The sequence below is a fragment of the Amphibalanus amphitrite genome, unplaced genomic scaffold (assembly GCF_019059575.1).
Source record: "Amphibalanus amphitrite isolate SeventyFive unplaced genomic scaffold, NRLGWU_Aamphi_draft 000853F_arrow, whole genome shotgun sequence".
Classification (NCBI taxonomy): domain Eukaryota; kingdom Metazoa; phylum Arthropoda; class Thecostraca; order Balanomorpha; family Balanidae; genus Amphibalanus; species Amphibalanus amphitrite.
Window position 1 is genome coordinate 47,792 of NW_024882347.1, and position 113,618 is coordinate 161,409.

Consider the following 113,618-nt stretch of genomic DNA (forward strand, 5'->3'; position numbering starts at 1 on the left):
ACCGCGGCTGCTACGCCGAGTGCATAGCACGGAACACTACAACCAGCATCATTCAGAGTTCAAGAGACTGAGCAGCGGTACACAAAGAATTCAGCTGAGCTTGTTTCGAGAAGATTTTTGAGTATCTAATTTCTGTCCCGGAAGACTATTTTTTACGAGAAACCGAAATATCGATTATATTTGGTTCGAGTGATAGACATGAGACATCAGCATGGTAAAGGAACGTGGAAGCGACGGGGTTATTCAAGTAGCTACTACAAGCAGCTGTTGTAAGATGTGAATTGTATGCCCAAAATCTACCTGGCGCCTATTATCAACAATAAAGATTCGTTGAGAGGACAAGTTGAATGAGGCTTATGCATCATCAACTTTTAGCACATCTGAGCGCTTACAACTTCATCAATAGCATGACACATGTATCGCCTAAAGTTTTGCTGTATCACGTATCACCAGGATAAAGATGGCACTCGCCCTCTTCGGTTCCGTGTGCAGTGGATTTGTTTGGCTTCAGGCCATGGTCACGAAATTGTTTGACGATGCCGCGCTGCGCACACGGATGAGTCTATAAGCTCGACTTGGTGAGGCGCTAAGACCGGTGACGAATAAGTGCAGTATTACATTACATACACCTAATTATACTGGCGATCTTGTCCGATAGAGGTGCACATTGACGTCAGTTCACAGTCGATAACGGACCGCAGCGGGGCAGACTAGTCCAGAGAAACATAGTGTTGACTTAGAAATAACGGAGAGCCGATAACAGGATCAACTGCCACCATAGCCCCTGCCCCTACAATGCTGCATCTACAGAAAGGCCACAAAGCTTGGCCAGGAATGTTTTTGCACCCGTGTAAATGTACAAGCTGGCATTCATCCGAACGAGTGCTTCTGGTAATTTTCATGATTCCAGTTGTTGCACCTTTTGTGGAAGCTTGTCATCTACCCATCTACCCATATATGATGGCAATTTTCACTCAATGGAATAAACATTCAATTTGTGATATGGTGGAGGCTTACATTTCGCGTCTAGTTAGACGTATTTAAGTCTTAGACGCGTCTAGCTGGACGACGGCTGCGTCTATCTGGCGACAGCTAACTTTAGACGCGTCTAGCTTGGAAGTCTCCGTCCAACAGTCAGACGCCAAATTAGACGTCAACTTGGGCGTCTGCTCAGTTAGACGCCAGTTGGACGCTAGTGGAAGTCTCTACCCCCAGTTTCAATATATGTGAACGTCTATTGGTGCACAATGTTATACGCTCCACATAGCGCCCAAATAGATATAATGCCAATGAAGTAAGGGGCTGTTATTTCGCTTTTTCAGTTGAATCAGGCCATTCGCTCCTATAGCGATGCATGGTGACTTACTCTAAAACATTGCGGAATCGTCCCAATGGGTCTTGACTATTCCGTGGCTATCGGACAAAATTTGTTTTATTATGACTATTCAGTCCGATACCCGAAGCTGACCAGCAACTACTGATCGACTCAGCGCGCTCCAGATGCCATCAGGCATCATTGTAAATACATATAGACAAAATGCAGCTATATTTTCCCGAGTCTCCTATATAAGCGCCGCATTATTTTTCGGATCTCCCTGGATACAGCCGGCTCTGGCCTCGGAGTGAGCCGGCGGTAATCAGAGCAGACTATGGCGGCGCCGCGGAGGGGCTGATTCCGCTGCAGTGGGGCTGCTGTGGTGGCGGTGGCGCCAGAAGACCACCGACCGCTCTTCGTGCTCAGAGGGGGGGGGGGGGGGGCTGGCTGGCCGCTTGACACGCGATGCTGTTTGATTCTGATCTGCGCCGATCGGACAGTCCGCGGTCGGCACCTCGGCGGCGCGCCAGTCTCGCTAAGTGGCCTGCATGGCGATTGTACGGCCGGCGACAGGCGTGCTGCCCACTGACCGCCCAGAGGTGATGCCAACTGACGGACGGCACGTGAGCGCGAGCTCAGCACCGCGCCACGGATAACGCGCACTTGGTCAAACCTTATCTGCTAACGTAAATTTCGCGGATTCCTTTTAGCGTGAATTTCGCGGAAGCGGGCCGGCCGCTCGCCGCGCCTGGCGCCACGGGCAGGCGGCCCCCGAGACGATTGGCCGGCTTAGCCGCGCTGGAACGGTCGGCTCAAAGGCAGCCAAAGCTCGGACGAGCCGGCCGTGGCGCCGGCCGCCGTTTGAGCGCAGTAATGCACACGGACGATGGTCAGAGAGGGCTACTTGTCGGCGTGCTTAGCCACCGCACTTCCCCGCACGGACGGCGGGGGAGGGGGGGGGGGGGGTGCTGCCGAGCCGCCGGCCGCAGTGCTGAAACCGCCCGGCCGTAATCTCATCAGGAATGTTTGAACTTTCTGAGCCACTCCCTGTACAGAAATTATCCAATTTTCGGGAATTGTTGGCCCAAAGCTGTCGAAAACAAGCGCACGTGAGCGCCATACCTTCACGGCAAGGGTAATTTGGCCAGCCTTAGGTCCGACATTGACTTAAAATGGGCGCGCTATCTCACTTATGTAGAGTGAATGTGATTTTTTGCATCAGCTAAAATAACGGGCAACATTTAGTCTGCCTGCAAATCTTAACCCTCGCCGGCCGAGGGGGGGGGGGCGGGTGCCGCCCCCCCCCCCCCATAGGGTTTTTTCGCGATAGATCCGAACATGCTGGCGATAGAGAGCTAAAACTTGGCATACGTGACCTTTGATCCAAGCCGGATCTTTTGACACCAACCGCATTTTTGGGTCAGGTCAGGTCACTGACCTATGACGTCATAAGTGAACCTCTGCACGGTCTTCAGATGTCGCAACTTCGCAACGCCCTCACTGCCAGAGGAGATGTCACAGGGAAATGAAACTTGCAGGATCTAGTATCCATTATGAGTCCCACAACTTGTATATCTCGGATTTTTCCTAAAGGTCATATGAGGTCAGGTCATTTTCGTGACCTCACCATTATAAGTCAATGGGGAAAAATGAAAACTGCTATTCTGGCGCCGGGAACGATCTCCAACTATCTCAAGCACACAGAATCGTGATTTGATGCACTCCTTGCAAGGTTAGATGCGTCACTTTTGCAATGTTGACCTTGCGTGACGTCATTTATGACGTCATCAAGGTCATATTAGTTTTTCGTCAATAACTCTTGATCAAATTGAGCTAGCGAGTCGGGAAAGCCACCAATGGACTCAGGAAGACCTGATGAATCGAATGATATGCGACATGACCCCTTTCGACCAACTTCGTGACCTGGGGGTGCTGACCTGACCTTGACCTGAGGTCAACACCCCAAATTGACCTGACCCGGACAAAAAGTATATCATTCGACGCGCCTGAGCGAGACGAACACGATGCTGCCAAAATCGGCGCTCTGCGGCCGTTTTTTGCGAAGTTATTCACCAAAAACTGAACCGTACCTTGGGGCACTTGACCTGACCTCAGAGGTCACCGGTTGACCTAGGACCTTAAAATCGGGTACCAATCTCTGCGTCTCGTAACGGCGCACACGCTCGTTTTTTCCGCGACGCGCTAGCTCCACCAGGGGCGAAACGGCGAGGGGGGTCGTACCCGCCCCCCCCCCCCCCCTCGGCCGGCGCGTATGTAGAAAACCAATAGGTCCGGCGAGGGTTAAGCGTGAAGGAATGAAAGTTGAGAAGAAACGGTGTTGGACGATCCTTTCAAGGCGCCATAAGACCACGAAGAGTTACTTGATGCTTAAAAAATTGGGATAGTTAGAGCAGCAGAGGCTGTTAGAGGGCAATACACAATGAGCAGCTTGAACACTAAAACCAGAAAACTAGTCAGATACTGCTTATTTGCTAGTCTGTCAAGAGCAATCAAACACTTATCTGCTGGATTTGCCGCCAAGTTCTTCGAAACTTAACCCGCGCCCCACTGGGGGGGGGGCTATTTATAGCCCCCCCTCCCGTTTTTCTGCAATAACTTCCAAACCGCTTGAAGTATCGACGCCAAACTTTCAGTACCTTAGGCTGCATCAATTTGACACCTTGTGTCAAAATTTGAACTTCGTACCTACTATAGGTCGGCCGGAAATGACGTCAGAGTGACGTCATGTTCGGCCGATTTCGACGCAAAACATTGAACCACGGCAATCGCTCCCAAGAGCTCAGTTTTTAAGCTAGATCCAATTTCTTTGCATGAGAGGACTCAGAATAGACTGCGCTATCAAACTGCTATCTCGGATTTTCGAAATTTTGAAAATTTCGAAAATTTCATATAATAATATCCAAAATTTATATTTTTACATTTTTTTCAAAAAGTTTTTAACTTTTCGAAAAAAACCGGAATATATGTGATAGAACGCATTATTATGACTAACTCTAGCAAGTTTTAGCTAAATATCTTCAAAAATGGCCAAGTTTGACGCATTATTGCAAAAATTCACATTTGCTAATTTTTCAAATCAATTTTTCAGCACGTATTTGACATCGTACGCCAATATAAATAGCACCATCGTGTTCCTGAGCTCAATCTGCATCCAATAGACACCTTTTTTGTTAAAAAATATTAACTTCAAAATTTGACCTTTTTTGACCTGAAAGTGACCTAACATAAGCTAAATTCGACTCAAAATGACCTCGAATAACACAGACGACATCAAGTTCGAAATCTCTGACCTAAATGGACCATAAAACATGTGTCACGTGACCGACGCATGATATAATATTTTCGTGACCTGTGATGACCTGACCTTGACCTGAAAATCAAAGTACAAGTTTGGTACCCTCAGGGTAACTAGAGCATCTGTTCCCGAGTGTGTGATCCAAAAATGAGCCTGGTCTGACTTGTAAGACGGCGGCCAGAGCCCAAAACGTGATCAAGCCAAAATGCTAATAATTTTTACTTTGACCTGACCTGTGACGTCATCGGTGACCTCGAGGTCAATGAAATTAGGTTTCGCTCGACAGTTTTTCCGGGGCTATCAGACGCCGTTTGAATTTTGACGATCGGCCCAGTAGTTTCGGAGTTAGGAGGGGGGGCTATGAATAGCCCCCCCCCCCCCCCCAGTAGGGCGTGTTATACGCAGACCCCAGTGGGGCGCGGGTTAATTTGAAAACGACAAAAGAGTCTTGCCGCAGAGAGAGATAGAGAGAAAGAGAAAGAGAGATAGAAAGAAAGAGAGAGAGAGAGAGGGAGAGAGAGAAGTAGGGAGGGAGAGAGGAAGAGGGAAGGAGAGGAAGAGGGAAGGAGAGGGAGAGGGAGGGAAATGCGTCTGCTTTTGAAAGTGTGGTATCGTGATCCTGTGTTGGGAACTTTCCATCAGGCCGTGCCTGTGTGCGCCGGGCGGCGCCGGCCGAGTAGCGCGGGCGCGGACTCGAGCGCGCGGACCAATCGGCAGCCGCCACGACCGCGGTGACCCCGCCGAGCTGACCGGCGCGGCGGTCGGGTCAGTCAGTGCGCGCGGTGCGGCCGGTCGAGGCTGATGTGTGCTTTCTTTGCGCTTATTTGAACTCTTTCGTTACGTATTTCATTCTTGCTTTTACGTTAATATACTACAGAAAGTTTTTTGTTATTAGATCTCTGCTCAATTTTACAAGGCATATGTAGGTGTAACGGTATAATCATAATGCTCAGTTTCTCCGCTGGTACTCGCGACATGGCAACCACTGATATGCTAAATAATAGTTGTTTCTAGAATATGCTCAAAGTTATCCAATTTGATATACACGTACGCGGTCTGCTGCTGGGCAAGTAATATATTTTAGTCACTTGGCTACATCCTCACAAACTCAGAAACGTGTTAAAGGGACCATCCCACCTTCACATTAGTTTTGAGTTGAGATAGCCAAGTTTGCGGCCAGGCTCAGAAACCACCATTTATCCTGGTCGCAACCCCCGCAGCTTTATGGTGTTCAAGAAATTTCTTCCCTTTACTTGCAGGGTGGGACCAGCTTAGTCCCTATCTCTTAACCATTAGCGGTTTTTTGATGACGTCAGCAGTCATTTCAACGCCCGCCATTCCTTGAACCCGAGTTTTGCTGACCTTGAGCTCCCTTTTTTATCAACGTGAAATCCGTCGTCGGCGCTGAGAAAGCCTATTGCTTTTCATTTTAATTTGAATATTAGAAGATACCCACCACTGGAACTTGGACTGATATTATACCAAGGCCGAAGATGATCAAGCTGCCTGCTATATCTGGAGCTTGGTGTTCAACTTCAACATGGAATAAAAAACAAAATATCAAAGCAAACTGGATATGGTCAAGGGCGGATCTAGGGGAACTTTTTGGGGGGGGTCACAAGTCGGCCGACATGCCGGGTCTGATGGATGAATTCTGACGACCGGGGGGGGGGGGGGTAGGGAGCGAGTATCTCGAGATCAAATGACATTTGATCTTCGTCGTTTCTAAGATGAAGTTTTATCATTGTAAGTCAATCGGCTCAGTACTTTTAGTTAGTGAAACCCACCTATACAGGGGCGTCGCCACGGGGATTTTGTACTGGGGGGAGGGGGGGCGGATCGACCGACTTAAAAACCCAGAAGTAGACATAGTTACCTCACTTTTAGCCTAATGCATTAGTAGCATACGGTAACGCTCTCTCTTATTGACCTGTGTATGAATCGGCGGCGCGAAGCGCCGCAAAAATTTGCAATAAAACATTTGTCAAAACACGGCTCTAAAACACAAATATTACAACCCTTTTAGCATGCTAGTACAAGCCGGAGTTCCTTCACAGTACACATATTAATTCCGACTCAATTTGACACGGTTGGTGTTATTACAGTCACGATCTCTCTTATTGATTGGTGTATGAATCGGCGGCGCGAAGCGCCGCGAAAATTTGCAAAAGCATTTGTCAAAACACAGCTCCAAAACACAAATTTTACCACCCTTTTAGCATGGCGGTACAAGCCGGAGTTCCTTCACAGTACACATATGAATTCTGATTCAATTTGACACGGTTGGTTGGTGTAGTTACAGTCACGATTTCGTATTGACCTGTACGTACATGAATCGGCGGCGCGAAGCGCCGCGAAAAATTTGCAAAAACATTTGTCAAAACACAGAGGGGGTCTCCTCTCTAGAGAGGACCACCTCTCTACTGCGGGCCTCCTCTTTTCACAGGACCTCTCAACTACAGAAGGCCTCCTCTCTACAGAGGGCTTCCTCTCTACTGAGGGTCTCTCCCTTTCAGAGTGGTGTGTGGCCGAAATCCATTGAGTTTTTAATTTTGGGTGTAGGTAGGGGCACCAGGAATTAAATTCATGACCATCCCCTTGGAGTTTTCCTGGATCATCCCCTGGTGCTCGCACGGTTGAGACAAAAACGAGTAAGATTCTGGCCTTCAATACGCCTTTTCACGCAACACGATCCAGAAAAACAAAGGTATTAGCTCAGAAGTGTTTGACAGGTGATTTTGAGCATGTAAGACGGCGTCATAACGCATTTAGGTCTTCGGCTTTTGGGGGGGGTCAAATGACCCTCTCAGACCTTTTGGGGGGGGTCATGACCCCGTGGACCCCCCCCAGGATCCGCCACTGGATATGGTACTGCAAGTTAAAGTCCAAAGAAATTTGAAGAGCTGACAATTGACATTAATTCTTTTCCTGCAAGGTTTCCATATTGATATGGAGATCACAGTCACACCATGAAGAAATATTTTTGATGTTAACAGTTGAAAGGGGATTTATCTTCCAGTTTTGACGAAAGACGCTGCTGACTGTCTTTGAAAAAGGATGTCGGCATGAGGTGCAATTGTGCTTGTGAAGTGGTTATAACTGGTCTTTTCACAGTATTAAATTAAATGTGCCATTGCAGCCAAGTGTGTTATCATGTAAGGTAAAATCAAAACTACAATGTTGGTTTTACGAGCATTGAGAAGGCTGGTAGGTAACACCTGCCTGTGCTCGTAAATCATGCTGCCAGAGTATTCTAAATTAATTTTATCATACACTTTTGTTGTCCAGAATGGTTGCACTATTGTTTGGTATCATATTATTCCATGTAAATATGGTAGTGTAAAGTCCGACCAACATGTTACCAGATTTGAAGCTGTTACGTTACCTAAGTACCTGTTTTTTACTGGCGTGGTGAATGTCACCTGGATTTTGTTTTGAGGTGCAGACCTAGTAACTCTGACTACATGGGTTTGAAGCTATTATCTATTCTGTTTTTACTGGCCTGGTGAATGGCGACTCTTGTTGTCCGTGGATGGCACTGAAACAAATTTTGAGTGTTTTGTACAGTGTTTTAATACAATGCTGAGGGCTGAAAGTTGTCTTGTTTAGAGTGGTGAAAGTTCAGGATATGCCAGCCACCATGGTGGGTCAGAGTTAAATGTGTTGCAGTCAGTTCGGCTTCGGCAAGCACACGGATGGGCATACGCATCAAGACCTGCTCTGCCATACTTTCAGCCAATTTTACCTAGGTAAGTCTTTTCTTTTTTCTGCCAAAAGCTATGACATTGTGAATTTCAGCACTGTGGCCTGTGTGTAGCTTTCAGGAAAGCAATTCTAAATAAAGCTCTGATAAAGTGCAAAATCAGCAATGCAGCCCTCTATTACATTTTCTACAACATCTTACTTGTTCCTTGCATGGAGAGAAAAATGCAATGTTATGAATTCGTTTATTCACATAATTTGACAAGCATGCAGTTACCTGCTACTATCACTGCACAAAACAGAGCAGAAAACATCAGTTGATCAAACACAAGACATAACAGAAGTTTACAACATAGGGCTGCCGAACCTGCTTCCTCCCACCACAGTTGATGCCATTTCCTAGCCTGGCTTGATGTGAGCACTGAATAGCTGCTTTGTCTAATTACAGCTCACTACCATTCAACTTAAACTACTCTCTTTAAAGTAAGAGTGAGAGCGTTCAGAGTTCACAGCAGCTCGACAGACGACAGACAACAAACATCTTGACAAACCAACCAGTATTTGATTTGGCTAATGATTTATGTGCTTGTTGTATCATGGCCAAACTACTTTAACAGCAATAATCCCTGTTTCATCTTGATCTTGCTTTTATTTCCATTTGAACTCAGATCTTGAAACAATCATCTGAAGTGATATCAGATACTGGCTTCTGTTTCTCTTGAAAGCAAGTTAAAACAACAATGATAAACTAAGGCAGGAGATGTGAGTTGTGGCAGTAGATTTTTGATTCAACATATGTCAACCTTATATTGCTTGAGACCTCTGTGACAGACAAACAAATATTTATAGTTTTTTGATAGTTTGGATTCTTGGCTTGATTTAGCAGATCAGCTGTGAACCTTGACTTTGAAATCACATAAATGTCATGGTACCCGAACGAATCCTCGCATGACATTTCTTCGTAGCACAATTTTTCGTCCGCATTTCTTCGTCTACAAATCTTCGTCGGTGCATTTATTTGTCCCTCAATGCTTTCTCTTGCATATATTTGCGTTGAAGAAGAAATGCGAGCCGATTTTCATATACCCTGGTGCGAGACAAAGTAATGCGATAGGTACGAATAAATGCCCTGACGAAGATTTGCAGACGAAGAATTGCGATACGAAGAAATGCCATAAGAATTGTCCTGGAATCCTTTATTGGCCATCATATATTGACCTTGATAAGATAAACGCATCATTCGCGCAATATTTGTCGCACTTTGATACCAAACTATTGCTTCCAAATGCCGACGTAAAGAAAGCCTTTATGTGACGTCATAGAAACAGCGGATTTCCCAAAAAGTAAACAAAAATAAAAGTCTTATATCTCGAAAACGGGTGAATATTTTCCGGTAAAATTTGGTAGATGTTCATTTTCGCTCTTTGTGATTCACGCTACATCACTTTTATTCCAATTCATTAACTTTTTTGAAGGTGGGAGGGTCCCTTTAAGCATTCCCGAGAACGGAGAAAATGCTAAACGAATGCTTGTTACGCTTCCACGTGTAACAGAGCTGGCATAACCCATTTATTTTTCCGTTTAAGTTACTGTCCAATGCACGTGCGTTGCTAGAAACACCAAGCTGCGGGTGGATTTAGCTGACGGTGGTCTTGGAAACGCTCTGTTCTTCGCGGCAGACGCCACGCGTGCCACAGTTAAAGGGACCCTCCCACCTTCAAAAAAGTTAATGAATTGGCATGAAAGTGATGTCCCTTGGTTCAGAAAGAGCGAAAACGAATATCTACCAAATTTCACCGAAAAATATTCACTGGTTTTCAAGATATTAGGCTTTTACTGTTGTTTACTTTTTGGGATCTCCCCTGTTACTAGCGACTTTATTTGGAAGCAATAATTTGGCAGCCCTAAAGTGCGGCAGACGTTGCGCGCAAAGCAGCGTATACCACCACGTGTTAACGATGGTTTTAGTCTAAGATTTAAAAATCGTTAGATCTCCGCTGACGTCACAAATTCTAAGGGGGCATTCCAATGCATTAGCCCCTTAGAATCCGAAAACTGCAAGTTTGAAATTCCATATCTTCGAATTAAAGCATTTTTCGATGTTGTGAGTGTCCAAACCGGTATTTGCAGGTCATGGCCACCAATTTGGCTATCTCAACTCAAAACTAATGTTAAGGTGGGAGGGTCCCTTTAAACGACTGCAGATTTGAGTGCAGCTAGGCTGTTCTCTGTTATCGGTCTAGCATCTGCTTATCTCGCTAAACTCGCTTTCGTTCCGGAAACGAATCTTCTCAGGACAAATTATACGCATGCTGCTTAGGGAACAGCAATAACTGCAGTACCTACCTTGTTACATTATTCGACGGTAAACAAAACACTGTGCTTGTGCAAGCAACTTATATGCTGAACACCGTACCGAACATTTACGTATTTCCCGAATAAACCCAACTATGCTGCTGAAGTAAATATTTGAACTTCGATATTTCGATGTTAAAGCTACAATATGTTCAGATGCTTTATATTTCTCTCGTATATTGTTTTATGTTTATATTACAGATGCTTTTCATTGTTACAACAAAAATATATTTCTATTTTACTGCAAACTTCAACTTAACCCTCACCCGGCGAGGGGGGTTGATGCAACCCCCCCCCCCTAAGGTTTTTCGCAAATAACGTAAAAACGGCGGCGGTAGCGCCGCCAAATTTGGCATAACCTCTAGAGCAACCTTTTTGCACCAATCCTGAAAATTTGAAGTCCCAGTCTTTTTAGGTCAAGTCACCAGGTCACAAAAACCGGTAAGAGGTCAGGGGCTCCGTGTCATGATTCGCGGTAAACCCCTAATCAGTTGCTTTCCTTAGTTATTTTTCAAAAGATTTGCTGCACAAAAATGTACAATAGTTTTTGTTCAGAATTATCCCTCCCCAGGCGAGGGCCTTTTCCATAACACGGACGGCGAGGGGGGGGGGGGTTGGTACGACCCCCCCTGGCGATTGGCTCCTATGGCACTTAGAAACGCCAAATTTACAGGGTAGGTGGGTCCATAGGGGATCTCGCCTCTGTGAAAGTTTGGTGACTCCAAGTCAATATTTAGGGGGGTTTTGGAGGGGTATGAGTGCAAAAACTTTGGTAAAACATGTCAAATGTTTTTCGCGTATAACTTCTTACCTAGTAAGGATAGAGCGAAAATAAAAGCACTAGTGAACTCAGGACGTCCATGCGCTGACTTACCTCAGTAGCTAGTCTTACCTTGACTTCAATGCATGGTCCAAAAGAAAGTCTGTTTTGCAGCGCTGATTGGAACATTTCCGCACGGGACATGCCTTCCCTATCTCAGCAGCTAGCCGGATGAGTTGACATGTGAAACCTTGTCTGTTAGCGTGAGAGGTACAGCTCACTTTTATATGTGCATCTGAAGTGCTAGAGCATTAGCAATGTACATGATTTTTCGTCATCCTATCGTGATTGATGAACACGAACCTGGGACGTCTGGGCTCCTACCGTTCGGATTCATTACAGCGGAACCATGACCTGTGGCTCACGAGCACTGGGTCCGAGTCCACGGCCTCACGAGTCGCCCTCTCAGCTCGGCAGTGTCCCTTCCTCATTGAGCGCGATAAAAAGCGTCAGTACCCCGAACCGATCGGTCGGGCCGGTCGCCTACGCTCCCACGGCCGGGTGCCGCGGTCGCCCTGGATGGGCCATCACCTGGCACACGGCCGGCGCGGCGGGTCTGCGGGTCTGCTGCCCGAGACCGGCCGCCCCAGAGCAGCGGCCGCCGGGCGCGCCGGGCGGCCACAGTGGAGCACCGACGGAGCACCTGGCCGCACGCGGCGCAGAGCACGGCGGTCGACGGTCGCGGTCAGCCACAGCGACGGCAGGTCCTGCCGCGGACAGAACAGCGACGCGTGGGGACATCGCTGGTGATCGGTGACTAGACTAAACACCCAAACAGATCGATTGTGGTGTCAGTGGTGAAACGGCTGCTTATCCCAAACGGTGGCTGTTTGTGTTTACACAGGCGGTGCCAGCGTAAAAGAGAAACACGTCAAAGTGAAGTGGTGCTGTAAGAGGTGTTTTGACACCCCAAACATCTACAGAAGGAGCCTACCCGGTATCAGGCTGGGGCACAACACCGTATCGGTGTAGCCGTCACAGTTTGTCATAGCAGAAGGCGACAATTCATCCCATTCTGAGGACTTCACTCAACCAAAACAAACCGCACATCGCATCCTATCCCATACTTTTCCATATCACCCACCGCCTCCGCCACTCGCTTGTATCACTCGCCCGCCTGTCTATCCCGCCTGCCCCGCCCGCCTGTCCATCCCGCCTGTCCATCCCGCCTGTCCCGCCCGCCTGCGTCGCCGCCTGCGCCGGTCGTCGGGGCGATGACAGCGGTGACAGCATGAGGGGTCGGCTGGTGCTCGAGCAGCTGATGCGACTGTTCATCATCGTCGTCTGCCTGACGCTGATGGTTCCCGCTGACGCCATCTGGTGGTGAGTATTCGCATATCGTCGGCAGCGACGGACGCGACGGACGCGACGCACCATCTATTATCGAAATGGATGATGCGTGCTGTGACTCGCCGCCAGACAGTATCGCGTGATTTTGCGTGACGATCGCGCGTGAGACGGACGGATGTAGGTTGAACAAGACGCTTTTTTGTTGCAGGAATGTCAGTAATTGTTACTTGCGATGATTTTTTTTCGCGATAGCCGCACTTAATATTCTGATATGTGATTTAGCCCGGCATTCCTGTATATGACCTAGTGTTCAGTTGACTACCACAGTTCTTTTCATAGCATGACTTTGAATACAAAAAAGAACGTTTCGACACAAATGCCGAAATGTGAAGAATAAACAAGGCGGATCAGCTTACGTTGCGGCAAAGCTTACGATAATACAATTCTTGACTTCTCACGATAAATTTTGGCATCATTTAACTCCCTAACATTTTCAAATCATTGTCAACGCATTACTTTATCTTTGGGTGTTTCGAATATACTACAGCAAAACAAGACACGGTGATTTGTTTACACGTTCACTGCTCTGAAAAAGTTTCATTCTTGGCCAATAAGTTTTACATCTTTCCCTCGTTTGGTGACACAGTTGCCATGGAACAAAAGCCAAGGGCAAGCTGGTTCATAAGAAACGCAGCATCCTCTTTTGGCGAAGATCCGACGTGGTCAGTTAAATCCATGTATATCACCGTGATCTTTATCCTCGACTCTACTTCATCAAAACCAAGCCAAAGTCGGAACGATTACTAATCTGCCAAACTAAGCATAACGACCGACATATGGTACGACAGCTCAAATACAACCGCCCGCATCGGTTGTAAATCTTATAACTTATTAGAAAGTCTGCAAATTGTGTGGGGTCTAATTTCAAAATTAGTATAGGTATTGAGGGATGACTCAAGACCGTGTGTTCACTTCGGCCACAAATGTTTTGCGACCGCACGAAATACATCAAAATCTGAGAAAGTCTGCAGAGGGATACACATTTAGCAATCAACACACAAGTGCAATCATACATGGGCAGAGTGTTTATTTCCCGCTCCTGTTAACTGGGCTTTATGAGCAGCAAGCACTACAAATTAGATTCCATGTCGTTTGCGACATTCGACATTTTGAGCTGTTATAAAATGTCTGCGCAGTACGCACGACATAATTACAAAGTAAACGAGTGTGTGCAATGGCGCAGATAACGGAAATCTTGCCACATATAATGCTCCGCTTTATGTGTATAACAGTTTTGTACTTTGATAACAATAACACACAATTAAATGAAATGTCAAATATAGACCTTTTAAAAAATTCACTTGGATACGCCGAACACACAATCGAGGATGATAAGCCTCCGATACGTACAAAACTCATTCGGTTATTGTCGTAAAGTCTTCGGTTAATTACCGCACGCTCTGCCGCTGATCGTAACATCGGCTGTGCAATACAACTGTCGCGAATTACTTTGACATTTCCGATGATACGAACGAGTACGTTACGTTAGATCGTTTAAATCGATGTGTTAAAACGAGCGAATCGAAACGTATTTACCGGATCACTTCATAATGTATTCACACTCGCCAAATTCTATCGACCTCATTTTCCAAAACTATCATTTTTACGCACATTCGTTGACCTCGGCACGTGACCTATAACAAATTCTGGCATAGGCTCGTGCGCCCATTTTCGGGGAGCCACAGAGTCGGCGACAACAACTAATGCTTTGATGTAGCCCAAGACCCTAGAGCATCAAAGTGCCCACATTTGTGTGCACAATTCAAATGTTCAACATATTTTTGTTGAATCATTGGCACGCAATGCCGTTTTCTAAAGCATGCGGCCTCCATACAGTTATCGATAGCATACCATTGGAGACGAGACGTACACCACAATACTGCTATTTCTGTGCGTGACCAGACTAAATCGTCTGATCACAATGCATTATAGTATTCTGTGAAGGCCTTGGTTGAATCCTTCGCGTGCTCGTTGATCCACTTTGGCGTATCAATCTCCCGAGGTGCCACGTTAGTCCGAAATGACGGCTACTTTGTAGGAAGAATCGGCGCCGCTTAGTGAAGTGCAGTAACTTTTGGCCGAAGAATGTGATCGTCTTTCGATTGGTGCGCTATAACTGAACTTTTCAGGAAGGAAGGAAGTACCAATATTCGTAAAACTATTTCATTTCAGCTCATGTGATCATCTTTTATCATGTTTGTCTTCAAGATCATTTCACACCAGAAGTTTTTTTAGCCTCCAAAAATGATAAAAAGACACCATCAAGCCCTTAGGTAACCGTTTGCTTCAATCGGAGTCGGAAACAGCGTTTACCGGACTGCTTTTTCGATGAAGATCGGTCTCATGGTCCAGACTGCAGGTGCAGCTAATCATGGTACGAATCAAGATAAGCTGCAATCGTTTTCAAAAAAATGACGTCAAGGATGGTTGGTGAAAACAGTATCCACCCATTAAAAAAAATGAGCGGATGTCAACAAGCAACGAAATCAGCCCCATCGCCAAGACGGATACCTATCGCGTAGCGTGCAGAGTGAGTTGCTTGTCTAGTAAAGTAATCTTGGTCCAAACTGCCTGCATGAAAACGGTTTGGCTGAGTGGTATGTATACACCCTCCCAAATAAGACCCATTTAACTGAAAATCCAGGAATGTAAAAGAAGAAATGTATTTTGATGGCTCTCATCATAGTAGCAAAATGCCTATTTAGTATTTACATGTATTTATTGAATTGTTTTTACGTTATATTCTTGTGCAAAATTAGGTATCCATTTGGAACTACATATTGTGGGGCATTGTTCTTACCTCTCCGCCGGGAATTCCCAGCTTCCTGCGGTCCTGTGGGATGCATCTGCAGAGCTTCATGTGTAGAACTGCCAGATGGAGTGCAGATCTTGATGGGCACCCCCTGTCAATCAATAAGTGCCCACAAGTTTGAACCGCGCCCGGAATCCGTGTGTGATATTCCCAACCGCAATCCACTGTGTTCTTTCCACGAGCAGATTGGCCGACCCAGGCTGTTGGAATTTTCTCAATGCTGCCACCGGCTTGACACGATAAAAGTGACAGATCTTTGGCAAAATTCGCGGCATTTCTGCCAATGCCCGGATCGGTTTTATATATTGCTCTCCGCTGCAGCTGGAATAGGGACGGATATTTGTGGTCGAGCCGTTTGCGAAGCTGCTGCTGAAGGACGAATGTTTGGAAAATAGGAGACACAGCAAGTGTCACTAAAGTATACCAGCAGCTTTTTTCAGATAAAGCGTAGTCGCACCGTGTATATGTGGTTTAAATGAGATATAAGTTTGTGTTCATTGATTATTACTACAGCATGCAAAACGCCAATGACCTGGGACAGGCGCAGTCAAGTAAACGACATTTCAAAGATACCGAATACACTTCCCTCAACTGAGGATAAAATGAAACTATCATCAAAAGCACGACAAAAGAAACAAATTATCTGCAAAATTGACTGCCTGTTCACCACACATACCGTCTTTTACGACTTGTACTCTGAACGACTGAAATCACAAATGCACAAACGTAAGAAACACGCACCAACGTTGTTGACACGCGCGAAAAAGGTAGGTACTGAAAGCTGACTAGCACCATAGCCAACATAATTTTGAAAAGGTGTCACTTAACACCAGCAGTACATGATAGTTTGCTGAGAAACGGGCAGATTATGAAGTTATCTCCACCAAATAATTTTTTAGAAGCGCGTCCTAACGAGGTATGTCGAACGCTGACAGCAGCAGAAACATGCAAAACTGCGCATGTTTCTGCTCCTGGCGACCGTCTCGGTTAGAACGGTGGCTCGGGCCGTGTAAGTTGGGTCTGTGGTGCGTGATCATCAGCCACTCTGTCGTGTACTGCGACCACTAATCAGAAACACTACTTTCGAGCAGGTAACTTGTTCAACAGCAAAATATTGGGCTACCTTAACATGCTTGAGGCTCGTTTTTTATTGTCTAGACGCTAGACAATGGCCACGATGGTCTAGATAGCAGGATTATTAAAAAGAAACGATATTCATGTTTCGTAAATGAGCCCGCTTCCAAAAACAAATTAATAGCAGCAATATATGATGCATCAAATCATTCATAAATGAACGGCTTTATTTTGTGCATGCGTGGTATAGTTACTTGTTAACGAACGAAGATTATTTCTGTATTGGCGCCTAATTGTGTTAAGTCATTCATGTATCCGCATGTAAACTGATGCCATGACATTCGTATGCAAATTGTTTTGATGGAAATGGCAATCATGAATATTTGAGAGCATATGAATATGGAGTATGGGTAGGCAGAGAATGAGTTATGACGCATTTTACTAGGTCGGACTGGTCAGAGATGGACCATTCACCTTTGTGCTCGAACCATATAACCAGACCTGACACCTGTGCTTTATGTTAAGCGCAGCATTATAATTAGGCTACATAATTGCCAAACATTACGCATTCTCGTTATGATTAGGTGTCTTAATGTATGACTTAAGAGTCATGTTACCTTTTCCTCAAGTTATAATGAATATGAAATAATATTTTCGGAGTTTCTTGAGTGATATATATTGAAAAATTGATAGCAAATATTTCGATACTCGTAGTGGTACCTTTTTCAATGCGAGGTACCACGCATTGAATTGGTACCACTACACTGAAAAAAATAATGACACCTAAAAGGGGTGTTTTTTGAAGCGTACCAAAAACGCGCAGTTTTCTGGAGTCCGATTACACCCGGAATCAGACACTTTCTAGGGTATTATGACACTGGTTGAGGGTGTATTTTTACACCGTACGTCGTCAAATGATTCCCGGAATCATACGCCTTATGGAATAAAAATACACCCCAAATCAGAGTCATAATACTCTAGGAAGTGTCTAAAGTGTCTGATTCCGGGTGTAATCTGACTCCTGGAAACTGCGCGTTTTTGGTACGCTTCAAAAAACACCCCTTTTAGGTGTCACTTCAGGGAGTAATCGGATTTTGAGGGTTATTTTGATCCCACACGGTGTATGATTCCGGGAATCATTTGACGACATGTGGTATAAAATACACCCCAAATCAGAGTCATAATACTCTAGGAAGTGTCTGAAGTGTCTGATTCCGGGTGTAATCTGACTCCTGGAAACTGCGCGTTTTTGGTACGCTTCAAAAAACACCCCTTTTAGGTGTCACTTCAGGGAGTAATCGGATTTTGAGGGTGTATTTTGATCCCACACGGTGTATGATTCCGGGAATCATTTGACGACATGTGGTATAAAATACACTCCCAACCAGAATCAGATTACCTCGGGGGGTGTCTGATTCCGGGTGTAATCGGTCTCCTGGAAACTGCGCGTTTTTGGTACGCTTCAAAAAACACCCCTCGTAGGTGTCACCTCAACGGTGTCAAATGACTCTTGGGATGGTTTTTCTATACCGGTTCAGAGCCTGATCCTGCTAGCGTCATACATCAGCTAATATAAATATTACCGGTACTATTGGTCTCCTAATATGAGAAATACCGGTAATATTCGAGTGCAGGGATTGGGTTGTGTGCAGGGGTGAGGGATGCACTCGAACCGAGCTGCGGCGAGGGTATAAAGGGTATATGTATTCATCGCATCAGAAAAACAGGTCGCCTGGGCCCTTATCTTGAGACCAATAGTATGGTACAACTAACCAACATACTCATGGGTATGTTCTGCTTCTGAAATTATAGAAACGATTAGCCAGACTGCAACGAGACTTTAAATGTAGCTTACATGTGCCTTCACCCTTGCAGCTACAATTTTATCTATTGACGATGACGTCTTCTTTTCAATCAGTCTTTATACCAGATATTGTCAAATGATTCTCGGAATCATACACCTTATGGGATCAAAATACACTCTCCAACAGAGTCATAATTGCAGTTGTTAACCACGTGACGCAAATTAACAATACATGCATGTCATTCTTTATTTTATATGCAACAATAAATTCCAAAACATTTGGGCACGAAATGTATGGCGAAATCTAATGAAAACTTATCGTAAGGCGCATGGGTCCGTGACTCCATTCACCGTAAGGAATTACTCACATTTCAACAATGTTCCATCAACCGGTGATTATTGCTACTTACTTAGGTAGAGTTAGGTATTCTGCAGCTAAATGACATAAAAACTTACCTCCGTTTCCATAGTGCGTTGCAATCTTACTGTCCTCACTTCATAATTTCACCGAGTGCAGGGCGCCTCCTTATTTGAATACGTACAGAGCAAGTTACAAATAAAAACTGAACTTTATCGTTAATGCACTATCACTTGAAACAAAACTACACTTCAAACAACGTTTTGCGACATTACAAGCAAGTAAATTCAAATAATTCCTGCCCTCACTCACACCGCACACACCACGTGGCACAGCGCGCGCGCAACTGAAGTCCAACGGCTTTCTAACGGTTTTCCTCAAGGTCGCACTATTTCGTCTTCGTGGTGGACCGACTAACACAAATGACGTCACAAGACAATGCAGCCTGCTGATTGGCCTATTTCATCTTCGTGGCGGACCAGCAGCACACACATGACGTCACTCTGGGCATTGACTCAAATCACTGAACCCACACCAGGGTTACGGAGTCAGAGTCGGAGTCCGTTGGAGTCGACAGTTCTGGCCGTAGTCGGAGTCGGAGTCGATATTGGAAGCCAGAGCTGGATTCGGAGTCTGATTCACCGAAAATCTCTTGATTCTGCAGTGTTGGTTCCTACCACCAGTGACGTCAAAACAATTTCTGTAATAATTTAGTGTTTTTTGATAATATCATGTGGAGTTTTTGAGCCCTATGGCAGGGCTGCGGAGTCGATGGATTTTCGGCGACTCTGACTCCGACTCTGATTCCGGCTTTCAAAAACCAGCTTCGACTCCGACTCCGACTCCGGGCAGAATTGTCGACTCCGACCGACTCCAACTCCCGACTCCGACTCCGCAGACCTAGCAGGGCTGCGGAGTCGACAGATTTTCGGTGACTCCGACTCCGACTCCGGCTCGGGTTTCTAAAATCGACTCCGACTCCGACTCCGACTCCGGTCACAACTGTCGACTCCGACCGACTCCGACTCCGACTCCGACTCCGACTCCGCGGCTCTGCCCTATGGGTGTCATTTCACTCAGTTGAGCGTTTTTCGTAATCCGTGACTCGCTTATTAGGTGTAATTTGACCCTCAGTGGTGCCATAATATTCCGGTGTCATTTGAACCCAATGGGGCTCAAATGACACCGGAATATTATGACACTACCGAGGGTCAAATTACACTCAATAAGCCATTTGAAGGGAATATTATGACACCACTGAGGATCAAATTACACCTAATAAGGGAGTCACGGATTGCGAAAACACTCAACTGTGTGAAATGACACCTATAGGATATAAAAACTCCTCATTATAGCGTCAAAAACGCTTAGATGTGTCATTTTACACTGACACCGTGCAGGATCTTTTGACACGACACCTAAAATGGGAGTCAAGATTTTGGGAGTCAAATGACCCTTGGGTATGTGATTCTGACCGAGATCAATTTACACTAAAAAACGGTGTATGGACACTGTTTTTCAGAATCGGATTACACCATGGGTGTCAGTTGATTTCCAAATAGGGGATCGTGATTCCCGGGGAGAGTAATTATTTTTCTCCGTGTACGAGTATCGAAATATTTGCTATCAATTTTTCAATATAGTACTCAGCTTTCGTTGAAATTAAATAAAAACTCAGCATATATCGGACGTTTCGTGTTCGGTTTAACACTTCATCGGCGATACTCTACGGCGATACTCTATACTCTACTTCATACGGCGATACATCGGCGATGAGAGTATCGCCGATGAAGTGTTAAACCGAACACGAAACGTCCGATATATGCTGAGTTTTTAATTTTTCAATATATATCACTCAAGAAACTCCGAAAATATTATTTCATATTAGGTGTCTTCTGTGACTATCGCCTAAGCTCAGCTTGCATTGAACAATTCCTGTTCACAATAACGTGTTATACACCGAGTTCGCGAAATTAATTTCTTCAACCGATTTAGTGCACCAGACGTGTCGCTGAGTCACAGCTGTGAAATGTTCCCCGCCTGGTAAAGGGCGTGCTCTGTCACTCACGGCTAGAATGTCGGTCACATCTTCATTGGAATCTGAAAGCCGTGTAGCTTTCAACCACAATTACATGAGCAAACACTTTTGGCGCATTTCTGGCTCTGACTCAACACCGTTGGACTACATGATTATTGTGACGACTGTCATTGTTAGATTCATGTATAGGTCACGACGGATCACGTGTCAGTATAATCTGACCAGTATAACGCCTTTTGGGGCGACTAACGGAGCGAGCGAGAGGGTGGGCCTTGCACGTGCGAAATTGCGAGGGGGACTGACTTGTGCACGGCACCCTACTAACTGGTCTCTAGCGATGTGCCAAATTTGGGCACAATCGGCCCAGCCGTTCTCGAGATCTGGAAGCGGCACCCTGCACGTGCGCACGTGCAAAATGGGTCCCAACTGACTTGTGCACGGCACCCTACTAACCGGTCCCTAACCGTGTACCAAATTTGAGCGCAATCGGTCCAGCCGTTCCCGAGATCTGGAAACGACCCCTGCACGTGCGCACGTGCAGCAGCACCCCAACTCTGGCACATGTATATGCAGTGCCTAGTGGGTGCCTACCTACATGCCAACTTTCAGCGCAATCGGCCAAGTAGTTACCGAGATATTGCAACAATTACAAAACTGACACCTCTTCGTTTTGCACGTGGCACGTGCATAAGGGGTCACCCACATGCATCGGGAATAGTCCAATACTTGGTAGAAGGAATGAAGCTACCGTACAAAAATTACCGCGTGTAAATCGGTCAAGTGGTTGCTGAGATATAAGCCTCGCAAAAGCGTGACCACGGCCGGCCGGCCGGCCGGCCGGCCGGCCGCTCATACTCAGAAATTTCCGTTAATCTAAGGAAAGACTACGCTCGCTTCGCTCGCTCCGTAATAAACCAGCCATTTCCTTTTCTGCAATGACACTTGTTCCTGGACTGATATTCACCAGCATTTTAGAGATCATCCTTGAAAACATCATCTACATTTTCGAAAAATTATACTCGCGCCGACATCCGTTTTCTCAGAGAATTAAAGTCAACTGAAACAACGTCCTAGAGGCTAGAACCATCACCGCTGAAACATGCTGGTCTAGCAGCCCTGGGGTCATATATCTCTCCCCTAGCCCCACCTGCCGGGGCCGTGACCGCGGCTGTCCCGGGGTGGTGACGGCAGCCGTCAGGCCCTCACCACTGCACCAGCCGCGCCGGCCGCTGGCGCCACTCGCCGATACCAGCGGCGGCTGCCAGCGCGCCCTGTATGCCGCCGGGGCCCGTCGCTGACGACGCGTCGACGGCCGGCCTCCGGCGGGCGCGTCCCGAGCTGTTTGGAGACGCCCCGCCGGCGGTGGCGGGCGCGGCCCGGGGGTCGGCCTCGCGCCCCGGCCGCTGCAAGACGCCTTTCAGACACGGTCCGGCCGCGCCGCTAACAGTTAAGCGCAGTCCCAGCCAGGTGTTTACCGTCTGCCGACAGGTGGAACTCAGAGTCGTCAGCTCGCGCGCGCGAGTCGCTGGCGTTGGCCGCCCTTTCGGCGGTTAGAACACGTGTCGAACTGGCCGGCCGGCGTGGTCTGACACCGCCGGCAGCTGCTCGGCTGGCGGAGCAGCGTGCCGACTCCGGTTTGTGGTTGGCGGAAATTCTCCGCTGCGGGAACTGGAGAAGGGCGCCTGGCGGCCGTTGTCACCCTGCACATCGAAAATTGCATCAAGAAGAGAAGAAAAAAAAACTGATCGTCTTTGGGGAAACACTAAGCCGGTCGAATTCGATCCGTCTTGAAAATCAATGCACCATGAGAGATGCTTCTGCAGATAACTGCGAACCCCACAACAGACAACAAAAAATGTGTCATCAGGCGTCAAACATCCACACGATTGGCGTCAGGTGTTTGCACGACCAGTGTTCCCGCGAGAAGATTAGTTCGTTTCCGTATAACTGATCCCAGCTGGTACCGGACATGGCTCGGCTATTACGGGGCCGTCCCCTTCAATACAAACATCGTGCACGACGGCATTGGCTGTGACCGTGAAACACAGCCGCTGAGAGTTACTCAGAGCGGCGCGGGAGCCGCCCGCCTCTGTCTCGCCCAGCAGCTCCCCGGACCGGCAGTCGGCGAGGTGCGGACCGACGGCCGCCGCGTCGCTTTCGATGCACCCCGCCGACGAGCTGCAGCCGACTCGGGCCGAGTGGTGTCTGTCATCGCTCGCCGTGCCGGCAGCCGACAGCTGACAGCAGCCGGCAGCCGACAGCTGACAGCAACCGACAGCCGGCCGTCACTCAGCTGTCCGCGCCGGCAGCGCCGTGCTCCTCCTGAGCAGATGTACATAACCCGGCTAATGTGACGACAACAATGCGGCCGCTCGTGCCCAGGGCCCTCGGTGCTGTTTTCGTCACTCTGACCTTGCCATCTTTCGCTGTTCATCTCCACTCCTCCGTTCGCCGCGTGCTCGTACGCCGCTCCCACGGAGAGCGGATAAACAAGTGCTGCTGTCTGCTCTTTTTCTCTTCCTCCTACCCTTTCACCTGTCAAACTTGGTGTTACCGATCTCCGACAGCGCTCGCGACAAAAGTGCTGGCTGAGGGACTCACGAGCAGTGCTCAGCTGCTCACGACTTCCAGCTTATCCGAGCACGAGCGCGCTGGGTCGCTGCAGATCCAGCTGCAGCCGAGTTTATCAATGAGATGGCACTGCGACGGGGACCGCGCTCGTACGATAGCAACTGGACTCCATTCACTACCTGGCGAGCATCCACGTCGCTGTGAGGAGTAAAACTGACTGCTTCAATGAAACTTTACCTATTGTTATCAACACCGAATCAATGTAATGCTTTGCTGGACCTTCGTCAGTATTGATTAAACGTTATAAGTGATATGCAGTTAAAATCAGTAAACGTGTATTCAATTAGGTAGCGTATTGAACAGGCAAAGCAGCGATGATTGAAAGATTAGGTGTGCTATGCAATCTTATCATCAACATACCTAGAAACACTAGTTACCTACATTATTGCAACATGCATCAACATTCTGCTATTTTCCTAACCGCCACATTGTGATATGCCCATTGCACATCATCGTCAGTTCCACGACTCAATCAATCAAACTGAATATTTGAACGTCCTGGCATCATCATCGTGACTTTGGTCGTGATCTGATATAGGGTACAGAGAGCGAATGTGAGGCTCGTGACATAGAGCAACGAATAATGTGTTTGGAGAAGGGCTGAGCGATGAATGGACTGCAGATGCTTTTGCATCCTCCTTGAAGACATTTAGTTATGTTCGCATCGGTAGATGCAATAAATCAGGTTAAGTAGGAGGTATGTAAGTATGAGTCCCAGCAGGTGTTGTTTTTGTGATAGCACCATGAGTCCATGAGATATTGGTAATTCAATGAGGCTAGCACATGGTGCCAATGCTGCAGTGAAGCCCAGCGTTGTCACGGGGGATTTCGCGTACACTCTTACGGGGAGAAGATACAGGTAACAAAGGGCACTGAAAATTATGCTCTCAAAATGATGCTATCCCGAGAAACTGGTAGCTCTGATCTCAAACGGAAATATTGCAAAAGCGCTTGAATGTGCAATCCCATTGTGAGGAGTCTGCACGATGCGCTTGCACACCTGTCTGTGTCATTGTCCATTCATGACAGTTTGTGTGACAGGGAATCGTGGCGGCTTACATTCGCAAATCTTGCCAACATTCTGATGTCGTGCTGTGATGAGCGACGGGACCTCGTGTCACCGTTATCAGGTACTGCAGACAAAGGGGCCACGGCGATGATTAGAGGCATCATCTCCCCCGTCCGTGTCCATCGTCCGACGCTGAGTCATGAGAGCAGAACGTCTGCGAAACTGGCGCGGGGTGCCAAACCGGCGCAGCCCTCCCGACACACACCACAGAGCCGCGGCACCCAAGGCTGCCGTCACGCTCAGCAAAGCCGTTTAGGATTTTCGCCGGTCTTAACTGGGAAACCCGCCCCTGGTAATGCTTTATATGAGTGGCACGAGCCACACAGGGTCTGGCTCCGCGTGGTATAAAAATACCCGTCTCGTGACTCGCGATCCTTGGTTTTTAAGTGGCGAACGCAGCCGGACGAGCGGGATCGCTCAGCCTGTGGCCGTGTCGGTGTACGACCGGCGCCGTGGCAGTGGCTGGCACCGCGCCGCTTATGAGACCGGCTGACCACTGCCAGGCCAATACTAACATGACCCGGCAACTCGAGAAATTTCGCCTCGATGAGCCCTGTCGACACGGTCCAGCAGCGGCCGACGAGCGGGGATGGGGATGAATGCTGTCCGGGGATGTGATGTGGGGCGCGGAGTGTGCTGAAGACAGCCAGGGCACCACCAGGAGCTGCCGGGGGGGGGGGGGGGGGGGGGGGCTCTGGCCCGCTCCGGCTGACCCAAACGATGTTAGAGCTCCGGTTGAGGCGCCGACATCCGATGGTCTCAGCTCTGTTAGTCGGCTGCCAAACCCTGGCCCGGCCAGACAAAACAGTCCAATGACCGGTGCGTGGAATGAGAGTAGCGCTTCAGTCATTGGGTATTTTGCGAGAGCACGTGTCATGGCATGGGTGCCTTCGCCCTTCAGATAAGCTGCTATACCTATCAGCTCCTCTTGTGCGTAGGTGGTGATAAATCGTACCATAAGGCATATGAGCTGCCTTGCCTCAATAATTTATCTAACGGTTCCAGTGTTTGGTTGTTATTTAAAGGGAAGCAATCCTCGCAAGTTGTGCTCGATGCAGCAAATAAATGCCATGTATTATTCTCCTATATATTTTATCGTAATGATATGTGTTTTGAAAAACATGCTCTTATTGTAACCCCCAAATTTTATTTGTTTTGGCGAGCTCAATACACTCAAGAATTACAATCCTTCCTGGCATCTGGTCTACGTGTCTTGTACCACGTCTCACAGATCCTGTCACTTTGCTGAACACACGAAACACTTCTACGTAAATATCACGAACGCTAAAATTTATTTTGGTTTCATCATGTCATGTTGGCATGCCGATAGGGTCTGGTCTATCACGCGGTGATGCAGGTTGAATTTAGTCGGCAGATTTGTTCGTCTATATTTAACTAATCGCTCCGTCAACTATCATTATATTTTGGGATAAAGACATTCTGAAGAAGTATTGGTTCGGTCCACAAGTATGTTTCCGTTATGCAGGGAAAATTGACATGTGAGCCCAACGGTTAAGTGTGTTATGGCCTAACGATGATCCACGGGACATTTTATTTCAAAGGGCTAAAACGTTTTTTTTTTTTCTTATTGCAGCCAGTATCACAACAGCTCTGAGAAGGGTGTGAGAATGCATGCGACTGTGTGGGCATATGACACTATGCTGCAAAGCACGGGAATACCTACTTTCCAAACTACCAAAAGGCATATCACTGCGGTGCAGCTTACAGCCGCATGTGTCACGGTCACTCACGAACAAGGCGAGATTCTCCCAAGCGCTTCGCCTTCCGGCCTATCAACAATTGTCTGGAGTTGGAAAGACAATATTCGCAATTCCAGTTTTTCATGTATTTTAACTTGTGCCTGTTCGTCTTGGAGGCAGTTTTTCGTCTGTCTTCCATTTACGTTTTGATCCTTTCTTCCAACAATGTTTTTCTCTGCGTCTCTCTCTCTCTCTCTCTCTCTCTCTCTCTCTCTCTCTCTCTCTCTCTCTCTCTCTCTCTCTCTCTCTCTCTCTCTCTCTCTCTCTCTCTCTCTCTCTCTCTCTCTCTCTCTCTCTCTCTCTCTCTCTCTCTCTCATCATTTCTGTTCACCTTCCAGTCTCATCCCCAGCATTACCTTTTGTCTGTCAGTCTGTCTGGGTGTCTGACTAACTGGTTGACTGGCATGGGTGTAGTTTTCCAAAAATCATTGGGGGTGCTCAATAGCTTTCAGAAAGGCATGCCATAGTTCTTGTAGTTTTTTTTAGCTGTTCTTTTTTGCTGTAGCCATCAGGCATCTGCATCATGCAAGAAATGATGTTAAATCGGTTCGAGAGCTTGTTTTAATAGCGCCACTGTAAAACAATTTTGGCTCACCCGCGCGGGGCCGGGGTCTCCAGCCGAAAGCGCGGGGTTGGGGGATAAATTTTACCCCCCTGTTATCTCCCGAACTAATGGTCCGATTTGGAAAATTCAAACGCCAGTCGAAGGATCTCATCACGAATAACTAAAAACATGTAGTTAATTTAAAGTTTGAGGTCAAGGTCAAGGTCAGGTCAAGGGTACAAATTGCAAGTTTCTACAGTATCGGCCTTGCACCGTAGTTGCCGAAGAATGGAGTCATGGGCGGCCCTGATCGGCGGCCGGCTAGTACTCTTGCCCGCGCTCACATACGTGCACGTTACCCCGGCAACGGGCTATTGACCAATGAGAAGCGAGAAAAGTGTTACGTCACTGCGATTTTTCATATACCTGTGCCCCCCGGACGTGACGTAGTGTGCTCGCGCGCGTGCAGGGTCTCTGCGATCGAAAAAGAGCGCTAGCAGCGCGCCACTCGACGCCGCAATTGTCAAAAGCGGCGTGTTAGTATGCTTTATTATGAATGATGTGAGTGAAAGTGAGTTTTTATGTTGTTAATTTGGAGGAAATGGTTGGAATAAAATATGTTATTTTTATTTCTATTGGTTGGAGTTTTTATTCAAAAGATTTTGGTCTATAGCATTGATATTTACTGAAAATACCTTCGCTTGAATAAATTGCAGATATTTGGCAACTGAAGTGTTAGGTAAGCCTAAATGATATGTAAAAAGGTAAGAGACACCCTGATTATCATTTGAGAAACGAAAATATATGAATTTTCCTTATAAGACTCGCTCAATACGCTACTCCGCGGTTTATGCCCCGAGGGTGTCCGAGGGTTCCCGTTAGTTTGTCGTTGGCGCTCGGCTCGCGCGCGAGCCGACGTCACCGCCTGTGACGTCGGCTCGCGAAATACGTCATACCCTGCACACAAAATAGCCGGCTGCCGAACAGCGCTATGGACTGAGACTGATTGCCCAAAACGTGCTTGGGCCTGACCTTGGCCATAAGTTTGGCAGGCCAGATTTTGTAATGGACCATTTTGAGTCAACTTTGAGAAATACATAACGTACAACGGTGGTAAAATCGTTGCTATAGGTATAACACAGTTTACCCGCTCCGGGTGTGAGGAAGGGATGTGGGGCAATGAGTGCACTGACGTGGCGCCCTCGGAGGGCCGGTATGGGATTAAAGCTCAGCTACACTAAGGGCTTGTGTGATGCCTTCAGTTATCGGTGGCACCCTCAGAATGACCGGCGTAGGGCCCTCAGAGCCGCCGGTAAGGGAGGCACCGGTGTGGGGCCGCCATGCAGGTGCCGGTGTGGGCGATCAGAGGTGCTAGTGTGATTCTCTCAGAGGCGCCGATGAGGGTCCTTACAGGCGTTGCTCCGAGCCCTCATAGACGCTGGTGTAGAGCCGTTACAGACGGGTGTGGGGCCTTTAGAGCTGCTGACGCGAACTCTCTACAAGCCGGCAGGGGGTCTCAGTGACCGGCAAGGGGTCCTTAGCGGGCTTAGGCCGGCAGAAGAAGTCCTGCGGGGTCCTAAGAGACCGGAATGGTACTGTTAGACGCCGGTGGGGCCCTCAGGGCTCAGGGTCACCGTTGTGGGGCCCTCAAGTCATCAGTGGGTGGCCTTTAGATGCGCAGGTGTTGGGTGGGTCCTCAGAGCCGCCGATATAGGGCTTTAATAGGCACTGGTGTAGGCACTCGGAGTTGGGGGTGTGAAACCCTCAGACACCGGTGTGGGCCCTCATAGGCACCGATGAGGGCCCCCACAGTTGCCGTTATGGGGCCCTCAGAAAAATAAGTGTGGGACCATCACAGGTGGGAAATGCCCCTAGAACTGTCCCCTCATAGGCCGGTAAGACCTCTCAGGGGCCAGTAAAGGCTGAAGCAGACTCTTTCCGCGTTCAGGAAATCGCATGCGAGAGCCTATTCAAATACATTGTAATTCCTCTCGCATCAATCGCTCGCGGGAGGTGCGTGCGATTAATGCGAGCGTGCCTCCATGTATTTGAATAGGCTCTCGCATGCGATTTCCTGACTGCGGAGTCTGTTTCAGGCTTAACGGGCCTTTGGAGACCACCGAAGTGTCCTTAAAAGCCGCAAGAGGGCCAAGAGGCCCTCAGAAGTCGGCGTGGGGCCCTTATGGAGACCTTAGTGTGGCTATTTAGGGCCCATGAGGTGCTCTAACGAGCCCCACGGGGCTCTTCTGAGTAGAAATATGGCCATCGTTAACCCTCAGCGGTCAAATGGCGCCGCAGGGCCTCTCGGACCCGAGGGTCCCTTTGAACTCGATGGGGGGGGAGGGGGTACGTGTCCCCTTAGACCCCTAGCTATGCCACTGTTTCATATGCATCATGTCAGGTATTTTAGGCTCGCCCCCCCCCCCCCAACTTGAAAATCGTTCGCGGGCCCCTGATAATATCAGATGTAATGTTAACACAAATATCATGCATCTTAATTTGTTGTGATTTATTCAATGTATATTCTCTTAGTCACTGAATTGAGTAAGCATAGTATTTGCATGATTCACTGGGCTCATTACAGTACTAGGAGATGGACATTCTGATTATTGAGGGCCTTGAGTCAGCTGGGAATGTTTTGAGGAGGCTGTGGGTGCTTTAAGAAGGCAGGGGGTGCTGAGCTCAGGATTGGGGGTGCTTGAGCACCCACAAAGAGATATAAAGTTACGCTTATGTGCGTATGTATGTGTGCATGAATGCATGCATTGTTTGCGTGAATGCATGCTAACATGTATGTCAATCTATTCATATTTTGATCTGTCGGTCTGGCAATCTGTCTGTCTTTTGCCCTTCCATCCGTCTATCAAACACGGGCGGTAGTTCGCCGATATCTTTCCAATATCTTCATCAATTGCTGCACTAGCGGTTCGGACACGTTTCTCGTGTAGCGCATGACTGTGCAGTTGTTGTTTAAGACGTCTAGCCCGTCACAACCGTCTCAGACAGTGATGACGACACGGCAGTCACGTCTGGTGACGTCACGAACGTCAAGATCTGTGACGTCAGGTGTTCCGTGTCAACTACAGAGCCGGAAACTGAACGTCGAGTGCTCAGACAGTTTGGTCGGATCAGATGGTGTTGGAATGCAATAGATATCGATAGATTCCCTCGTAGAAATCTGACTCAATGACGCAACTCTAATCGAATTTGGAAGTCATGTGCGACATTGGGCACATGACATATAGTTTTCGTTTCAAATACCTACAATATGAACACGTTATATCGTAGACGATCTAATGATGATGATCGCAGAAATCTGTCTGTTTGTCCATTAACTTTTGCCCCTGTCTCACGGTCTGTCCGCCTCTCCGCAGGGCAATTGGTTCACCTCTGCTGATGGATCCCGACCGCGTGTGTCGCCGGCTGCGACACGCCCGAGGCCGCCGATCGCGCATCTGCCGCCGGCAGCCAGAGGTCATTGAACAGGTGCACAAGGGTGTCGCCCTGGCCACCAAGGAGTGCCAGTTCCAGTTCCAGAACCGGCGCTGGAACTGTACCACCGACAGACGCAGCCTGAAGCGGATACTGATGAAGGGTGAGTGCGGTCGGTTTCACAGCGCCGCGGACTGGATAGCTGAGTGCGACCAGCGAATGATGACAAATGGTGCACTTAGTCACTTGCGAAAGGCGGTATTATTCGCTTTGCAGCGTGATGATGGGGATTAATTTGTCGGCTCTGTATTTGGCGTGTCTCTTGCTTGTATGATTTCCTATCTTTCGTTCATCCATGTGGGATGACAATGTGCCCAGCCCGTGTGTGACGTGAGAAAGTTATCCGCTGAGCATTCCATGCATAAAATTTGATAGTTCTTAAGCCCTATAAACGTCATCATATATGGCTCAACGGCCTTGCGACGACCTCTAAAAATGGCAATTTCCTTGTTCAACAAGCTTTAAGTATAACGGAGAGATTGACATGATATGTATCGTTAGGATGATGAAATGAACACCAAGTTATCGCGTTTAAAGCACGCATCGTTGAACGATGAGGTACGAAAAAGTTGGCATAGTCGCGCTTGCTTAGTGCAAAGAATCACCTACATACGACGCATAAAAGCAGGTATGTACATCATCTCCTTCAATATATTTGATACAATTAAAAATAAATATTTATATTACAAGGTTCCAGATGACCCGTTACTCGTAAGCGCTCGTAGTGGACGATGTCTGATATACGATGGGGGTCTAATTTTCTTCGTCTCTTTCTCGACAGATCTGCGTGAGACCGGTTTCGTAAACGCCATCACGTCAGCAGGACTGATGCACGCCATCACCGCGGGCTGTTCGCGGGGTCACATCATCGACTGCACCTGTGGTCAGTGACGTCTAATCGACACGGCAGATCTGATAATTGCAGTTTTAACGACTATTAACGCATTAGACATTAGCTATTGAAATGTTTTGTAGCTTTATGTATCTTTTCATGCACGTCTGCAATCCGATCTTTTCTCGAAGTCATTATGATATCCTACAACGTTTCCTATTTACACACACACTTTCAGAAAGATTCAGCGTACCGCGCATGTAACCGACGGCTCTCCTTGATGCACAGCAAATAACGGGTGTTCGCGAAAATATGTCATGATTTTATCTGCTTCCTGGAGGACCCTTGTCAAAGTTAGGTGTATTATTTTTTATTCATTCAATTAAACAAATTTTCAAGTTTTGTTTCATGTGTTTTTTAGCTAGTTTGTTCCAACATGTTGCTCTCTACGGACCAGAAAACAAAAATAGTGAAATGGTACTGGGAGACGCAGTCCATTGTGGCCGTCCAGCGACGCTATCGCACCTGCTTTAAAACGTCCACTGCGCCTTGCGCAAGGACGATTTTGCGACTGCAAGAAAAGTTCATTGGAAAGGGCACAGTCAAAAATGAGAACAAGGGACAAAGTGGCAGAAAAAAGTTCAAAAGGGTCCAAAAAAATGGTAAAAAAGATCAAGCAGTTGATCACCAGGGTGCCTTCCAAATCCATCCGGCAGCTCGCGCAAGAAGTTGGGTGCGGCCCCACCCTGGTACATTCTGTCCTTCACACTGACTTGGGACTCAAGCCGTACAAGATCAAGATCCAGCAGGCGCTCTCAGAAGAAGATAAAAAGCAAAGGCTGGCCTTTGCCATGTGGTTGAAGGACAAGGTCAACTCCGATCAACAGTTCACCAGCCGTGTCTGGTTTTCCGACGAGGCCCACTTCTACCTTCATGGAGACCCCAACCGACAAAACAGTCGCCTTTGGGCGGATAATGTACCACCTGAGGCTGTGTCAGAACGTCCACTTCACAGTCCGAAGCAGTGTTCGCCACGGGCCGGGCCAGCCCAACGGGCCATGGGCCGGGCTGGGCTACGGGCTGGGCCGGGCCCCCAAATATCATTAGTTAACGGGCTATGGACGGGCCGGGCCAAGAGCTTTGTGCACTATGGGTTTTGCGACTAACGTCAATTTAAGAAAATTTGGAAACTGATGCAAACAAAACCCACTGGGAAAATACAAAATCTAAACCAAATTTAAGCAATGTGAAAGAAAACCTACTTGATATTGAATTTTGGGAATCTTGAGAATTATCCAATATCACATCATGTCACACATAGGAGGGTTTTCATACAAATTCCGCAACCAAGAAGATCAGAGAATCTCTAGCATCATTAGTTTGTTAATAAAAGTTAAAATGTAGTCATCAGAATAACTTACTTAGCACTAAAACTCCAAAAACTAAGAAGCCACTCAACAATGATGGGCTACAGGGCTACATTAAGTTTAACACTTATATATGGCGATAGTGAGACAATTCCAACACAGTCTTTTTTCCTTCACCGACGGCTTTTTAACGAACAGAACCTTAACAGGATACTCACAAAACACACTGTACGTAACGAAGAACTCTACAGAGTATTTCACGATGAAAGCTTCTTTAAATGTCCATAAATTTGTCAAAATAAATCACAACAAACCAGCGCCTTCTCAACAAAACTTGCAATCATGGCGGCGGCGCTATGTTTATGTGGCGGCATCTAGGTAGTATACACAACAGTATATCAAATAAATACGTTTTTTAAGTAAGTATAAAGGTGAAAAACAAAATTAAACAAATAAAAAATAAAACCTAAATCACGAAGTCTGAAAACTCGAACGAAAAACAAAACAAAAACTTGATCATATATGTTTTATTATACAGTTGGTCAGGATCGCTACCTGCCGCAGCTGCGACAATTAAGAAGTGTTCGTTCATTTTCGATTGATGATGATGATGCGTAAAAGTCGCAAAAGTACCCAATGACATTTCAAGCTTACCATGTTTTCTGCTTACGCTGCTAGCGATATCCATATCTTGAAAAAGCCTAACATAAAATAGCAAGGAAAGTAGCAGATAGTTGTCCACAGAGATTCGGTTGACACGTGGGCATGAGTTGAAAATAGATTAAATCAGTTTTGCTGATAAATGGATGGATTTTCTCTTTTTTTGGAAGACAGTGCTAAAGTGAGTGTCACCTATTTTGTATGCTTTCTCAGGCTTTTGATATTGCAGCATCTATGGAGTGAATTTAACAGCAAGGTCAATCCCAGACAGATTCATCAATTCCCATAAGTTAAGCTTTTTCTGCTGGTAAGTGCTGGGAAGCATAGAGTATGTTGCAAATACTTCCTTCAAGTATGCATTAGAGTCATCAATTATGAATGATAATGTTCACACTTCACACACATCAGCTTGCAAGATAACTTTACTCATAGAATGTAGTTAATATAATCATGTAAACTTTTTATAGGTGTGTAATCATGACCTAATTGACTGAGGTGCTTGCTGTTACTGTTAAAATTTGTGCCATAGGTGCTTGAAATGATTATATTCATTGAAAAGAAGGGAGTCATGATTGCCATGTTAATATTCATGCAGTTTGAATTGTTCTCAAAATAGTGTAATCAATCATGCTTATTATAGCAAGAGACTAAGACAATAACTAGATTGCTATTTTTGACGGGCCGGGCCGGGCTGGGCTTGGAATATTTGCCAAGAGCGGGCTACGGGCTGGGCCGGGCTCTGAACCCATGGGCCCGGGCCGGGCTGGGCTGGGGATTTTGGGGCCCGTGGCGAACACTGGTCCGAAGGTCACCGCTTGGTGCGCGATGAGTGCAAGTGGTGTTGTGGGACCTTTTTTCTTCGAGTCCCCGAATGGATCCACCACCACTGTTGATCAACACGGCTACGCAGCAGTGCTGGAGAAGTTTTGGCAACAGCTGTGCGATCACCAAAAGCAACACAAGATCAGGAACGGCACATATTGGTTCCAGCAGGATGGGGCTCCGGCTCACACTTCCAGACTTGCTCTGCAGTGGCTGGTTGACCACTTCGGAGCTCGTATCCTGAGCAGGAAGACCCCCACCCCATGGCCGGCACATTCACCAGATCTCACACCCATGGACTTCTACCTATGGGGATATCTCAAATCTGAGGTCAGAAAAACGAAGGCCAAGAGTCTGGCCGAGCTCAAGAGAGCGATAACAGAGGCCGCCCGTGCGATCACTACGGACACGTGCGTCCGAGTGATCCGACAAGTGGAAGCTCGGGCCGAGCTTTGCATAAGCCGGAAAGGGGGCCATGTGGAAAACGGGGCGTAGAGTGCGTACGACTCAACGCATGACAATGTGACATGTCTGAAATAAAACTTGAAGGACATAGCTATTTGGAGCTGAAAGATTTTTCATTTTATCTTTCTTGAGTTTTCTATAATAGTGCAACGAAATCATGACATATTTTCGCGAACACCCTGTAACACACAAATAAAACAGCTCTGGACATCAAAAACAGTGGCTGATAATTTACATCACACCACTGATTGTCAATCCATGAAGTTTGCAGTTTGTATGGAAACTCATGAAAGCATATGAACGTCATCCGCCAGCCTGTCGCTAAAAATGGTCGGTCCGTCTCTCGGGTCCAGTGAGCCGTTACGCGGTGTGACCCTCAACGACGCTGGCTGTGTCGGCGGATCTCCGTGTCGCCGAGCGGTCAGCCGGAGCGCCGACCGGCCCGTGTCCGTCTGTCAGTCTGGCACGTCTGTCTCCGCCAGTGGCAGCGCCATCACCAACCGAACTATCTGCCCGGAATGGTCACAGCGACTGGGCTGTTACCGTCAAACAACCAAATAACGAACTTGCCAGCTACTACCGGCATTAATCATATCAATGTCTCGTGCACGTGTGACCGATCTTTGCATATGCGGGCGGCTGTCGGAGCTTAGGCGCTTCGTCACGGAGCCCGCGATGGACGGGCCATCCTGTTCGAGAGACGTCCGTCTCTGTATCAGTCAGTGCTCTTTGTGTTACTGGCTATTCTTTAGTGATGGATCTTACCTACTTAGGATCGGCATGCATGAAAACTGGATGTTGATGATAGCTACAAGCTCGTTCCGTTCAAACTAGCTACGTTCAATTACCAACGTCTTCCCATGAAGTTTCTGACGGCATTTACACTCAAACACGCTCACTGCTCAGCCCAGACTCGCGACACTACCAACTCTGAGACGCATTTTCACACCCTCCCACCGTTCTCACGGTCCTCACCTCTGGCTCGGGAGGTCATAGGAATGCGCCGAGTGACGATCCGTCTGATATCTCCCCTGGCAGTGATCCTGCCATCAACCGCCGGCCGTTTGACGGATTCTCCCCGTCACGCGGCCCATCACCCGGCAGAGAGTGTGACCCGACGGGCGCCGTGTGTTGCAGAGGTGCCGGTGTCGGTGCGTAAGACCGACCACCGATGGTCGTGGAGCGGCTGCGGCGATAACGCCGTGTACGGCTACAAGAAGTCGCGCCAGTTCCTGGAGGCGCTGTTCCGCCGCAAGGCTGACGTCAAAACGCTCATCATGCTGCACAATAACGAGGTCGGACGACTGGTGAGTGTGCGCTGCTGTTTCGCTGTTATACTGTTCCGCTGTCCCGCTGTTCGCTGTCACCTGCCCTGTCCCGCTGTCTCCACTACCCCGCTGCTAAGCCGTTCCACTGTTTCGCTGTTCCACCGTTCCGGGCCAACGCCTGTCTTCTCGTCCCCTTGCCTCACTGACCTGATATCCGGCTGCTGACCGTCGGGTATCGGGCCGCAGCATTACGCACTGTTGTTCATAGCCCTGCCTGCTCCGACCAATGCCCCTGCCACATTGCCAGTACGGCACAGTGTGGATATCCCAGCCATATGAAGCTGCCCAGCACCCCGCTGCCATTTCACCCCTGTCTCGCTGTCGCCCTGTTGTTTATAGCCGCGGCCCGGCGAGACTCCTCACTCCATCATCTCAACCATTGGTGCGACGGTGATGGAAGGGCATCACTTGGAAAAGGAAACCCTATCGATGGTGTTTGGGGATTCGACAGCAAAATAATGACCGAAAGAAAGCGTACTTCATCACGCATTCCCTTCCATTATTCATGCAAGGCAGGCGACTAGGTATATTGCCGTTGTCATGCCGAGTTTTCTCTTATAAGATATGATGGCAATTTGAATGGTGAATTCGGGATTCCTTCATCTTCTTCCCACGTTTAACCCTAAAAGCAGTTGCGTTTGAAACGCCTGTCACCCCCTCCCCCCACTATTTACTCACCTACCTAATTGATACGGTTGAAGTTCGAACGATCATCGAAGAACTTGAGAACAAAGCAATGGTAACTACATTTAAATTTGAATTATCTTGCAATGGTTCTGCCAGTACCTAGGTGATGTACTAATAACATTGTTTTCACACCGCCAAAAAGCAGCGAAACGTCTTTTTGAAAAGTACTCTTGAATCTGGATCCTTTCGTGATTCCTAAAACTGCCTAATAAGCAAATTAGCAGGATAGAAAGGAATTTTTTCCACACTTCTTTGTCCTTCAGCCCTTCGTGTCAGACAAGTCCGGTCTACTTTTACTGCAGACCATAAGTCCTGTACAGCTTGGCGCCAGATGAGACTAAAACGTATCTAAATTTACGGCTAATTGCTTTAGCGCAGAATCAGGGATATTTAAGTATACGGCCACCGGTACCATTGCCTACCTATGTATGCTTGTATAAGCTGCCTATGAGCCTGCACGATACCTACTACCAACGGCAGAAATGCTGTGTCTACCTAAAAGTGACCTTCCGTTCCCTTAGTATCGTACAACACAACACCTTTAAAAAAATGTCTTGCGGGGTATGGATCTGGCACCGCGTATAAAATAAATATCCATTCCCGTTTGTGCTCTTCAAGTCGCTCAGCGGTCTACCGACCAATCAAATTTGGCACATTTGTGAACAATTTTCAATAAGCATAATACATTTTTACGAGCCCGAAATAGATCAGGAAGTCTATGTAAGAGCATGAGTAGACGTTAGGCAACGCAATTGTAAATATATTGATATTTTGAATAGCATAAATCATGGACCTGCACGCTCCAGGCCCCAGGGTTATAATAGCCGTTTTCACGACGGCCATCTGGTAGGGGAGAGCGGGGCCAGTTGAAACACGGGGTCAGATGAAACATGGCTTTATTTTCAACAGTATGCAACATATGGCGTTGCCGACACCACTGCGCATCCGCGCTCGACCACTTCCTTTGTCAACGGCGTTTGGGCGACAAACGGACGGTAATTTTGATTTGACACTTGTTTTTGTGTTTTTGAGGGGCGTTTGGGAGAAATCGTTCTTATGAATATTTTGTGAGATCTCATATACCTTTGTTTGCTGAAAGAAGAACTCCTGGCTCCGGAATAACACCTTATTTGGCCCTTCATTCAGCATGATGACGTCCCTCCAGCTCGTTTGACATGTGCTTTACGGCGCGTGCGAGATGGCGGGAGCGGATGGGGTCAATTGAAACGCTTCTCTGAGGGTCAGTTGAAACAGGGCCACAGGCCGTTTCAATGGACCCCGGTGACCTTTGCAATGGTTATTGTTCAGGGGCTGTAGACATTAAAGGAAATAGTCCACCTTTGAAATGAGCTTTTAAACTGAAATAGTAGTTTAATAGAGCTCAATTTTTGACCCCTTTTTCTCCAGCCTTTTGCTTGAAAGCACACTATAGCCTGAGATATTTCTCATTTTTCTCATCCGCCCATTTTACCATAGTCTATGTACTTTATGTCACCTATTATGAGGAACTTTGCACTTTTAGCTTTCCAACGACCTATTGAATGTAGCATTTGGAAAAGTAAACCGGACAAAATATCTCCTTAAGAAAGTGGCCTTAAAGAGGAAAACATCCCATTGTTAAGGATAGGTGCAATTGACCCCATGGGCTGGTTCAATTGACCCTCGCATCGGGGTCATTTGAAACGGGCGTAGAGCTGTTTTATAAGCATGCGTTTGGCAGCAAAATATGTTTGAAACATAATTTTACGTATCTTAAAATAAAGCCAAAAGAGCATATTTTTTCATGGCATTGTGCATTTTTCGATATGACAACTAGATCTCGCTGTGCATGTCAATATATAAAAAGTGGTTCAACTGGCCCCGCTCTCCCCTACACATTTGGTGCACATCTGGTGCAGATCAGGTGCAGATTTGGTCAAATCAGGTTCAGTGCGTCTCTTAGTAGCTATCAGCTAGAATTGCACTAACTGCTTATGTGCCTGCTTTGTCATATTATCAGAGAGCATCATCGATTAAAACACTGAAATAAATTCATAACCCTCGCACGACCAGGCCATTTCTCATAACACGAACGACCAGGGGGGGGGGGTTGTTACGACCCCCCCTGGCGTTTCGAAACGGAAGGTCGTAGAGCTTAGCGGAAAAAAAAACAACGGATTGCTCTCAACGAGATCTCGCGATTGGTGGTATATTTTTTGGTCCTAGGTCAACATTTGACCTACTTATGACCGGTCAAAGGTCAAATTTTCCGAAAAAATCAAACTTTTTCAACTTTCCGCGGCGATTGCGGCAAAACGGTGGGAGATATCGACTTGAAACCTTCACTATCGTGTTCCTTGATCAATTCTCTATCGTTTGGTATGTATTTCGTTTCCCTAGCTCTAAAAATGGCGCGTTGGGAGCGCCGGAAGTCGGCAAGGTCACAGTCGGCGGCAGAAATTCGAAAAATCAAAATTCAAATTTTTGAAATCTGATTGTATTTTTGGATTTGGGAGGTCCATTTGCTCCCTATAGAAGCTAATATTGCTGCATATTCCCATTGAGGTGACAAGAATTAGCAAAATAGTGGTTCGGGCGCTTTTCAAAAATAGTACCGGACGCTGTTCCTCTTGTGACGTCATAGCTCCGTGACCTGACCTGACCCGGTCAATTTTCTTGCACCACACGATAGCCAATGCTTGCCCCAACATGCATGGGAAGTTTCATCATGATCCATCAAACAATGTGGGTATCACCGACAGAAAAACTAGGGATTCGGCGCACACGTTTGGTAACTGTCGGCCGGAGGCTGTACCTCTTATGACGTCATAACTCCGTGACCTGACATGACCCGATCAATTTTCGGCAAAAGATGCGCAAAGGTTGCCCCAGAGGGTATTGAAAATTTCAGCCCGCTACGACAAGCCGTTTAGCGTGCACTTCGAAAAAACCTCAGGGGGGGGGGTGATACAACCCCCCCCCCCTAGGCGTTCTAGGGATAAAATAAAGATATTTGCTGTAAAAGAGATAAGGTGCAGATTTGGTCAAATCAGGTGCACTCGCCGGAAAGCCCGTCGTGAAAACGGCTAATAGGTACTAAGTCGAGGAAACTTTTTGGCATCGGTTTAGCAGATTTACCGATCAGCCGTGCCTCTCTGACCCGTTTTCACCTCATCTGACCATGGCTCTCTGTCTGCCCTCAGGCGATCCGGCGGCACATGCGTCTGGCGTGCAAGTGTCACGGCCTGTCCGGCTCGTGCACGGTACGCACGTGCTGGCGCCGGATGCCGCAGTTCCGGGAGGTCGGCGACCGGCTCCGGATCAGCTTCGACAAGGCCGTGCGCGTGATGCCCGGAAACGACGGCAAGAGTCTGGCGCCGGCCGAGGAGGGACTCCGGCTCCGGCGCACACTCGTCTACGCCGAGAAGAGCCCGTCGTTCTGCGAGCCGAACCGACGGCTGGGCAGTCTGGGCTCGCAGGGGCGCCGGTGTCAGCTGGAGGGGGACGGGTGTCTGACCATGTGCTGCGAGCGTGGCTTCACCACCGTGCAGCTCAACACCACCGTCAACTGCCGGTGTCGCTTCCACTGGTGCTGCGAGGTCACTTGCGACAAATGTCCGCATGTGGAGACTCAGCATTTCTGCCGGTAGTGTCGCTCTTTGCCGCCAGAGGGGCGGGCGACGTCGGTGTTCGTGTCTAAATAGGTGTTGCTAGCATCGCTGTTGATTGAGAAGGGGTGATGTGCCTTCTTGATGCTGTGGTTATTTACGCGCTTATGAAGTGAGCCATGAGTGTCAGGGCGAGAGATGCTAGGTGTTTATATTGTTTTGAATGAAGTGTGATGTTGAGTGCAGGTCCATTTGTGATTTTAACCTTGAAATGCGCACGACTCAAGGCTGGCAAGTGCATAAGATGCCTTTATGTCTCATTTGCGGTGCCTAGAGCATTGGTGCCTGAGACACTCCCCAGACTTGTCTATGCTAAACGTACCATTCAGAAAATAATCGGTGTACCTACCTGTGCCGCTTTACCAGCTGTGTCGATGTGCATTCGAGTGCAATTTGAGCGACACGACGATAGCGAATATTGAAAATACATGTCATCCAAAGATGTCATTGCTGTTGAATGTTGAGAAACTGTTCGGCAATAAATGATCCTCTGCAATTTAGTTATAACTTCACTGTCGGGTGGAGGCCTGAGTGAACTCTCCATGGTGTCAAAGAGGGCTGAACGTCCCACACTGAGCCCGACCTAGCCGCACTATACGTCCTCGCTTCCAATGTGCTGCGACGAGACCACTATTCCCAGTGACGCCGGATTGTTAGTTTTGAGTTATGACATAGATGATAGTCTAGAAGATCATTAAGTGTTGGAGCCCTTGGAGGCGCCAGCCGCCAGGCGCTACTGGTGCTTCAGCCTTCAAGGTCCAAGTCAAACCAAGGTCCAGTATATGCACCAAGTATAAGTATGCACGACTAGGGCTGCGGAGTCGATGGACATTAGGTGACTCCGACTCCGACTCCGGCATCAAAAATCGACTCCTCGAGGTCATCATGTATATCATTCGATGCGTCTTGACGAGCTGAACACAATGAGACCATCCGCGCGGCTGTAGCTTGTTCCTGTACGGAGTTATTGGCAAAAAAAACTTTGGTGATCTTTGATGACGTCACATGACCTTACAGCTGCCCAACAGCAAAACAGACCTCAAGGTAGTGAAGGTTGATCGTATATGAAGTCATGTATGGTATTTGGGGCCATTCCGACCCGTTTTAGTGGTAAAAACATGGAGTTGATTTTCCCCCATTGACTTATAATCGAAAATTATGGTCGCGAAATTGACCTGACCTTAGGTCCCCGACATCAAAATTCCGAGATATACAAATTGTAGCTACTAATGACCTAATAACATCCTGCGACTTTCAAAGGCCTCCAACATCTAGGTACTGTAGCTCTGGCACGGTGACAAAGTTGCAAAAAAGTGACTTGAGGTTGGGTCATTCAAAGTGACCTGGTGACCTGACCTTAAAAGTTAGGAGGTTCACACTTGCACACCATGTGTAAAATTGATGAGAGAATAGTCGTACCAAATTTCGTGGCGCTACGCGCCGCGGTTTTCCCGCTATCCGCGAAAAACCTCAGGGGGGCGGATATCCGCCCCCCCCCCCCCAGGGCTGGTAAAGTGTTATGTCCTATTGACGTCGTCGGGCCTCGGGGACACAGTACCAGTAAAAGTTCAAGTACCCGGGGTCAAAATTATCACATTTAGTAAACTTTTACAGTAATAAATAACTTTCAAATAAAGCAGAAACTAAACGCAAGTAAAAGATATCATTGAATCCACAACGTATATCCCCTTTAACAAGGACATAAAAAGCCCCGGCTATACCTAATACATACCTACAACATGGTTATGAACAATTAGTAGCCACAACTCACTTCCGTTAACAGCAAAACTACCGTCGACAGTTGCTAACGAAAACTAGATCAAACTAGATGATCAAACACATACTAACAGACGCTTAGACACCGACCCCGCTGTCGGCTGTGCTATTTCAAGCGGGGTTGATTGACGACCAGTTGTAGCCAGCTATACGACTAGACAAACGACTAGATTCGGAACCGGGGTCGGACCGGTTGGACATGGTACATACATACATTCATGCGGGGTCGATAGTTTCTAGCCGTCGTCGTTGTGAGCTACCGATACAATAGCGACACCTATTGCATCTGTTCGACGATTGTAGCGCCCCCTACCCTTTTCGGGTTCTTCGTCTGTTACGCTACCCGCTGACCAAGTGATGCCGTGACATTTAATTAACAAACTGGAAATTTCGAAGCGCGAGTCTGATAAGCAATTTAGTACATATGACTGCTCGTAAAAAAAATAATATAGAAATGAAACCTAAGGAAACGCGCACCGTAGTTGCATGCAGCCTGCATACATGAATCGTAAAAAGGTCGGGGTCATTTTTCGCTCTCATTTTTTGGTCGGGGACGCAATTTGCTTTTTACCAGCCCTGCGCCCCCCCCCCCCCCCCCGTCGGTGCGCGTGTTAAACCATGCGACTCCGGAGTCGGATTCGGTAAGATTTTAGCGACTCCAATTCCGATTCCGACATCCGGGTAAAACTACCGACTGCAACCGACTCCGGTTCTGACTCCGACTCCGACTCCGCGTGCACGAGCAATGGTGCCAACTGCCAGGTGCTACAGCCCACAGCCCCGGCCCCTTTCCCAGAGCCGGAGCCCCAGCCCAAGATTCCTTTACTACTCCTCCAGCCCCTCTGGTGAAGGAGGCGAACAAGATTACTTTAGCGATGAGTATTTTGTGAAGGTTTTTAGATTTGGTAGCGCCAAAGTTTGCGCGGGCAAATTGAAAATAATCGTTGCAGCGTGGTTGCAGTCACAGCGCGCTGCGACAGTCCTGGTGTGCAGGAGTTTGCCTTTGTTTGTATTCAATTGATATGGATGTTTACGGGTATTTACGCACTTATTTTTTGCCGTTTTGTTGCTAAAAGCTTGGAAGTAGGTATTTTAAACCTAACCAAACTTACACCCGCGTACCACCTAGCTCAAGCTCTGGTATTGGTATAGAAGGTGAGGGGTGCCAAAGTCAAACTCAACTTATGGTCAAACTGACCTAAGATTTTATTTGATTGTCTTGCACCATTTACAATGAATTCAGCATATCAATCATTAAAACAAAAGCAGCATAGCACAATTTTTTGCTGCATTTGCACCTCAGCAATACCAAACCCAGATCAGGATGTTAAAGATTAAGGCATTTTTTCATTGACCGAGTCACTGATTGTACCTTGACCTATGCCTTGAAATTTTGAAATCAGTTCATTGAAGGCTTGTTTATTTTTATTACTTGTCCAGAAAGATGTGAAATATTGAAGGGAATAACACTAGACAGTGCTAGTGGAATGTGGATACTGGATAGGTACCTATGCTTGCTTTGCTCACAAGTTTTAGTGTTCCCTGCTTCCACGTTGATGTAGACAGTCCTTGGAAAGAAATTAATTAAGAAATTACGATGTTCCATATGCAATTACTTAAACAGTTGCTCACCCTTTATTTACTCTAAGCCTCTGCTCTGAATTTATACTAAATGTAATTAATGTAAATGTAAAATATTACCTAAATATTTTGAATTACAATGTAGGTATTTATCATTGTTTATGATATTTCAGGTCATCTGTCAACATCTGTATTTGATAAATCACTATGGCTGACAATCAGAGTGACATTTTCAAGACACCATCAAAGCCTGCAAGAAGAAGAGCCTCAAAGCAATGGAATGAAATCCTGATTCCAGAATCACCAATGATGAAGGTTATAGGTTATGGTACAGGTATGTGAGGAATTTCACACAAAAATGTTAAAAGGCTGGAGAAGTTGTGATGTTTAGAAGCTATCAAACAATATTGATGTCTCCTAAGTTCAATTTTCATTATAAGGGGACCTAGAATATCATTGTATTATTCATGTATCACTTGTGTTTGAGAGCATAGGCCTTTCTACACCTAGGCACACTAGAAATACAAAGGTCTGTAGTGAAAGTGATTTCTCCAATATTTATCTATATAGGACATGTAGCAAAACTTTCTCTCCAAAATCTTATTTTTTTAATGTAAGAACATTAGGGTCTTGGACAGGTAAAGAATGAACAGTTGTTGCTTTTTTCAACTCATCCTGCCATTTTATTTAGGCGAGGAAGCCAAATATGAATGAATTTGAATATGCGTCTTAATAACAAAAAGGCTTCTTGTCAAACCCCAATGACTGCTCAGGTCGTACCCATCGCCACCAACATGAATCTTATTGTTTATGGATTTATAATATTAGTTCTGATCTACCCTTTGGGCTTTGCCACACACTCCAGGGATCAACGTGTCGCTGCTGGAGCGCGGTACGCCGCGGCGCATCACGCAGCGCTCGCCGTGGGCCGTGAAGCGGCTCAGTCGGCGCGTGCACGTGGCGCCCGAGCAGGCGGCGCGGCTGGCGCGCGAGGCCGAGCTGCTGCGCCGCCTGCGCCACCCGTGTGTGGTCGGCTACCGCGGCGTGGCGGCCGGCTCGGCGCCCGGCTCCGTGGCGCTGCTGATGGAGGCGGCCTCGGCCTCGCTGATGGACCTGATCGAGACGCGCGCCGAGTCCGAGCCGGACCCGGCGCCCTTCCCGCTGAGCGCCATCGCCACGGTGAGTGCGCCTGCCGCGCGGTGACAGACACCGGCACGGGGGACCGGGCGGCGTGGGGAACCTTCTGGGGACGAGATTAGTGACATGGGTGGGTACTTGGCCAGAGATTGATTGACAGTGAAATGGACGTTTTACAATTGGACGAGCTCGTACTATAGATGCTCCTATCAATGCCCAGAAACAAGTGTGATTATAAACAGACTACTTATGCTTTGCCCTGCTGTCAACATGTGACCAACAATTCGTACCTACGACTAGCCGATCAGAGTCGCGCCGTCTAACTCATTCCCTGTCCCTCCAGGTTGGCCTGGACATCGCATCTGCTCTGCACTACCTGCACACCGACCAGCACCTGCTGCACGGCGACCTCAAGTCGGCCAACGTGCTGGTGTTCGGCGCGTTCCAGCGGGCCAAGCTGTGCGACTTTGGCGTGTCGCTGCCGCTGAACGATCAGCTTGCGGTCACCGGGGACCAGACGTATGTGGGCACGGAGCCGTGGTCGGCACCGGAGGTGGTGTTTGACGGAGACGTCACACACAAGACGGATATCTACTCGTACGCGCTGACACTGTGGTGAGTGGAGAGAGGGAGAGAGGAGGAGGGGTGGTGCAGTGGGTGGAGATGCGAGGCCCGAGAGTTATGCGGAGAGGTAATTACCGTAAGGTGGAGAATGGATGAGTGTGCCGTATTTAGCCTATACTCCTAGTTATTGGAGTGTAACATATTGTACAACAGTACATAAATGAGCAGTGACTGTCGGTGGATGGATACCTCCAAACTAAAAGCTAAACGTCAAAGGTGCAAATATGTTATTTTTGCCATTTCAGTACAATGCTGCTCTAAATTACCCTTATGGTGACTACTCTCATGGTCATTGGTCCCCCTGTGTAAACAGACCTTCCCTCGGCCGCAGCGCCCTGACTCCCTCTCCGCTCCGCTCCGACCGACAGGGAGATGTTCGCGCTGGAGATGCCGCACGCTTCCGACCTGCCCGACCTGGACAACAGCGAGCTCAGCTCTGACAGCGAGATGGACGACTCTGCCGGCTCGGACGGCTACTTCGAGTCTCAGATGGGCGTGCCGCCGCCGGTGCCGCAGCTGGACGCCGCACTGATGGCCGAGTACCGGCCGTTCGTGGAGATATATACCGTGTGCTCGGCAGTGCGCGCGGAGGACCGGCCGGCCGCCGAGCAGTGCTGCCATCTGTTCCGGCCGCTCTGCCCGCGCCCGGAGACGGACGGAAAGGCCGCCTGAGGAACGAGCGAGCGAGGGAGGGTTTAGTGGGATAGGAGAGATGGGAGGGGAGAAACGGACCAAAGGAGGATTGAGGTAAAGATCTTTGTGGGGTGGGATTGAGGGCCGCCATTGGGAATAATTATTGAATCATGGGAGTAGGTCTTAGAAGCTTGGAGGAAGGGTTCAAGTTCGCTGGGAAGGGGGCAAAGACAATCTTGGAGCAGAGGGTGTGGATTCGTTAGGACCAGATATGATTGGGCCCGCCGGGGGGGGGGGGGAGAGTATCAAGTCCTAACGATTGGAGGGATGCGACTTACGATAAGGGCTGGGTCTATAAGGCGGTAGTTGGGTTAGCAGCAGGGTCCGATGGAGTAAGTAGTTAGTTATCGGAGCTGGTACGCGGGACGGGAGGCAGCCGCGCCGCTCGGTCTCTGGTCGGTCTGCAGCGGTGTGTAGCCTCCGCTCACTGGTGATCCTAGCAGAGCGCCAAGCGGATGGGGTAGTCACCGTGACTGAGTACGCCATCCTGCGCTATCCGCTGAGAGCACGTCCGGACTGCCCAGAGGCGCCAGTCCGGTACGGAAATGATGGAATATCAGGATACACAAAGGATGCTGGCGTGTCACCTGATCATCTGTGGGGCATTCTGAGCGTTGGGACATGAGATGCTCTAGAAGTTATTCCATCAGCATTGTATATAGCCATTCGTTTCGCTTACTTTCGCCGTGTCTTCTTCGCTATCGACAGCTCACAAATGTGTGACATGATTTAACGAAGGGTCGCACCGCTAGCTTTGCTCTGGTGTTGGTTTCATCGCTGAGTAAATAATTCCGTGTATTATGTGTAATGTTGATAACTTGCGTCTTCCAAAGAGTGACAAGTGAACTGCTCACACCATCTAACAATCACGGCAAATGCAAACGCTACTTCGTGACAGTTCCGATTGTACACTGAGGCTCATTACAGTCTACAGATTCTGTTTCCATTTCCCGATTCGTCATTATGACCCCTTCGAATGTGAATCGCCGTGGGTTGTTGGACTTATATGGCCTTGGGTTGTTGGGTGACCCAAAACGCGCGCTGGTGGAAGTCGTCCAGGATATTAGCCATTTATATGGCCTGCTGTCGACTCGTCTCGTCATTAAATACAGAGCATACTACTTTTAAGGTTGTTCGGATTTTCTAGGGCATTGTATTACGTGAAAATGTGTTTGTCTGACGCCAGGACGTCTGGTAATTGCTAGGCGATACGCTACAGATGCTAACTGACTGAATGCTTCCTCACACCTTTTACTTGGTCGCAGCCTTGACCCACGGTGAGAACTTGAACCCGTGCACACTGCACACTGCCCTCGGGGGTGCACTTCTTCCCATTCGTCCCATACTGTTAGCGCCGCACGGCCCCCAGCGGCGGTGTCGTTGCGACGCCGCTCAGCGGCGGTGCCCTCCGCCTATGGTAACTACGCTATGTTGCTATGGTTACCGGATTGTTTGTTTTGTTTACTTTCTTTCGGCTCGATTTTGACAAGGTCTGGCTAGAATATGAATAATTACGAAAGATAAAGACGAAAGATGTGATTGATGACTGGCAAAAATGTTGTTTGAGTGAAAAGGAAGAATTTTGGCTATTGATTTAAGCATGAACACTGTTCGTTACGCCGGAGAGTGACAATTTGTCGGTAAGCACTAAATCGTACCAAATGTCGGATGCTATTGTGAAGCGCTTTGCTTATTATTCTGAAATTATCGTGATACGACTGACTAATGTTATGATACGGATGTATTTGTCTGGAACTTACCTTGTTTTGTTTGTGTGTATGCGTGTTTTAGTTACGGCTCGGCTCAGGCTCAAGGCTCCTGGCTCCTGTTGTACGAGGCTCTGTCTGGCCCTGGCGGTACGCGGCTGACTCAGGCTCAGGCCGTTAGCGCTGGAAGAAGGAGGAGGAATGGAGGAGAAAATATAGAGGACTGAGAGCCCGTGAACGACGTTTCTTATCGACGGCGCGCGAACATTTAGTAACGACAAATTTCAAGAATGCGACTTCAAGAACGGCAGCGGAAACGGCGAGTTCTCCAGCGCCATCAGACTTCAAGTTCTACAACGCGATAAGTGCCACAATGCCACTAGTTTCAGCAGCTTGCTTTGATGCTGTCGCCATTTGCGCATTGCATTGCCTACCAGATGAACTCTTGCTTTAAAAAACACTATTCGTCAGTGTTAATGCTCGTGGAACATTCGCGTTTGTTGACTGTTGCCGTTGGTACGACTGGCAGCCTGCACCGACTTCGCCAGAAGTACGAGTGTACCGTTGGTACTAAATGTTACTGATGATCAGTGCTGCCATGTTGAACTGCTGCCATTGGTACAAGTGCATTGTACCCATGTTATGCATAGAACGGTGCTGCCGTTGGTACGTTTCGCAGCCTGGCCAAAGCCTGGCCAGATATAACCTGATCGACGCATGTTGTGTACGGTACGGTGCTGCCTTACATTTTGCCGCCAGGGAATGTGAGCTTTGATAATAGGCTTGATTTGGTACAACATGATGTTGCCTTGGTACGTTTCACAGCCAGGCAATATGAGCTTTGACAATGGGTTTGTTTTTGGTACCATGTGATGCTGCCATTGGTAGGTACATTTGACAGTCAGACGATTTGAACATTGGCACAGGCCCATGTCGTCCCCTATCTCCGCGTGTGTCCACTAACACGAATGACGTCACGCATGTGGGCGGAGCTATGGGCGGAGCCTACCGCACGCGGCAGTCCAAGCCGCCATATTTGAATTTATATTTTAATAGAATCTTGCCGATATTTTGGGTGAAGTCAATTTATATGGATAGCTTGGTGACAGTTAAGCTATACGAATAATAATTTATTATGGATGTGCGTATATTCAGCTTGGAATTGCAATTAAAGTTCCGCACCGCATAGATTCGAACTCGGGACCTCTGGAATATTGCGCGGGCACGCTAACCACTACACTACCGCGACCGCGTGGCGGCCGGCGGCAGGGAGGCTGCGGAGACATGGGGGACATTTTACGCTTTTGTGAAAAAAGCAAAAGATTTAGCGAAAAACACGTAATAGATAACTTGTAGAAAATTGTCTGCTCTTTCAGATAAGATACTTAGGTTTGATATATCTTGTGCAGACTTCATTCTACAGTGCTTCGAAAATCGCTCATTTACATGGGGATTGAACGGGGCTTCGAGACTTGACTCCAAATGACGTCACGAGCTGACGTCACGAAAAGGTAGAATCGCCGGACGACCCTACCTGGTATATAGGGCCTTGCATTGGCAGTTATATGCTTCTTGGGTACAACATGGTACTGCCATTGGTACATTTCGCGAAACATTGACACGAGATGCACCCAACTATGACAGCTGCTGTTTATCAGTGCTGAACACATTTGGCATTACGCTTTCACATGCACATAGGTATATTAACATACATCAGCTATGGACATTGACATCGAGAAACTGGTAGTGCGGGACCTGAAGCGTGAGCTGGACGCCCGCGGAGAAGATTCCAGAGGGACCAAAGCTGTTCTGAAGGAGCGGTTGGCGCAAGTTCTGAGAGAAGAGGCGTGCTACAAGAAATCGGTGATGCCCGATGAAGATGCAAGAAGTCAAGCCGATGATGATCAAGAGTCGATCGCAACAAAGGAAGCGTTTCAGATGGACGTAAGAAGTCATGATGGTACTGATGCAAGATCAGTCAAGTCTACGTCCAGCAGAGCATCTGTCACGTCACAGAGAGCTACTGAAGCGGCCAGATTAGCCGGACTGAAGGCGAAGATGAATGCATTGAAGCAGAAACATGAACTTGATGAACAGATAGAAAACTTGCGCAGAAAACAAGAGGAAGTGCAACTGCTGGCTGAACTAAAGGAGTGTGAAGCCAAAGAAGCTGTGCTGGCACGATTTGAAGCACTTGAACATGAAGAAGACGATGAAGTTGGAAATGAACATAAGCAAGATGATGAAGCACATGAAAGTGAACAAGATGAAATGAAACATGACAAGAAGCAAGACAATGAAACGAAAGAAGACAGACATGCAGGTGCAGGAAGAGCATCTCATGACAAGTCGGCTGGCTCAGTTCAGCAAATGGATCTCAACACAACGGACAGGCTGGTGATGAGAAGAATCGGACTTCAGTCATTGGAGTTACGTGCGTTCGATGGAACCGAAGAAGACTTTCTACCATTCATCACAGCTTTCCAGTCTAACATTGCATGTAGGCTGGACAGAGAAGAAGAGAAGCTGATGTACCTGTTGCAGCTGACCAAAGGTAAGCCTCATGACATTGTAGCCACCTGCGTCTACCTGGGTGATGATGGTTACAGTGAAGCTATTCGTCTACTCAAGGTGAGATATGACAATGTGATGAAGTCCAGAGCATCAGTGATCGAGAAGATTCAAAACTACCCGCGCGTGAGATATGAAGATGTGAACGGCCTTGATGACTACTCAGTGTTTCTGCGAGGTGCTCTCAACGCTCTTCACTCACCTGCTTTGGCAGACAGTGGGTTTGATTCATGGATGATCTGCCAGGCCATTCAGAAGACGCCGTGGGTCGCTGATCGCTGGCGCAGAGCGGTCGACAGGATCGAACATGATCAGAGACGAGACAGAAGAGAAGACGGAGAAAGGAAGAGGACTGACCAGAGGCAGGTCAGTTTCAGAGACTTCGTCGAGTTCATCGAATCAGAAGCAAGAATCGTGTCCAACCCTGTCTATGGAAGACATGTGCTCAGTGCTCAAGAGAAGAAGGACACACGACCACAAGCCACGACCGTGCAGAAAGCACAGCAGCCTGCAAGAAAGGAGATGAAGAATTGGGAGCATCAGCTCCGCCAAGAACGAAGAAGTCGAGCTTACGCAAGCAACATGAAGCAACCGGCCAAGTGTGCCTACTGCGAGCATCCTCATGACCTGGAGACTTGCAGAGCTTTCGGGGCGAAGACTGAGGAAGAGAAGACTGACTACATACGTCAACATGGACTATGTTTCGGCTGCTTACAGGAAGGACATATCTCCAGGAACTGTCAGAAACGAAGCCGCTGTAAGAAGTGCGAGAAGTCGCATCCTACAAGTATGCACAGAGATGCGCTGCCCAACGCCAACGTCGTGACGGCAGGACATGTGTCACAAGAGTGTGAAGGCGGTGGAAAGCTGCAGGTGCTTCCAGTATCAGCCAACGTCAAGGAACGGTCCGTGCTGACTGGAGCCTTCATAGACCCTGGCAGTACGCACTCATTCATCTCACGTAAGCTTGCAAGTCAGTTAGGCATTCAACCAGACGAGAAGACATATGTAGTCATGTCCACCATCAATGGAGAGCGAAGAATGAAGACCTCGTTGGTCACTGGTGTCAGTATTGGAACTGAAGATGGTGGCAACCAAGTTGAACTTCCAGCGTTGTATGTTCTAGAGCACATACCGGTGGAAAAGCAAGACATCGTACGACAAGAAGACATCAGCAAGTGGCCACATCTCCGACAACGTGGAGTTGAAGCTGGTTTTACTGAGAAGACGACATCAAGAGAGATCGGCCTGCTCATCGGTGCAAACGCCAGCGTGGTGTCAGAACCATTGGAAGTGGTGAGCTGCCCAGGCCAGAAGGGCCCCTACGCCGTCAGAACCAGATACGGTTGGCTGGTCTGTGGCGTTGAGGGGAAGAGGGGACCAGGTGCACACGTCGCGCGTGTCAACCGCATCAAGATGCTGGAAGATCCCGAGCTCGAGTTCCTTGACAGCCATGATAGTCGCAGAGGCTACTCAGTCGAGGACGTCAAGTGGTGCCTCAAGGTGGAAGATACATGCAAGAAGGACGGAGAGAAGTACGAAATCGGTCTGCCATTCCGAGATGCGAAACCCGATCTGCCAGACAACAGAGTGATGGCAGCAAGACGACTGGAATCACTGAGAAGAAAGTTCGAGAAGGATCCAAGATAAGCAGCTGACTACAAGGAGCAGATGAAGAAGCTTCTGGATGAAGGATATGCTGAGGAAGCAGCACCAGACTCAGAAGAAGGAAAAGAAGGGCGCTGGTATATCCCCCACCATGGGGTGTATCACCCGACCAAAACAAGCTTAGAGTAGTTTTTGATTGCAGCGCGTCATACAATGGAGTGAGTCTAAATGACGTACTCATGCAAGGCCCGAACCTGACGAACTCCCTGGTGGACGTATTGGTCCGCTTTCGACAAGAGACGGTAGCCTTTACCGGTGACATCGAGTCCATGTTTCTTCAGGTGATGGTACCGGAGAGCGACAGGAACTATCTGAGCTTCCTGTGGTGGCCAGAAGGCGACACTTCTTCAACACCACGTGTCTTCAGGATGACAAGACATCTGTTCGGAGCGACATCCAGTCCCAGTTGCGCGAACTACGCTCTTCATCGGACGGCAGAAGACTTTGGCACAGGATACACCCCCGAAGTGAAGAAGACACTGCAAAGAAGTTTCTATGTGGATGACGTATGCCAATCGACGACGTCAGAAGCCTCCGCTGCGAAGATGGCGCAGGACCTGAAGCAGCTGTGCAGCATGGGTGGCTTCCGACTCACGAAGTTCAACTCCAACAGCACCGAAGTTCTGACAGCGCTATCAGAAGATGACAAGGGAAAGACTGAAACTCACCTTGGACAGGAAACCTCTTCAAGCGAGAGAGTCTTAGGTGTACTCTGGGATACTCACAGGGATGAGCTTGGATTCAGCATCGACGTAGACGCTCTCAACAGAAGACCACGTACTCGACGCGGAATACTCTCCGCGACCGCAGCCTGTTACGACCCGTTAGGCCTGGCTGCTCCTCGCGTTCTTCAAGGACGGATGATTCTTCAGGAACTGACGCGTCTACGAACCGGCTGGGACGATGACATTCCCAATGAAGTTGAAGAAGAATGGAACAGATGGCTGAATGGGTTGAAGTCCCTGCCAGACGTTCGCGTGCCAAGATGTTATGATCCGTATGGCATAAGTGCCGCGGATGCAGTGAGTCTGCACCACTTCAGTGACGCCAGTCTGAAGGGCTATGGCACCGCGTCATACATACGCACTGTGCGCGGAGATGGTGAAGTGTTCTGTTCCCTGGTTCTTAGCCGAGGCCGAGTCGCTCCGCTCAAGGCGATTACGGTCCCGCGTCTTGAACTAGCCGCAGCCAAGCTTGCCGTAGACGTGAACCAAGAGCTCTTGCGAGCACTGGACATGAAGATCCATGACGTCACCTTTTGGACGGATAGCACGACCGTGTTGCGTTACATCGAGAACGAGACCTCGCGCTATCACATCTTTGTGGCGAATCGACTTGCTGCGATACACGCTGGGTCGAAGAACGAACAGTGGCGGTACGTACCCTCGTCGCTGAATCCTGCTGACATGGTTTCAAGAGGAGTACTGCAAGACAGCGACATGTGGTACAATGGCCCGCCATTTCTCAGGAGCTCACAGGAGAATTGGCCAAGGTCTCCGTGCGTCGGTGAGACTCACCCGGATGACCCGGAAGTGAAGCAAGCGAAGACAAGTTCGGCAGCTGTCGTTGTGCAGAACGAGAAGGCTGACAACTCCAGCGCCAATCCCATCGATCGTCTGATTGAATATCATTCGTCATGGAAGAGACTCACGAGAGCGGTGGCATGGATCCGCCGAACGATCAAGACTCTGCAGCTGAAGGCCAGAGACAAGCAGGGAGCCTCGAATGCGAGGGAGCTCACTCCTGCTGACATAGAAGATGCCGAGAGGATCATCGTGAAGCATGTTCAGAAAACTCATTTTCTGCAAGAACTGATTGACCTGGGAGTGGGACGCGAGGTGCGATGTGCCAGTCGTCTGTCGCGGCTGAGCCCATTCGTGGAGGACGGTCTCATCAGGATGCGCGGACGCTTGATGAACTCTGCGTTGGACTGGGCTGCCAAGCATCCTCTGATTCTCCCAGACAAGGACAAGGTAACCGACCTGATCATCGCAGATCGTCACGAGAGGGCAGGACACGAAGGACGTCAGTATGTTCTTTCTGAACTCAGGACTCGATACTGGGTACTGAAAGGGAACAGCGCAGTACGACGGTGTTTGCACAGATGTGTGAAGTGCAGAAGACGACAGCGCCCAGTTGAGGGACAGAAGATGGCAGACTTGCCACAGGATCGTGTAGAGGAGGCCACTCACCCGTTCAGTAGCACTGGTGTAGATTACTTCGGGCCGCTATACGCCAAGAGAGGTAGAGGTCAGGTGAAGAAGTTTGGAGTCATTTTCACATGCCTCAGCACGAGAGCCGTGCATCTCGAGCTCGCAGACAACCTTTCTGCGGACTCATTCATTTGTGCCTTGCGCCGCTTCATTGCAAGACGCGGGAACGTTCGCCTGATGCGTTCCGACAGGGGAACGAACTTCACAGCAGCAGACAAGGAGCTGAAGGAAGAAGTTGATGCATTGCACGCGAACGAAGAGAAGTTGAAGAGAGCGATGCTGAACAAGGGCATCGAGTGGATGTTCAACGTTCCTGCCGCTTCCCACCACGGCGGTGTGTGGGAGCGTCTCATCAGAGGCGTCCGGAAGATCCTGAATGGTCTGTTAACCAGCCAAACATTCACAGAAGAGACGTTGCACACACTCTTGTGCGAAACCGAGTGCATCATGAACAATCGGCCGCTGGTGCCGGTTTCGTCGGACCCTCGTGACGAGGTGCCTCTGACTCCGAATCACATCCTGCATTTGAAGTGTGTGACACCGGTATGTGATTCTTCAAGTGAAGATGACCTGGATGGACCCAAGAGATGGCGACAAGCTGCTTACCTAGCTGAGCAGTTTTGGCGTTCGTGGAGACGGCTATACTTGCCTCTCCTGCAGCAGCGATCTCGCGCTGCCACGAGAAGTCGGACGAACCTGCGGATCGGTGACGTCGTCGTCATGGTAGACTTCGTAATTCGTAATTCGTAATTCGTAATTTCGTAATTCGTTTATTAAACGAGACGAATCGGTACCACGCGGTGTGTGGCCGCTGGGTCTCGTGAAGGAGACCCTGATGGGTAAGGACGGGCGTGTGCGCTCTGTGAAGGTCCGCGCTCGAGGAACCATGTTCCTGAGACCTGTCACGAAGGTAGTGAAGGTTCTGGGCGCAGAAGAGCAGTCTTGGTGAAGCGATGGAGCTGCAGCTAGTAGCTACACTGTATAACACAGCATGAGTCTAGCAGCACACCGCTAAGTCATTGACACCGGACACTTTAGATCATGACACGCCACACAGGCTCATGACACAATCAGAATGATAGACATCAGGAACGGTGCATGTATATAGGATGCGTTCTACTTGCGTGTGTTGATGCTGATCTCAGCGACGCTTGTTTCGGTAGGCTGTGCAGTGTGCCTATGTGTTGTTATATGTATAGTTAAGAAGTTGGTTTTGAACCTGGATGGTTCAAAGGGGGCGGGTGTTAGCGCCGCACGGCCCCCAGCGGCGGTGTCGTTGCGACGCCGCTCAGCGGCGGTGCCCTCCGCCTATGGTAACTACGCTATGTTGCTATGGTTACCGGATTGTTTGTTTTGTTTACTTTCTTTCGGCTCGATTTTGACAAGGTCTGGCTAGAATATGAATAATTACGAAAGATAAAGACGAAAGATGTGATTGATGACTGGCAAAAATGTTGTTTGAGTGAAAAGGAAGAATTTTGGCTATTGATTTAAGCATGAACACTGTTCGTTACGCCGGAGAGTGACAATTTGTCGGTAAGCACTAAATCGTACCAAATGTCGGATGCTATTGTGAAGCGCTTTGCTTATTATTCTGAAATTATCGTGATACGACTGACTAATGTTATGATACGGATGTATTTGTCTGGAACTTACCTTGTTTTGTTTGTGTGTATGCGTGTTTTAGTTACGGCTCGGCTCAGGCTCAAGGCTCCTGGCTCCTGTTGTACGAGGCTCTGTCTGGCCCTGGCGGTACGCGGCTGACTCAGGCTCAGGCCGTTAGCGCTGGAAGAAGGAGGAGGAATGGAGGAGAAAATATAGAGGACTGAGAGCCCGTGAACGACGTTTCTTATCGACGGCGCGCGAACACATACCATACAGTAGCGCCACCTACAACAAACTGATGCTTCTGATCTTTGCCGTCAGTGACGCTGTTGTTCGCTTACGTTGACATGTGGGACTGTTTCACTCATATGTTTCACTGCTGTTTCAGCTTGGCGTCATACACAAGGCCCGCTACGGCCTTGAGGCCCGCAACCACCCGCAACTGCAAGTATTTATATACACTTGTGTGCAAGGCCTTTATATACACTGGCCTAGTTTGAGTGGTGACTGGTGGGCGTGCATGTTGATTGCATTATTTATTAGCACCATGGATCATGGATTGCAAGGCCATGGTGGGTTCTATAAGGCGTTAGTTCCCGGGGTATATTGGTTAGTTCTACAGCCTTGGGCTGTGTGCGAAGTGTGAAGAGACTGTCCAAACTGTAAGGCAAAGGTACTGGTCAATCTCTAGTCCTTGCAACCCTCGCAACTTGCAGGTGAAAAGTGTGAAGTTCAAGTTTGAGTTAACTGTGTTACTGTACTGTGTGATGTTACGAACAAAGCATACATGCATTATAGGTAATAGCCGGGTGTTGTTGATATGGTGGCGCCCGAGGCTAACGAGTTCGTGCAGCACGTGTTTTATTTAATTTCAAAATGTAGGACAAACATGAAAATGTGTTGTGTGTGGTCAAAAATGTAGGCTTAGTGTTGAATGTTTAATTTTGAAGAGGGATATCTTTAAATACAATGCATCGGCCTCAAAAGAGATTTTAAGTTTACAACATGGTCCTCCGGGCCGGATCTTTAGTAACCAGTAATTCTAATGGATCCGTGTTTTTTCTTTGTTTGGAATGATATACGGGTAAAATGAGTAGCACAACGGAATCATTAAAAACCCGTAGTGTCGTGTCTGCTTCGTCGAGAAGTTCCACGGTAAGGCGTGAGGCAGAGCTGGCCAAGCTTCGTCTGTCACAGCAGCGACAACGAAGCGAGCTGGAGCGACAGCTTCAGGAGGCTGAGCGGCGACTGAAAGAGTCCGCGCTCGCTCATGAGGTCGAGCTTCTCGAAGCGGAGGCAGACCTCATTGAACGGGACGAGCGGGATGTTAGTGATGACGAGCGTGTGCGTGGCGGCGGCGACTCCAGAGTGCAGTCGCCCGCGGCAGCCGGACAGCCGCCTCCCACTGCTGTCACGGACCATCAGCCGCCGTGTGACGCGGCACCGGTGACTGCCGCCGATCGCACCAGCCGCTGGATCAGCGAGCTGGGGAGCCGGGCCTGCTCCCCGGAGAGAACGCCGCCTGGAACCTGGATCGACCAGCTGCTTCCCTCCACACGTCCTGAGATGGGTAAGCCAGGACAGCACTGCACGGCCGCAGCACCCTCTCCTCTACCAAGACTGGCGCTAGAGAAGTTTCAAGGTGACCCGCTGCAGTGGCCCAGGTGGAGCGCTCTGTTTAAGTCTTTAGTTCATGATAGACGCGAGCTGTCTGACGCAGAGCGACTGACCCACCTTCAGACGTGTCTCGAAGGGCCGGCACGAGACGCCGTCAGTGGCCTCCTGTGTGACGGCTCCCTTTACGGAGAAGCTCTCCGCGAGCTACAGGAGCAGTTTGGTGACCCGACGGCGGTTGTGAGGTCCAGCATTCGTCAGGTGCTACAGCTGCCTCCTGTGACGGAACACAGCCTGACTGGTCTGGCCGAGCTGTCCCGCGCCCTGCACGCCGCCGTCAGCGTGCTGCGGTCGATGGGCTACCACGCTGACCTCGCAGCTACCTCTAATATCGCAGCAGTCGTCTCGAAGTTGCCTCTGTCACTCGCATGGAAGTGGGGAGAGGAAGCTCTGGCGAAGAGACCTGCGCAGCCTACCCTTGGAGAGTTAGACAACTGGTTAAGAAGACAGACGCTAGCTGCACGTGCAGTACGAGACGAGCCAATTGAGAGAAGCGACCATGAGGGTCGGGACAGCAGACGGGACGGGACACTATCGACCTCGAGACGGGACTCTATCAGCCGCAACAAGAGTAGACGAGACGGAAGTCGCGGAGTGGCTGCCGGGGCCGCCGCAACCCGCACGGCCGGCATATCTGCTGTCGCGTCGGCGCCGTCTTCCCCGTGTAGCTGCTGCGGCGGTGGCCACGGGTTAGACTCATGCGAGGAACTCTTGCTCATGAGTTTGACCGACCGAATGCATGTCGTCACTCAGGCGCGGGCGTGCTACGTGTGTCTCACGACTGGTCATACCGCGCGCAACTGCGGGCTGAGGAGAAGATGTCCTGTGGACGGGTGTGACCGGTACCATCACCAGTTACTACACGGCGCTGCGGCTCCAGCCTCGAGTATACCCGGCGCTGGCAGTGCGATGGCTCAGCTCTCGTCCGTCCGACCACACGGGGGTATGGATTCTGTGACCCGGGTGGGCACACAGACCACCGCCGGAGCTGACGGATCACCGGCAGCCGGTAGGGCTCATCTGATCCTGCAGGTGGTGCCGTTAACTGTCCACGGACCGAACGGGAGTCGCAAGATAAACGCTCTGTTGGATCTGGGAAGCCAGATATCCCTAGTGACGGAGAACCTGGCAGGTCAACTGGGTCTGACAGGGCCAGTGCAGCCCCTGCGGATCGCCACTGTCGATCACACCACAGCCAGGCCATCACGGCGGGTTAAGTTTAGTGTACAGCCTATGGAGTCCGAGGAGTCGTTCGAAGTGGTGGATGCACAAACAACTCCTACGCTCAACATATCCGGGCAGGCCGTGAACTGGCCGTCGGAAAAGTTGAAGTGGCCACATCTGGCGGACCTAGGCCTCCTTGAAGCGACCTCGGAAGGAGTGGAAGTTTTGCTCGGAGCCGATGTATTTGGCCTGATTGTGCCCCGTGAAGTCCGAGAGGGCCCATCAGGGAGCCCGTCGGCGGTGCGCACACGGCTGGGCTGGATAGCAACCGGTCGCCTTCCAACGCTCTACCGAGATGACACGCGGCTGGTTCACCACATCCGCGCGCCAGATGATGACGTTCTACACAGCCAGGTGGAGCAGTTTTGGACGACAGAGTCATTCGGCACTAAGTACAGCTCGCCGCCGAGGAGGTCAAAAAAGGAAGAGGCGGCGCTCCAGATGCTGGAAGCTAGCACGATATTGAGGGACGGCCACTACGAGACTGGTCTGCTATGGAGTCGACCGGACGTCGAGTTGCCCGATAATCGTGCTGCCGCCCTCACACGGCTGCATCACACAGAACGGAAGCTGGATCGAGACGCGCGGCTGGCACGTCGGTACACGGACGTCATCGAGGGCTATATCAAAGACGGATATGCGCGAAAGGTTACTCCTGACGAGATAAGCCGGTCAGAGCGTCAGTGGTACCTGCCCCATCACGGTGTCATCTGTCCAAAGAAGCCAGACAAGCTGCGGGTGGTGTTCGATGCCGCCGCCCGCTGTCGCGGAACGTCTTTGAATGAAAACCTTCTGACAGGGCCCGACCTAGCTAATAGTCTGGTCGGCGTCCTCCTGCGCTTTCGACAGAGGCCATTTCCGGTATCAGCTGATATTCAGGCCATGTATCACCAGGTACGAGTCACCGAGACGGATCAGCCGGCGCTGCGCTTCTTGTGGCGGGGATTCGACCGGAAGCGTGAGCCGGACACGTACCAAATGCAGGTACATGTGTTCGGAGCTGCGTCGTCCTCGTGCGTCGCGAACTATGCGCTCAGAAAATGTGCTTCTGAGAACGCTGTGGAGTTCCCAGAGGCGGCGGCGGCTGTGGAAAGACGGTTTTATGTGGACGACTACCTGGATTCGCTGGACACAGCAGAGGAAGCTGATCACCTGCAGAACACGCTGACTGCCATGCTGAAACGGGGAGGCTTCCATCTCACCAAGTGGGTAACACCCCACAAGAGGGAAGCCGATTCAACTCAGCGGGATCTGGATCTAGATGACGCACCGATGGAGAGAGCGCTGGGAGTATACTGGGACGTCGGATGCGACTGTTTTGTTTTCATGGTGACGAAAATGGACAGAGAATGCACTAAGCGCTGCATACTGAGCCAGGTATCGTCCATCTTCGATCCTCTGGGGATGGCAGCGCCGTTCGTCATGCGTGCGAAGGGGCTGCTGCAGCGCATTTGGATGCAAGGATACGACTGGGACCAAGAAATCGACAATGAAGACCTCTGCAGCGCCTGGCACGAGTGGCTGGACGACCTCAGCGACCTTGACATGTTCTGCATGAACAGGTGCTATCGTCCGACCGCCGCTCCGCCTGTGGACTGTCAACTGCATGTGTTCTGTGACGCGTCCCTGCTGGGTTACGGAGCTGTGGCGTACTTCCGACTAAGCCTGGAAGATGGGAGCGTCTGGTGCTCGTTTGTAATGGCGAAGTGTCGAGTGGCACCCGTTCGACAGATGAGTGTCCCTCGGCTGGAGCTGCAGGCCGCAGTTCTGGCTGTCCGACTCTCAGCCCAGCTTGGCCAGGAGCACGACGTTCGGATCGACTCTGTGCACTTCTGGTCCGATTCACGCACCGTACTTCAGTGGATTCGTAGCGAAAGCAGGCGATTTCACACATTTGTCGCGAACAGGGTCGCAGAGATACACGACTCGTCGGCCGTCGAAAGCTGGAGACACGTACCCGGCGTCATGAACCCGGCGGACATGCTTTCCCGAGGATGTCTCGCGGCTGAGCTCTGCCAGGAGGGCTCTGACTGGCTGAGGGGTCCCGGCTTCCTCTGGCTGCCGCCGGCTGAATGGCCGGTGGAAAGTCGCACGGAAGAGGAGGATCACACAGAGGACCGGTGTGCCATCACGGTGACGACGACTCTCGAGCCGGTCTTCGACCCTGCCGACTACTCCTCGTGGCTGAGGCTCCTCCGCGTTACTGCGTGGACTCGCCGATTCGCAAAAAACTGCCGAATGCCGAGAACAGATCGTCACTACGGTCCACTAACCGCGCCAGAAATTCATGAAGCTGAGTTATCCTGGCTCCGCCGCGCGCAGAATGATGATTTTCAGCCCGAGTTGGACGCCCTGAAGCAGCGCATGCCGCTGCCCCGTCGGAGCCGGCTTCTGGCTCTCAGTCCATACCTGGACGGAGACGGCCTGCTGCGCGTCGGAGGACGGATCGAGCGGGCGGCTCTGCCCTACGAGAGTCGACATCAAATCCTACTCTTTCCGAGTCACCAGGTGACCCGTCTCATCGTGTCTGACAGACACCGGCGGCTGTGTCACAGTGGCCCCGACCACGTGCTGTGCTCTCTGAGACAGCGTTATTGGATCGTGCGCGGGCGTTCTGCCGTGAAGAAATGGACAGCCGCATGCTTCTACTGCAAGAGGCGTCGTGCTGCCCCACGTCCGCCATTGATGGCTGAACTGCCTGCCGGTCGAGTCGAATCGACGGGTCCACCGTTCAGGCGTGTGGGCATCGACTACTTTGGACCAATCACGGTAAAAAAGATGCGGAAGTCAGAGAAGCGATATGGGTGCCTGGTCACGTGCCTTGCGACCCGTGCCGTCCACATCGAGATAGCTCATTCTCTGGACGCGGACAGCCTGATCATGGCGCTGCGACGCATGATCGCCCGACGTGGCCGGCCCAGCCAGATCTACAGTGACAATGGAACTAACCTGAAGGCCGGGGAGAAAGAACTGCGCCTGTGTCTCCAAAGGCTAAATCAGGCTCAGCTCGCAGATGCCCTGACACAAGAACAGGTAGACTGGTGCTTCAGCCCACCGGCCTCGCCTCACTTCGGTGGCTGCTGGGAGAGGCTGGTGAGGTCGGTAAAGCGCGCCCTACATGCGGTGATTGGTGACCGCGCAGTGACAGACGAGATGCTCCTGACCGTCATGGCTGAGGTCGAGGGGCTCCTCAACAGTCGGCCGCTAACCCACGTCAGTACGGACCCGAACGACTATGAGGCCCTAACGCCTAATCACTTTCTGCTCGGTCACGCCTCTCCGAACCTACCCCCGGGAATCTTCGAGGACGGTGACCTGTGCAGCCGAAGGCGTTGGCGGCACACGCAGCGACTCGTGGATCATATTTGGAAAAGATGGCGTCGAGAGTACCTGCCGACGCTGACTGTTCGACAGAAGTGGACTAGAGAGACACGGCCACTGCAAACGGGAGACCTGGTGCTGATTGTAGAGGATGATGAGCCGCGCGGCCACTGGCCTCTGGCGCGTGTTGTCCGCCCGATCCCCGGGGCCGACGGCCGCGTGCGCGCCGCCGAGGTGAAGACAGCCGGCGGTGTGTACACACGACCGACAGTCCGGCTGTGCCTGCTAGAAGAGGGATAGTGGTGAGAAATGTGACTGAAGGCAGCTCAGATTTGGTGCTAATCTGATCAGTTGAAGATGGCTTCCTGCGTGATCATAGTTCGATGTTTGCTTGATCTCATGCATGGTTTGCTCGAGTTCAGGATGATAATTCGTAAACGGAGCTGGGTCGAATTATGGGGAGGCTGTTACGAACAAAGCATACATGCATTATAGGTAATAGCCGGGTGTTGTTGATATGGTGGCGCCCGAGGCTAACGAGTTCGTGCAGCACGTGTTTTATTTAATTTCAAAATGTAGGACAAACATGAAAATGTGTTGTGTGTGGTCAAAAATGTAGGCTTAGTGTTGAATGTTTAATTTTGAAGAGGGATATCTTTAAATACAATGCATCGGCCTCAAAAGAGATTTTAAGTTTACAACAGTGTGATTTTGACAGTTTGGAATTTGGATGCTTGATTCTGGGATTATGTTGGCTAATTTTGCATTATATTTCCCATGGCATGAATGCTTGCTGATTCTGAAGAGTGGAACAGTCATGAGTCATGGTTGTGTCAATAATTGGAATGTCCGTGAACTTAGCGACGTATACGTATACGTATTCAGCGACGAATTCCAAATCACTTCAGATTCATGGCATGGGTTAAGTTGACCATGCTGAACACGAATATGACATTTATTTTAACTTTTGAGCTGATCTTCATGGTTAAAATCCGGTTTAAATGACGGGGAACCGCATAACGTCGCGAAAATAAAAACCCACGAATTCCAAAGTATATGCAAAATGTAGAGCTCATCCAGATCTAACGTCCGTGGAAGAATCCAAGCTCGTGGCTCATCGCCTTCATGGTTAAAATCCGGTTTAAATGACGGGGAACCGCATAACGTCGCGAAAATAAAAACCCACGAATTCCAAAGTATGTGCAAAATGTAGAGCTCATCCAGATCTAACGTCCGTGGCAGAATCCAAGCTCGTGGCTCTTTAACTTCATGGTTAAAATCCGGTTTAAATGACGGGGAACCGCATAACGTCGCGAAAATAAAAACCCACGAATTCCAAAGTATGTGCAAAATGTAGAGCTCATCCAGATCTAACGTCCGTGGAAGAATCCAAGTTCGTGGCTCTTTAACTTCATGGTTAATATCTGGTTTAAATGACGGGGAACCGCATAACGTCGCGAAAATAAAAGCCCACGAATTCCAAAGTATGTGCAAAATGTAGAGCTCATCCAGTTCTAACGTCCGTGGAAGAAACCAAGTTCGTGGCTCTTTAACTTCATGGTTAATATCTTGTTTAAATGACGGGGAACCGCATAACGTCGCGAAAATAAAAACCCACGAATTCCAAAGTATGTGCAAAATGTAGAGCTCATCCAGATCTAACGTCCGTGGAAGAAACCAAGTTCGTGGCTCTTTAACTTCATGGTTAATATCTGGTTTAAATGACGGGGAACCGCATAACGTCGCGAAAATAAAACCCACGAATTCCAAAGTATATGCAAAATGTAGAGCTCATCCAGATCTAACGTCCGTGGAAGAATCCAAGCTCGTGGCTCATCGCCTTCATGGTTAAAATCCGGTTTATATGACGGGGAACCGCATAACGTCGCGAAAATAAAAACCCACGAATTCCAAAGTATGTGCAAAATGTAGAGCTCATCCAGATCTAACGTCCGTGGCAGAATCCAAGCTCGTGACTCTTTAACTTCATGGTTAAAATCCGGTTTAAATGACGGGGAACCGCATAACGTCGCGAAAATAAAAACCCACGAATTCCAAAGTATGTGCAAAATGTAGAGCTCATCGAGATCTAACGTCCGTGGAAGAATCCAAGTTCGTGGCTCTTTAACTTCATGGTTAATATCTGGTTTAAATGACGGGGAACCGCATAACGTCGCGAAAATAAAAGCCCACGAATTCCAAGGTATGTGCAAAATGTAGAGCTCATCCAGATCTAACCTCCGTGGAAGAAACCAAGTTCGTGGCTCTTTAACTTCATGGTTAATATCTGGTTTAAATGACGGGGAACCGCATAACGTCGCGAAAATAAAAACCCACGAATTCCAAAGTATATGCAAAATGTAGAGCTCATCCAGATCTAACGTCCGTGGAAGAATCCAAGCTCGTGGCTCATCGCCTTCATGGTTAAAATCCGGTTTAAATGACGGGGAACCGCATAACGTCGCGAAAATAAAAACCCACGAATTCCAAAGTATGTGCAAAATGTAGAGCTCATCCAGATCTAACGTCCGTGGCAGAATCCAAGCTCGTGGCTCTTTAACTTCATGGTTAAAATCCGGTTTAAATGACGGGGAACCGCATAACGTCGCGAAAATAAAAACCCACGAATTCCAAAGTATGTGCAAAATGTAGAGCTCATCCAGGTCTAACGTCCGTGAAAGAATCCAAGTTCGTGGCTCTTTAACTTCATGGTTAATATCTGGTATTAATATCTGGTTTCGCGACGTTATGCGGTTCCCCGTCATTTAAACCGGATTTTAACCATGAAGTTAAAGAGCCACGAGCTTGGATTATTCCACGGACGTTAGATCTCGATGAACTCTATATTTTGCACATACTTTGGAATTCGTGGGTTTTTATTTTCGCGACGTTATGCGGTTCCCCGTTATTTAAACCGGATTTTAACCATGAAGGCGTTGAGCCACGAGCTTGGATTCCTCCACGGACGTTAGATCTGGATGAGCTCTACATTTTGGATATACTTTGGAATTCGTGGGTTTTTATTTTCGCGACGTTATGCGGTTCCCCGTCATTTAAACCAGATATTAACCATGAAGTTAAAGAGCCACGAACTTGGTTTCTTCCACGGACGTTAGAACTGGATGAGCTCTACATTTTTCACATACTTTGGAATTCGTGGGTTTTTATTTTCGCGACGTTATGCGGTTCCCCGTCATTTAAACCAGATATTAACCATGAAGTTAAAGAGCCACGAACTTGGATTCTTCCACGGACGTTAGATCTGGATGAGCTCTACATTTTGCACATACTTTGGAATTCGTTGGTTTTTATTTTCGCGACGTTTTGCGGTTCCCCGTCATTTAAGCCGGATTTTAACCATGAAGTTAAAAAGCCACAAGCTTGGATTCTGCCACGGACGTTAGATCTGGATGAGCTCTACATTTTGCACATACTTTGGAATTCGTGGGTTTTTATTTTCGCGACGTTATGCGGTTCCCCGTCATTTAAACCGGATTTTAACCATGAAGGCGTTGAGCCACGAGCTTGGATTCTTCCACGGACGTTAGATCTAGATGAGCTCTACATCTTGCATATACTTTGGAATTCGTGGGTTTTTATTTTCGCGACGTTATGCGGTTCCCCGTCATTTAAACCAGATATTAACCATGAAGTTAAAGAGCCACGAACTTGGTTTCTTCCACGGACGTTAGAACTGGATGAGCTCTACATTTTGCAAATACTTTGGAATTCATGGCTTTTTATTTTCGCGACGTTATGCGGTTCCCCGTCATTTAAACCAGATATTAACCATGAAGTTAAAGAGCCACGAACTTGGATTCTTCCACGGACGTTAGATCTCGATAAGCTCAACATTTTGCACATACTTTGGAATTCGTGGGTTTTTATTTTCGCGACGTTATGCGGTTCCCCGTCATTTAAGCCGGATTTTAACCATGAAGTTAAAGAGCCACGAGCTTGGATTCTGCCACGGACGTTAGATCTGGATGAGCTCTACATTTTGCACATACTTTAGAATTCGTGGGTTTTTATTTTCGCGACGTTATGCGGTTCCCCGTCATTTAAACCGGATTTTAACCATGAAGTTAAAGAGCCACGAGCTTGGATTCTTCCACGGACGTTAGATCTCGATGAGCTCTATATTTTGCACATACTTTGGAATTCGTGGGTTTTTATTTTCGCGACGTTATGCGGTTCCCCGTTATTTAAACCGGATTTTAACCATGAAGGCGTTGAGCCACGAGCTTGGATTCCTCCACGGACGTTAGATCTGGATGAGCTCTACATTCTGGATATACTTTGGAATTCGTGGGTTTTTATTTTCGCGACGTTATGCGTTATAACGTTATAAATGATATCGCGACGTTATCATTTAAACCAGATATTAACCATGAAGTTAAAGAGCCACGAACTTGGTTTCTTCTTCCTTCCATTCGTGTTAGTTTTGATCAGAGATGATGTCTTTAAGCATTTATACCAGGTCGGGTCAGGTCAGGTCAGGTCAACCGGTAGGGGTTGTGACGGGTATTCGTAATACGTGTCAACCACCTCTGACAGCTCTTCTTAACATGTTACGAAGGCACCAAAACTACTTCGTAAATGTTCAAATGGTTGCTAAATTCGAATTCAGCTCCAAAAACTAGCCTAGAAACATGTAAAACTCGAAAAAGTGAACCGACGTCACCAAAGGTCAATGACCTGACCTGACCTTCAGGTAACCTTGACACCTAACCTAATGTATGGAGCAACATCAAATCACATTTTTGAACGTTTGAAACCACGAAAAGCTTGCAAACGCGCCGCTAATGAGAGCCGACATACCTACGCCGAATCGCGATTACGGCCAAACATGGTCTCGGAAAAGAGGTCACAGGTCAAAGGTCATTTGGGTCAGGGACATAAAATTATCAGGGTAGGTGTAAAACTGATGAATGCAAGGGTACTGAAAGTTCGTCGCGATCGGCCGCTTTTTACGCGAGTTATTCGCGAAAAACCTTAGGGGGGGTTGCATCAACCCGCACCCCCCCCCCCCCTGTGCCGGCGAGGGTTAACCATGAAGTGAAAGAGCGACGAGGTTGGAATCCACTAGTGACGGGTCATCTGGATGAGCTCTACATTTTGCACATACTTTGGAATTCGTGGGTTTTTATTTTCGCGACGTTATGCGGTTCCCCGTTATTTAAACCGGATTTTAACCATGAAGGCGTTGAGCCACGATCTTGAATTCTTCCACGGACGTTAGATCTGGATGAGCTCTACATTTTGCATATACTTTGGAATTCGTGGGTTTTTATTTTCGCGACGTTATGCGGTTCCCCGTCATTTAAACCGGATTTTAACCATGAAGTTAAAGAGCCACGAGCTTGGATTCTTCCACGGACGTTAGATCTCGATGAGCTCTACATTTTGCACATACTTTGGAATTCGTGGGTTTTTATTTTCGCGACGTTATGCGGTTCCCCGTCATTTAAACCGGATTTTAACCATGAAGTTAAAGAGCCACGAGCTTGGATTCTTCCACGGACGTTAGATCTGGATGAGCTCTACATTTTGCACATACTTTGGAATTCGTGGGTTTTTATTTTCGCGACGTTATGCGGTTCCCCGTCATTTAAACCGGATTTTAACCATGAAGGCGTTGAGCCACGAGCTTGGATTCTTCCACGGACGTTAGATCTGGATGAGCTCTACATTTTGCATATACTTTGGAATTCGTGGGTTTTTATTTTCGCGACGTTATGCGGTTCCCCGTCATTTAAACCGGATTTTAACCATGAAGTTAAAGAGCCACGAGCTTGGATTCTGCCACGGACGTTAGACCTGGATGAGCTCTACATTTTGCACATACTTTGGAATTCGTGGGTTTTTATTTTCGCGACGTTATGCGGTTCCCCGTCATTTAAACCGGATTTTAACCATGAAGGCGTTGAGCCACGAGCTTGGATTCTTCCACGGACGTTAGATCTGGATTAGCTCTACATTTTGGATATACTATGGAATTCGTGGGTTTTTATTTTCGCGACGTTATGCGGTTCCCCGTCATTTAAGCCGGATTTTAACCATGAAGTTAAAGAGCCACGAGCTTGGATTCTGCCACGGACGTTAGATCTGGATGAGCTCTACATTTTGCACATACTTTGGAATTCGTGGGTTTTTATTTTCGCGACGTTATGCGGTTCCCCGTCATTTAAACCGGATTTTAACCATGAAGTTAAAGAGCCACGAGCTTGGATTATTCCACGGACGTTAGATCTCGATGAACTCTATATTTTGCACATACTTTGGAATTCGTGGGTTTTTATTTTCGCGACGTTATGCGGTTCCCCGTTATTTAAACCGGATTTTAACCATGAAGGCGTTGAGCCACGAGCTTGGATTCCTCCACGGACGTTAGATCTGGATGAGCTCTACATTTTGGATATACTTTGGAATTCGTGGGTTTTTATTTTCGCGACGTTATGCGGTTCCCCGTCATTTAAACCAGATATTAACCATGAAGTTAAAGAGCCACGAACTTGGTTTCTTCCACGGACGTTAGAACTGGATGAGCTCTACATTTTTCACATACTTTGGAATTCGTGGGTTTTTATTTTCGCGACGTTATGCGGTTCCCCGTCATTTAAACCAGATATTAACCATGAAGTTAAAGAGCCACGAACTTGGATTCTTCCACGGACGTTAGATCTGGATGAGCTCTACATTTTGCACATACTTTGGAATTCGTTGGTTTTTATTTTCGCGACGTTTTGCGGTTCCCCGTCATTTAAGCCGGATTTTAACCATGAAGTTAAAAAGCCACAAGCTTGGATTCTGCCACCGACGTTAGATCTGGATGAGCTCTACATTTTGCACATACTTTGGAATTCGTGGGTTTTTATTTTCGCGACGTTATGCGGTTCCCCGTCATTTAAACCGGATTTTAACCATGAAGGCGTTGAGCCACGAGCTTGGATTCTTCCACGGACGTTAGATCTAGATGAGCTCTACATCTTGCATATACTTTGGAATTCGTGGGTTTTTATTTTCGCGACGTTATGCGGTTCCCCGTCATTTAAACCAGATATTAACCATGAAGTTAAAGAGCCACGAACTTGGTTTCTTCCACGGACGTTAGAACTGGATGAGCTCTACATTTTGCAAATACTTTGGAATTCATGGCTTTTTATTTTCGCGACGTTATGCGGTTCCCCGTCATTTAAACCAGATATTAACCATGAAGTTAAAGAGCCACGAACTTGGATTCTTCCACGGACGTTAGATCTCGATAAGCTCAACATTTTGCACATACTTTGGAATTCGTGGGTTTTTATTTTCGCGACGTTATGCGGTTCCCCGTCATTTAAGCCGGATTTTAACCATGAAGTTAAAGAGCCACGAGCTTGGATTCTGCCACGGACGTTAGATCTGGATGAGCTCTACATTTTGCACATACTTTAGAATTCGTGGGTTTTTATTTTCGCGACGTTATGCGGTTCCCCGTCATTTAAACCGGATTTTAACCATGAAGTTAAAGAGCCACGAGCTTGGATTCTTCCACGGACGTTAGATCTCGATGAGCTCTATATTTTGCACATACTTTGGAATTCGTGGGTTTTTATTTTCGCGACGTTATGCGGTTCCCCGTCATTTAAACCGGATTTTAACCATGAAGTTAAAGAGCCACGAGCTTGGATTCTTCCACGGACGTTAGATCTAGATGAGCTCTACATCTTGCATATACTTTGGAATTCGTGGGTTTTTATTTTCGCGACGTTATGCGGTTCCCCGTCATTTAAACCAGATATTAACCATGAAGTTAAAGAGCCACGAACTTGGTTTCTTCCACGGACGTTAGAACTGGATGAGCTCTACATTCTGGATATACTTTGGAATTCGTGGGTTTTTATTTTCGCGACGTTATGCGGTTCCCCGTCATTTAAACCAGATATTAACCATGAAGTTAAAGAGCCACGAACTTGGTTTCTTCTACGGACGTTAGAACTGGATGAGCTCTACATTTTGCACATACTTTGGAATTCGTGGGTTTTTATTTTCGCGACGTTATGCGGTTCCCCGTCATTTAAACCGGATTTTAACCATGAAGGCGTTGAGCCACGAGCTTGGATTCTTCCACGGACGTTAGATCTAGATGAGCTCTACATCTTGCATATACTTTGGAATTCGTGGGTTTTTATTTTCGTGACGTTATGCGGTTCCCCGTCATTTAAACCAGATATTAACCATGAAGTTAAAGAGCCACGTACTTGGTTTCTTCCACGGACGTTAGAACAGGATGAGCTCTACATTTTGCACATACTTTGGAATTCGTGGGTTTTTATTTTCGCGACGTTATGCGGTTCCCCGTCATTTAAACCAGATATTAACCATGAAGTTAAAGAGCCACGAACTTGGATTCTTCCACGGACGTTAGATCTGGATGAGCTCTACATTTTGCACATACTTTGGAATTCGTTGGTTTTTATTTTCGCGACGTTTTGCGGTTCCCCGTCATTTAAGCCGGATTTTTACCATGAAGTTAAAGAGCCACGAGCTTGGATTCTGCCACGGACGTTAGATCTGGATGAGCTCTACATTTTGCACATACTTTGGAATTCGTGGATTTTTATTTTCGCGACGTTTTGCGGTTCCCCGTCATTTAAACCGGATTTTAACCATGAAGGCGTTGAGCCACGAGCTTGGATTCTTCCACGGACGTTAGATCTCGATGAGCTCTACATTTTGCACATACTTTGGAATTCGTGGGTTTTTATTTTCGCGACGTTATGCGGTTCCCCGTCATTTAAACCGGATTTTAACCATGAAGGCGTTGAGCCACGAGCTTGGATTCTTTCACGGACGTTAGATCTGAATGAGCTCTACATTTTGCATATACTTTGGAATTCGTGGGTTTTTTATTTTCGCGACGTTATGCGGTTCCCCGTCATTTAAACCAGATATTAACCATGAAGTTAAAGAGCCACGAACTTGGTTTCTTCCACGGACGTTAGATCTGGATGAGCTCTACATTTTGCGCATACTTTGGAATTCGTGGGTTTTTATTTTCGCGACGTCATGCGGTTCCCCGTCATGTAAACCAGATATTAACCATGAACTTAAAGAGCCACGAACCTGGATTATTCCACGGCCGTTAGATCTGGATGAGCTCTACATTTTGCACATACTTTGTAATTCGTGGGTTTTTATTTTCGCGACGTTATGCGGTTCCCCGTCATTTAAACCAGATATTAACCATGAAGTTAAAGAGCCACGAACTTTGATTCTTCCACGGACGTTAGATCTGGATGAGCTATACATTTTGCACATACTTTGGAATTCGTGGGTTTTTATTTTCGCGACGTTATGCGGTTCCCCGTCATTTAAACCGGATTTTAACCATGAAGTTAAAGAGCCACGAGCTTGGATTCTTCCACGGACGTTAGATCTCGATGAGCTCTACGTTTTGCACATACTTTGGAATTCGTGGGTTTTTATTTTCGCGACGTTATTCGGTTCCCCGTCATTTAAATCGGATTTTAACCATGAAGTTAAAGAGCCAAGAGCTTGGATTCTGCCACGGACGTTAGATCTGGATGAGCTCTACATTTTGCACATACTTTGGAATTCGTGGGTTTTTATTTTCGCGACGTTATGCGGTTCCCCGTCATTTATACCGGATTTTAACCATGAAGGTGTTGAGCCACGAGCTTGGATTCTTTCACGGACGTTAGATCTGAATGAGCTCTACATTTTGCATATACTTTGGAATTCGTGGGTTTTTTATTTTCGCGACGTTATGCGGTTCCCCGTCATTTAAACTAGATATTAACCATGAAGTTAAAGAGCCACGAACTTGGTTTCTTCCACGGACGTTAGATCTGGATGAGCTCTACTTTTTGCGCATACTTTGGAATTCGTGGGTTTTTATTTTCGCGACGTCATGCGGTTCCCCGTCATGTAAACCAGATATTAACCATGAACTTAAAGAGCCACGAACCTGGATTATTCCACGGCCGTTAGATCTGGATGAGCTCTACATTTTGCACATACTTTGTAATTCGTGGGTTTTTATTTTCGCGACGTTATGCGGTTCCCCGTCATTTAAACCAGATATTAACCATGAAGTTAAAGAGCCACGAACTTGGATTCTGCCACGGACGTTAGATCTGGATGAGCTCTACATTTTGCACATACTTTGGAATTCGTGGGTTTTTATTTTCTTGACGTTATGCGGTTCCCCGTCATTTAAACCGGATTTTAACCATGAAGTTAAAGAGCCACGAGCTTGGATTCTTCCACGGACGTTAGATCTCGATGAGCTCTACGTTTTGCACATACTTTGGAATTCGTGGGTTTTTATTTTCGCGACGTTATTCGGTTCCCCGTCATTTAAATCGGATTTTAACCATGAAGTTAAAGAGCCAAGAGCTTGGATTCTGCCACGGACGTTAGATCTGGATGAGCTCTACATTTTGCACATACTTTGGAATTCTTGGGTTTTATTTTCGCGACGTTATGCGGTTCCCCGTCATTTAAACCGGATTTTAACCATGAAGTTAAAGAGCCACGAGCTTGGATTCTTCCACGGACGTTAGATCTGGATTAGCTCTACATTTTGGATATACTTTGGAATTCGTGGGTTTTTATTTTCGCGACGTTATGCGGTTCCCCGTCATTTAAACCAGATATTAACCATGAAGTTAAAGAGCCACGAACTTGGTTTCTTCCACGGACGTTAGAACTGGATGAGCTTTACATTTTGCACATACTTTGGAATTCGTGGGTTTTTATTTTCGCGACGTTATGCGGTTCCCCGTCATTTAAACCAGATATTAACCATGAAGTTAAAGAGCCACGAACTTGGATTCTTCCACGGACGTTAGATCTGGATGAGCTCTACATTTTGCAAATACTTTGGAATTCATGGCTTTTTATTTTCGCGACGTTATGCGGTTCCCCGTCATTTAAACCGGATTTTAACCATGAAGTTAAAGAGCCACGAGCTTGGATTCTGCCACGGACGTTAGATCTGGATGAGCTCTACATTTTGCATATACTTTGGAATTCGTGGGTTTTTATTTTCGCGACGTTATGCGGTTCCCCGTCACTTAAACCGGATTTTAACCATGAAGGCGATGAGCCACGAGCTTGGATTCTTCCACGGACGTTAGATCTGGATGAGCTCTACATTTTGCACATACTTTGGAATTCGTGGGTTCCTATTTTCGCGACGTTATGCGGTTCCCCGTCATTTAAACCGGATTTTAACCATGAAGTTAAAGAGCCACGAGCTTAGATTCTTCCACGGACGTTAGATCTCGATGAGCTCTACATTTTGCACATACTTTGGAATTCGTGGGTTTTTATTTTCGCGACGTTATGCGGTTCCCCGTCATTTAAACCGGATTTTAACCATGAAGGCGTTGAGCCACGAGCTTGGATTCTTTCACGGACGTTAGATCTGGATGAGCTCTACATTTTGCATACACTTTGGAATTCGTGGGTTTTTATTTTCGCGACGTTATGCGGTTCCCCGTCATTTAAACCGGATTTTAACCATGAAGATCAGCTCAAAAGTTAAAATAAATGTCATATTCGTGTTCAGCATGGTCAACTTAACCCATACCATGAATCTGAAGTGATTTGGAATTCGTCGCTGAATACGTATACGTATACGTCGCTAAGTTCACGGACATATAATTGGATTGCATATTCATCACTGATCAGTGATCACCTATGACCTAGCTATGCATATTGTATTGCTACTTATGATACCTACCAGTTGTTGTTGTTGCTGCTGCTGCTCCCTCCGGCCCCCCACTAGGGGGGCGTAGCCAGACGGCTCAGTTGGGCTCGAAAGCCGGCGGCCAAGGCCGCCACCACGCCGTCGTCCTGTAGCTCGGTCACCGTAGGGTGGATCGTGCCCACTCGTGCCAGGCGGCGTCCCGCCAGCGCCGGGCAACGCAGCAGGACGTGCCGCGGGGTGTCGGCCTCCTCTCGGCACACACGGCACAGCGCGGCCGGGCACCTCACGGAGCCACACTGCTCGCATTCGGGCGTCGGTCGGCGGCCGATGTGGTGAAGGTACTGCTCCGAGCAGGACCAGTGGCCGGCTCGGAGCTGGTGGACGTCAATAGCAGAGCAGCGGTCTTCGCCCTCCACCGGGCCCGGCAGGCGGGAGCCCCAGATCTCCTTGTGCCACCCGTCCGGCCAGGCCTCCCTCCACCTCGTAGAAGCTGAGCGGGCAGCCGCTCTGGTCACTGTGGTGACATCTATGGGTGTGTCCTCTTGTGGCAGGGCACTGGCCTCCTTGGCGAGGCCGTCCGCTCTTTCGTTCAGCGGCAGCCCACAGTGCGCCGGCACCCACAGCACCCACGCAGTGGGCTCCAAAGTGTAGCGGCCGGTCGAAAGAGACGCCCAGGAGACGCAGTGTGGCACCACCGGTGACCTCCGCTCCGGCGACCCGGATGGAGAGCCTCGATGCGTCGCGAGCCCACTGAGACAGAACAAGCGCCTGGGTCTTCTCCCCAGCGACACGCATCTTCCATCGGTCAGCCCACGCGGAGATGGCGTCCGCTGCTTGCTGGGCTCGTCTCCCCGCCTGCTCTATTGTGGCTCCGCTGCTGAGGGTCGCTGTATCGTCAGCGTACATGAAGATTTCGGTACCGGGAACAGACCTCAGGGCGGTGATCAGGTCCGCGGCCCACAGCGTGTAGTGTGGGGGCCAGCACACTGCCCTGGGGGAGGCCGGCTCGGTAGGGGCGCTCTCTGCTTCTTGTGCCGTTGACCACCACAGCCGCTCTACGGTCTCGGAGAAACGCCCAGACCCAGTTCGTCAGGCACTTGGGCACTCCGAGCCGGAACAGTTTCAGTCGGAGCATCCTGTGGTCTATGACGTCATAGGCTCTGGATAAATCAAACGCAAGCAGGGCGAACTTTTCGGCGGTCTTCCCGTCGACCAGCTTTCCCTTTGGTTTCGGCCTGTTCCAACCATCTTGCACGCGCTGCACGAGTCTAGCCAGGTTTTCCTCGGCCGATCTGCCCCGGCGGAAGCCGACCTGCTCGCATGGGATTAGGTCGTCACGCTCGACTATGTGTGTGAGTCGTGCAGCGACCAGTCGCTCGGCGAGTTTGGCCGGGTGGCTGATGAGGGCGATCGGTCGGTGGCTGGAGGTCAGTTTCGGGTCCTTCCCTGCCTTGGGAATCGGGACGATGGACGCCCGCCGCCAGGCTGACGGCGTGAGACCCGAGGCCCAGGTCTGATTGATCAGGCGGAGGAGCGCGGCCTTGGCAACAGGGCCCAGGTGGCGCAGGTGTTCCGCGCAGATATCATCCGGGCCCGGAGCCTTCCGGCACTTCATGTTTGGGAGCTGCGCTTCCAGTTCCTGGGGTGTAAACGGAAAACAAACCCCGGAGCGGGCGCCTCCACACTGGCACTCTCTTCCGTTGAGTGTCCTCAGTTCCGCCTTGGTCTTGGTATCCTGGCGTTTGGCTCGTACTTGACGGCTCACGTTGGCATAGGTCCTGTTGAACGCCTCGGCCTTGTCTCGGTCCTCCACGGCGCAGCGGCCGTGATCCCCGAGAGCCTGACCAGGCGGGATCTCAACAGCCTCTTCCATTTTCCGTAGGATCTTGTGTGATACCTACCTTGACCTGAGGACTGAGCTGCATCACAGTTTGGACTGCTGCAGCCTGCATTTGCTTAATTTTATATTGATATATTTTATTTGAGTACCTAGATATTGGCATTATGTGAGAACTCATCAACAGAATTGATGCATGTTTTATGGAAGTTGAGGAACATTTCTTACTATTGAACCTACAGTAGGTATATGGCATGCTATACCTACTATAAGCCTTGCCAGTTTGCCACTATGACCAGCCAACCATGCTCATTTGTTTTTGTTTTTTCTATGGCTTTTGTCATTGGTGTCAGTGCTGGTACCAACAATTTTGAACTGGAAACAGCTTGCATATTTTCCTCTGACAATTATCCCTCTCCCTTGTGCAGGCTATTCTGAAGTGCCGTGGCAGCAATGCTCCGAGTTCATGGCCGACGGCTGTGCTGTATCCGGCTGGCCGCTGCCTTCCTGCTAGTCTCCTTTGTACAAGTGATGTGGTCTCCACTGCAGCTGGGCGTAACTCAGCATCATGTGATCAGGACACCTATCACAGTGCGTCCTGCTGCTCTGACCGAGCCATCTACCAAGGAGGGGGCAGAGCTGCACTGCTCTGACCTGAACGCCACCTCTGTCGACGGCGTCCGCTGGACCCCGGTGCCCTCCCCGCAGCTGGGCGAGGCCGGGCCGTACTGCGTCCTCTACAACTGGCTGCTGGCGGCCCTGCAGCCGGCGGCCAACCAGAGCGTCACGCTGTGTACGCACGCCACGGCGGATGGCGCGGCGCAGCACGCGCCGCTGCTGGCTGCCGCCTGGTCGGCGCCCGTCTCGCTGGCCGTCTTCGTGCTGCCGGGCGAGGCGGGCGCGTTGGCCGGCCGGCTGGCCTACCTGCGCCGCTGCGACGCCTCGTTCCGGCGCCACGTCAGCGTGCACCTGGTGTTGGAGCGGCGCCGGCCGCCGGCGCTGGCCCGCCTGCCGGCCGTGGCGGCGCAGGGGGCCGACTGCGAGCGGCCGCCTGCCCCAGCCGAGCCGTCCCGGCGCCGCCAGCTCGGCCTGCCCTACCCGGTGAACGTCGCGCGGAACGCGGCCCGCCGCGCCGCGCGCACCCGCTTCGTGCTCGTGTCGGACGCGGAGCTGGTGCCCTCGCCGAGTGCGGTCACCATGTTCATGGACATGCTGGCGAGGCAGAGCAGAGACCAGGCTCTGCTTGCGGGCCGAGTGCGGTCACCACTAGCAAACGCCACCAACAAACAGGTCAGTGTCCTTATCACTGAACTGACTGGGCTTCCGAGTTCTGAGCTGTGTGCTATAAATATTCCTGCTGGTGTTGCTATGTTCCCGTGACTGCCACTCTGCCATGTTACCTAATTCACAGTATCGCCGGGTGTACGTGCTGCCCGTGTTCGAGGTGCAGAACCGGCTCCCCACCAGCAAGGCGGACCTGATCCGTATGGCGCAGGCCAAGGAGGCGGTCTGGTTCCACCGCTACGTCTGTCCGCACTGCCAGAAGTTCCCCGGTGTGAACCAGTACTTCAGCCGGCCGTTCACACCAGGAAGATTACAGGTTAGAGTCATGGGAGTGACTGGATAGACTGCATGCTAGAGTGGAACAGACTGTAACAGTTCTGGAGAGGTCTCATGATCCATTCGGCTTGGAGGCGTTATGTGTCGTGAGCTTGGTTTGCGACTAAATATGTGGCATTGCCATCAGTTGTGCGTGAAAATAATGGCAATAATAAAATATAAATAGTAAGGCATCTATCACTGATCAATTTACGTCATGACCAGTCGATTAGGAAACATAACTTGAATGGTTTATTCGCTATTCGGTTTTCCTCCCGACGGCTGCACAAAATACCGACGATCGTCTGTATGGGTCCGGGCGACCATTCCGTATTTCGCCACGTGTGTCTCGCCGCTGTCCCTCCTGCTCTGCTGACTGCCTGCTCCACTGTTGGCAGCCGCTCAGCATCGTCAAACGGGAGGTGCCCTACCACCGCTGGGAGCCCATCTACATCGGTACTCAGGCGGAGCCGCTCTATGACGAACGGCTCAGCTGGGAGGGCAAACAGGACAAAATGACACAGGTCAGAGTCCCCTCACGGATGTCGGTCTGTTTTGGAAGGAGGCTGGAGACATGTTCATTAGCTTTACTTCGTATATTACTGTGGTTTATCGTTAAAATGGCTTACAGTGACACCGTATCGCCTGGCCCGTGTCTCCCGCGCGATCAATCTTCCTGTGTTTGAATTCAGGTATGACCCAAGCCCTGCCCTGACCCATGCCCCGACCCATACACCGGTCAGATGACGGAGCTGTGTCTGCGCGGCTACCGGCTGGTCATCCTGGACCAGGTGTTCCTCACGCACGTGCCGCAGCCGGGCGGGATCCGCCGTCAGCCGGGCTTCACCGACCCGTCAGACGTCTGGCGCGCGCGCTTTGTCTCACAGAACCAGCGAGTCTACGATAGCATCATCCACGGTCTGAAGCTCAAGTATGGCGGCGACACCAAGAGGTGTGTGGTCAATACGAGGAAAGTGAAAAAGGCGTGATCTCTGTGGGCAGCAAGGGGAGGAAGTACCGACTCTAGTCATGAATGACGTACTTCATTATGGTATTTCAATTTTCAGTGCCTTAGTCCAACGGATTTTATATCAATTGTCAGCGGCTTGTGTTCGGGAATAAGAGTGATAAATTCAGATGATCTCATTGTAGTGATCTCATTTTAAGTCGAATGAATTAGTTAGTGTATTGGAATCCGGAACTGACTTGAACTTGAGCGCTCAGCTTCCAAACCTCAAAAGTTATTCTTGGCTCAACGCATCCTAAAATAATTGCGAACTCAAGTCTTCAAAGCTGTTGATACATTTTGAAAACAAGATGAATTCGGTTGTCGTACAATCAGTCAGCAACTGTTTTCTTTCCTTGTTACACATTCTAACAGAAATGCAGGGAAACAATGAAAAGAAGCGATGCGGTAATCATGTTTATGTTCAGTGGGTCCCGAAATTCCGAACTTAACATATGTCTGTCTGATAAGTGTGTGATGATTTTTGCATTTACGACTTTCTAGAGTGATTATTAGATACTTTCAGGAGTGATGTTACTCGCCGCCAAAGCGTACAAACTAGTTAAAACAGTGCGTGGTTACTGTAGCATGCCAGCTGTTAGGTTACACGATGTGTTCTAGGTGTCGTTGTTTCGATGCATATTTTCGAATGAGATATGCCGCCTTGGATATGCCTATCATGCGAGCTCTCGTGACACAACACCATTCTTTGTTTTTGCATGCACCGCCGTTACGTGCGCTTTCCAAAACATTACCTTTTTAACCAATTATATCAGGCGTGGTTGGCTGAATCCCGTCTGAATTAATCCATTAGATGTAGAATCTATCCATGGTTGGCAGTTATACCATTTGTTCTTCGTACACATCGCAGGGCATCATGCAAGTGTGGTGATCGATTATCTGGCTATTTCATCGTGTGATATTTTCATTCTCATTGGCCCACTTTAGGGCGTTGGTTGTTGAACAGTATTTATAAAATGCTGTGTCGAGTGATACTCCACCGTGTGTTCGCAAATATAGCCAAATGTGCAATCATGTGCAATGTACAGCTTTACAACGAATGCTTGTCTGTTCGATTTGATGTTTATGGATTGTCACCTTTTGCTACGGTCGCCGGTTTTCTGGCAGACAATATATCCCAGCACCATGGAACTCCTTCTCTCACATCTGAGACGGGTGCCTTCCTGGAGTAGGAGTGCCTTCCTATACGCACCCACCACGCGGCGGTGGCGTGGCAACCTATTGACCCCCGTGGGAAGTTCTCGTCGCCATCGGGGGCGGCCGCGGTCGCTGCATCCATTATTAAGCCTGGAGCTGCAGTAGTGGTCAGTCGCCGGTGCTGACATGTAGGAACGTAGGCGACGTTATGACATATACTCGTACGCACCAGGCAAGGTAGTAAATGACACGGCCGCAGTCGACGGTCGTAGTCATGTCAGATAGATGTCGCTCCTGCCCGACTGTTGGCATGACCGGCCAGTCGCCATGGTAACAGAGACCCCGCATCGCGTGGATACAGTGAGCACAGGAGTCGCACCGTATCAGGTTTGGAGCAGCCCTGCTAATAATCATAGACACCCCGGACTCTTCACTTGCACTGGGCGGCTGTAGTTACCAAGCAAGATACACAGAACAGAACTTTGGAGGTGCCGCATGAGGCATTAGACCTGGCCGATCGTTTCACCAACCCGAGACAAAACCGTCAACCAGTCACACGTGTTATGAAGCAGCGTAATATATTGTAATGATGCGTGAAAAACATGTAGATCCAAACGAGTGTGACGCGCGAGACACATAACTTCGAAAATGCGGCTTGTTCACATACCGCGAAAGAAAGATCTGAAACGACGACAGCCGGACAGCTGGAATAACATCAGAAACGAAGACATTTGATACACAATACACATTGGCGCCTGGGTTAAATTTATCTCGGTAGAGTAAGAAGCCGACGTGAAACTGTGCTATGCCAGGTGTCTTGGCAAACGAGGAGCAGAGGGGAGCAAGTCTCAACAGTTTCTTTCACATGTTCATCCGATATTACGTCTATGACGGCGAGAACACGTGTCAGGTGACGCTAAACAGCGACGACGCATGACAAACAATAGATTGGCACAGAAGCAAACGTGGTGCAATACCTACTTGGTGTTTGAATCAGCCTGTGTAGTCGACTGAACTTCAAACGAATCAGTGTACTGGGGCAGGCATGAAGTACGAAGAGTAGTTGGACAGCTTTAACAAAAACACTCTGACCGGGTCACATAACCAATTTGAGAGTCATTGTTCTGGCCACCGAGGCAAGAGTAATATTGCAGCTGGCAGACGGGCACACTTTCCCTGTCCGGCCCAGTTCTCAATACCCGCGACTTCACAGGGCTTCGGAAGCTGTCACACGTTCATAACACCACTAATTGATCGTTTTTGTATCCGTCCTTGCTCCTGTCCTTCAATCTAGTGGACATCCGTGGCACATGTAAAACGCCTGGTCGTGGCGCCGAGCAGACTAGCCGTCGCAACACTTGAGATCACTGAACCGATCTGAATCTCACTGAATGGAAGACTTCCACTCGCTCGCACAGTCCGAACGCGGCACGTTGTAGGCACCAGACAGCAGCCATAACACCGGTGAGATAAGCCACTGTGTCAGCGGCTTAGCTCTACCACTGGAGCTTTCCGGTCCCGGAGGAGAGCCGACTCGCCTTGTCCGTCCTCGGAAGAACGCCTTGCCGACTACATCCGATGGACGATGGTCGCGCTGTATCGTGTTAGCTGAGACAGCACTGGGCCGCACAATACCGGCGTGCGCCAAGGCGGGGTCGCTGCTGCACGGACGGCAAACCATGCCAAACCATCCGCTCACAGCCTGCTGGACGACCTAGTACGGGTGTAGGTCAGAAGCACCTCCAAACTCCATCTCGCCGCACCACCGGTGTGCGCTCGGCGCGGCTCGCACTTATGGGGCGCAACACACATCTTGGCCAGTTCGAGTTCACGCCTTGGCCGGACCTTCAACGACAAACCTTTGGTCACTTCAGGCATAACACATCGGCCCCGAGTCTGTCAACTAACACTGGCTGGGGGAGCTTCAACCCACATCATAGCACGTCGTCCTCCCCTCACTTTTTACAGCGCCTCGCAGGTCACCCTGCCAGCGCGTCCAGAATTTTCTTTCTGTCAAAGCTGAAGTTCTCCCAGCTGGGCGCCGAGAACTCGTCGCCGATCGCTGACCGGTCCTCGGCCAGACTGGAGTTGCTCTGCGACTTTGTGCGACTGCGCGAGCCCCGCGAGGCCGGCTGCGCGGGCCTCTGGGGCGTGGCGGCCGCCTTGGCGCCGCCGCTGCGGCCTCGAGAGCCGCCGCGGGACGCCAGCTCGGTCGGCTCGTCCTGAAGGACCTGCGGGACGGGACAGCGGTGTGAGGAACAGATATCAGTGGCCGGGGTCTGGTGCAGCTATAGTTCGATTTCTGTTCAGGATAGGTATTTATAAAACACTACAGGGTATCGATAAAAGTTTCAGATAGCACAACAGCGAATAAAAATAAAAAGATCAGCAGCAGTAATATCATTAAAAAGTAACTGCTAGGTACTGTCCTACCGATGCGATGACAATGGTAAAGCACACCAGCAGCCCTGAGTGTGCTTGACTGTTGACATGATTCCCCTTCCCACTTCCAGCATGCTGCGGCGAGCGTAAAACCAACCACCATCACCGATCCTTTTCCTCCCGACATCCCGAGCTATGGCAATTGTAATGCCCATTCGTCAGCCCGCCCGTCAGTGCACACCCACCTGGGAGCCCGCCTGCTGCTGCCTGCCGCGCGCCTCATCCGGCGGCCTCTCGCGTCCCCGGCGACGGCCACCCGTCGGCCCCGCCGCCGGCCGCTGCTGGATCCACCGCTTCAGCGCCCGCACAAACGGTATTACCATGAAGAAACTGTTTGGACTGAGCCCGAGCTTGGCCTTGGACGGCGCGTCCCTCTGACCGGTTGGTAGGTCCGCCACCGCGAACCACTCGATCGACTTGATCTCGTTCCGGGTGCGCGGCTGAAACTTGGTGGCTCGCGACACGCCCGGGATCAGGTAGAGCCGCACGCGCTGCTCGTTCACCACCTGCTCCAGGTAGTCTTCGCGGCTGAGCGCCTCCGAGATGTCGTAGCCGATCTCCTCCTGCACCTCCCGCACGGCGCACCGGTGCAGCTCTCCCAGCTCGGACTCGTTACACTTGCCCTTGGGGAAGCCCCATGAGGCGCGCGAGTAGAAGCCCTGCACGAGCAGCACGTGCTGGCACGTCTCGTCCAGCAGGATGGCGCCGCACGTGGGCACGGCCAGTTTGTACTCGCGCCAGCGCGCCAGCACGGCCTCGAAGTCGGCCAGGTGCGGCCTGAGCAGCGGCAGGTGGTGGAACAGGTGCAGCGCGAACTGCTTGATGCCGCACGGCTGCAGCTCGTTGCTCTCGTCAGTGCAGTAGAAATCGATGTAGAACCAGTGGGCCAGCTCCACCTGAGGCCAAACAGGGACATAGTCGCGAATGAGCAATATATTGGTGCTTAACTTGTTTTGCCATTTGCAACAAGGACAAATGTGGGATGTAACTTGAAAGCAGTCTTTTGCCACCAGAGTTGAATGACTATTGTCAAATAAAAAACGTGTTTTCTCTTGTAAGAGCTCACCTTTATATTTTTGCACTTTTACCAAGAAAGTTACATACCTATCTATCCATTAGTGACAGGAAACATTTGTCATTTTTGTTATCTACTGATCATCAACTACAAGGGTGACCAGACTTGGGGAGCTGGAGACAGCACATTCTGAAACAATGATCCTGAACCCCGTCATTGAATATATCTGTGCCATTCCTGACACACCTGGAACATGATCCTGTTTGTCTGGGACTTCTCCTCCTCGGGCACATTGATAATGAACCTGCTGCACAGGTCATCCAGAATGTCTGTCGGAACGGTGTGCTCCCTGCCGTTTGACATCTTGGCCTGAAACAGAAATGGGTCAGGCAACAGATTAGTATCATGAAGCCAGAACTCAGCACATGTTGATGTTAATTGTTGCAAATGTAAAACAATGAAAGACAAAACATGACATTGTCAATTGTCAAAAGGTCCACTAATTCATTGAGTATTTACTATTTACCTTAAAAGGTCATTAGATACCCATTTGAGTAATGACTGTGTCTAGTTGGTTTGGTAACATGAGGTCAAGACAAGCAGCATTTCATATAAGATTAGTAGGCACCAAGACTTAACTGATTTGAAGCCTCCTTTACTTGTTTCAATATGAGTTTTTACCAAAATTTTAGGAGTCACAAGTTCAAATGAAGTACAATATGAATATTCTTCCTAAGTCTCCAATGCAATGTTCATGTACTTTCATTAGGATCTTTCTTTTATAATCTGTCAAAGAAGTGCCAGAAATCTAAGCACCTAACGGCTAGCCCTTACCAAGACAAAAGAAAAACTGATACACACTCTTGCCTTGCTACATTCTCACTTTGATTAAAATTTGCTTTTAAATAAGGTCTTAGCCAAGTTATAGCTTGCTCTTATATGTTTCATCTTTGGTTATATATCTTAATCATTAACCAACTATTTGAAAAAAGGAAATAAATCAGAGAATATAAATTAGTCGCGGCGTTCCTGGACACTGCGGCTGAACAAACGCTTTGCAAAACACGCAAATATACACCTTTCTGTTAAATTCCTCCAAAGACATGCACATTTTTCCAAACTTAATGAGATATAGATATCAAAAAAATGTTTGCATGCAGCTAAAACACTTTAAACAAGTAAAAAGCGCCCATAATATTTACCCACATGCAACACCGTCCACTTGGCGCATTCGCACAACAACAAACAACGTGTTCCTCAGATGACGTAAAAGTCTAGCGGCCAATCATATTTCTGTATTCTGCATTGACCAATGTCCGTCAATCAAGGACGTCCATGGTATACGACCGTAAGCAGCTGGTTACGTCTGCTGAATACACCCGTGAGTTGCATGAGTTTGTTATAGGACCTTGAGTTTGTTGTGGTTTTTGGATGATAGTTTGGCGAAATAGCTTTTAGCATTTTGATACCTATGAGTTAGATTATTCGGTTCCTGTTAAAATGAACTCGTCAATAAATATCAAGGATGAATCAGAATATTACCGTGTGAAATATTCAAAACTAAAACGCAAGCTTAAAACATTGGTGTTTGTAAGTTAAGCTTACATTTTAAAAATATTTTGCCTTGCAGTTTGTTCACTTAAGTCTCATATCCATGTTCACTGAAGGTTATTCCATGATGAACATAATTCACTCACATTTTTTTATAGATACCTTTTTTGTCGGATGGATGAATAATGATTGATATCAGCCAAATTGTCACCTCACATACAGTATAATGCTTCCATATCGCCCTTACATGAATTAAGCTTGTTGTTGCTTTTATCTAGTCTAATGAATGTATCTTGCACTTTCCGCAGGAAAACGAGTCCTATCGTGACGAGTTGCAGCGCTGCCAGCGGAAGCTGCTAAAGCTGAACCGCGACAAGAGTTTCCTGCTGGACCGGCTGTTGTTGTACGAGACAGCAGTCAACTCGTCTGACTCGGAGAGCACTGAGGACTCGGACACCGAGCTGGACACCAAGCACGCCCGGTACGGCACGACACGGCGGGTAGGGGCAGCATGGGAGGGAGGGGCTGCTCAGAGTGGTCTGAACTGGAGAGCGGGACCGTGGGTGCTGGGTTCCTCGGCGTGGGGAGGGTCCTCTCTCTGCTGATAAAAGGACAAATGGAGTTGTTGGTGACATGGTAATAAACTAATAAGTACACGTTTTCTCTAAGTAGGTCTGGTTACGCCAGAGAAAAGAAAACCTTGGGCGTTTTTGTGGGTGTTTTGCTCTTAATTATCCTTGAGACCTTGATCTTTCTGGTTTCAGGAGAAAGATCGATACTGGCGCAGAACGTTCCCCGGTGAAACGAAAAAAGCAGATCATCAAGAATAAAAGCCAGGTAAGCAACTAATAAATCATTAATATTTCAGTGATTGATTAGATCGCCTGCGTACGACGATCGCGATAGGTACACAGTCATTCGCAGGCAGTCCGCAATGCTGCCCCAGTTTCAACGGTTTAATTTTCCTGTCTGCGGCATCGATCTGCGGCCCCCTACTTCTCTGTCTTATTCAACACAACAAACCACCACACCGAACCGAACTCTGAGGCATACATCCTCACCCACCGAGGCCACCGTTCTATATATCCCCCGTACCTTCAGTGATCATATAGTCTCCTCTAACCACCTTTCGCCCGTCTCCGTTATCGGGCAGGCGTCTCGAGCGCAGGTGTCCCGCGCGTTCAGCGACTCGGGCCACATGACTCCCGAGGAGGTGGAGCGTCACCTGGAGACGCGCACGGCCGTCCGCCGGCGGGACCTGGTGCCCGAGCGGGCGCCGCTCACCGTGCCCCGCCAGCTCTTCAGCACAGAGGATGCCGAGGAGGGCCGCGAGTCGGCCGGCACCGCCAGCAATGTCGAGGAGGAGGGACTCGTCATCGACTTTCCAGAGTGAGCGGCGGAGTGGAAGGGGTGGAATGTGGGATGGGAAAGCAAGGAAGGGGCTAACGGAGTGGGGAGTGGGTTAGAGTGTAAAGTGGTGGGAGGGTTTAAGCTGGACAGAGGACTGCGACTGTTGCGTCGCCCGTCGATGACGTAGGAATGGGGTCGGGATTTATTAGTGAATTGTTAACGCAAAGTTAAAGGGACCCTCCCACCTTCAAAAAAGTTAATGAATTGGCATGAAAGTGATGTCGCTCGGTTCAGAAAGAGCAAAAACGAATATCTACCAAATTTCATCGAAAAATATTCACCGGTTTTCAAGATATTAGACTTTTACTTTTGTTTACTTTTTGGGATCTCCGCTGTTCCTAGCGACTTTATTTGAAAGTGCGGCATTTGTTGCGCGCAAAGCAGCATATACCACCGCGTGCTACAAAACGTTTTAGTCAAACATTTAACGGACGATCGAAAGCCTGATGACGTCATCAGATTCCCGTAATGGTTAAGAGATAGGGACCACGCTGGTCCCACCCTGCAAGTAAAGGGAAGAAATTTCTTGAACACCATAAAGCTGCGGGGGTTGCGACCAGGATAAATGGTGGTTTCTGAGCCTGGCCGCAAACTTGGCTATCTCAACTCAAAACTAATGTTAAGGTGGGAGGGTCCCTTTAACTAACGAACTGTTAGCATGGCGAGATCTCTTTGTACTTGAATAAGTGTTTGTTCATACGCGGTTCAATAATCGTTTGATAATGGTTTCGGAAGAGTACTTGTTTTGACGGGCCCGATGGTCAGGGACCGATGCGGCTCTTGTATTGGCTCACGCCGACTTCTGTGGTTTCTCAGAACTGTGACGCATGGTCACGGTTGTTTGTTCATGACGTAGATACTGTGGTTGTCATTGTTTGACGTAGTTATTTGCCTGACCATCTCTCATAACGCTGTCACTCATGTTCATCGATATTTATAGTCAATTTTGGAAATGAGATTGATAGCTGATCAACTGCTCGGTCATGTTCCCCGGGCATTACGGTAGATTCCGGTCAATAAACATGGATCGTGCGCTACCAGTTACGGATCGTGCATCCACCTAGTTATCTACGGTCTTCTGAAAGGCTTTGCGATAATGCACAGTCGTGCCTTTGTGATCAGTCGGGTTACCTGTCTCTGAGGGTTGTTTGCAGAAGCATCTGGGGGATCGTAATGAACCAATGGCGGAGCGAACACGTCGTTTGCAGTCTATAGCATACTCGTTACATTTCGTATTTCTGTGTTAAATAGTGTAAAATATTGTTTCTGTTCGTATAACAATACCTAAGATTCGAAAATCGACACACATAATAAGTACCTGACACTTCTGACTGTATTCCTTTTCAGCACACATGTGAGCATCACAAAACAACACTATAATGAGACATCCGTCAATCAGCATTCCATTCTCGCTGACTCATACGCTCTGTCGGACTGTCACGTCGTCCACCCATTCCGCTTTCACCCTCTCAGTGCATCCCTCTACCCCTAGCTGGCCGCTGCGGCCGCCTTCTCTCCGGTCTCTGCTCCCTGGTCGCCCTTCTCCGGCTCCGCCTCCCCCTCCTCCGGCGGCGGAACCGGCTCTTTGCGCCATGTCCGCGTGACTGGGTCCCTGGCCGGCATCCAGTCCGGCACCACCTTGCTGTGGATGCGCCAGCGTCCGTACTCGTCCGCCAGGTGTTTCTCGAAGACGACGTACTCGAGTACGTCCTTGCCCACCACCTCCGAGCCGTACATGAGACGGCCGAACCGGTCGTAGATAGCCAGCAGCTGCCGGGGAGGCAGGGGGAGGGGCGTGAAGATGAGGATGTCGGGGAGGCCGGGCGCGGGAGTTGAGGGTTAGTTAGAAACGAGAGGGGCTAAAAGGTGGAGTGACAGAGTACACAGAGGGGAGATCGGCGTCTGCCAGTTACATAAAAAACGGTCCAGAAGCGATTTTGATTATACTGACTAATATCCGATGGGTCATACCTACCTCCAGACACACTCAATATTCCAGTCAAACAGCAGCGAGATATACCTACCATCGCTAGCTGCCTTTTCCACAGTGAGACTGGTCAGGCATGAGGTATCAGCGCTTGGCAAGATGCCTCCGAACTGTTAACAACTCCAAAATCTCGACCTTATCCCGCCCCCTCCCCAAATCCCCCCGTCCTCACCTGCTGTGTGTGCAGCCGCACCGTCACCTGAGCGAACACGTTCTCTTTGTTCAGGATGTCCGTGTGGCGTACGTGAACCACTCGCGGCGGCTCCAGCGACTTGAGTAGCTGCCATCGGACCGTCTTGTGGCGCACGTTCTGCATCATTTTCGGGTAGGCCAGCTCTGCGGAGGATAATGCCGTGCATTAGGGTGTCAGACTTAGTGGACTGTGGAGTGCGGGCGGTTCGGGCGTCTACCGAAGATTTACTGTTTGATGCAGCACACAGCCTTCCTTACCGAGCTAAATTCAGTCACTTTCAGGGCTGCCACCTGCAGCATCTTACCACCGTCAAATACACCAGTTTGGTAAACAATAAGCCTGACGAACCCTTCCCAGGCAAAGCCTGACGAACCCTTCCCAGGCAATCACACAGGCTACTAACTATAAACGAGCGTGTCACCACTACACAGTACACACTCTCCTTCCTGAGCCCATCTGGGACCAGCCCTCCCAGCAATGGGTATTGGCTGTCCACCCCCAAGACCACGCACCGGTCACGTTGGCGTGCAGCGTGGCCTTGTCCCGCGCCGTGAGCGCCTGGTGGGCCGCCTTGTAGATCTCCACCGCCTGTTCGGCGAACTCGCCGACGTCAAACTCCTCGTCGTAGCTGCGGATCTTGCGCACGGACAGCATCGACTTGCCCTTCTTCTCCAGCGCCGTCAGCCGCTGCTTGGCACCCTGGCGACGGCGACAGGGCCGGACAGCGGTCAGACAGAGCCTCGGTCACGGTCAGGGTCAGGAGACTGTAGGGAAGCCCTGCGGTCGGATGGGAACGGGTTCAGACGCATGAGCGAACATTGGGCTGGCATGGCATACAATATGCCCACCGAAAAGCGTGAATAAGATAGTTTGAGTGGGATAAAAAGATGGTAGATCTCTTACGCTGTAATGCACGTTGTCATCTCTCATTACGTCTAACCACAGGCCAATATCCATCTCAAGCATCCCTGAAACTTTATTTTCGTTTGCTTGTTTGTTGGGGGTTAGGGGCGTGCCGACTGCGAGGGGCTTCTTATCCAGAAGCAATTATCCACCGATCGATATCGTTTCCTCTCTCTCTCCCTCCACTTACCGTGGTGGAGACGATGGAGACCTTGCCGTCGCCCTCGGGCGGCACGTACTCCTCGAACACGCCACCCGTGCAGCCGATGCTCATGGTGCGCTCCTGCCAAGGCCGCGGCGGCAGCATGCCCTTCTCCTTCAGCTTCTTACGGATCTCGTCCGGGCTCAGCTGCTTGGCCTCCTCGTCCTCGTTGAAGTTGGGCAGCTCCACCTTTATGATCTGTAGAGAGAGTGGAGCGCATAGTGGTTGGAAGGTGCTACTGTGGAGCGCATAGTGGTTGGAAGGTGCTGAGTGGAGCGCATAGTGGCTGGAAGGTGCTACTGTGGAGACTATGATGAAGGCAACTAGAAGGGTTACCTAGCTCATAGCTGCCGCTGGTGAATATTTCAAGGCTTTGTATGCACAATAAAAATGCATTTGATATCAAGGATATGATCCTACTGCAATATATCACCCTACTTGTGAATTGTTAAGTGTGAACCAATGAATAAAAAAAAAAAAAATACTACGAATCCATCATAATAATCTCGCATATTAAAGAACAAATGATAATCTGCCGTGATATTTTTTAAAGTCTCATGAAATCTTTAGTACTCCAATAAATTTCAGTACAGTAATTAAAACTGAAATGGATAGCCTAGAAAAATGTTCCCATCATACCTTTTTCCCTCTGAGTACTCTGAATTTAGGGTTCCAGTGTTTGAACCTCATCTGTTCAGAGGCAGGGAGTTGTGCAGCCAATATTTGTCTTGTTTGTTGAGGAACTTTCAGTCGACATGCCTGGAACAGAGTCAAACAGATAAAGAAGCTGCACATCTGAAGCTGAGAAAGTAACATCACTCAAAACTTAGGTGCAGTGATGTGGTTACATTACAATTGTCTTGGAGTAAGAAGAATGTCATCGCATGTAAATAATTCAGGGAGAAATCAGAGTAGTCTTACCTTTGCCACTGTCCCAATAACTATTGCAGACTTCAGAACTGTAGTCATCTTTTATGATCATATGAGTTTAAAATGAAGTTAATTAACTCTTCGCTGCAAGGAGGTGTTAGCACAAGGTTAGCATTTCCATACCAATACAATAAAGAACAGTTACATGCTTAACTGCTTCAGTAAATCAAAATGTATCAATAATTGCAAAACTGATAATGCTGTTGCATCTTAGTGTTTACAAAAGAAAAAAATTCATCACGATAACAAACTCCAAATGTAAAACATATCCCTACAAACATTACCACAAATTTGACATTTACCCCTAAACCGTATGCACGGTATATAGAGAACTGCCGTATGCAATCCAAATTAAATGATCGCCACAGCCCACGAGGTATTGTATTGTATTGTATTGTATTTACGATCATGGGCGATCCACACATCAACATGGCGTGGTGATTACCGCCCAGGGAAAGCGCTATCCGAATTCACTCTCACTGTTCCCATTTGGTATTTCAATTTTGTCCTCCCTATATTTTCTAGGTTCTTTTTTTCTTTCGCACGATGCTTATAAATCATAATAACATAAATAAGTGAAGATTATTTACCAGTTTATTTATGGTCCACAGCACCAGCACGTTTATCCATTTTTCCGGAGAGCGTCAGCTATGTATCAAGAGCGCCTGAATTGTCTTACTTTTGGGCTACCACATTAAAGTGAAGGGAAAATTGTTGCTGCCATATCAGCAGTTTTGGGTAAATAACTCTGTTCGGCCACAAAGGAATGCCTCCATGACCTTTGGCCAGAGGTGCGGAGTCGGAGGTGAAGTTTGAGGTGGTCGAACTTCGAAGTCGCCAGTTCTGATCAGAGTCGGAGTTGGAGTCGATTTTGAAAGCCAGAATCGGAGTCGGAGTCGGAGTCACCGAGAATCTTCTGACTCCGCAGACATGCAGGCGCCAGGCAGGGCTCACTTGCACAAGTGGAGCCAGAGTGGGAGTATCTTGGGAGTAGGCAAGGGAGTAGGTATCCCGGAGTGGGAGTATTTATCGGAGTCGGTCAGAATGGACAGTTGAAATCTGCCCGGAGTCGTAGTCGGTGTAGGAGTCACCGAAAATCCGTCGCCTTCGCTGCCCTGTCTTTAACATATTTTTTTCTTCTCTCGATTGCTAATAAAAACTCCAAAAGAGCTAAAACGTGTCTGTCATTTCATTCAAATCGAGCCCGTTGACTAATTTTCGGCTCAGACCAGGTCACTGACATGTCGGTATGTTGCCATTCTAGAGCTCAGCCTGCACCATCCTAAAATGTTGCTGCTTCGCAACACGCCCGGTGCCATATGGGAAATCCTTCGCATGGGGAGATGAAATTACGAGGTGGCTTCAGTAGTTACCTAAGCATCAAAGCCCTGACAACTTGCTTATTTCGTTTTTTTTTTCAGAAGGATCACATGGCCCCACCATTTCTTACGTCCTATACCTACAAGTCAATGCCCAACTCACGGGGTAAAACTGTCGGTGCTGAAAATGGCCGCCAGAAACTATCAAAGATTGTCTCAAGTTTGCATATGAAATCGTTAGCTCATATAGGGCGCCTTGAAAGGTTTGATGCGGAGCTTTTGGGCATTGTCGACCTTAGGCACGTGACAAGTCACGTCATGTTGAGGATTATCAATAGACAGTAAATTAGACAGGATTATCAATAATAATAAAAAGTCACGTCATGCTAACATCGCTTGCAGTCATCGGAGTTGTTCGCCACTGATTCCCGATTGAATTGAGTAGATAGAAACGTTTTGAGCTCTGACTGAGCAAGACCTTCCAAATCAAATACCTGATAATGCAAGTGACCTCCTTTGGCCAATTTTACGTCCGGAGTGGCCTTGACGGTTGACCGATCGTGATATGAGGTTAGCGCCTTCTATGTTTATCTTTCCCAAACAAAAAGTGTATCATTTTGATGAGCACGATGGTGCCAAAATTGCGACCTCAGTGGCAATTTTGGTCACCCTTTCTGTTAAAACCAGACCAATAATACCTTTGAATATTTCAGCTGACCTTCGCTTTGAGTTATTTCTGGTCAACTGTTGTCCCGCCGAATGGTAAAAATCAGGGTGGGGTCACGATGCACCAGCTTCACCCCATCACGCGCCAGGAGGACCAATGCCAATAATTATAGGATTTTGTTCCTTGACGACCACTATTTGCCTAAGGCGGGCGATAGTCATGCCATTCGTTTGATGGGGATTTGACCCTCACCCACATACAGCAGACCTCTGACGTCTTATCCGACCAGATTGGGACACTTACATTGCCTGAGGCAATTCACCGTCCGCACTCCCGCAAGGTGCACGTTGCACAGGTGCGACTTGTGCATGTCCACATGGTGGAGTGAGTTGAAAACACCATCATGTAAAAGCCAGGTGGGTGCGATTGAGCCGAGCACCACGACATACCGGAACTGCTCTCCGAGATTGCATCACTCAGTATAAAAACAGCTTCCACACACACACGACAGACGCGCACCAATGAACGAATGTTGCAATAGCTCGCACGAGGAAACCTGTCTGCGGTTGAAACCGTACTGTGATATTTGCACATTTATACATTAAAACCAGCACATTATTAACCCTCGCCGGATCTCTATTGGTTTTCTTGCTACGCGTCGGCCGAGGGGGGGGGGGCTGGCACGACCCCCTCACCGTATCGCCCCTAATGGAGCTAGAGCGTCGCGAAAAAGCGACTGTGTGCGCCGTTACGAGACGCAGTGATTGGTACCCGATTTTAAGGTCGCAAATTAACTGGTGACCTCTGAGATCAGGTCAAGTGGCCCAATGTACCGGATAGGTTTATGGCAAATAACTTCGCAAAAAAATGACCGTAGAGCCGCGATCTTGACAGCATCGTGTTTGTCTTGCTCAGGCGCGTCGAATGGTATACTTTTTGTTTGGGTGAGGTCAACTTGAGGTGTTGACCTCGGGTCACGGTTAGGTCAGAGCTCCCAGGTCACGAACTTGATCGGAGGAGGTCATTTTGCATATCATTCGATTCGGCAGATCTTTTCGAGTCCATTGGTTGCTTTTTCGACTCGCCAGCTCAATTTGATTAGGAGCTATTGACGAAAGACTCTTATGACCCCAGTGACGTCATAGATGACGTCACGCAAGCCCAAGAATGCAAAATTGAAGCATCAAAACTTGCAAGAAGTGCATGAAATCACGATTTTGTGTCGTTGATGTAGTTTGAGATTGTTCCTGGCGCCAAAATATCAGTTATTTTTCTCCGATTGACTTATAATGGTGAGGTCACGTAACTGACCTGACCTCATGTGACCTTTGGAAAAAAATCCGAGATATGCAAGTTGTGGGACCTCTAATGGATACTACGTCCTGTAATTTTCATCTCCCTGCGAAAGCTCCTCTGGCACTGAGGGCGTTGCGAAGTTGCGACATCTGAAGACCGTGCAGAAGTTCACTTATGACGTCATAAGTCAGTGGCCTGACCTGACCCGAAAATGTGCTTGGTGTCAAAAGATCTGGCTAGAATCAAAGATCATCTATGTCAAGTTTGAGTTCTCCATCGCCAGCGTGTTCGGAGCTATCGCGAAAAAAAACTTTAGGGGTGGGGGCACCCGCCCCCCTCCCCCTCTCGGCCGGCGAGGGTTAACCAGCACATTAAAACAACAGCACGAAAACTTCAACATGCTCACTTATCAAAGACACCATAGCTTGAAGAGTGAAGACCTCAGCAAAATACAAGACAACTGTCCAGCGCCACGGTTGGAGACTGCAAGAGTACCTAGATACAAAAGGATCACCAAAGCGTGGAGACTGCAGTAGGTATAACACCGAACAGTATCATCAATGTGGTGTGGAGACTGCAATATATCAAAGGACAGTATCACCAATGTATGGAAACTGCAATGATACACAACATACTCATCATACCATAGCGTATGGACTCCAATATAGTACAAGACAAATATCACCAATTGGTGGAGACAACAATATAGCACAAGACAGTATCGCCAATGGAGACTGCAATATAGCACAGGACAGTATCACCAATGTATGGAGACTGCAATATAGCACAGGACAGTATCACCAATGTATGGAGACTGCAATATAGCACAGGACAGTATCACCAATGTATGGAGATTGCAATAATAGACAGCAGAACCACCATACCATAGGATGGAGACTGCAATATAGCACAGGACAGTATCACCAATGTATGGAGACCGCAATATAGCACAGGACAGTATCACCACGAGATGGAAACAGAAGTGGGGCCACTGATGACTATCTCAGTCACATAATTGAATCTTATTCGTTACTTTAACCCGCGCACCGACGGGGGGCGGATATCCGCCCCCCCCCCCCTGAGGTTTTTCGCGAATAGCGGGAAAACCGCGGCGCGTAGCGCCGCGAAATTTGGTATGACTATTCCCTTATCAATTTTACACATGGTGTGCAAGTTTGAACCTCCTACCTTTCAAGGTCAGGTCACCAGGTCACTTTGAATGACCCAATCTCAAGTCACTTTTTTGCAACTTTGTCACCGTGCCAGAGCTACAGTAGATGTCGGAGGCCTTTGAAAGTCGCAGGATGTTATTAGGTCATTAGTAGCTACAATTTGTATATCTCGGAATTTTGATATCGGTGACCTAAGGTCAGGTCAATTTCGCGACCTCCCCATTATAAGTCAATGGGGGAAAAATCAACTCCCTGTTTTTACCACTAAAACGGGTCGGAATGGCCCCATATACCATACATGACTTCATATACGATCAACCTTCACTACCTTGAGGTCTGTTTTGCTGTTGGGCAGCTGTGAGGTCATGTGACGTCATCAAAGGTCACCAAAGGTTTTTGGCCAATTACTCCGTACAAGAACAAGATACAGACGCGTGGATGGTCTCATTGTGTTCAGCTCGTCAAGACGCATCGAATGATATACATGATGACCTCGAGGTCACGTGACCTGAGGTCAACCTTTGACCTTGACCTTTCGAGGTCAACATATATATCATTCGATGCGGATTGACAAGAGGATCACGATGATGCCCTTAGTTTGTTCCTATCTTGACTAATTCGAAAGTTATTCGAGAAAACTCTCCATATTTAGCGCCGCCATTTTGACTTTTTCGACCCCTGTGACGTCATCTTTGACCTGACCTGAAAATGACCTCAGTAAAAATTGTAGATCTTGACCGTGCGTATCCGATGCCGTTTACCGCTTGTCGCTATCTTGCTTCGTTCTCGAGATCTCAGGGGGGGGGGCGGTCATCCGCCCCCCCGTCGGTACTAAGTTGGCGCAGACCCCCGTCGGTGCGCGGGTTAATACAGTAATGTCGGTCTTGATCATTTGCATTGTGGACCTCGCAGGTCGTCATATATGACTTCACTAAGATCACATAACGCCATTATAGGTATACGATGTTCACATAGCGCTTTCGATTTCAAGAGACCGTGCTTGTTCCGCCACAGCCTTCTTGACACCATGGCACATATTCGCTGCTCGCAACTGCAGCCCATAAACCCAGCTGCACCGGTGCACGTTGCTGACCCCTCGGCGACACCTCCCGTCCAGTGACCAGTCCTCAGGCGGATGGCCGGTCCTCCTCCTGCTCGCGTGATCCCGGCGCCCCGTCCGCAGAGGCCCGTGAAACCAGTCTGGGACGGGGCGACAGGCCGACTGATCCGGCCTGGCCTTGAGGCTCTGATCTCGAGTGTGGGTCGCACACCGGGGCAAGTAGTATATCACACCGTTTGAACGGCACGGGTGTTGTAACGCTGCGTGTCGAGATGAGCTGCAGCGCTCAGTGTGAGGGAATGGGCCTCCCGTCTCTGCAGGACACGGAGCCCCTGAGGACTGTCGGATGGCGACTTGAGCCATGAGTATGGCATATCACAGGACAGTAGCACCAATGTATGGAAACTGCAATAATACATGCAACATACCCATCATACCATGGCGTATGAACTCCAATATTATAGTACAGGACAATACCACCAATTGGTGGAGACCACAATATAGCACAGTATAGTATCACCAATGGAGACTGCAATATACCACAAGACAGTCTCCAAGCATTGGTGATACTGTCCTGTGCTATATTGCAGTCTCCACCAATTGGTGATATTGTCCTGTACATACAAGACTTACCAGCCTCAACAAAGGACCAAAAGTGAGGGACATGATACCATTTAATGTGCCGTCAAGCAAACAAGAAGAAGCATGCGAACATATGAGAAACACACGAGAACTCGTAATGACAATATTCGAACAGTGAGGCCGTGGGTAAAATGATACTATATCATCCAAGGCCAAACTAAAAGAAACGTCTTCATTGGAAGAAGTTAGCGCCATCACTCGTAGACAGAAACTGAAGTGATGGGCCGGGCCATTTTTACCTAAAAAAAAAAAAAACAGAACCAGACTAATGCCTCAAAATGGTTGGATTCCAATCCAAATGTAACCGAAAAGCTTATGAATTATAATAAACACAAAAACCTATATAGACTGCGCTGGAGCTCCTCAGCTATCGTCAATGGCCTGCCACACGACTCCCACGCTCCAGTAGGCTGTCTGTGGTTCTGCCGCGACTGACGGCCCGACCGCAACACGATCATCCGAGCAGGCCAGTCAGTCTCTCTCCCCACCCGGGAATTCCGGACCGCGTGCACGAGCGGTGCCGGAGCTGGCGTCGCGTGTGCAGTGGGGGATTGGGCCGAGTAAGGTCCTCTGCAGGGCCGACCGTAAGCCTGGCATGAGACGTGCAGGATGCGACTGCCGGGGATCGGTGAGAGATGCAACGCGACATCGGACTGGACTACTCTCGGTGAAGCGTTTTATGACACATGACACTGCAGTCAGTTCAAAAATGTCCCCACTGCTTTCATTGGGGGCACTCGTACGTCGACTGCTCTATGCTCGCGTTAAATTTTGTGTCACCGAAAGAAGGAATGAACATTAGTTGCAGAACCCCGGCAATCTGTTCAGCTGGCGCGTAGCACAATAAAAGACACTTCTGTTATAGTCCCTTGCTTAACTATTAAATTAATTTACTTAGAATCGGAGTCGTGTGGAGGCGATTTATTTAGTTGCAAAGTAAATCATTAGCACGCGTTTTTTTGTGAAGTTCTGTCTAGCTCATACCTACATATAAATCAGTTGATACCAGACGTGATAGTACGTTTAAGCGCGCTCTGAAACGCACAGCCTATCATGACCACCCATCAATTTTCACGGGTAAAATAATGGCGGCACAGAGCTCCACGTGGTATAAACCTCCACCCATATCCAAAAGAGGCCAGTGCAGCATGCATGATTCCCAATGGGTCTTTTGTTCAGCATAGGATCTTCATGGTAGGATTGCATCTCTGTAGATTAAGCTCTTATATAGCAGTGTGGGATATTCGGTCACGATATTCATAATTAGGTGACAAGTTTTAATTTCAAGAGAAAGATTCGGCAGCTTTGACACAAATATACTGCAGCAGAATTAAAATCGGTGGATTCTGAAGTTGAAACTAATATTAGGCATGGAATCTGGCACTTCAAGTTTTGGTTTATCTGAGGCACCTTATCGGAGCCTTTCGCTTTTATAAGAATTACATATCTCTTACGACTTTTGCTAAAGATAGCCCATGCGGGGCTAAGTTGTATCGTCGAAAGTCGTGAGTGGCGAAATGACCAAGTACCTATCAAAATTCTACATAGACACAATTTTTATTTTCAAAATGTGAAAGCAATGAAATTGCTGGCCATCCAAAGTTACCCTTTTACTAAACGTTACCTATAACAATTATCTGATGACGAGCATTCATTATTTTCTGCAGCTCGTTAGAACTTCGCACCATTGACTTCTACTCTTTAAACTGTCATGGATCGGGGCTGAATAGCCAAGGCCGCTGCGGCAGTTTTCGTAGTAAATCTGGCATGTGATAGGATCAATGAGGGTACCTATTCCGCCCTCAGACATCCTACGACCGATCCTCAGTGATTGATGACACTATCAAAAAGGGAAAACCTCCGAACGGATAACTGTTCTTCGTTTTACCATTTTAGCTATGGTAGTAGTGAGTTTCAATTATCAGCATTAAAAACTAATAAACAGTTAGCGTTTCGTTTACCCATCCCAATTCCGTATCGTAGCCTTTTATTCCGAATTCAGAGTTCTGAGTTCACATCAACTTTGCATCGTGTTTGGTGTTTACGAGTGGTGGTCGTCACTTTGCAATTCAATAGTGTTTCATCATTCTGGTAACGGTAGCCTCTACAAAAAGCCGTTAGGATCTGCAAAACAATGGAGAATTGGATGGCCGCATTTCAGGTGCCTACCATTTACCCGCCAGCGCCGGTCCAAACACATAACACTTATCCCACGCGATCATCTCGCTAGAAGGGTTTGCGTTGAAATTGCTGTTTCGATCGGTACAAGACAAGACGTAAACAAGACATGTTCTCTAGCTCATCTCTGAAGTCTGACATTAACGCCTATATCATAGCCAGTTACCACCGATTTTACTTCTGCTTGCCTGGTTCGTCTGTGCTGTCTCACATCACAACTATGCTGAATTAGATCACTTGCTGGAAACTGCTCAAAAAGCATCCTCAGATGTTTTGTAAGCTGTCAGATCAGCACCGGCCCACTCCCTTTCCAAGTCTCTAGAGCAGGTAAGCCGCTTACATAAGCTGACAGATTAGAGGCCAACTCTCAGCAGCGAGGCGGCCTGATCGACAACCGAGTCCAAATACCTGCACGGATAAGAGGACGGACCCCAGCAGTCAATTCACCACCCATTTACTCACTCGATGTAAACAATCCCAGAAGGCTCATATAGGTCTCTCAGTTTTTGTTCTTGATAGACATTGAGCCATGACTTGTATCAGGGTAAACACCAAGGTGCCCTTTTGAAGGTGCGTAATCACTATATCGTGATATAATAAGACATGAGTTATGATAAAATAATAATGCCTGAACAGGCATTCACGAAGTGAGTATTGAAGCAGCAAGTTACTAATGATGACATTGTAAAAATGAAAAATAGTATCGTCTTTAGATTTAATCTGATAACTTACGAAAACGCTTATTAACCCTAGAACGCCTAGGGGGGGGGGGGGGTTGTATCAACCCCCCTGAGGTTTTTTCGAAGTGCACGCTAAACGGCTTGTCGTAGCGGGCTGAAATTTTCAATACCCTCTGGGGCAACCTTTGCGCATCTTTTGCCGAAAAAATTGATCGGGTCATGTCAGGTCACGGAGTTATGACGTCATAAGAGGTACAGCCTCCGGCCGGATTTTCACAAACTGAGTGCCAACGCCCGAGGTTTCCTGCCGGTGGTACGGACATCGGTTGATGGATCGTGATGAAACTTCCCATGCATCTTGGGGCAAGTATTGGCTATCATATGGTATAAGAAATTTGACCGGGTCAGGTCAGGTCACGGAGCTATGACGTCACAAGAGGAACAGCGTCCGGTACTATTTTTGAAAAGCGCCCGAACCACTATTTTGCTAATTCTTGTCACCTCAATGGGAATATGCAGCAATATTAGCTTCTATAGGGAGCAAATGGACCTCCCAAATCCAAAAATACAATCAGATTTCAAAAATTTAAATTTTGATTTTTCGAATTTCTGCCGCCGACTGTGACCTTGCCGACTTCCGGCGCTCCCAACGCGCCATTTTTAGAGCTAGGGAAACGAAATACATACCAAACGATAGAGAATTGATCAAGGAACACGATAGTGAAGGTTTCAAGTCGATATCTCCCACCGTTTTGCCGCAATCGCCGCCGAAAGTTGAAAAAAGTCTATTTTTCCGAAAATTTGACCTTTGACCGGTCAAAAGTAGGTCAAATGTTGACCTAGGACCAAAAAATATACCATCAATCGCGAGATCTCGTTGAGAGCAATCCGTTGGTTTTTTCCGCTAAGCTCTACGACCTTCCGTTTCGAAACGCCAGGGGGGGGGGTCGTAACAACCCCCCCCCCTGGTCGTTCGTGTTATGAGAAATGGCCTGGTCGTGCGAGGGTTAACTGCTTAAGCGCCCACTCGCCGTCTTTCGATACGATTTGATAATGGATCTATAAAAACGTATCTTTCTGGGAGCGCTGTGGTCAACCAAGTGAGCCGGTTTCATTATACCAGTAAGTTTTATCTTTACTTTTACCTAAGGTGTGAACCTGTAATGCGAGACACGCTTGTGGGAATGATGTCAAATTCGTTTCTTTGCTTCGGAGGAAGTTGTTCCCGCCCTGACAAGCTAGTACGCTCATGCTAACGATTAATTTTCCATGGGCTGTATAGGATAGAAAGTCATGCAACTATGACCCATTCTTTAACGATAACAATTGTTAGGTATATTTTCTCAACAACCTCAACAAAGGCACTGGCATGTTTTGGCATTTGATGATTGCAACTCTACGTTATTGCACGGAATTCCTAAGAAATAAAAATATCATGATACAACATCTTGCATTGCATATCAGGGATTTACCAAGGCGATAAATTAGTCTCATTTAGTCTCGGTCCGGCTTAACGTCTGTACTTTTCAGCAATCCTGTAACCATGTTCGGTGCAATACTTGCTATCTCGATCGCATCAATCTCGATCATGAATTATTCCACGGGACGGGTTTGCCTCACCACCGGTCTGGTGACTGTCCAGTGTGCACCCTGAATGCACCGTTCACGTCGCAGATTGCAGCACATCACTGCATATCCATTCGATGCGAGACAACCAATTCAGCTTCGAGCCTGAGTAGGCTTATTAGCGTGATTTCTTGCACGAGCGTTTGTATCTTGGGTATGCAAATATTATAATATTGTGATTCAGAAACTCGGCTGTTCGCGCCTTTACAGCAGCAGGTGGGCGTCTTGCACATCTGTAACTAAATGGTCACGCCCGTCACGGCTACAGATTCAATAAGGATTGCGACCTGTCTGACCGCTTCCTAAACATAATTGAGTGCTCAAGAGACGAGGAAGACCATGACGTCGATTGCCTATTGGTTAAATTACAGCATGTGTGGTCTTCTTGTCACTGTCGCTGCATCAATATTCATTGGGATTAGCGCGACAGCATTTCATGGCTATTCAGGTAAAGCCGCAAACGGATGTTTACATGTGGTGGAGAGTCTATCGCCATTCATTCACGCCAGGCCTCGAAGCACGAGTGGTGACATACCAGTCCTCCGAACGTTACGACATCTACTGTCCATAACACCCCGAGCCCACGGCGGTTCCAACTGACCTGAGGCCAGTTTTACCAACAACAACAACAAAAAAAAAATAGCCGCCTACCGGAATTTCTTTGACTAAAGACCGCTTCACCTACGGAGCGTAAACGCGATGGGCACGTAAGCGGAGAGGGCTTTACCGTTTACGCTCCGTATGTGAAGCGGTCTTTAAGCAAAAAATTCCGGCAGGCGGCTGCTTTCTGTTGGTAAAACTGGCCTCTGACCAACCGAGCCCGAGGCGATTACAAATAACCAGCCACATCCAGTGCAGAGCCTTCGGCACTCCATCGGCCCTCCGTTCGGTCCCGTCAAGTGCTAAGACTGTGACACGTAAGCCGATCGCCCCTGTCAAGGTATAAAGTTATGTGTCACACGGCATTGGCAGCCGGCCCGACACTGGTCCCATTGCGTAGCCTGCAGACATGCACGGCGCTTGTAACAGGGGCGGCAGAGATGGCCCGGCGAGCTGGACGGCCTGCCCGACCGGTCACCCGCGTCACCTGGTCAGTTGGTCAGTGGTCACCTTTCTCTCCACTGCGGCCGCTGCTGCAACGGCGCCCCCCCCCCTCTCCAGCGACCTTGGCACCGGCCGGTCACGTGCTGCCGGGAGCGAGAGCTGAGCCTTGATAAGGCGCATCTGCCTCCTCCAGCACGAGTCTGCTCGTGAGACGGCCGGCGGCAGCAGCTAGGAACCCGGTGAACCGCAGTGAATCGTGAGTGAAATGCTGGAACCGTGCAATTATGCGTGATGACTGCGTCAGGAGGAGCAGACCAAATAACTCGCAGTGGAGCAAACTGCCGAGAAAGGCGGCGTTCTCGGATTCGGACTAAAATAACGTGCCCTCGACTTCATGGAAAGATGTTGTGATAGAATCAGGATTAGAGGCTGTATGAATGAAGAAAATTTTGTCAAAGTAGATTCGGGATGGGTGTGTGATAAACTGACGGTCTAAAATTGATCGGCAAAACTTTCGTGCATAAAACGTTTTTGTTACAATATTGATGCATGCCATTTATTTCATCACCAACGTGTTGTCACCCTTGAGAAGCTCAATTTGCCTTAGTGACCTAAAAGGCTAACTGTAAAAAATTGGACTCAGATCAAAGTAATGACCTGCAGCTTAAGGCCACAGTGCAGTCACTTATCTTGCAAAATGAGTGACTTTTGCATTACAGAAGTGCGGTCAGTGTCAATTATTTATACGCACTTTTTTGAAACACCCGCGAAAAAATTGATATGATCACCGTCAAAATCTGAAAAACGCTGGCTGGAATCAAATTTCAAGTGTATCCATTTCAAACTCGAAAGCGATGTCCCTGTCCATACATCTTAGCTGAATCCCGTATGTAATCGTCTTCAGATGAGAAGCCTGTGCCTTATCGTTCTGCTGGCGGCCGCGTCTGCCGCGCCCACCGAGGAGAGGGCACGGCTCAGGGAGCTGGCTGCCGACGCCAAAATCCTCGAGGACGACGTGAGGAAGTCTCCAGACGGCAGCTACAGCCTAGCGTGAGTACTTGCAGCCGTGACGGTCACGGTAAGAAACCGAGACGAGAACCAGTAGCATCAGCATCAGCCAGCACTCGACTAACGATATTATGAAGTGAGAATCTGAAATGAGAGTGTGATACAATCTAGCGAATAGCGATCGTAAGACGGGACTGGGAGCAATGAACACTTCAGTAACGCTTCAAATCCCTATTCGCCTTGGCAGGTTCCGGACCGACAACGGCATATCGCAGCAGGAGCAGGGTATCTCGTACCCGGGCTTCCTGCAGGACTCGGGATCCTACGTCAAGGAGGGCCGCATCGAGTACACCCTGGACAATGGCGTGCCCGTCGTGCTCGAGTACTTGGCCGACGAGAACGGCTTCGAGATCCTGAACCCGGAGCAGCTGCAGCAGGTGCTACCCACGCCGCCGCCCACCGAGTACCCGCTGCCGCAGGTGCCCGGCGCCGGAATGCCCGTGCCGGATCCCCTGCCAGAGTTCAACGTGGGCTTCTAGGGTGACGTCAGGGAGTGGGAGCGAGAGGGGGCAGGGAGGGGAGGGATCTGGGACTGTGTAGATGGCGTGCAGGTCACCGGACCGGAGCTGCTGAGGTTTTGTTACAGATGGCGTCACTGTGCAGGTCTGCCGGTCCGCAGGTTCACGACTGTGTTGGGTAAATGTAACAGAGGCATCTGTCAGATCGCACTTGTACATTAAAAATTGGTCTTTTCTGCCAGGGATGACCACTTGATTCTCCTGTTTCGACTCCATCTCGCTTAAATCACTCGTCAGCTATCGCTGTCATTTGTCGCGCATTGTCACTCGGCATTATCACTTGTCTCATTATCACTTGTCACTACGAACTGGGTCATTTGTCTCACTGTTACCTATCTGTCACTTGTATCATGCTACTGTCAAATATCTCGCTGTCAGCTAGCTCCATCATCTACCAATGTTGACACTTGACAATACCGGCTGCTGTGTTCGTTGAAGTTTGTTGCATGAGCTGCGTTGTGATTTATGTTTGGATCGTGCCGCTGATTCATTGATGGTCTATGCTGGAAGTGACGTTCTGCAACAGTTTGAATGTGTTTTGTGCCTGTTTTGCCGTCCATGATAATATATGCGTATTCGTATATGAATTGTTGAGTCCCGTACCAGCGTTTCATTTCCCTGGTACTCTTACCAGTGGTCTCGTGGTAATAAATCACTTGAAGATAATCTTATCTGGAAAACGCCTTCACGGTGCGATGCGTTGGTCCAGATCATAGTGGCTCTGAAGAAATTATCGGTAGAAGTTGTCGTAATATTGACCGGCAGCATTGATATACCGGGGCCAGGGGTGAAAAATTGTATCGTTTTGTCGTTGTCGACGACAACCGAGAAGACGATCTTATGACGACCACGCGCAGCGCCTGAACTGATTTAGACCTCCCGCTTAGTGCGGTTAGAAGCGCGCAATCCATTCGTATCTGCCCACCCAACCCAATCGCCTCTCCCACGCAAACCATTCTCTGTCCCTCCCCATCAAATCGACTCGCAGTTCTCGAGTCCGTTACCACCCTACGCGGCGGCATCCGCCAGTGGAAAATTTCCTGGTAGCTACAGACATATTCCAACTCCCCGTAGCTATCTAGTATATACTGCGTCGTTCGACCATCGTTCGGACGGCCGACCGGCGACCCTCATAAAGGCGATCAATAACCCGGTTTACATAGCATATTTGACGAGGCTCTAGCTCGTTAATTTGGCGATAATTTCGATGCAGTGGTCTACAAATATTTAGAGGGGATCATTTTGTAAATTGTTAAGCACCATTGGCATCTTTTGCAACATCACGGACGGAGATATAAGCTTGCAACAAACCCTATGTAAACCGGGTTAATGACATATCAAGTGGTCGCCGTGGTTGTCCACTGGCAACACGTGTCTGGCAAATCTAGTACCTTCCAGGACTCGGCCGGCCCCTGCCCGCACCCTTCAGCGCCGCCCCCGGCCGGCGGTCAGTTAGCGTCCCCTCCAATCCGCCGGGGCTCCTTTTGTGACGTCATACCCACCCCCGGCGGCGCCTGGGGGTAGGTCCGCGGCGGGACCGCGCCAGTGCCGGTAATATTTTGATGCGGGGAGGGCACGCCATGTCATGCCCACGAGGATATGGTGTCTCGGGACTTCCGAGGTCGAGGAATAGGGATCGTCGGACATTTGAGCTTGACAGCTGAGCGCCCTGCGCTATCAAGAAGGAGAGGAATTATAATGTATTCGCACGCAGGGTCCGTGGCGTCTGCACGACTTAAGTGCTTGTACTAACTTGAGCACGTTTTGTTGAAAGGTGAGTGGAAGTCGACCAGTGGCACCGTCGAAGAGTCACTGAAAGGCGGGTCAAAAGGGCTATCGAATCTTTTCCGCGGCGCCGTAGCTCTATAATTTGTTCCCGAGTTGTGGGCCGGTGTTTCGAAGAAAAAAGTTGAAAAAGGCAATATTTTTCATTTAATGGCATCTGGTGACCTGGTGACCTGACCTTTGACTTGATCTAACAAATGAATGACATATTTTCATCCTTATTTTGGACGTTCTTTCGAATCAGCCGTTTACTGCTTAACCCGCGCACCGACGGGGGTCTGCGCCAACTTCGCACCGACGGGGGGGGGGCGGATGACCGCCCCCCCCCTGAGATCTCGAGAACGAAGCAAGATAGCGACAAGCGGTAAACGGCATCGGATACGCACGGCCAAGATCTACAATTTTTACAAAGGTCATTTTCAGGTCAGGTCAAAGATGACGTCACAGGGGTCGAAAAAGTCAAAATGGCGGCGCTAGATACGGAGAGAGTTTTTCTCGAATAACTTTCGAATTAGTCAAGATAGGAACAAACTAAGGGCATCATCGTGATCCTCTCGTCAATCCGCATCGATTGATATATATGTTGACCTCGAAAGGTCAAGGTCAAAGGTTGACCTCAGGTCACGTGATCTCGAGGTCATCATGTATATCATTCGATGCGTCTTGACGAGCTGAACACAATGAGACCATCCACGCGTCTGTATCTTGTTCCTGTACGGAGTTATTGGCCAAAAACCTTTGGTGACCTTTGATGACGTCACATGACCTCACAGCTGCCCAACAGCAAAACAGACCTCAAGGTAGTGAAGGTTGATCGTATATGAAGTCATGTATGGTATATGGGGCCATTCCGACCCGTTTTAGTGGTAAAAACAGGGAGTTGATTTTTCCCCCATTGACTTATAATGGGGAGGTCGCGAAATTGACCTGACCTTAGGTCACCGACATCAAAATTCCGAGATATACAAATTGTAGCTACTAATGACCTAATAATATCCTGCGACTTTCAAAGGCCTCCGACATCTACTGTAGCTCTGGCACGGTGACAAAGTTGCAAAAAAGTGACTTGAGGTTGGGTCATTCAAAGTGACCTGGTGACCTGACCTTAAAAGGTAGGAGGTTCAAACTTGCACACCATGTGTAAAATTGATGAGGTTATAGTCATACCAAATTTCGCGGCGCGTAGCGCCGCGGTTTTCCCGCTATTCGCGAAAAACCTCAGGGGGGGGCGGATATCCGCCCCCCCCCCCCCGTCGGTGCGCGGGTTAACACTGCTTGACCCAGGATCAGAGTTAAAGAGCGGGGTGTTGTACCCCCCCCCCCCCCCCAGCAGGGCATGGAAATCAAGGACCCTCAGCGGGGCGCGGGTTAGACATCTTTAGCCGACAACCAAATAAGCCCGTTTTCCTTCGGACGACAACCACCGAAACACTTTTTTCAGCCCTGACCGGGGCTTTTCACCTGGGCCGTAACATGAACGGTCGCATATATATAAACAAATCAGCAGGATTGGTCGGCACAGACAAAAAATACGATGCATTGCAAGCGTTTATTAGTCACAAGTACAACATTTGCACTAATATAGAGCAATGTTGTATCAAATATACTTTTCCAAAAAGGTAGCAAGGTACATGCGTACACATACCGAAAGCAGAATAAAACTCCGCTGAAAAGGTGTCTATGATTGAAAAGAGTTAAGCACAGTGGTGCTCTTTAAACGCTATCGGCGAACCCTAGCAGGCCGTTTTCGGCATCGTAAGCGGTGTAGTATTTCTGCATGAAGAGTGTGCCCAGCATCATGGTGCTGTCGTCCAGGTGGCTGACGCCAAGGAAGCCCGAGATGCACATCTGCATGTGGTTGGGGAAGAGCAGGTGGAAGGTGTACTCGAGCGGCGACAGCGGCATGGCCCGCCCCTGGACGCTGATGGTGATGCTCGGCAGTTTGTGCAGCGTCCGGCAGTCGAGCGCCACGGCGCCGGCCGCGCCGAACGCCGTGCCGCCGAGCATGGCGTTCACGGCGTCTGCGTTGGTGTTCGACAGCAGGAAGAAGGGCGTGGTGCTGATGGGAGCCACGGAGCAGCCGTCTGGGCACAGACCCAGCTCGGGGCGGCCCTCAAAGGTGACCTGCTCAGCGGTCACCGTCCACTGGCGTTTGGCGGTTGGTAGCAGTTCAGCCCAGGTCAGCGTGCTGCTGAACCGGCGCCCGTTCAGGCCGCCCAGGGTCAGCTCTCCTCCGGCCGGGTCACGGCCCAGCCAGAGACCGAACTGGCGGCCCGGGATGTGACCTTCCGCGGCCAGCACGTCCAGCACAGAGTCGGCCGGACCCAGGCCGACGACGCCGGACTGCGGCAGGTTGTTGTACCAGTCGGACCATACGGACGTGATCTCGCCGAACGTGATGTTGTTGACGGTGATGCCGGCCACGGTGACAGAGTCCTGAGACAGCGCGCCGCTGACGTTCTGTCCGAACGGCAGCTCGAACGGCTTGCCGTTAGCCTGTGGAAGCGAAAGGGAGGTGAGTAACAGAATAACACGTCTGCCCTAACCACGAGGAATTAATCAAAGGGAAAGACGTAAGTAGGCACTGCAATTGGGACAGGAACTAAAGCGAAGCGCTTGCCGGCGCAAGGAGTCATATTACTCGGTCACAAAGCTGAAGTCGTAACAAAAATTATTGGAGACAGCTAAGGGATTTCCGCCTCGAAATTTATGTGAAATGCATCCAGTCGTATGCGAGGAAAGTAAACGGGAAAGTATAGCACAGAAAAGGAAAATTAGCTAGCACTTGGCCGTTCCCGATCGTTGATGTCTGTTCCAGAGACTCACGGAAGACTACTGACGAGTAAGTTCCCTCTGTTCGATACCCAACTAACCTGATAGGTAGACGAGAGTGCAGCGTCGTACTGCGGCCGCGCTGCACACACGGGTGCCGTGCAGTTGGCCGAGACCACGTAAGACACGTCAGAGGTCGTGTCAAAGGTCACTGGCATCATCTGCGGCGGCGTGCCGACCCCTATCGCGCCCACGAACGCCTGGGTGCCCTGTCGGTGATTGGACGATGCGACAAAGTCAGGGGAGCATGAGAGATCACCAGATACTCAGAGTAGAAATGGGAAACAATTAGGTGAAATTTTAACGTAAAAAATAAGGAAGCTCGGAGAGCACCTGCCGCTTACTTTCCTCGTTACTTTACTCATTTACTCATTATTTGATCACTTTTATAAGACCATCGTCCGTCTGCAGCCTTTATAGGTACTGCTAACTGCACTTACCCTGGTTTTGATGTTATCCAGTGGCTGGATCAGCACATTCGTCGTAACAGGTTCGGTAGTCTGCGCCTCCAGCAGCCCCAGGCTTGCCACCACCACCAGAACCCGCAGCATTTTGAATTTTAGCGGCTCTGAAGATAGAGAGATAACGTTATGCTTACATATCTTCATTAACCCTTTATCTCTATTTTCCAGTGCTATCATTGCATACTTATAACAGCAGGGAAACATTTAATAAATATAGTCACGAAAGCATCCGTCTCAGCCCTGCACCGTCACGTGGCTAAGGCGATAAATCTTTATGTCCCCTGCGGGCGTTTTCCGTTATTACCGGCATCTTTTAATTCTCATGCCTATATTTTTAATGCGTTTTAAATGTTTTGTGTCGGGATGATTAAAATGTAATAATGATTTCAGAACATGGATGCCATTTTCTATAGCAGCACTGAACATATGACTGCCTCGAAAATTTCAACAGCTGATTACAGTGCAGCTTTACGTTCTGCACGGAGCACCAAAATTACTTAACTAATTCCACGGAGCGCGTACCACGGTGCAGATTTACCATTCCACTTTATCGCTATACACTTCTCGAGATATGGGATGCGATCCGCACAAAGCACACCTAAACGTAGTATGTGCCAGTGCCTACATATTCGTCTACATACTGATAAAAGCACAGTCGTTAGGTTCAACTCATTGGCCATATTTCGATTCAATAAGCGTTTTGAGGAAATAATCTCTCTTGACCTAATTGCAACGTGTACATATGTATATAATTATATTAGCCGTTTTTACGACGGGCTGTCCGGCGAATGCACCTAAACTGACCGTTTTCACGACGGGCTACCCGGCGAGTGCACCTAATTTGACCAAATCTTCACTTAATCTCTTTTACAGCAAAATATCTGCATTTTATGAATTTATTTCAGTGTTTTAATCGATGATACTCTCTGATAATATGACAAAGCAGGCATATAAGCAATTAGTGCAGCCCTAGCTGATAGCTACTAAGACATACACTGAACCTAATTTGACCAAATCTGCACCTAATCTGCACCAAATGTGCACCAAATGTGTACCAGATAGCCGTCGTGAAAACGACTATTATCAGGGAACTTTTTTACCGTTGCATACCTTGCACCAGACGATTATTCCGTACAGTGAGCAGGACCAGGCGGTCTATGGTCCCCGGATGTCACTCTGGTTCGATCTCGGTCCAATCTGACCTGGGTCCAGCCCGCGGTCCGGTCGATCGGCTCCGTGACGTCGCCCGGCGCTTTGTGACGGATAGACGAGGACTCTGTCGACGACCGGCCGCCGTTATAATGGCGGCGACTGGCCTGACATCTGGTGATGCAAGGCTACCCTTCAACGTCACCCTTCCTTGAATGGGGAACAACATGGAACCGGTGCATCCATTGCATAAGGACTACATTTGTGTGTTACCGCTTCTTTGATTCCAAGAAGAGCGGTCAGCTGCGTGTGATCAGTACTAACGATACAATCAGTGCGATGAGTATATGATAGGTATATCATATGCTCATCGGACCTTGCGCATGAAATAACCAACCATCACATTTAAAAGCAGAGTACATAGGTAGGTAGATTCCATGCTCCCTTCCCCCTCGGCATCATTGAAAACCCTTGCCAAAAGGGTTATAATGAGCCAACAAAGCCGTACCAAATAAGCATCAAGTGCTTCATTGAAGGTAGATACTGTATTTTATTGTGTTGTATCGTTGATTGTATAATCTGAGGCGCCCTTGTAAGTTGTATAATCTGAGGAATTGATTATTGATTTCGAGAAAAAAAAACAGACTGTTGCATAAGGTGTTTTCATTAAAAAAAGACGCCATCATGCTGCCCGATCTGTGATCGATCCGTGTCTTTCATGAAGTGGTAAATATTCTTCTCGATTTCATTGTACTCGATGTTGCTTTTACGATGTGCTGGCCTATATCATGAGGATAACGGATTCATCATGATCATGAAGTTATAACAAGGATGTAAGTATATCGGCAATTTAGCGAGCTCTCAGCCGAGATCCAAGAGAAAACGGGACGCCGGACATGAGGATTGCTGGCTGCCGTATTTGTGAACCTAGTTATCGGGACTACATATGCCATCCGAACGACGCCTGTAAATGGTTGACCGACCGTTATGACATTTAGGAAAATATAATTCAGCGTTTTAAAAAGTATACCTGACACGGTGCAGGGAATAACATTTTACGAATCATTTGTCACCCATTCAGGCGCAGACATCGTGTTTCCGCACCCGAGTTTCACCATATAGCACAGCTGTGGCGGTTTGGCTGCCGTGGTCCGTCCACAACCGGACAGAATCTCCCGGTAAATGTTACCGCTCCGCCGCCTCCGTCCGGGTTCGGGCCGCGGGCCGGTACCATAGACGGAAAACCAACACGGTCACAGCGCGGTACGGTCTCAATTTTTATCGGCCGTGTTCACGGATTAGCCAGTCTTCGTCCTCCAACTTATCGATAACGAACATTGAATCAAATGCCGTATGTGGGAAGTGAATCGAAAAGGGAAAACGATGCAATTGAATACACTCGCACGCAGACACGCGCACTAATATTTTGCTTTAAATGTGGATGTTAGATATATGATACTTAATCTGCTTCCTAATGATAGCTGAGCAAAAACTCAATGCAGCAATGCAAAAATATCGGTTCCTGCATTAGGTAGTTGTCAGTTGATCTGTAGGTGATAGTAGAACTAGGTAAAAGCCTCGGGATCGGGATACTTCCCATAAAAAATTCGTAAACTTCCACGAATTTCCCGGAGTCTGATCTTTAATTCGTGCATATTGAAGAAATAGAAGCCTTTTCCAAAAATTACAAATTTATTTTTTAATTGCGAAAAAACAGCGATCCTCTCAATTTCTGATGTATCTGAGTAACAAATGGCCCAAATATCCCTCCCCGGATCCACCAGTGAGTTTCAGCCGACATGAATCACTATGTCCGTTTCCTGGCAGACGTTCAGCTGTTTCCTTTCAGCCGGTTTCCTTCCTGTTCTGGCTGTCCTGTCCGGTTACCTAGCCAGCATTCACACCGCAATGCAATGACGCATCACAACACGGTGCTCCAAAATAACCCGGTAAACCAAGCAGGCGGATTACACCTCACTGCACTGTCGTCAACCATAATTTACAATGTGACAAAAGCAGCATTGTTCTGTTTTCGCAACAAAGCAGCCCACACCATAATTTTCAATTTTAAGCATGTAGGTTGCAGTCATAGCGTGTACTGTCACAGCTTGGTGATCCTGCTCACACCATGCGCTGGTGCTACTATTGTACTCTTACAGTACAGCCTCTTTGAAAAAGTTATGTGCACTATATTATCCCTCGCCGGCCGAGGGGGGGGGGGGGCGGGTGCCGCCCCCCATAGGTTTTTTTTCGCGATAGCTCCGAACACGCTGGCGATGGAGAGCTGAAACTTGGCATACCTGACCTTTGATTCAAGCCGGATCTTTTGACACCAACCGCATTTTTGGGTCAGGTCAGGTCACTGACCTATGACGTCATAAGTGAACCTCTGCACGGTCTTCAGATGTCGTAACTTCGCAACGCCCTCACTGCCAGAGGAGATGTCACAGGGAAATGAAACTTGCAGGATCTAGTATCCATTATGAGTCTCACAACTCGTATATCTCGGATTTTTCCTAAAGGTCATATGAGGTCAGGTCATTTTCGTGACCTCACCATTATAAGTCAATGGAGAAAAATGGAAACTGCTATTCTGGCGCCGGGAACGATCTCCAACTATCTCAAGCACACAGAATCGTGATTTGATGCACTCCTTGCAAGGTTAGATGCGTCACTTTTGCAATGTTGACCTTGCGTGACGTCATTTATGATGTCATCAAGATCATATTAGTTTTTCGTCAATAACTCTTGATCAAATTGAGCTAGCGAGTCGGGAAAGCCACCAATGGACTCAGGAAGACCTGCCGAATCGAATGATATGCGACATGACCTCTTTCGACCAGCCTCGTGATCTGGGGGTGCTGACCTGACCTTGACCTGAGATCAACACCCTAAGTTGACCTGACTTGAACAAAAAGTATATCATTCGACGCGCCTGTGCGAGGCGAACACGATGCTGCCAAAATCGCGGCGCTGCGGCCGTTTTTTGCGAAGTTATTCACCAAAAACTGAACCGTATCTTGGGGCACTTGACGCGACCTCAGAGGTCACCGGTTGACCTAGGACCTAAAAATTGGGTACCAATCTAGTCTGCGTCTCGTAACGGCACTAACGCTCGTTTTTTTCCGCGACGCGCTAGCTCCACAAGGGGCAAAACGGCGAGGGGGGTCGTACCCCCCTCCCCTCTCGGCCGGCGCTTATGTAGAAAACCAATAGGTGCGGCGAGGGTTATGTGTATTATTGCAGTCTTCATCACCTAGTGCTGCCGTTGTGTGTAATCTTGCAGTCTCCATACCGTGCTGCTACTGTTGTGTGTTTTATTGCAGTCTCCATACCGCCCTGTTACTGTCTTGTGTACCTCCTATCATACACTACGTTTCCATGACACGTCTAAATCGATTTAGCGAAATTTCACGTGCGTTTTTCTAGGAAACTATTTACCGTATGCCAAAAATGAGCTAGATATGGTTTTAGCCAGCACCTAATCCTATATTTACAATTTTAAATTACATATATGCATAGACGTACATAAATGTACGTCAATTTGAGTTGACCAATGTGTGCCATCTTTATAGAAATAGAGCTAATGAGCCATCAAACGCGGTCGTTCTAAATCATTTACATTGTTAGCCGTCAGGTGAATACCAAAAAACACGGTTCCAATGCATTCAGTGTTGAGTTTGAGACATTCGGTTTGTTGATGCCGCAACGGGAAGATTTTCACCCGTTCAGACGCTCGACCCAGGGTGAGCCAAATGTTCTTAATTATAGTTAAGTGCTTTTCCCGGATTAGCTTTCGTTGCCAGCAATCTGCTCAAGCATGACCCTAACTTCATGAGTGGTGTCATTATAATGCTAATTTTGCTTAGCAAGCGAATCCAAAAATAGTACGTTTCACGAAAACGCACGTACAATAATGTACGTCTATGCATATCCGTTACATTTTGTTTCCCAAACATCAAATACGTTTATGCTTTGGTTTGATGGCAAATGTGAGCCTCAACGATGTTCTGGATCAGGGCTGCGGGAGTCGATGGATTTTCAGTGATTCCGACTCCGACTCCGACTCCGGGTAGAACTATCGACTCCGACCGACTCCAACTCCGACTCCCGACTCAGCAG

General features: G+C 48.7%; 8 protein-coding genes across 24 annotated transcripts; 5 read left to right on the forward strand and 3 right to left on the reverse strand.

Annotated features, from left to right (window-relative positions):
- Positions 1–12,001: 12,001 nt before the first annotated feature.
- Positions 12,002–40,748, forward strand: LOC122367160 (protein Wnt-6-like). The gene is made up of 5 exons (XM_043340029.1): positions 12,002–12,831; positions 30,323–30,543; positions 31,222–31,323; positions 35,724–35,893; positions 39,784–40,748. Exons 1-5 carry the CDS (start codon positions 12,740–12,742, stop codon positions 40,228–40,230), a joined length of 1,032 nt encoding a protein of 343 aa, XP_043195964.1. The 5' UTR covers positions 12,002–12,739; the 3' UTR covers positions 40,231–40,748.
- Positions 40,749–42,948: 2,200 nt separating this feature from the next.
- LOC122367140 (lymphokine-activated killer T-cell-originated protein kinase-like) lies at positions 42,949–48,003 on the forward strand. Of its 4 annotated transcripts, none has more exons than XM_043339963.1 (5): positions 42,949–43,009; positions 43,779–43,939; positions 44,471–44,784; positions 45,086–45,357; positions 45,735–48,003. In XM_043339963.1, the coding sequence occupies exons 2-5, from the start codon at positions 43,813–43,815 to the stop codon at positions 46,036–46,038; spliced, it is 1,017 nt and encodes a 338-aa protein (XP_043195898.1). In that variant the 5' UTR covers positions 42,949–43,009; positions 43,779–43,812; the 3' UTR covers positions 46,039–48,003. The 4 variants fall into 4 exon arrangements, with proteins under 4 accessions (XP_043195898.1, XP_043195896.1, XP_043195895.1 ...); XM_043339961.1 differs by having other exon boundaries at positions 42,964–43,029; XM_043339960.1 differs by having other exon boundaries at positions 42,988–43,060.
- Positions 48,004–48,059: 56 nt separating this feature from the next.
- On the forward strand, positions 48,060–79,357 carry LOC122367137 (beta-1,4-glucuronyltransferase 1-like). 3 transcript variants are annotated; one of them, XM_043339958.1, is made up of 6 exons: positions 48,060–48,084; positions 56,211–56,266; positions 76,029–76,890; positions 77,012–77,200; positions 77,598–77,723; positions 77,943–79,357. In XM_043339958.1, the coding sequence occupies exons 3-6, from the start codon at positions 76,054–76,056 to the stop codon at positions 78,186–78,188; spliced, it is 1,398 nt and encodes a 465-aa protein (XP_043195893.1). In that variant the 5' UTR covers positions 48,060–48,084; positions 56,211–56,266; positions 76,029–76,053; the 3' UTR covers positions 78,189–79,357. The 3 variants fall into 3 exon arrangements, 1 of the variants encoding a protein (XP_043195893.1); XR_006254008.1 differs by lacking the exons at positions 48,060–48,084; positions 76,029–76,890; positions 77,012–77,200; positions 77,598–77,723; positions 77,943–79,357 and adding an exon at positions 52,040–55,753 and having other exon boundaries at positions 56,211–56,268; XR_006254007.1 differs by lacking the exons at positions 48,060–48,084; positions 56,211–56,266; positions 76,029–76,890; ... (1 more) ...; positions 77,598–77,723; positions 77,943–79,357 and adding exons at positions 52,040–55,753; positions 55,905–56,057.
- Positions 49,377–56,057, forward strand: LOC122367139. Its single transcript, XM_043339959.1, has one exon. The coding sequence runs from the start codon at positions 49,485–49,487 to the stop codon at positions 51,984–51,986; it is 2,502 nt and encodes an 833-aa protein (XP_043195894.1). The 5' UTR covers positions 49,377–49,484; the 3' UTR covers positions 51,987–56,057.
- A 567-nt stretch (positions 79,358–79,924) lies between the features above and the next one.
- Positions 79,925–84,210, reverse strand: LOC122367141 (m7GpppN-mRNA hydrolase-like). Of its 9 annotated transcripts, none has more exons than XM_043339969.1 (5): positions 84,027–84,070; positions 83,460–83,606; positions 83,067–83,189; positions 81,991–82,701; positions 79,925–81,594 (listed from the first exon to the last, which is right to left on the reverse strand). In XM_043339969.1, exons 3-5 carry the CDS (start codon positions 83,181–83,183, stop codon positions 81,343–81,345), a joined length of 1,080 nt encoding a protein of 359 aa, XP_043195904.1. In that variant the 5' UTR covers positions 83,184–83,189; positions 83,460–83,606; positions 84,027–84,070; the 3' UTR covers positions 79,925–81,342. The 9 variants fall into 9 exon arrangements, with proteins under 9 accessions (XP_043195904.1, XP_043195908.1, XP_043195907.1 ...); XM_043339973.1 differs by having other exon boundaries at positions 83,347–83,606; positions 84,027–84,062; XM_043339972.1 differs by having other exon boundaries at positions 83,347–83,606; positions 84,023–84,062.
- On the forward strand, positions 84,209–103,866 carry LOC122367144 (larval cuticle protein LCP-14-like). 3 transcript variants are annotated; one of them, XM_043339977.1, is made up of 6 exons: positions 84,209–84,410; positions 84,680–84,852; positions 85,136–85,208; positions 85,525–85,760; positions 102,585–102,730; positions 102,936–103,866. In XM_043339977.1, exons 1-5 carry the CDS (start codon positions 84,321–84,323, stop codon positions 102,586–102,588), a joined length of 576 nt encoding a protein of 191 aa, XP_043195912.1. In that variant the 5' UTR covers positions 84,209–84,320; the 3' UTR covers positions 102,589–102,730; positions 102,936–103,866. The 3 variants fall into 3 exon arrangements, with proteins under 3 accessions (XP_043195912.1, XP_043195914.1, XP_043195913.1); XM_043339979.1 differs by lacking the exons at positions 84,209–84,410; positions 84,680–84,852; positions 85,136–85,208; positions 85,525–85,760 and adding an exon at positions 96,076–96,165; XM_043339978.1 differs by lacking the exons at positions 84,209–84,410; positions 84,680–84,852; positions 85,136–85,208; positions 85,525–85,760 and adding an exon at positions 101,633–101,936.
- Positions 87,093–90,671, reverse strand: LOC122367143 (probable 39S ribosomal protein L45, mitochondrial). Of its 2 annotated transcripts, none has more exons than XM_043339974.1 (7): positions 90,587–90,671; positions 89,988–90,080; positions 89,706–89,825; positions 89,055–89,264; positions 88,474–88,660; positions 87,941–88,104; positions 87,093–87,551 (listed from the first exon to the last, which is right to left on the reverse strand). In XM_043339974.1, exons 2-7 carry the CDS (start codon positions 90,033–90,035, stop codon positions 87,270–87,272), a joined length of 1,011 nt encoding a protein of 336 aa, XP_043195909.1. In that variant the 5' UTR covers positions 90,036–90,080; positions 90,587–90,671; the 3' UTR covers positions 87,093–87,269. The 2 variants fall into 2 exon arrangements, with proteins under 2 accessions (XP_043195909.1, XP_043195910.1); XM_043339975.1 differs by having other exon boundaries at positions 90,401–90,592.
- A 2,727-nt stretch (positions 103,867–106,593) lies between the features above and the next one.
- On the reverse strand, positions 106,594–109,655 carry LOC122367158 (cathepsin E-B-like). Its single transcript, XM_043340027.1, has 4 exons — positions 109,458–109,655; positions 108,324–108,451; positions 107,925–108,092; positions 106,594–107,547 (listed from the first exon to the last, which is right to left on the reverse strand). The coding sequence occupies exons 2-4, from the start codon at positions 108,432–108,434 to the stop codon at positions 106,765–106,767; spliced, it is 1,062 nt and encodes a 353-aa protein (XP_043195962.1). The 5' UTR covers positions 108,435–108,451; positions 109,458–109,655; the 3' UTR covers positions 106,594–106,764.
- Between the last annotated feature and the right edge of the window lie 3,963 nt (positions 109,656–113,618).

Bases quoted from the DNA above. Each gene is read 5' to 3' on its own strand.
- LOC122367160 (XM_043340029.1), top strand. From the start codon at position 12,740: ATGAGGGGTCGGCTGGTGCTCGAGCAGCTGATGCGACTGTTCATCATC. The intron at 30,544-31,221 runs GTGAGTGCGGTC...CTTTCTCGACAG, and splicing joins GAAGCGGATACTGATGAAGG to ATCTGCGTGAGACCGGTTTC. The intron at 35,894-39,783 runs GTGAGTGTGCGC...GTCTGCCCTCAG, and splicing joins ATAACGAGGTCGGACGACTG to GCGATCCGGCGGCACATGCG.
- LOC122367140 (XM_043339963.1), top strand. From the start codon at position 43,813: ATGGCTGACAATCAGAGTGACATTTTCAAGACACCATCAAAGCCTGCA. The intron at 43,940-44,470 runs GTATGTGAGGAA...CACACACTCCAG, and splicing joins GGTTATAGGTTATGGTACAG to GGATCAACGTGTCGCTGCTG. The intron at 45,358-45,734 runs GTGAGTGGAGAG...TCCGACCGACAG, and splicing joins TCGTACGCGCTGACACTGTG to GGAGATGTTCGCGCTGGAGA.
- LOC122367139 (XM_043339959.1), top strand. From the start codon at position 49,485: ATGGACATTGACATCGAGAAACTGGTAGTGCGGGACCTGAAGCGTGAG.
- LOC122367137 (XM_043339958.1), top strand. From the start codon at position 76,054: ATGCTCCGAGTTCATGGCCGACGGCTGTGCTGTATCCGGCTGGCCGCT. The intron at 77,201-77,597 runs GTTAGAGTCATG...CACTGTTGGCAG, and splicing joins TCACACCAGGAAGATTACAG to CCGCTCAGCATCGTCAAACG. The intron at 77,724-77,942 runs GTCAGAGTCCCC...TACACCGGTCAG, and splicing joins AACAGGACAAAATGACACAG to ATGACGGAGCTGTGTCTGCG.
- LOC122367141 (XM_043339965.1), bottom strand. From the start codon at position 83,931: ATGTGCATGTCTTTGGAGGAATTTAACAGAAAG. The intron at 82,702-83,066 runs GTGTGTCAGGAA...GTTTGGCCTCAG, and splicing joins CAAACAGGATCATGTTCCAG to GTGGAGCTGGCCCACTGGTT. The intron at 81,595-81,990 runs GTGGGTGTGCAC...CCCGTCCCGCAG, and splicing joins AGCAGCAGGCGGGCTCCCAG to GTCCTTCAGGACGAGCCGAC.
- LOC122367144 (XM_043339977.1), top strand. From the start codon at position 84,321: ATGAACTCGTCAATAAATATCAAGGATGAATCAGAATATTACCGTGTG. The intron at 84,411-84,679 runs GTAAGTTAAGCT...CACTTTCCGCAG, and splicing joins AGCTTAAAACATTGGTGTTT to GAAAACGAGTCCTATCGTGA. The intron at 85,209-85,524 runs GTAAGCAACTAA...GTTATCGGGCAG, and splicing joins TCATCAAGAATAAAAGCCAG to GCGTCTCGAGCGCAGGTGTC.
- LOC122367143 (XM_043339974.1), bottom strand. From the start codon at position 90,035: ATGACTACAGTTCTGAAGTCTGCAATAGTTATTGGGACAGTGGCAAAG. The intron at 88,661-89,054 runs GTAAGTGGAGGG...CGCCGTCGCCAG, and splicing joins TCTCCATCGTCTCCACCACG to GGTGCCAAGCAGCGGCTGAC. The intron at 87,552-87,940 runs GTGAGGACGGGG...CCTCCCCGGCAG, and splicing joins TGCGGCTGCACACACAGCAG to CTGCTGGCTATCTACGACCG.
- LOC122367158 (XM_043340027.1), bottom strand. From the start codon at position 108,434: ATGCTGCGGGTTCTGGTGGTGGTGGCAAGCCTGGGGCTGCTGGAGGCG. The intron at 108,093-108,323 runs GTAAGTGCAGTT...AATCACCGACAG, and splicing joins TGGATAACATCAAAACCAGG to GGCACCCAGGCGTTCGTGGG. The intron at 107,548-107,924 runs GTTAGTTGGGTA...TCGCTTCCACAG, and splicing joins CACTCTCGTCTACCTATCAG to GCTAACGGCAAGCCGTTCGA.